Source organism: Alligator mississippiensis, chromosome 1 (assembly GCF_030867095.1).
Source record: "Alligator mississippiensis isolate rAllMis1 chromosome 1, rAllMis1, whole genome shotgun sequence".
NCBI classification, from domain to species: Eukaryota; Metazoa; Chordata; order Crocodylia; family Alligatoridae; genus Alligator; species Alligator mississippiensis.
In genome coordinates, this window is record NC_081824.1 from 76877112 (window position 1) to 76999007 (window position 121896).

Consider the following 121896-nt stretch of genomic DNA (forward strand, 5'->3'; position numbering starts at 1 on the left):
CAGGGACCCAAGAACAAGATTCATGCCAGGAGGTACCCATCTCACTATGCCACAATCATACTCCCTTTTGCTTACTTTGCTTCTGGCCCCATGTTTCTTTCATCCTTTTCTGTTCAGCAGCCCATCTCCAAAATGAATAGTAGAGGATGCCTTCAGCCTTGCCTAGCTGGTAGTCTGGTGGCTAGCTGCTTCCCTTGAAAGTGAGCAATCCATGTTCAACCCCCATGCCTGGCTCCTTTGGGTAGGTCACATTTTTCTCTAAAATGGATCACGTTTCAAGGACAGGAGCTGCCAACTTTTGACTCCAGGCCAGATCTGGGCTGCAGAGCCAGGGAGGGCTTCAACAGCAGGGGGCAGGGAGGCATCACTTGGGCAGCTACAGGGAGCCGTGACTGTGGCTCCAGCCCTGGTAGCAATGTCATAGGCCAGGTTGGAAGCCCCCATGCTCTGATCTAAGCGCCATTAAAGTGGCGCTCCTCCCACCCCTGCAAAACCATTGCTGATCCTGATCTAACATGTAAATGTATGTCAGTAATTGACACATTAACACAGTGGTTTACTTGCATCCATTGCTTCAAATAATCATTGCAAATATCAGTTAAGAACATAGCAGAATTCAAGAAATTTTCCCTAATGGGCAAGCTCCCTCCTTGCTGATGAGCTGTGCTGCAAAATTGTCCTTGATAAAATAATCATAAATACATCACGGCAGACAGATGTCTCCATTGCTCTTATGCAGATACATATTAAATAAGGTAAAGTTAGGTTTTTCGAAATAATGTATTAGATAGCATTTAAGTAAGAGAAAATGCCAGTGCAGTAGAACATAGTAACTGAACGACCGTCTCTTGCCACCATGCAAGTTCTAAGAGGAAGAATACACATTTAATAAAATAAATGGTGAAGTAAAGCCAAGACATTTATTTTCACAGCACTATCCAATGGCATTATCCAGTCATAGCATTCATTTATCCCTTATGAAACACTCCTAAAATCAGTGGAGTTACAGCCAAAGGCATTATTTCCACATGTCTAAATGGCTGGTGATGGTTAAATCACTTTATCTGGTGGATCTTGATGCCCAATACAGTGCAAGTTGAAGTCTGATTGATTTAGTGGACCAATCTGAACTACTCATTAGTAATAATTCCATAGGGGTGCCCATTCAAAGATTTTAATGGTACTTCACAAGCACTACTGAATTAAGCTTCTCAACACCCCGTGAGGTAGGTATTTTACAAGTGGGAATACTGAGGCACAGAGAGGCAAAATGACATGCTGACATAACAAAGGTAGACTGGCAGAGCTACAAATAGAATCTGGGTTTCTTGCTTCCCATTTCTCCAATTTAATCCAATGATTTTCCTCTCTTCCTTTAAAAGAATTGATGAATGATAGCAAGTACCCTGATTTGATACCTAAAATTGTACTTTAATGCTAATGCTCAGAAATGCATTGGTTAACTTGTGACTGTACCTTCTGTAATGATGTCTGGAGTGTTTCTGTAGGGCTTATTGCACAATATTAATATCTTTTCTCCTTTATGCCAACACAGAACTCTTATTAGTTAACTCTTCCTAGCTTGTCACTAGACCACCATGAAAATGTCATTACTGCTATTGTAAATTGAAAATGTTAATACCCAATAGACTTGTAGTGTTTTTCTTCATAATGGGATCGCAATTCATTTGGTATGTGCAGAATATTGCTAGAGATTTACTTCCTTGTACATCATCTACATTACTTGAATCCTTCCTATCAGCAAACTAGTCCATTGCTTTGTTTAATCATAGTGTTGAAACAGATTCTGACTTCAACACTGAATCATCCCACTGCAGGTCTGCCCATCCTTAGTACGTTCCAACTTGGCACCTAGATGCTGCAACTAAGAGCATCATTTCCACCGTCCACTGTGCAGGCAGATGTCCTTAAAAATTAAAGAGCAAATCAGGTGATCTGTGTCCTGCTATTGTGTAGAAAAAGTTTTGCATGTTGCTAACAGCATTAGTAGCAGTGGAAGAGGAGACAATACTGGGTGATGCATGAAATGCCATGAGTTGATGCATGCCATAGTTCTCTCAGGTTTCTACTAAGGAATTATTTGCACCTTTTAGCCAGTGGCACAGGTGTAGTTCATGGAGCTTTATCTTTAAAATGAAGCTGCACCTGCAGAGGCAACAAGTTCCAGAATGCAACTTTTGCTCTCCATGCAGAAGTCCAAGACAGGAGGATAAGGAGGAGAGCTCTGCATGCTAGGTTATATTTTCTCTGTGGGCAGCACTTTTCTGTTAGGGCTGAGGGCAGGCCTTGTGCTCCTGTAAGGCAGTCAAAATTGTTCTCAAAACTGTTCTCTGCTTTGGCCCATGAAGAGAAGAACTGAAGAGAGCTGCTCCTGAACCAACTCCTCATTTCTGTATACTCATCATAGGGTGTAAACTGTAACCTCACACCCACTTCAGAGTGGTAAACCCTCAGGCACAGTGCATCATACACCATAGCTGGCTTACAAAGATATTTAAATTTCTTTGTGATCAAAACAAACCAGCTCCAGAGTCCATGCTACCTAAACTCAGTGGTATTTTGGCTTCATTTTATCATCATTCCCCATTTTTAGTGAGAAAAATCAAGGGAATGATCACAGACTCCACAGTGCCAGGAAGCAACATCTCTGAGAGGACTGCCTTTCATTCGACAGCTGAAACGTGCAGAGTAGTCAGTGTTTCTGAGCACAGCAACATCTCACCATGGTGCTGCCTTACACCATATGAACATGGCCAGATAAATCATGTGGGCTATATAGGCCAGATTCTGTAGAGCAATTGCACAATGCTTCCACTGAAGTTAAAGGGAACTTTGCCTAAAGACTCGTGAATTTTGCCTGGTGGCTTGTTGAATGTGTGCTTCCTGAAACAGTGCCATTGTTTACAAGCCACAGAAGCAGAAAGCCAATTGCCTGAAGAGAGAGAGGTCTGATTTTACTTAGACATTTAAAAGTCAAGTATTTATTCCATATCCTAATAAAACATATTCTTTACAGGCCTCTCACCACAAACATTGGACCCTGCACTTTCATCCAGCAAATGATGCTGGGTGATTCTTCAACAGTAGCTTCCCCCTGCATGTCAGGGACCATCAACACTGCCTAGCTCCAACAACACTTATGGCAACAGTTGGTCAGACAGAGCTGCATGTTTTCAAGTGTGAGAAATGGACATATCATAAAGCCAAGGGGAAGTGCAGCGGTGAAGTAGAGAGCAAATGACACAACAAATTCCCTGTAATGCTTTTGGGAGCAGGTACCTATTGTAGGACATAGCCAGTGCTTTATTCTCCGAAGGTGCAACAGGAGAATCAGTTTTCTAGTTTATCATTCAAATTGGACTTAAAACCTCAAACAAAGTCTTGCAAATGTTTTCTGCTTCAGTCAATGCCTCTGCATATCTAGCTAAAGACAGACCAGTATATCAAATTAAACAATATATAAGTGCCTGGAAATATTAATCTTGAGTATTTATCAATTGCATGAGTGTTCTGCATGATGCGCTGGCCCACATGGCTTCCCAGCCTTCTCTTTCTTGATGAGTTAGATTCATTGCTCATGGCCAAATGGACCATGATCTTTTCTTGTTTTTCTTCCTCGGTTACTGTTTGGCTCCGTGTATACCCTGCCAAACTGTTGGCATCAGATTCACTGTAGTTTCCATCCAGCATCATAGTTGTATGAGGTAGTCCACAAGAACATGAAAACTGAGGATACAAGCAAAAGAAAAACAAACAATAGTTCAACAGTGAAAGAAAATATGTGAGACAAAGATAATATTTTTTTATAGACAGCTTGTTAACTCCAGAATTACAGAGTATAGTTGGGCTCTGAAAAGTTTCTCTATTAATGAAAACTGCCCATTTTTGGCTCAAGTTTTCCAACATGAGAAGATGCCAGCTCGCTTCATTGGTTGCAGCTTTTATACTGCATGGGGGTTTGTTTCTGAAAACCTATGAAGTAATGCAATAAAATCTTGAACAATAGGAAACAATGCCCACAGACAATTCATTAACCTAAAAATAAACCACTATGGTTTTCTTGGTTCTGGGTGTAGCCAAACTTTTTGGCCAAATGAAGCCAAAACCACTGTGGTATTCTTCCAACCTAAACTATAGCACAGTTATTCTAACTGGTTTGATGTGCATCAATACTGAGATTATTTTTAGAATACATTTTAACAAAAAAAATCTGCATTTAGAACCTGTTTTATACTTGGTTTGAAAGGAAACGTGACTGGAGCCTCAGATTTTGGGGTGGTAAATAACTGCTGAAGAGTATCTGACGTAAATCGTCTCCACAAAAGTCACAAATCCTTGATGTGTGATCTAGAAAATGTCCTTCATGACATGATGTGAAGAAAAAGCAGCATGTGCTCACCTCCATGTGCAAGTAAACTATATTTAATTTATATTTAATCCCCACACAATGTATTTCAAGACGGTAGTAATCCTGACTCAGTCCTATCAGGCTTCTGAGATGACAGGGCCAGGATGCAGCAGTAAGTGGCAGGTGATATGGAGCACATCATATTTACCCAAACCCTGAATTTAAGATCGCTCCTCCCCCTATAATTAGATTCGGTACATGGAAAATGTATACATTTATTATAATTTTCCATGTATGAAATCTAATTATTGAAGGATCATCTTAAAATCTGTCTGCCTCCACTACTGCAGGTGGTGGGGGGAGAGGTGGTGAGGGGGGCAGTAATGGAGCAGGCAGTGAGGGGCAGATAGTGGGGGAGGCAGTAGCGGGTATGTGGTAGGGCAGGCAGTGTGGAGGCAGTGGGGCATGCAGAAAGAGAGGCTGGCAGCTTACCCCTGCCTCCTGCCCTGCCCCACTTATTCCCATTGTGCCTGCCCCCGTACAGCCTCAAGCTGCCCCCAATCATCCTTCCCCTGCCCCAGCTTCCTCCTCCACAGGGGGATTACAGCAGAGGGAAATAGAGGGGGAGAAGAAGCACCAGGAAGAGACCAAGGGCTGTGGGGGAGGAATGGTTGGGTGTGCAGAGGCAGCAGGGGGCAGGCATCAGCCAGGGCTCCAGTTCCTGCCCCAACCTGTGCTCAATTGTAAGACAAGGGGCTTCCCCCCATGTTAAAAGTAGGGGGAAACCATGTTTTCCAATTAAGTAAATATGGTAATTGATTGCTTCGAAGCAATGGCTGAAGGATCCAAGAGGAAGAGCAAAAAATTCTAGTGATTTAGGTGCCTCTTAGTTCCTAGGTCAGGTTATGATTTGACTACAGGAAAGGGCATAGATAATAGGTATGGAAGGCATAACTCTGATGTGTTTTGTAGGCACTTTGTAGAACAGTCATCACTTAACCAGTAAGGTAGGGAATGAAAGAAGGTAGCCACAAGTTTAAATGGTTCCACTCCCAAGAGTCCTTAGCCCATCCACATATGGGGTAGCTGAAGTGTAAATGTATATATAAAATTGTTATATATTTGATTGTATGTATGTATATATAATCACTCAGATAGCAGAGTAAAAAGTTTTTTGTGCCAGAGCTGTGTGAGTTTTCCCAAGCTGGTATGTGTGTATATATAATGATATTTTATTTTTTGTAAAAAAAAAAAAAATACTTGCTCTGGGTAACAGAATTTAGCAAGGCTGACTTTTTTATTTACTACTTATTAAGGACAGGCAATGTGGTCAGATTTTTATAGGCCAGAGGGAGTCTATGCTCTCTGGAGCTCCTTGTCTAAGGAATACATACAAGTAAGACAAGATGCTGGGATACTTAGAGAAATGGACAGACCTACATGAAGCTTTGCATCTCTAAGTAGTTTTCCTGAACTCAAACTTGGGATGGAGAAGGCACTAGATGCGAGTAAGAACTGGCCATGGGAACAAGAAGTCTTCAGCTGGCATTTGAACAAGAAACGGGCTTTGAATTGGTATTTCAACCTGTTCCATGTACAGAGAGTAACATGGAAGAACGCGAATGGACAGCTTTGGGAAGGAATCATGTCATGGTCAGATCATAAGAGAAGTCAGAGGTGATTGTTTCAGTGACAAAGGTTGGAGGTGACAGAGGTATAAATAACAAATATGTTCATATTTTGGAAACAGACAGAGGAAAGTAGCATGCCTTGGTGACAGCCTGGATGTGTGGACAGGAGGCACTAAAGACTGTGTTGTATTCTTTGTTAGCCATTACGCGTAGTACTGTTTCTTTATATGTAGTAACTTTGCGTGCCTCCTGAGGCACTGTTTCTTTCTGTCTGGATCTCTCCCAGAACAATGAAGTGACCAGCAAAATAAGTGGTGTGCTACTCTCCCTGTCCTTGGCTAGTCTAACATCCCCACCACAATGGAGCCAAGAGGTATAACAAAGATGACCCTGGGATTTCAGGCAAGCCTCAGCATCCAGAGGACAGTGGTTTGGTTAATGATCATGCAGAAGGCAATAAAGTTTCAGGGGAAAAATAAAAATCTCAACTTCAGCAAAGCACTGTGTAATATGGCAGTGCCTGGTACCCTGGAACAGTTCTCCTATTAGATTTAATAAATGCAGTTTCTATAATGTACCGGATTTCCGTTTGGACTCTTTTAGTCATTCAATATAGTACAATAGCAGTAACTTAAAAAATATTGTATTAGCCATGGGGAAATATCAGACTAATTTTTCCCCTTCTTGACCTCCCCTTTGGTCTGGTCTCTAGTAAAGTCCCTAGTTGAAGACTTCCCTGTTTCTGATCTTAGTTTTCTTCTTACTGCTGTTTCTATAAGATCAACGAGGCTAATTCCTGTTTTGTGGTGTCAAGGCTTTAGTGTCATCTTGAGCATTGTAGACAATAATTACAGTAATTACACACATAGACAGAAAGGTGTTCCCAGTTATATAATTTTAAAATATCCATTAAAAACACAACTGGTATAACAAAAACGTCTCTCACCCTCTCTCTCAGCTTCCTCTCCTTCCGTTCTTGCACTGTAGTCAGATAGTTCACTGCCGCATATTCCAGCACTGATAGAAAGACGAACACAAAACTGACCCATAGGTAGATGTCCACAGCTTTGATGTAGGAAACACGGGGCATGGAGGCATTGACACCAGTGATGATGGTGGACATGGTCAGCACCGTGGTTATCCCTGAGGAAGAACCAGCAAAAAATTAATTTAATTGCAGGTCTAATAAAGAAAGCATTTTCTATAATGTCTGTCTGTAGATATCGTACCACCCTCCAGGGGTGGATCCAGGGTGGGTACATTGGTGTAATTGCACCCCCTTTGATTCCTGGTCTACCCAAAATTTAAAATGAACCGCCTGGCAGTAGCAGCAGCATTTTGAACCAGACAGTGCTGAGGGAGTCAACTGACTTCATGGCTCATTATAATCTACCTCAACCCTTCTAAACTCCTTATTCCACAGGGCTACATACAGACAGTCAAAAAGCCTGAGGCTGAATCGATTCAGACTTTGCAGATTAGTCTAAACTGCAGAGATTAAATTGAGAACCAACTGGACACGCATTCACTTTTGATTCAGGAAATGCAGCCACACGCCTGCAGTGACTCAGGCCAGAAGCCAGGGGCCCCTAAAACAGAGCTCTCTGGCTCTTAGTCAGCATGGGCTGTACATTCCCTTCTTCTTCCAACTACCCCTGAGGTCTTTGGGATTTGCAGTACAGAATCACAGCAGCATGACTCTGCAGGGTTACTCATCACTTCTTCTTCCTGCTTCCAGGTGCCTCTGGGATTTGTGGTCCACAGTTGCAGCCAGCAGTAATTTTCAGAAAGGTTAGCAGGGCAGGGCAGTGCAGCTCTATACTCAGGTGAAGGAGAGTTTAGCTGGGGGAGGGGGATTTAACCCCCTCTTCCCCCTGCTCTGGCCCCAGACCCCAGCTGGGGTATGCTGGGGGGTGGGGGCAGTCCCTGCCTCCTCCCCCACCCAACCCTTCTCTGCTAGAGCAGACAGCCCAGCCCAGCCCAGGGCTGAAAAGCATGCTAGGATGCTGGGGGACTCTAATTTAACATAAACCAGGAAGGGGATTGGGACAGAAGTTTCATAAACTGGTTTGACCCAAATCAGTTAAGTCTGATACTACATTCAACCAGGTTTATCTTAAACCAGTTTCAGCTGTTTTGAAACTGGTTTATGTGCATTGAACTTCTGTTCTGTTACAGGTTTAAACCAGTTTCTAATGACTTAAACCAGTTTACATGTAACGTCTGTCTCTAGCCCAGGTATTAACCCTCTCTTCTTTTGGTCTTGATGTTCCAGCCATTGAGCTAGCCTTTGTTCTGTAATGATGCATCATACAATCTGCACTCCCTTTTTCAAAATTCTAGATCTGCTTATACCACCCTCTGCTCTACCCCAGCATTTTTCAACCTGTGGGTTGTGACCCAAAAGTGGGTTGCAAGAATATATGAAAGGGTCATGAACAAACTTTGAAAATGGATACTCCTTTGAAGGAGAAAAACATGGGAAACTGGCTTTTCCCTTGCAGGCTGTTAGAGATCCAATCTGCAAGGCGCTGCTTGGGCCCCCATGCCCCACACACCCACTTACCCTCTGCCCCTCACACTGGGGGCAGCAGGTTGGGAGTGAGAGGCACTGGGTCGGGACTGGCCATCGATGTTTACAAATGGGTCCTGGTACAAAAAAGGTTGAGAACCACTGCTCTAGCCCGTAATCCAGTGATTCGTATCCAGGGTGCTGATGCACCATGGGATGTGTTCAGATCCTTTGAAGGTCGCCTTGAGATTTGAGGAGATAAGTAGGGTAAAAGAGATAAGCTGATACGGTAAGCAGATAAGTGCTGGCTCGGCCTTATTCCTCCCTGGATGATACCCTACCTGCACTGCCTAGCCTCTCTGCAAGGAAATAAGCATTGTAATATATAAAATAGTTTTGAAATTGGGTTGCTGCTCAATTGACAAAAGTTATGCAGGGATGCCTTGAATCCAGTGGGCAGTGTCTCAAGTCCAGGAAAGGTTGTGAATCACTGCCATAGATGATAGAAATAATTTACTGTCTAGCTGCTTGCCAATACAGGACTGGTCCATTTAATTGCATTCTTGTGCATACTGGCCAAGCAGGATTTCAAATGTGATGGGTAAGCTACTCCTTCCACTGGGATATTCTTTAACTCTTGGATACCTAATTTGGAAATGATGCTTGATCCCAGCCTACAAGGACTATTCTATAGGTTAAGGAAGTTGTTCATACTACTGAGTCAATTAGTCAGATTCTTCTGCTCTTTAGAAAGCCCCTAGTGATAAGGACTCTTGGTTCACTGAAACAATCAGTTTGTCATCTTACTAATCAAAAAGTGGTTAATGACTTGATAACTGCTGAAAAGCATCTGATGTAAATAATTTCCACAAAAGGCACAAATCCTCCATGTATGATCTAGAAAATGTCTTGCATATGACATGCTGTGATGAAAAAGCATCATGTGCTCTACCCATAATTATCTATGGCAACAATAAGAGCTGAAAAGTTTTAAATGGCAGCAATTTTGCTTATCCCATATATTTGACAGATAAGCATGTAAGCATGTACACGTTCTGTTTGGTTCTACAAACAGAGGTAAAATGCTCATAGTGAATTAGAATGAATCTCAATGTTTACATGTTTACAAAAAGCCATCCAGCAGTTGAGTGCAGAGCCAGGGAGTATTATCTATGACTTTATTTAGATCATTCTAAATCAGTAAATATTGAAAATACATCCATTGTGTATCATTCCTTATCAGGATCTGTTCTTTGTAAGTTCCATTTAAGAGCGTTTCCTTTCACTTGAGTGAGCTCTGTGTTGTCTCGTTATAGAGGCTTGTATCTGCATGTAGTTCTAACAAACCATAGCGCAAACAAAAGAAGCTCCAACTGTCCTGAATTAAACAGCCTCTTATGGTCAGATTGTTAAAGATGCAGATGCAAATAGACTCCTAGCAGGATTTAGGGACTATGAGCAAAAATTGTACCAGCCCCTTCAGTCAATTCAATTTACACTTAAAAATTAAACCTGGTCCAAGGAATATGAGTTAGAGAAACTGTGTTAGAAAAAACAAAACAACTCTGGGAACAGAGTGGATCCCAGGATTCCCCTCTCCCAGGGGACTGCTGTAATCACTAGACTACAGACCTAGGTTTCCTTTTGCTTGTTCCCCTGGATCAATGAATCTTGGCTCAACTGATGCACAGTGTCTCAGCCTCAACAGGAAGGGTGGAGTTTGCCCTCACATTAACTATATTCTGATGGACAGATTATAGGACAGCCACCTGGGAAGTGGGAAATGTGGGTTCTAGGCCCTCCTAAAAATATTGCCCTCCTTGACCTTAAATTTCAGGGCTGCAAGAGTGAGCCTGTAGCTAGAAATCTTGATTCTCTGGCTCAACAACACTAATATGTCTTTTCTCTGCTTGCTTCTTTTTTAAAAAAGAAAAAAAAAACATTGTTTCCTCTTCTGCCCTGACTTTTAAAAGTAGATCAGGAGGATTTATCAATGATATAAAGAATGAATTACAATGAACAACAAAACAAAATGTCAACATCAAATTAATTTAATAATCAGATTGAATAGATATTTATTTTCCTAAAATCTTTAAACAACAGAATCAAATTCTCTGTCCCACCAAATATTCAAATTCAAGGAATGTATTATATTCATGGTTTATGTAAATTCCTCTCACCCAACGACACTCTGGCAGGCACTGCTCTGCGATCAATCCAGAAGGACACCCAGGACAGCATGACCATCAGAGTGGCAGGGAAGTAGGTTTGGAGCAAGAAGAAGAAGATGTGGCGCCGCAACGTGAAGTTTATATACAGGCGATTGTACCACCCTTTTTTTGAGGGGGAGGGGGAAACAAATGTCATTAAGAGCATCTTTTATGATTTGTAGAAGAGCAGCTATCTTTCTCAGCAATTCCTATATTTAAAGAGTAGACAATCCATAAATATGTATGTGAGCATGAACATGCTATATCCTACAGATCATTCACAATATAGGCTACACGTAAGAATGGTTATTATTCAGGCATATAACAGAAATTTCATTTAGATTTCACCTTGTTAGTGTTTGAAACTGAACTAGTATACAGCCATGATACAAAGAATAATAAAAAAGTTTTTAAAAGACTGATACCAGTGCTACTGTAGAAAGCAAGTCTCGAGGTAGTATGGAACTTTTGTATCAAAAACTGAGACAAAGAAATCTTCTCATCGGTTTTTAGAGATTCATTCCCATTTTTCCAATACAGCATCAGATCTTCATCGGTGTACGCATCTTAGAAAAAGAAAAGACACTGGAGCTAGACTGTTCTCACTGGTGGTAGATGACAGAACAAGGAACAATAGTCTCAAATTGCAGCAAGGGAAGTTTAGGTTAAATATTAGGAAAAACTCTCTCACAAGGAGGGTAGTAAAGCACTGGAACAAGTTATCCGGAGAGGTGGTGGAATCTCCATCCTCGGAGATTTTTAAGACCCAGCTAGACAGAGCCTTGGCTGGGGATGATCTAGTTGGGGATGGTCCTGCTCTGAGCAGGGTGTTGGACTAGATGACCTCCCTGAGGCCCCTTCCAACACTAATTTTCTATGATTCTATGAGTCTATGAAATGGCTTTGGCTATTTTAACAACCAGTATAAAAAGTAATCCTGCCTGGATAAACGCTATGATAATGAAATTCATGAATTACTTTAGAACCCCATCCTGATTAGCTAGAGCAAGCTCAGGCCCAAAATAGGGAAATACTGAGAGATCAGAGTAATAAGACAAAGAGCCCTAAAAAGATTAGAAATGGGAATGGGAAACAACAAAACTGGAGTTGGTTGGAAAAATGCAGACTAATTTATCTGGGAAAAATTAATGGGTCTTTGAAGTGCAATAATGCCTGTCCTTCCCCTCACAGACCAGCAATGATAATGCACACTGGATTAACTAGAATCTTGACATGTCATGGACTATAGCAGCACAGAAAGCCAAAACAAAGCGTTATATTTCATGGTATTTCTGGGAAATAATAGTTTCTCTTCATACAACACTGGTAAAATCAAAGGAGAATGATACATGTCTGGCTCCTACTGTATGAGAAAAGTGGAGACAAACTGGAGGGAGTTCTGAGAACAGCAGCAAAATTGACTGAGGGCTGGAAGTATACACATAATTATGAGGAAAACTGTAAGAATTAACTTGACCAAATTTAGAGGAAGGGTAAGCTGCAATTATCTAAAACATTATCAAAAAGATGTAACTGAGGGTAACAAGTGTGATTAGAGATAACAGCATGTAAGTATTCAAAGAATATGAATGAGGAATTATTTAGTGAAATACATGAGTATAATTAGGGGCAATGGGATGAAATTTAACAGAAGAAAATGTAGGCTGAAACCTTGGGAAAAGCTCAGAACAACAGCCTACTAGGCTTGGGAATAGTCTGGCAAAGGCCATGCCATAAATTCTGATTAAGGCAATTAAGAATGAAAATAATTGTGTTTGCATGAGGAGTCCCACTGAGTTGAGCTGTGTTACCCAGGTTGAACTCACTGGGATGACTTGCATACTGTTGTGTTTACAAAATGAGGCCCATCTTTTGTAATGTACTTATTGTCTTTGGGCATAAAAGTACCAGAGTTCAAGTATTTAATTAATATTATTCTAAATAATATTCTAAATATGTGTTTTATCATATTATAAATAATGATATTATTGTTAAGGTTATAATTAAATTTCTCCTCCAGCATTAACTCCTCTCTGTTGTCACCCAGTCAGAGCCAAGCAACACAGCCAAAATTCTAAATTCTCTCTACACATCTGTGTAGGCCTCACTAAGCCATAAAGGAGCGCTCAGTATTGATTCATTTTTAGGTTAAGGTATAGGTGTCACACATTAACCTAAACAGGTGCAGAATCAACCTGTTACTATAATTTCATGCACACACATATGCTGTCCTCCAAAAATAAGAACCAGATTCAAAGCCCATGGTGTCAAAGGGAAGCCTCTCAATCTGGGGACCAAGCCACCACACATGTGCCACAAGTGGCACAGGCAGCTTTCGCGTGTGTCATCTGAGCTCCCAGCACTCAGTAAAGGGAGGTGCTCGAATGGAGGTCAGGAGGCTTGTGCACAGGTAGAACAGGACTGGTGAGAAAGGAGGTTTCAGGTGTCACCAGGTTAATCCTTTCCTGGTCCTATAGCCACTGACAAATTCAGGGCACTGGATGCTCACTCACCACGTAACACTGCAGCAGTTGCAGGGCCAGGGAAGGATTAACGTGGTTCTTGGCGGTGACACCTCTCTTCCAGCAGCATCCTGGCCCCACTCTGTTCCACACAGCCAGAGGCTATGGACCCCCTGCCTCCACTCCAGTGCCCCAGGTGGAAGCTCTATCAGGGTGCCTCTAGAAGCGAGGGGTCACAGTGGCATTTGGGGGGGGAGCACAACTTAACTTGTAGCAAGCCTGCCAGAAGCTTTGGCCTGTTCTACTTAAATGTATTCTTTTTTTTTATTCTGAAAAAGAGTGCTTAGCCTGAGCATGGAGAGTCAGCAAAGAAAGAATTAATAGACATGAACTTGGGTGCAACATACAGCTTTCCAGCTCCAAAGAACAAGTCTGAGTGTCCAGGGGAAATCGGCTGAAGTCCATGTTGCACATTGCTGTGACAGTGATCCTAGAAATCAAAAAAGGAACGGTTACTTGGAGAAGCAGTAGTTCTTACATTCTTCAGAGTGTGCAGGAAATGTGTGACACCAGCACCGCATAGTAGAGCTGTGCAATGCTTTGGTAGCCGATCCAATTCAGAGGAGATTCAGACCGATTCAGCGGCCGAATCTCTGAACCCAAATTGAATTGGGAGACCAATTAAAAGGCCTGAATCCAATTGGAAGCCTCTGAATCAATTCAGAAAAGATTTGGTGCTGCTTCGGCAATTTGGCCATAGGCTAGGCAGGCAGCAGTCCCTGACCATGATGGACACAGCTGCCTCCAGCTGGTAAGTCTGTTGTGGTGGGCAGAGGGGGCAGGGAAGGGACATGGGGGGATAGATCAATGCCCCCATAGCAAGGGAGGGACTGGGGCTGGAACAAGCTGCCCAGCTGAAACAGGGGGCCACGGGCAGGGCCGTCCCTGAGGGGGGCAAATCAGGGTGACCGCCCCATGCCCTGCACTTTGGGGAGCACCGTGGAGCCAAGCAGAGTGGCTGCAGCAACTCCACACTGCTGGTGGCTTCACGTCCAGCTGCTCAGCACCACCCCCTGGCTGCCAAATCTGGCACCTCCAGCTGCTCAGCACCCCCCTCCCTGCTGTTGAATCCACTGTCGGCATCCTCATGTCCTGGGGCGGGGCCCCGCACAGGCTGATTTGCCCTGGCCCCGCACCCTGCTTGGGTTGCCTCTGGTAGCAGGACTCAAGGAGAGCGGTGGGGGGCACAGGATGCAAGCACAGCAGTGCTGGGAGCAGGGGCTATGCCCTGCTGTCACTTGCCCCCATCTGCATCTCACCCCACCCCGGCTGAACAAGCAGCAGCAAGGCAGAGCCCCTGCTCCCAGTGCTGCTACGCTTGCATCCCGCACCCCCCTGCTCTGGGTGTGCAAACAGTGGCAGGGCATAGCCACTGTGCCACTGTGGAGTACAGGTGCTGCTGCCGCTTGCCCAGCCAGGGCAGAGGGGCATGGGATGCAAGGGCAGCAGCACTGTGAGCGGGGGCTCTGCCCTGCTGTTGCTTGCCCAGCTGGGGCTGGTGGGGCCCACAATGCAGGCGCGGCTGACTCTGGGCGGAAGGGAGCAAGCAGCAGCAGGGCATAGCCCCCACTCCCACCACTGCTGTGCCTGCATCCCATGCCCCTGCAACCTCCTCCCTGAGTCCCACAACTGAGCAGCTTTTCCCAGCCCCAATCCCCCCCTCACTGTGGGGGCGTTGATCTGCCCCCCACACACACCCCTCCCCTGCCCCCTCTGCCCACCACAACAGATTTACCAGCTGGAGGCAGCTGTGTCCAGCATGGTGAGAACTTCTGCCTGTTTAGTCTATGGCCGAACCTCCGAAGTGGCACCAGATCTTCAGATCCAATTCAGCCGAATTGAATCGGGACAATGATTCAAATCTCCGAATTGGCCAAATCCGAAACCGAAGCAAATACTTGCCGCTTCGCAGATGCCTACTGCATAGATGTAGACAACATCTGTTGACTTTAAAATAAGCAATTATGTATAGCATTAGCATTAAGGCCCCAAGAATATTCCTAGTCAGCTCAGAGGCTCAGCTTCTCAGGACTGGACAAAGTGCACCATGCCCAAGGCTGTGATGCAGCAAATCTGGTTGTATGCCACGTCTGTGCTCTCCTGACCCCCATGGTCATTTTCATAGTTTCATAGATGTTAGGGGCTGGAAGGAACCTGACAAATCATTGGGTCAGCCCCTCTGCACTTGGGCAGGAAAGACTGCTGGGATCAGATGAGGAGAGTGCGTTCCATGGCACATGGCTGGATAGCTGCAGGTCACCTTCATTGTCAGCTGACATCTCCTTAATTAATGCTAACAATAATAATAATAATTTGATTATCTTACAGGGTATTACAATAAATTTTTCCTTATGGTTATGTTGTTATCTTAAAAGTGACTTCCCTGGAATGGTGTTTTAGACTTCCTTATGTCCAGCTTTGATGTAGACTTTGTGCTTTTCTCATTTCCCATCACTCAATCCCTGTTACTGCAAGAAGCCAATCTGGGCTTCTAATGCACAAATGGCCAATACAGTAAGCAAGAACTCACTCTCTCACACTCACTTCAATTTATATAATGGTAGGTCAGAGGTACTCTTTCAGTAAATGATGAAACTTATTTAAGTCTGAGGGCTATTTATTATGGTAGAGAGAAAGATATTTATTCAGGACCAAATCTTTGCCTCTCCTAAATTTGCATCTCAGCAATGGATATGTAACAACCCCAGGTTGAGTTTACATATCTGAATCTAATCTGCCATAATATTATGTAACAAGTTTCCTGTCAGGAGGCTTTTTTTCCCGTTAAATGGTTTGAAATGGGCTTCAGCTTTAGTGGTGACAAAGTCAATAGTTCTCAGTCATCACTTCAAAGTCAATAGTCCTGTTTACACAGCATGTGACCAGTTTCATGGTTCATTTCAGACGTTGATAAAGACCTTTCCACTGCTCAAAGGACTGAGAGGCAAAATCTGCCCCGATATATATGTCAGTCATCCTAGTTAAATGCTGCATACCTTGATGTCATTATAATATACCATTTTCTTTCCTCAAGGTCACTTAGATTATATCAAAGCCTGCAGTCATTAAAAATTCATTAGTCAGGGAAAGCACAGTAACTCAACCTGTCAATAAGATATGCCCTCAATTAATATACAGTGTTGACTAAGTTGCCTTCAATTCATAAAACACAAATAAAAGAATGAAATGTAACAGAATGTAATTCAGTAACTTTGTTTATATCTATACTGCCAAAATGCCCCCAAAGAGCACATGCACAGAGCCAAGGCATGCATTTACTTAGTCTTTACCTTGTACTTGACAGTATCATTAAGAAAAATAAATCAATGGGTCCAGTTATTTAATCCACTATATACTGAAGCTGATGGACAATAGTTCCCAAGAAAAATACTTGTTTTCCAAAACAAATGTATAATATATCTGCACTATTATCGATCTCTCTCTGCTGTAGTATCTGAGCATCTCATAGTCTTTAATGTATTTATCTTTGCTACTCCCTTGCACAGGAAATTGCTGTTTTCTACATTTTACAAATAGAGAATGCAGGCATTAGATAATTAGATCCATAAGAGTCAGAGGTGTTGCCTAACTTTTAGGCAATTTGGCCCAGATATGCAAAAGAACATACTCATCTTAAGTGGACGTTAGGCAGAATTTAGGACCTAAATCCAAGAATGCAGTCCACAAAATCCCCACCTCACCTATTAGACACCTTAGGGCAAGATTCAAGAAGGATTTATGTATTCTGCTTACACAGCTGGGTATGAGTTTCCTATACATTAAATGGGAATAGTTAAATGCCTAGGGTTGGGATATATTACATTCACCTAACAGTGCAGAGAGGTGCAAGTCTTTCCTGCATTTAGATGCCAACCTGCAGTCCTCAGCTAGATGTGAAACTGAGATTCACAACCCAATAATCTATACCTAGAGAGATGTGCAAGTCTCCTTTCATGTACATTTGCTTATCTCACCCCTTTCTTTTAAAACCCATGGTGCCTGCCTTCAAATACCTTATGGCTTTGGTACACATAATTCTAGGCAGCTTCTAGAGCTCTTAACCCCTTAACCACACATTAACACCTGAAACTAGTTTTAAGCACACTTTAGGCGACTTAAAGCTATGCCACTCCAGGGCAGACTTATCTCTGAGCTGTGTTAACCAGTTCATGTTCCATTAAGGTGCGACAGATGAACTGCCCAACTTGCAGTCCTCAAGCATTTCAAGATGCCATGTCCCCTCTCCCACCTTCCTGTTCTGTGTGGACAAACTTTCCACCACCTGAACTCTACTGCCCAGCGGTGGTTCTGGCACTAAGTCAGCACCACCTCCAACTTCTGGGGGTGGAGCTTCCCAGCCCCAAGTGTGCAACCCCCTGAAAACAGCTTACAGAGCACATTTCCACTAGTCAGGTTGCAGGACATGGTCAGGTCCAGGAGTGGGGTCTAGCAGGCATGGCAGGGAATAAGCATGGGGTTGCACTGCGTGCTTCTGAGCTGGGTCTTGCTTCCCAAGGCAAGGGCAGTAGCTCCCCCAAAGCCTCTTCCCTCAACACTCCCACCTCCCATTCACCCTAGGAAGCACGGCCAGAATCCCCCACACCCCAGTCCCAAATCTCAGTTTATTAAAACATAAGACCTTCTTTGATTTACTTTCTCTGTATTTCTTTTTAAATTCTTTTTTTTACTTCTTTTTATTTTATCCTTCAGTGGCTGACTTTGTTCATTTCACCACCCTTCCTCTCACCCCCTTTTCCACCTCCCAGTTCATTACCCAACCCCAGACCATTAACATTTTGCCTGTCAGCTTCATGTTCTCCCCACCCCAACCCATCTCTCATATACCCCCCACCTAGAGCAGGGATAGAAGAAGCCTGTCCTAGCTCATCAGCCCTCCAGTTGCAGCCCTCCCTGCTCGCCACACCTCTAGTGGCAAATCAGAGCTGTGCAAGTGGGGGGTGACAGTCAGAGAAGGCTTTTAGCATTAAGGTGTGACTGCTCCATACTTGAGCTAGCACTAACACTGGTCAACATTTGAGCAGCTTAAAATGCAACATGTAAGAAGGATTAGAACAATCACTGAGGAAGTGGGTGACCTGTGTTCTTGGAGTTCTTCAGCCTGAAGGCATGGTAGCTGATCTCTCTCGCTGACCAGGAGAGTGCTTAAAACCACCAGACTTCAAGTTAATATGAACCGGCAGGTAAAAGAAAAGGTTTCACCCCTCTTGATGAAACCTGGTCACTGTGTAGAAAGGAATGTAAGATTTATAGAGCCAGAGATAGTAAGCAAGAGGGATCAGGACTGTGATGTAGACCCTATCCTGGTATAACAAGTTCTGGGTTCAGGTCTTTGTTCTCTGGTCCCATCACTGTGTATGCATTTTGCATTAAAAAGTCATTGGATAAAATACACTGATACTCCTGGCAGTATGGAAAGAAACCCTGGTCTCTCTTCTCATACCTGGGCTGCAGAATCATGCTCCCTCTTGCTTGCTCTCTTTCTAGCCCCACAACACTTTCATTCCTTTCTGCTCAGTAATCCAGCTTAGGTAGAAGGGGTGGAGAACCTCCTCTCCCTCCTATCTTTGAGTATTCCATAGCTTAGTGCTTACAGCACTCCCCTGGGAAGCAGAGCTCATTTGTTCGAAAGCCTGTGGTGTGTAAACACTAATTCAATGCACCAAAATAACCTGAGTTAAAATTTTTAAAGAGAGGTAGAAACTTAGGTCTCTCACTTTCTAGGTGACATTTTAACTATTAGGTTGTTATATAAAAGGTCTATACAAACACTGAATTTTTTTTTTAATGAAAAAAGCTACAAGTGCTGACTCTGCCATGAGTCCCTGTCCTCTCCCCGCTCTCCCAGCCCCGTCAATGACTGCCCTGCCTAGCCACAACATCCCGGCTCTTAAAAAAAAATTTTAAAGAAGCAAAAAAAATAAAAAGCCCCGCGCTCACCAGCTGGTGCAGCAGCCATTGAGGCTTTTGGGGGCTTGTAGCAGTGCCCTCCACGCAGCATGAGGCAGTGGGGGGAGCAGTGATCGCCCCCCCCCCTTGCAGGATCCAGTGAGTGTGGGGCTTTTATTTTTTTAAATAGCTGGGACTCTGGGGCCAGGTGGGGCAGCCATGGGGAAGCCGAGGGGGGGCTGGGAGAGCAGGTGGGGGAAGGGGCCTGTTTGATTCAGGGATTCAACCAATTTGGCGGCAGATGAATCTCCGAATCAGATTCGGCCGAATCGATTTGGGACACTGATTCAAATCACCAAATCAAATCACTGTCCCCCAAATTGGCTGAATCCAAATCTGAAGCGAATACTATCCACTTCATACAGGCCTAATTGCTACCATAAGCTGATAGCAATAGCGTCCACACAAAGCACAGTGGCCATGGACATTTTATTCAGAAGCAGGGCTGGTAGTGGTGCTACTGCCAAACTTCTGCATAATAGTGGTTAAGATACTCAGCAAAGATGTAGAAAGCCTGTATTCTAGACCCATGCACTCAGAGCTTCCCAGGACAGGGCTCTAGCCACCACCCTGTGGGCTATGCAGTGCCGGCATGTCTGGGAGGGTTGGTGGAGGTAATCTCCCCCTCTCCTAGGAAGCTGTGCCAATGTGCAGCAAAGAATGCAAGATTAATTCATGCAGACAGAGAGAGGAAGAGTGTGACTGCATTCCTTTGCTCAAAGCACTCTCCTGGAGTGAGGGGCGGAACAAGCTTTTAGGACCTGCTTCCAGGACTGTTTCGGTATTTTGCATTAAACAATCATTGGAAAAATAGGGAAACCATCCTGACTGTGCTGGTGTGAGGAGATTTGAATCTGCCTATCCAAATTTCCAGGTAAATTTTCTCCACCAGGCTACAAGGGGATCCTGGTTTGAGGTTTGCTCAGTCTCTCCTGTAGAAACTGCCTCACTTTGCATGCAACCAGTTACTAGACAATGAATCAGCGTGCTAGAGAACCTGATCTTCATGAAAAGAGCCAACGTAGTACCCCTCTTTAAAAAAGGCAAAAAGGAGGATCCGGGGAGCTACAGACTGTTTAGCTTTACCTCAGTATCTGAGAAGTTACTGGCTCATATCCAAAGGAAGACCAGTTGCAAGCATCTGGAGGAGGAAAGGCTGATCACAAGCAGCCAGCATGGATATACAAAAAATAAATTGTGTCTAACAAACTTGATCTCCTTTGACAAAGTAACTACTTGGGTGGATGAAGGGAATGCTGTTGAAATAGAGTATCTGGACTTCAGCAAGGCTTTTGACAATGTTCCACACAACCTACTTAGAAACAAGTTGGAGAAATGCGAGCAAGATATAACTTCTATGAGGTGGATAGATAACTGGCTTAATAGCCACAAGCAAAGGGTAATTCTTAACGGGTCCATCTCAGAATGACAGGAGGTTTCTAGTGGAGCCCCACAGGGGTCTGTCCTGGGGGGCCAGTGCTGTTCAACGTGTTTATTAACTATTTGGATGTTGGCATAGAAAGCTTCTTGAGCAACTCTGCAGATGACACAAAACTGGGAAGGACTGCAAACACACTGGAAGTTGCGAGTGCAATTCAGAAGGATGTCAAGAGATTGGAAAGTTGGATTAGAGCTAAAGAATGAAGTTCAATGCAGAGAAATGTAAGGTGCCACACGTTGGGAAGAATAATCAAAAACATAAATATAAAATTGGTGACACTTGGCTGGATGGCAGCACTATGGAAAAGGATTTGGGAGTTGTGATAGACTACCAACTCTATGAGTCTGCAGTGTGATGCAGCTATACAAAAGGCTAATGCAGTTTTGGGATGCATCCATAAAAGCATTAAGTATAAAACTTGGGAGTTGATACTCAGCACTGGTCAGGCCTCATCTGGAGTGCAATGTGTAGTTCTGGGCTCCACATTTTAAAAAGGATGTGGAGACGTTAGGTCTAGAGCTGTGGCCTCCAACTTTTTTAAGCACCAGAGCACTTTTTGAATTAAAGTGCAACCCAGTATCTACCACACGCCACCCTGATGTCCCCATCCAGAAGGTCAGTCTGTGGGGGAGGGAAGTAGGGGCCAGACCAAGGCCCCCATGGTGAGGGAGGGAGTGGGGCAGAGGCAGGCCATGGGGTGAGTGGGGCCCTGGCCGGGCTGAGTGGTGGGAAGATTGGAGCCCAGGTAGCTTGCCCAGGGGTGCAAGGCTGTGCACACCCTGGCAGATCTCCCTCTACCCAGGATCTCTCGAGCTTATATTGACAACATTTTATAGAAGCAGGGCATTAGCTGTCATTGTTTCCCTGCTTTACCTGTGGCTGTTAGCTCTGTTTTGTGTCAGGGTTGACTGTAGTCTTTCGTAGAGTTTAGATTATGGATTTTATAGGATGGCTTGGATAGGAATGATTCTGCCTATGGCAAGGGGTTGGACTAGATGACCTCTGGAAGGCCCTTCGGCCCTACTTTTCTATTATTTTATGTTTCTCTGAAACTGCAGCTTAATGGGTAGGACACCCCTTTGGAATAGGGGAGTTCTGAGTCCTAATCCCTGCTCCAATTAATGTTTGGGTATTTTCTGTTGAATCCCAGAATTTCACCCGAAACCTTAAACAATCCTTTCCCTTGCATTCTATGTTGTTAAGATCAGGATTTGTACCTCCAGTATACATTTAAATGATAGGCCATCAGCTGGACCTGATACATGTGCTAGTATCCCAGTGGGTAAGGTCTGGACTGCATGAGCTGTATTTGGACTGTGATATGGGTTGCAGCAGGTTACGTATGTAAATAAACAGCATGAAAAACAAATCAACTAGACCTGGTATAACTTATATTTGTTATTTTAAATATTTATCATTCTTTTAAGTTTGTTCAAGTTGGCAAGGAATAACTTGCAATTGGCATTGGCACCTGAGACCACAGGATATCTAAGCAAAAACATGTGGCAAGGTACTCCATTTCTGCTGGGCAACAGCTGAAAGGAAGTACTTCACTCCCTTTCTTCCCACTTCATTCTGTCACAACTTCATGATTAACTACTCTTTCACTTACATTCTCTCCCTCTTGTCTCCACACTTTCTTCCACATAGGTCACTCTACAACTGGAATCTCCTTCCTGACCTCATTCAAATGGAACAGAAAGCATTTTTAAAGACCTAGTTAAATATAATTAATAAGTGCTTTGGTTAGATAAGGATATGCATCAGTCCAGAGACGTTTTTCTGAATGGCTCATCACAGTGTTTTTTTCTTAACTACTACTGGATGAAGTTAAGGTATAATATTGTACATACACATGTACATAAACAACCATGTTATCTGCTTTAAAAAGCCCATGTTTTTAACTTGATGATTGGTATAGGGCTCTCTAAGCAAAACTATCAATAGAACTGTATTTGAAATATAGAAACTTAAAGTAAAGGTTCAGGTGACATTAACCTACTAGTAATATATAATCCAGTATATTTACTCCTCAGGGAAGAAGGAACACCCTTCTGAATCAAGCAGATTCAATTTTTCTTCTTTTTTTAAACTCTTTCCATCTCCTGAAAGCCATTGAGATAGATGTCACAACTGAGATAGATAAATATCAGAAGACACTAAAATGGTGCTAGTGAAACATTTGAAGGTTCATACTGAACTTAGGGGAATATAAAAACCAGGATTTTCACCCCCAAAATGTCTCTTCAGCAGGTTTGGGATACATAAAGAACTCTCATTCTATAAGCGGTGTGTGTCTAGGCCTAAAGGACTTCTGAAAAACTTTCAGCTCTTACTTGCCTCAAAGGTGTTTTTCCTAAGCTATACATTCCATCTTTTTTCTTTTAAAGGAACCAAAAATCCCTGACAAACGGTTGGGATGTTCCTTAGAATTCTTTCAGCCAGTAATCTGCTTGGGAATCAACTGCAATAGTGCATCTTTTAGCAGCCACTTCCATCTCTGTAAACTGGTGAAATCTCAGTATAAGTTGGTCTATGAGTAGGATGACCTTATGTCTGGCTGGGATCTTCCCAGATTCTGTAGGCTGGTCCCAGCCAGTGGATCAAAAGTCACTGGCCAAAGTCTGGCGGGGAGGCAAAGCATCATGATGCACCAGGCAAGCACTGCTGCTTCTGGGCGGGAGCAAGGCGGGCAGACTGGAGCAGGCACCACCCACCTGCACATGGCACATCCTTGCTACTGCACAGCAGCAGCAGTGCCTGCCCAGCCACCTGCCTGGTGTACCGCTCTGCTCTGTTCTCCGCAGACTCCAGCCCAGGGCCTTTTGATCAACTGGCTGGGACCAGCCTATGGAATCCGGGAGTATCCCAGCCAAACCGGGACATATGGTCATCCTATCTATGAGGTGCCACTCTGCCCTATTTTCTGCCTAACTTCAGCCTAACACAGCTAACTACTTCTCCCTGATTAAATCTAGATGCTGACATGCAAACTCTCACAGAAAGTAACAGATTACTTAGGCAAATATGAGGCAAAAAAAGGACATTTCTAGAGATCACCAGCTGCTGAACCATAGCTTCTAATTTAATTACAGATTGACCAAGAGACAAATATTCCTGATCCACTATCCCTTCCTTTGCTATCGAGGGTTAGAAGGGTGGTTTCTTTGAGAGTGGATTATTTTATAGCTGCCTAGTATTACTTTCTTGCAACTTCTTTTCAAGCATCTGGTACTGGCTGGTATTGGTTTAATAAACTAAAAGGACCACTAGCCTGATCCTGTATGACAGTTCTTTTGGTCACTAAATGTGAGTTATAACAGAGTGTTCGCAGACAGCTGAATTTTTGTCTTTACCTCATGCTGTAAAGCACATGACCATCCGGGAACACTCGCAGCATGATGTTGTCAGTGGTTGTGTCATGAATGAATGATCTTTTGGAGTGAACAAAGAAAACATCTGGAACCCATATCTTCTTAACCAGTCTGCCATCAAAAGTCATGCTTTTGTTAGTGGTGCTGGGAAATGACAGGCGTTCATCCTTCCAGTAGTGTCTTAAGTATAGAGTCATAGTAAAATCCTGCATTAGAAGAAAAGAGAACTGTGAAGAAATGTGTCACAACGATGACTTTGATATCTGAGAGCCATAAGAAAGAACAGAAAGACATCCCAACCCTCTTTATCCCTCGCTCCCTCTTAAATGCATTACTCAGCTTCTGAATTTTTGTGTATTCTCCTCTGTTCTCTGAAGTATCGGATAGTGGCCAGAACTGAAGGTGAGAGATCAATTACGGTGTCCAGGTGCTTGTAGCAATACTGAGAAAACCCTTAGGTGCCTTGCAGTGTGTTTTGTTCATGGTCTCTGGGTTAAAGCGATCACAAGATTTGGGGTCAGGAAGGAATTCTTCTCCCAGGTCAAATTGGAAAAGACCTTTGGGGTTTTTTTTTTCCTATTTTCCTCTGTAGCACTGGGCATGATCCACTTCTTGGGACCATTCTGGCATATTGTACCTAACAGATTCCCTGATACTGCAGGGACCTAGAGCAGGGGTTGGTAATATTTTCCACTGGGGGGCCAGAATGACTCAGCTTGGGTCAGAGGTGGGCAAGCACTACAACCCGGCTGCCACCACCACTCTTCGCCATGACCCAGCTGCAGTGTGGCATAGCAAAAGTCCCCTCTCTGCCCATGTCCCAGGTGCCCAACTGCAGCATGGTGTGGGGAAGAGCCCCCATCACTGAATGCTGCCAAAGCTATGGCTGAACAGGCTGGGTCCAGAGACTTCCTGGGCCCGATCATTGGTTATAGTGCCCTTGTGTCTCTTGCTCACTTCTTATGGCACACTGCAGATTTTTGAGGTTCTGTTTCTGTTTTGTTTTTCTTGGGGGGGAATAAAGAACCTAAGTCTGTCATGGGGCATTAAGAGGTGCTTTATGGCTGTGATATGCAAAAGGCCTGTTCTTGTAGACCCTTTTGGATAAAAATATATGACATGGTTGCCAGCAATCACAGGGAATTGGATTCAGTGACTCGGTCCTTTTCAGTCGTACATTTGTGGAATAATCTGTTGCTATATACTAATGTCACTCAGATAGATTAAATTTATTCCCTTTCAAGCACATTTTTCTTCCCTGGACTAATACTACCAAAAGAACAGTTTCCAGCAGAAGTGAAGCATTTTGGGAAAATCCACCACCCATGCATTTCATATATTAGATTAAAAAGTAGGATAGAGAGAGAAGATATCCATATATTCCCACCAAAAAGTTGTTAATACACTATTCTAGGCTTGTTGCAGGTATTTCTTAGAAGGCATCAATGATACAGGACACTGAAGATCAGTTGTAAGAGAAAAGTAAATGCTTGCCAGTCTACCCACTGCATTAGAAAATGCTTTCTGGATCCTGACAATGTAATATTAAAGGGAAATGGACATTCAGTGTACATAAAAAAGCAAAAATCTGATTCCAAGTAGTTAAATTATGAGCCTAAACATTGAGCAAGTTATCCTAAAGAAAGAACCAAATTATTGTCAATATTAACAGAATGGGGGGACTGTTATCCTTATTATACAAGTAAATAAATAAAAATTCCATTTTAAGCTGGTTGGGAGGAAAAAAACCAAACCCTGCAGCAGCATGAAGAAAAACATCTGTTTCTGCTGTTGACCTCAACCTGTCAGCTGCAGCTTTCAAAGCTGAATAACCATTTCGAGCTTAGAGATAAAATACACATTTGTATTTATGCTCCCAATTAAGCAAGATGCTACGAAAGTAATTTCAAAATCTTGTCTGCCAGGTCTTGGACAAGAGCAGTGCATGCTAGGTTTTTGTTCCTAATAGGTTATCACAAGTTCAAAACCCTACAAAGGTCTTGTTTCTACTTGCAGAATGGTAAAGCTGATCACCTGTAGAGCCACTCAGATGTTCTGCTGCTCGAGATGGTAGGTTTACCATGGAGATACGACCTCATAGAAACTTCTTGTATTCAAGCCATAAACACTGTAGAATTCAAATTTTAAGTTAAATCCTTGTCTTTAACTTTGTAGATTATACCTAGACACTGCACTGCATGGTGCATAAGAGGAACAGTGAGGAAGCGGGTTAAGGAAGAGTAGAGATAAGAAGATGTTTCTCTTTTTTCCTCCTCATTCATCCATTTCTTCCTGCCAGTTTTGCTTCCTGTGTTTCTCACTCATGTAAACTCATGTTTACTAACTAAAGGAGGCTGACTTGGTATCTCACTCACATACACATACCCCCTTTGTAGCCAGCAGCACTTTAAAAATTGTTGCTAATTGATATTTGGATCCACCTTCTTTCTTTTTCTTAAAGACAAAATACAACAACAACAACTATTAGTTGCAATTGAGTTCAGCACCAATATATATTTCTGGAGTGGCAGCACTGCTGACTGAAACCCAATTATCACCAGTGCAAACTCAGCACTGGAAAAGGCAGCTCATGCTTGCCCTCAGTGCCCCAGCCATGTGCATTTGAACTGGAATAGAGATGAAATAGTGGAATACAACTTTTTTAGCTTATATCATCAACTAGTTCTTCTAAAATTCCTCATAAATTCACATATTTAAGAACAGACTTTCTGGCTCCATAAAAAAAGGAGAAAGTAAATAGGACTTTCTTGAATCTCACAATATTTTTTTTCAGCCATCTAAAGTAAACTGATATGAATTCTTCTATGGAGCATAATGAAAAGAACACTTCAGGCAACTGTTTATATTTTTACTTGCTACTTATACTGCATATATCACTCTTGTTTTCTTTCAAAGTCCTTTTTTCCCCTTTACAGTTCTTGTCTTCTTTACTTGTAGGTTAAATAGTGACCGTTTGAACACTGCACATCTTTATTAAGTCTCTAGCTCTGATTACATGCCTTTCAAACTTGCAGCATTTGCCATCACCTGGAAGATAAACTGAAACCTAAATATGTGATTTTCCCCCCGAGTAGGAGTAATGGAGGCTTAAAGAAAGTATTACATACCATATCGACCTCAGAAATACTGTCCAAGCTTTCAACCTGTACATCCACCCCAACTGGAATTGCAGGGCCTGTGATAGAATGAGATTTAGACATGTAAATACTGTTCCTTTATATCATCTAACTTCAGTTAGTTTCATAAAATAGTGTGCAAAACATTTTTTAGCCTATATTGTATTTTTTGGTACTTCGGGGTCTATGGAGAGGAAGACTGTGAGCAATGAGCCAAACATCTCTTTAAACACTAAATCTGCTTCTTGTTTCCATGCCCCAAGCAGGGATGCTATGAGCCAAATCCTATTCCACTAATTAGTTGCCTAAGTGTGATTTTTTTCTACCCTGCTTCACTCTCTGAAAATCATGAATGTAAAGGTGGTGGGTCTCTTCCCCATCACTGCTTTTGGTGATTCAGTCTCAAGGTAAAGATAAGAGGACAATATAAAAGTAAACAAGATAGCAGTTTTGTAGGGGCTCAGGCTGGGTGGAATAGTATCACACTTGGACACAATTATGAGTGGCTTTAGAACTGGCTCCATCATCCATAGCCTTAGTGAAGCACTTTAGAAAGATTCCCAGCAGAACCAGTCCATTCCAAATCATAGCTCTTTATGTTGAAATCCAACCCAAAAAACAAGAGCATAATAAGGAGAAACCATAGTCGTTGTGATCTCACTGAGTTTTTCATTCCCTTTGTTATCAGCAATGAGACAAGCTCTATTAACCTTTTCTGAATCTTTGGGAACTCTTCATCATTTTCTTTCAAATGGCCACGTTTTCTTTGCCTGTCACCCAATGATCATTTGGAGATTATTAAAAAATAGTCAATGATTTTTCAAAGGAATTCTAAAACAAATGGTCAGATAATCCACGAAGAGCAAATAAGCAGATATCACTCCATCACTAAATCGAATGTGGTGTTATTAGACACTATTTATCCCAGTATCACAGTGGGCAATTGCTCACATGAAGTAAATCCCATTTAGGCTCTATTTTACACCTTATACTTTCATAGATTTTTTTTTCTCTGTCTTCCCTTCTTGTTCCTTTTTTCACTGTGGATAATCTCCTCTATCTACCAATTCTCTCCCTTTCTCATGCAAATCAGAAGAGTTCCAACCAGAAGGACTGAGAAAGCCTCACTCCACGGCCCCAGGAGATTAGAAACATCAAAATTCATCAGTCACAGGAGGAAATTTAAACAAGTCTCCCACACCCTGGCTGGATGCTCTAAACACTGGGATTAGGAAAGAGAATCATCACCTCTTTTTCCTCCTCCAGCAAACTTGTTGTTATGCAGGACCTTTGAGAACACTTACTGGATTGGGACCTGCAGGCCAGATAGCTAAATCCTCAGTAGAATTTAGGCATGAATGAGTGGGAGTTGGGGTTGGACTACTCTGCGGCAGTCTACGCTGAATGCGGCAGTGGCGGGTCCCTGAAAAAAATGAGATTGTGCATATCTCACCTGTCCTTCACCTGCCCGCTACTCCCTGACACTCCAAACCAGAATTTGACTATCAAGAATGCTCTGGATGTTGGAGACTGAGCGCACAAAAGTAGGTCCAAAGGGATAAGCCCAGAGTGATTCACCAACAAACATATTTCTGGGTCTGAATCATGCCTGCAGAGGGAGGTGGGCAAGCTGTGCTTGACACTTTTTGCACCAGGACTAATTGCCACCATGGTATAGACCAGTGGTTCTCAACCTTGTTAGACTCAAGGCACACTTTGGAAATGTCAGCTCTTATCTTGCACTCATTTTTTGACCACAGAAAAATAAAATCAATTCTTCTGTTGCAAAGAATGCAGAAAGACCACAGCATGCCAGAATGGGTTTGACAGAACAGATTCCTATTTGAAATCTTTGGGTTTATCTGGTGAATCGTATGTAACAACCTGCAGGTTCCTTGGAACACAAGTTGTAGCAGGGATGATCCAGAGGCTGATGCTAGGAAGCTCAATGTACTTGAAGAATTTCACAATAGCTCTGAGCATAGGCTGTAGTGCATGGCTGCAGAGCACAAGCTCTTCTGATAAAGATCCAAGTTCTTGAAGTCCAAATGGAGTCCCTTTATTATTGCACACAGCGCTGTGCATGAGACAGTGGATGAAAACCACAGCTAAGAATGTGTGATTTAAAGCATCACCCACAGAGCAAAGAGAACAGACAAAATGAAGGGACTCAGCCCCCCTGCACATTTGGATCTCCAGTCAAAGAAACTGGCAGCAATAGAAGGAAGAGCTGATCCTGAATACATGGCAGACAAGGATGAGAAAATGAAGGTAAACTTTTTCTATTACCTCACTGAGACAAAGGACAGAGAAATGAATGGAACACCTTTACCTGAGGGGTCAAACACATTAGAGCAGCTGATGAAGGCTTTTGATATGTACTTTGACCCCAGAAGAAAGGAAACTGAGGAAAGATAGTTTTGTTTTTTAACCCAGAATCAGGATCCAGAACAAGAAAGAGATCATTATATTACAGGGCTGAAAATATTGGCATCCACATGTAATTTTGGGAACATAACAGACTCCCTTATTAGAGAGAAATTTATTTATGGGACATCTGATCCTAAGCTAAGGGATTTTTGAGAGCAGCTAATCTGATTCTGGAAAAATGTATCCAAATTTCACAAGCAGCTGAATCTTCTAAGGAAAGAACTCAAACAATTGCTGGTGTGGAACAAATACACAGGGACAATTTAAAGGGACCCAGGAGGCCAAACAAAGATAGGCCACTGGGAATGCAGTCCCCAGGCTCCAGTGCTGGTACTGTGGGATGCAGCATGCTTGAAAAGAAGGGGAAGTGCTCTGCTTATGGGAAAAGATGCCTGGGTTATGGGAAACAGAACCATTTTGTGTCTCAGGGCCACAACAATCCCAAAAGAAATAAAGCCACAATACATTCAGGAGGGGAGGACAATTACATTTTTGTTAAGGAAGAAGAGGTCTTCTCTATGACTTACGCAGATCCAAATACTCTGAACATACATGCACTACGGAAGACAGCCACTAAGCAATCATCTGCTATATTTGCAGCTATGTTAATATGGAGCAACAACCAGTACAATTTCAACTCAATTGTGGAGCCAGCTGCAATGTAATTCCTGCAAAACTACTCATCAGTAATATCAGATTGGAGACACGTGAGCAGATACTGGTGATGTACAGTAAAACAACTATATAAGCAGTGGGTAAATGCAGACCATCAATACAAAATCCATGGAACAGAAAACAAAATCACCTGGAATTCATAGTGGTCAACACTGAAGAATGCCATCCACTGTTAGGCAGTGAATTAGTGCAAACCATAGACTTGATCTCAGTGCAACACCAGAATATCCTTCACATGAGACAAGAGGGAGGAAGCACAAATGGTCCCTGGCAGATGTTTTTCAGGAGTAGAAAGATGTATTTCAGGGAGACAGACACCCAGAGGAAAAGCTCAAGTTAGAAATAGGCCCACAAATACAGCCTATGTTCTGGCAGTCTTACAGGGTACCACTAGCACTGATGAAGCCACTCAAAGAGGAACTAACAAGCCTAACAAGAAGGGGCATTATCAAACCAGTGAAAATGAGCACCAGTGAAAATCAGCAGCCTGGCAGTGATAAGAAAACCATCTGGAGAACTGAGGATCTGGATTGATCCAAAACCTCTGAACAGGGCATTGAAAAGAAGCTATTATCCATTGCCCACTCTCAAGGACATACTGCCTGAACTATCGAGGGTAAAAGTGTTCATGGTTTATGGTGTAAAAAATGGGTTCTGGCATATTGAGCTAGATGCATCCTGACTTCAAACTTATGGGCAGGATCCTTTGGAAAGCCAGTCTGATGGGGAGAGGAGTCCAGGAGAGCTGGCTGTACTTTAAATAAACCTTACTGAGAGTGCAGGAACAAACCATCCTGATGCATAGGAAAACTAGCAAGTATGGCAGGAGACCAGCCTGGCTAAGCAGGGAACTCTTCAGTAAAGTAAATCACAAAAGGGAAGCTTATAAGAAATGGAAACTTGGACAAACAACTAGGGAGGAGCATAAGAGTATTGCTCGGGCATGCAGGGTTGAAGTCAGGAAGGCCAAAGCACAATTCAGGTTGCAGTTAGCAAGGGATGTGAAGGTTAACAAGAAGGGCTTCTACAAGTATGTCAGTAACAAGGCGAAGATGAGGGAAAATGTGGTTCCCTTACTGAATGGGGGAGGCAACTTTGTGACAGAGGATGCAGAAAAGGCTGAAGGGCTCAGTGCCTTTTTTGCCTCAGTCTCAGCTCCCAGACTACTGCACCAGGCAGCACAGTTTGGGAAGGAAGTGAGCAACAGTGGCGAAAGAACAGGTTAGGGACTATTTAGAAAAGCTGGACATATACAAGTCCATGGGGCCGGATGGGATGCACCTGAGGTTGTGGAGGGAGTTGGCTGATGAGACTGCACAGCCACTGGCCATCATCTTTAAAAATTCATGGTAATTGGGAGAGGGCCCAGATGATTGGAAAAGGGCAAATGTCCACATTTAAGAAAGGGAAAAAGGAGGCTCCAGGGAACTAAAGTCCAGCCAGTCTCACCTCAGTCCCTGGAAAAATCGTGGAGCAGATGCTCAAGGAATCCATTTCTAAGCACTTGGAGGAAGAGAAGGGGGTTAGGAACAGACAGCATGGATAAGTCACAAAGGGTAAGTTATGCCTGACCAACCTGATTGCCTTCTATGATGAGATGACTGGGTCTGTGGATGTGGGAAAACAAGTGGATGTGGTATACTTGATTTTAGCAAGGCTTTGATGCAGTTTTCCACAACATTCTTGCAGGCAAGCTAAGGAATTCTGGGCTGGATGAATGGACTGTAAGGTAGATAGAAAACTGGCATCAAGTGGAGTGCCCCAGGGGTCAGTCCTGGGCCCAGTTGTGTTCAATGTCTTCATCAACGACCTGGAAGATGGCATACAGTGCACCCTCAGCAAGTTTGTGGATGACTCCAAGCTTTGGGGAGTAGTAGATATGCTGGAGGGTAGGGCTAGGATTCAGTGACCTAGACAAATAGGAGGATTGGGCCAAAAGGAATTTCATGAGGTTCAACAAGGACAAGTGCAAAGTTCTGCACTTAGGATGGAACAATCCCAAGCACCAGTACAGGCTGGGGGCTGACTGGCTAGGCAGCAGCTCTGCAGAAAAAGACCTGGGGGTTACAGTGGGCAATAAGCTAAATATGAGCCAGCAGTGTGCCCTTGTTGCCAAGAAGGCTAATGGCATACTGGGCTGCATTGATAGGTGTGTTGCCAGTAGTTCAAGGGAAGTGATTATTTCCCTTTATTCAGCAGTGGTGAGGCCACATCTGGAGTACCGTGTTCAGTTTTGGGCTCCCCACTACAGAAAGGATGTGGACAAATTGGAGAGAGTCCAGTGGAGGGCAACAATTTTTGCGCCTCACCATTTTTGTTGCCCTCCTCTGGACTCTCTCCAATTTGTCCACATCCTTTCTGTTGTGGGGAGCCCAAAGCTAAACATGGTACTCCAGTTCTGACCTCACCAGTGCTGAATAGAGGAGAATAATCACTAGGCCTGTGCAAAGCGGCTAGTATTCCCTTCAGATTCAGATTTGGCCAATTTGGGGGACAGTGATTTGATTTGGTGATTTGAATCACTGTCCTGAGTCAATTCGGCCAAATCTGATTCAGAGATTTGACTGCAGCCGAATTGGCTGACTCTCCAAATCAATCCCAACCGCCACCCACTCTCAATGGCTGCCCCACCTGCTCTCTCAGTTCCTGGCTCTTTAAAAAAAAAGCCTGTACTCACTGGCTGCTGCCAGGCAGGGGGACAATCCTCGCTGCCCCCCCGCTGCATGGGGGGGGGGGTCTGCCACAAGCCCCACAACCCCTGCCTGCTCTCCAGTCCCCCCATGGCCGCCCCCCCCTGGCCCCAGTGTCCCGACTCTTTAAAAAATAAAAAAGCCCCACACTCACCAGCTCCTGACAGGCGGAGGGGCGATCCCTGCTGTCCCACACTGCCCTGTGCTGCATGAGGGGCTCTGCCACGAGCCCCCAGAAGCCCCAAGGCCATTGCAGCAGCTGGTGAGTGGGTTTTTTCTTTGGGTTTTTTTTTAAGGGCCAGGAGCTAGGGTGGGTGGGGTAGCCATGGGGGGGCTAGAAGAGTGGGCAAGGGTCAGGGGGCTTATGACAGAGCCCCCCAAGCACTGGGGGGCAGCAGGGATTGCCCCCCAGCCTGGCAGAAGCTGGTAAGTAGGGGATTTTTTTTTTAAAGAGCTGAGAGAGCAGGGCAGCCATGGGGGGAGCTGGGAGAGCGGGCAGGGGTCAGGGAGCACTCAGGGGGTCTGGGAGACCAGGCAGGGGATAGGGCCTGGCAGGGGTCCCCCCATAGTCCCCTCCCCCCTCCTCCAGCTACACCTTCCCCACCCCCTACTTACCAGCATGGAGTCTGGGTCCAGCTCCCTGCTGCAGCGAGCGGGGACTGTCTGAATTTGTGAAGCTCACCAAATCTTTTCTGAATCAGCTCAGAAAGCTTCGAATCGATTCAGACCTTTTAACTGGTCTCCTGATTCAATTCAGATTCAGAGATTCAGCCACTGAATCAGGCCAAATCCCTTCCAGATCAAATCAGCACCCAAAGCTTTACACAGCCCTAATAATCACTTCCCTTGACTGCAGCACACCTACCAATGCAGCCTAGTATGCCATTAGCCTTCTTGGTAAGAAGGGCACACTGTTGGCTTATATTCAGTTTACTGTCCACTGTAACCCCCAGGTTCTTTTCTGTAGAACTGCTGCCCAGTGGGGCTGTGTGAAACACCATCATTTTGTTTTGACATCCATTTCACCATTTTGAAGGGACAGTGTTTTGTTTCATCATTTTGTTTCATTTTGGAGCACTATTCTGTTTAGTCAAAATGTGTCAAAACAGTGAAAGTTTCGACGTTTTGCCCATAGGCTATAATGGTGAATCACGAAAATGCCTAAACCTTTGTCATTTCTTGCCTGATTCAGGAGAAAATTGTAGGCATGGTAGACTCTTCTGAGGGTATGAAGCCTACCCAGTTTCTAGAAGATAGGTGCAGAGGTTTCTGGGAAACTGCACCTCAAACTGTTCAAAGCAAAACTTGTGACACTTGCTGGCAGCGGCAGCCTTCTGTCATCTGACACACAGATCCGGGGGCCTGTACCACCAGGAGGGCTGCAGGGCTGCTCCAGACTCCTCCCAGGGTGCAGGCCCCCGGATCTGCCCTGGATGACAGGAGGCTACTGCTGCCGCTGCTACCTGGGACCGGTGCTGGGCGCAGCCCGTGGCCAGTGCCAGGGAAGACTGATGCTGCCGCTGGCCCCAGGCAGCAGCAGCAGCCTCCTGTCATCCGGCATGCAGATCCGGGGACCCGCACCCCCGGGAGGGCTGCAGGGCTGTGCCGGAGCTCTGTGGGGCTGGCAGAGCCAGTCAGAGTGCAGCCCTGGCTCTCCCCACCTCCCACAGCTGAGCTGAGCTCTGAGCAGCATCGCAGCCCCTTGGAGCTCAGCCCAGCGGTAGGCGGCGGGCAGGGCCAGGACTGCGCTCCACCTCCTGCTGGCTGGCTGAGCGCCATGGGGCTGTGAAGCTGGTCGGAACAGCCTGGCAGCGGAAGAGAGAGCGAGCCAGGGCTGCACTCCACCTCCCGCCGCCCTGCTGAGGTCCACGAGGCTACAGAGCCACTCAGAGCACAGCCCTGGCTCTCCCCTGCCTCCTGCCACTGGGCTGCTTCAAAACTAAACGTTTTGAAACTTTTGAAATGTTTTGAGTGCCCTCATTTCATTTCAAAGCTGTTTCAACGCTTTTTGTTTCTTTTCTATTTCACTGTTTTGAGCTTGAAACTCGTCAAAACAGCTTTGAAACGAAACACTTGGCAAAATTTTGCACAGCCCTACTCCCCAGCCAGTCAGCCCCCAGCCTGTTCCAGTGCGTGGGATCAGCTACCCTCCAGCTTTTCTTGTTACCCTTCCCATCCCTTGCTAGCTGCAACTCCAATTGCGTTTTGGCTTTTCTGACTTCATCCCTGAGTGCCTGAGCATGGAGAAGAATGGAAATAGGTAACAAAAAGAAAAGCTTCAGTCTCATGATATCCCAACATGACCTTGGGAAGAGGTTGGGACAGATCTGTTTGTGTTCAATGACAGAAACTATATGGTCACATTAGATTATTACTCCAGGTTGTGAAAGGTGGTCCATCTCAAGGACACTTAAACAAGTACAGTAATCAGGAAACTGAACACACACCGCCAGGTATGACATACCCACTACCTTGTATTCAGACAATGGGCCCCAATATACAGCAGAGGTATTCAAAAGATTTAGCACAAAATGGGAGTTTGAAAACAAGACTTCTTCCCCAGGGCATTGACAGAGCAATGGGAAGGTAGAATCAGCTGTCAGGATAGCAAAAAGGCTCATGGAAAGGGCAAAAAGGACAGATGTGATCCTTATCTGGCTTTGTTGAACCATCACAATACCCCTCTCAGGGACTTGATAGTAGGCCAGCCCAGATACTGATGGGGTGAAGAATCAGGACACTACTTCCCATGAAGAACAGCCTCCTGCAACCAGATGGGGGAAAAACAGGCAACACACTGAGGCTGCTAATAGAACAGCAGGACAGACAAGCAGCATATTACAGCAGAAGAGCTAAGAACCTGAGGCAGCACGGAGCACACAGCTCTTATAATAAAGATCCAAGTTCTTGAAATCCAAATAAAGTCCCTTTGTTATTGCACAGTGCTGTGCATGAAATAATGTGTAGGTGTTCCCACACTTAATACCACTAATATTATACAGTACCCCACAGCATCCTTAAAAGGATCTCAGACCACCTCAGGGTGCCTTGGCGCCAGAATCACTGGTGTAGACAACCCTGTAGAAGCCTGTGGCTCTTTGCTGATGGAAATTTAGGTACCTAGGAACTTAAACACCTCTAGGGTTAAGTAGCTGCTGAGTAGGGTTTTAGAATCTAAAATTTGGACTTATGCACCTGCAGTAGCAGTTAAATGGCGTTTAGGGGCTCCTATACATGTGCCCTATGCCTGCTCCAATGCATTCTAATTAAAACGCATCAAAGCAGACTCAATTAACTGAGTCTGCTGGAGTGTGCTAATTAGTATGCTCCAGAAGCTTCAGCATTACATGTATTCAGTGTCCCCGCTCTTCAAAATGATGGTGGGGGTGCTTTTACTAAAGATCATTTGACAAGCTTTAGTTAAAGTGCCTCTGCCACCATTTTGAGGCACAAGATACTGAATACACGTGGTGCTGCGGGTGCCTTAATTAGAGCGGCTCCCAAGAGCCGCTCTAATTAAAGCACCCACCCCCATACACTTGTAAAGACACCCTAGGTGCATAAATTCTTTTGTGGAACTAGCCACATAAGATCTAACCACATCTAGTGCATCACCTAGGCCAATCTGGATTGTGATCTTGATCGAGGTCTCTGACTACTAGTCTTTTTTCCACAAAAAGAGCATGACATTTTGCAAATTGAGCATTTTAAATAAATCATAATTGCTCACAGTTGTATACATATCATTTGTGTTCAGATGCTAGCTCTGGTGGATGCATATTGGCACAATTAGAGAGAGGCCCACACACATTTGTTTGCTGCCATTTGGGTGTTTGGTGGATTCTGTCCTCATAAAAAAAGATTCTATTTGGAAAACTGATTCATGTGACAGACAGAGCTGCTCAGAAATGTCCAGCCAAATGTTTCTCCACCTGACAACTCCAATGCACTGAGATTGATGCACCCTTTAGAAATGTATCTTTTTTAATTAACCTTCTAAGCCAAACCAGACACGTTGGTGATGGGGTCCTGCCTGGTTCCCTGACTGCGTGCCAGCCTGGTCTGCTCCTGGGCAGTCCTCAGACAGTCATCCAAGTCCCTGGGCTTTCAAGCTCTACAACTCCCTGGGCACTTCCTTTCTCTTCAGCAGTTTGCTAGAAGGGTTGCGAAGGAGACAGGCACCCAGAAGCCCTAGGGAGCCTTGGCTCCTAAGCTGTCCTCAGCACTTACTGGGTGAGCTACTACAGAGCTAGGGCTCTCAGTGATCCTGGTCTGCTACAGAGCTAGGAAGTCGAAGGAGCTGGCACTGGAACCGAGACAAAATTTGTCTTAAATTCCCTTCAGATTAGAATGTGCGACTGTCCTTCGCACAAAGCAGAACTTTGAAGGCTGTGTATCAGACAACTCAGATTTCATAGATTTCATAGACATTAGGGCTGGAAGGGACCTCGGAAGATCATCGAGTCCAGCCCCCTGCCCAAAGGGCAGGAAGTCAGCTGGGGTCATAGGATCCCAGCAAGATGAGCATCCAGTTTGCTCTTGAACGTGTTCAATGTAGGCGCTTGAACCACCCCCGGTGGCAGGCTGTTCCAGACCATGGGGGCTCGGACAGTAAAGAAATTCTTCCTTATGTCCAACCTGAAACGGTCTGGTAGTAGTTTATGACCATTTGACCTAGTCGTCATCCCTTGGGGTGCTCTGGTGAACAAATGTTCCCCCCAGATACTGGTGGTCACCCCTGATAAACTTAGAGGTGGCCATCAGATCACCCCTGAGCCTGCGCTTTTCCAGGCTAAAGAGCCCCAGGGCTCTCAGCCTGTTATCGTAGGGTCTGCTTCCCTGACCTCTGATCATGCGCGTGGCTCTTCTCTGGACTCTCTCAAGCTTCTCCACATCCTTTTTGAATTGTGGAGCCCAAAACTTGACGCAATACTCCAGCTGCGGCCTCACCAAGGCCGAGTACAAGGGGAGAATGATGTCCCGGGATTTGCTTGAGAAGCATCTATGGATGCAAGCCAGCGTTTTGGTCGCTTTACTAGCCGCAGCATCGCATTGCAGGCTCATGTTCATCTTGTGGTCAATGATGACCCCCAAGTCTCTTTCTTCCTTAGTGCTAGCCAACATAGCACTGCCGAGCCTATAAGGATGCTGCAGGTTTTTCTTCCCAAGGTGGAGAACCTTGCATTTATCGGCATTGAACATCATCAGATTCTCGTCCGCCCACTTGCTGAGCCTGTCCAGGTCAGCCTGGATCACCCGCCTGTCTTTTGGCATGGATGCTTTGCCCCAAAGTTTGGTGTCATCGGCGAACTTGGCCAGTCCGCTTCTGACTCCAGTGTCCACATCATTAATGAAGATGTTGAACAGTATGGGTCCAAGGACAGAGCCTTGGGGGACCCCACTGGTCACAGGACACCATGATGAGTGACTTCCATCAATTACTACCCTCTGGGTCCGACCACAGAGCCAATTTTCCAGCCAGTGGATCGTGGTGGACCCAAGGCGACAATTGGCCAGTTTCTCCAAGAGGTAATCATGGGAAACCAGATCGAAGGCTTTTTTGAAGTCAAGATATATGACATCAATCTCTTCTCCCTTGTCCAGGTGATAGGTCACCTGGTTGTAGAAGGAAATGAGATTGGTCAAGCAAGACCTACCCGCAACAAACCCGTGCTGGCTATCCCTTAAGATGTTGGCGTCGGCCAGTCCATTAAGGATGGCCTCTTTAATAAACTTTTCTAAGATCTTCCCCGGGATAGAAGTCAGGCTAATGCGCCTATAGTTAGCCGGATCCACTTTCCTCCCTTTCTTGAAGATAGGCACCACATTGGCCTTCTTCCAGTCTTCGGGCACTACACCAGAGTGCCAAGAGTTTTCAAAGATCCGTGCTAGAGGCTGGGCTATGATGCTCGCCAGCTCCTTGAGTACCCTGGGGTGAAGATTGTCAGGGCCGGCTGACTTGAAGGTATCCAGCTTCTCAAGATGTTCCTTCACGAAGTCAGCATTAATGGAGGGCAGGGGATCACCCTCACCCAGACTTCCCTGTCCCGTAGTGGGCATGGGCATCCCATGGGACTGATGAAAGGCCGACGCAAAGTACCTATTTAATAGGTTGGCTTTTTCCTGGGCGTCAGTTGCCCCATCTGGTTCAGCAGGGGTCCAATGTTGCCCCTCCTTTTCCTCCGGCTCCCCACATATCTGAAAAAGGACTTTTTGTTGTCCTTGATGCTCAAAGCTAGTTGGAGTTCAGTTGCAGCCTTGGCTTTCCTGGTATGCTCCCTACAGGAACGGACCAATGCAGAATAATCCTCCTTGGAGGTGACTCCCATCCTCCATCCTTTGTAGGCCTTTCTTTTTAGCCTCAGGAGGTCTGCTAGGTCCCTGGAGAGCCAGGGGGGCTGCTGTGCCCTCTTGCTGCCTTTCCTCCGAGATGGAATAGACTTAGTTTGTGTATTGAGGATCGCTCCCTTGAGGAGCAACCACTCTTCTTGAACTCCCCTCTCCCCGTGGTCATGGTCCCTTAGGGCCTCACTGACAAGCCTCTTGAGCTTGTCAAAGTCGGCTTTCCTAAAGTCAAGGACTTCCGTGTTGCTGACTGACTTGCCAGCTTTTCGGCGGATGGTGAAGGTGATCAGCTCGTGGTCGCTGTCACCCAGCTTCCCATCAATCACTAGGTCGCTGACTAGGTCGCCGACTAGGTCATCCCCAGATGATGAGGAGTAACTTATTTCTCTGAAAACAAACCAAAAGAAATCCTCAAATAATAAATATAGCTGTGCTGCAAAGGAAGAGGAGAAGAGATGAAAATGAGAAAATTAGCAAAGACTGCTCTCCAGCTCTGTGGCTCCAGAGCTGTGGCATGAAGAACACTGTGGAGTCTGTGGAGAGCTGTGTGCTGACTTGCTGCTAGCCCTTCTCCTCATTCCCAGGTTTCATAGATTTCATAGACATTAGGGCTGGAAGGGACCCCGAAGGATCAGAGTCCATCACGCTGCCCCAGGAGCAGGAAGTCAGCAGGGATCATAGGATCCCAGCAAGATAAACATTCAAATGCATCTTGAAGGCGTTCAAAGTGGGTGCTTGAACCACCTCCAGCAGCAGTCTAGTCCAAACCTTGGGGGCTCAGACAGTAAAGAAGTTCTTCCTTATGTCAAGCCTGAATCAGTTGCAGTGGAGTTTGTGACCATTCAATCTTGTCATCCCTTGGGGTGCTCTGGTGAACAGGCGTTCCCCCAGATCCTGATGAGCACCCCTAATAAATTTATAGGTGGCCACCAGATCACCCCTGAGCCTGCGCTTTTCCAGGCTGAAGAGTCCCATGGCTCTCAGCCTCTTATCATAAGGTCTGTTCTCCTGACCTCTGATCATGCACGTGGCTCTCCTCTGCACTCTCTCAAGCTTCTCCACATCCTTTTTGAATTGTGGAGCACAAAACTGGACGCAGTACTCCAGCTGCGGCCTCACCAAGGCTGAGTACAATGAGAGAATGACGTACCGGGATTTGCTTGAGAAGCATCTATGGATGCAAGCCAGCGTTTTGCTCGCTTTACTAGCTACAGCATCACATTGAGGTCCTATCTTGAGGTCACATCTTGTGGTCAGTCATGACCCCCAAGTCCCTTTCGTCTGTAGTGCTAACCAGCGTAGCACTGCTGAGCCTATAAGCTTGCTGCAGGTTTTTCTTCCCAAGGTGGAGAACCTTGCAGTTTTTGGCATGGCTGCCAGAGCCTCTGCACTGAATGCAGTTCGGGAACCCAGGCTGTGAATACCACTGCTGCTCACAACCCCTTTTTTCCCTGCCATGGATTTTAGTTATCAATGGTGACTGAAAACCCTGAATTTGGCAGGGAGCAAGGAGATGGAGGAAGCAGGCCAGCACCCTTCACATCCTGGCTTCCAAAGCTGTTCCAATACAGGCTGCAATTTAACCATTAGTGAACCACATGCAGGCCACACGCCACCAATTGAACAACCGTATTAAATTATATAGGGTACATGAAGTCTTACTGTAGTGTAACTTGGGGCAGGAGGGGGTTGAAACTCTTGTAAAAAGACATTTATTAAAAGGGACAGAGGGCTGATGAAACGTAGGCCCAGTGTCACTGAGGGTCTTCGTAGCCTTCCTAGCTTTTTCATGCAGTCTCTTCTTCCTTCAGAAAATTAACACATCATTTACCATAGTACATTTTAATGTTTTTTTTACTTCAATTCCTATATTAAATAAAGACTACAGATGGTTATTATCGGGGCCATCCCTAGGGAGAGTGAATCGGGGTGACCGACCCAGGCCCTGCGCTCCTCGGGGCCCCACGGGCAGTGCCATACAGGCCCCACCGTGGCCGCCATGCACTGCTGCCGCTGAGCGCCGCCAGCTCTGCTGCCACTGAGTGCTGCCAGCTCTGGTTGCTCGCTCCCCCACCCCGGGCCCCACACACCCCTGTGGACAGCTCTGGGTATTATACAGGCTCACAAAAATATGCAAAAAGGGCAGGGTATTAATTGGACCTCTCCACATTTCGAGCCATGGTGCTGCCCTTCACAAAGCAATTGAAACATGGGTAACCACGTTTTGTCATCTTAAGTCTGCTTAGCATAGACAAAATATCCAGAATTAAAATGGTCTTCACTCAACATCATCCTGTGAACCACTTCTCCATTGTGGTCACCACCTAGTATGCAATTATTATTACCAACACCACTTAATACCGCAGGCTTTTGTGAGTCCCACATGTGACACAATCAAGGTTTGACTCTATTAAAATATTTTCCAAGAAAGTAATCATTTTAGTAGTTGCATGGATGTTACATGATCATGAATGAGAGAGGATGCAGCCCCAAAAATATAACTGAGGGTGGAGGTGTCCACTAGATGGATGTCGAGATGTGGCCGTCAGCGCACCTATGCTGAGAAAACCAGTGAGTGTTTTTCTGTAGCCCAGTGTAGCTCCAGCAGTAACAGCAAAAGTGAAAGCTGTCTTGCCGGTAGAAAACAAATAATTTTATACAACTCCATCCATGGCCTGAGCTGCACTGGTGTTGAAAATGCTAATAAATTTTCCCAATGTAGAAAAAGACTTGGGGAAAAGATTTAAAAATGCTGGTCTAGACCTAGTTGTTTAACTAGTATAGGCAGTCTTCACCTTCTCCCCTCCTCAGCTAGCAACAAAAGCACCCAAATGCCAGATTAAATAAACTGTTCATCCACTGCTGATCCAATTGCAGTATTTGCCACCACATCAGCTTACTATGGGTTGGGAAGGAATCTATTATGGGGAACAAACATGTGGACAAACATGTGGCACAGTTCAACAACTTTGATTTCAGATCTGTTTTAACTATTCCCCTTTCTATCTTTCTCCTGTCATTTGCTCTCTGTCAGTTTCCTTCATGATCCCCATGGCACTGCTACCAGTTTCTTTTAAGGCTGAGGGCAAATTTAACATTCCCAGCATATGATAGGAATGTGTCCACTAGAAACAAGTTAGTTTAGCTGGCTATCTACTCATTTTACCCATGTTGCCACAGTAAAGAATGATCTCTGATTTTGGTAATCTATAAAAAGTCTTAATTTTTAAGTGAAAGTATATTATAAATCAAAAAACTTAAGTGTAACATTTTGCTGTGTATTCATCCTCTTCAATGGAATAGTTGGAATCTACATAAAATAACCTGCCAGATCAGTTTGTATTTTACAATTTAATATGCTATTTTCCATTATGAAGTTGTTTATATTTATAGTTTGATTAACTCCATATATTTTTATGATGATGCAAAAATATCAACTGAAGAGAACTAATTAGACATGTTGCTATCAAAATGTTAGAATATTAAAGCAAATGATTTTTCATAACCGTGTAAAGGAAAATGTTTCTGCTCAGTTAATTCTAGATTGCTCTTAAGCAAGGACTCTTAAGTAACTAACGTAATCATATTTCTGTTGATAACAAGATCATTCTTGGCATGCAGTAAAATTCCAAAGGCAGAAATGCAGTTGTGCTTATAGCGATCATACCATTACTCTAAAATTATCCCTTCTCTGCTCAAAAATGTCAGGAAGCTATAAAAGTTGACCAGGAAATAAATGAATAATAACAATTTTTATTGACTCCCTTGATATGCTTGGATGCACAACATGCATTCAGTACAGTGGCACTTGCATAGCTGGCTTTGTGTTATATGTCACATTTAACGGAGGGTCTTTTAATTCGTTTTCTTACGTTCAGCTTTGTATTGTTCCTTATACAGCCACAATGACAGTTTATACCTAACACAGAAACAGGAAGGTCTAACATGATTATTTTAGATACTGTAGCAGAAGGATGGATTATGGGATATTAAACTGTTGGTGTCCACCCCACAGCAGTGCTTAATCCACAGAGGAGTGAAATGGCTTTAATTAAATCTCTCAAGGATCAAGTTATTTTATAATCTTGCAATTGATTTTTTAATTGTTTATTTGATTTAGTTACTCATCAATCCATCCTACTGTATATTCAAGGCTATGGTGGTGCTAAACTGCATTTCTTGTTAGGCTCATTTAGAAAAATTCTGGAGTCAGGACACTGAGAGCACATAGCCGGGCAGGCAGTCCTCTCCCCATACTCTCCCCCACACCACGTGCACACAGTGGAACTCTAAGGCACCATGTCGTTGTGACTGTGTAAGGAAGAATACAAAGCTGTGTATAAGAAAATGAATTTTGTGGCTGCCTATAAGTTCATCACGGGGGCACAGAAGGGAATTGGTGAGGTTTTATTCACCAAGGCACCCCCGGGGGCTACAAGAAATAATGCCCACAAGCTAGCAGAGAGCAGATTTAGACTAGACTTTAGGAAGAACTTCTTCACAGTTCGAGTGGCCAAGGTCTGGAATGGGCTCCCAAGGGAGGTGGTGCTCTCCCCTACCCTGGGGGTCTTCAAGAGGAGGTTAAATAGGCATCTAGCTGGGGTCATCTAGACCCAGCACTCTTTCCTGCCTATGCAGGGGGTTGGACTCGGTGATCTATTGAGGTCCCGTCTGACCCTAGAATCTATGACTCTATGAATCTATGAATTAAAAAACTGCCATGCAGAAGGGCGCAGGCTACCTTCCCAATTCCTTTGGAATTTCTGGTACCAACAGCAATACTTGGCTGTCCTCAGGGAAGAGACAACAACCTGGCTTCTACTGTGTCAAGCAATCATTGTTAGTATGTATGTATCACCCACACACACACACATGCACACAGGGTTGTGTAGTGTTTTGTGTGTGCATATGTGCGTGTGTGTGCGTGTTGATATGGGCAAGATGGCCCTTATTGTTGGCAAGCTGGGGCCTTTATCTAGGGAAAATATGGAAAACCCTCTGGCCCCACTGGCTAGAGGAAGCAGGGGATTATTCAGGCAGATTGGTGGGGAGAAAAACTAAAATGTAGCCCTCCCTGACTGGACAAGGCTTGGATGATGTCACACCAGGTATATAAGAACAACTCAGCGGGGCATTTGTACACACCACAGTGTTTAATCCTTGTTAATTTAATGTGCCTTAAATTTTAACCCAAGTTATTTTGGTGCGCCACGTTTGTGCTTACACGCCACAGGCTTTCGAACAAATTAAGTACTGTGTGTAATTCCCCGCAAATACCAGCCGGGGGAGCCAAATACCAATCTAACTTGGATCACCCTCCCCCTGGTCCCACCAGCCAAGTAAAGCAAAATCCCTGACATTTGGTGGAGGCTGGGACTGCTACAGGGCAGGAGGAGTGGGAGTTGCCTCAGAGGGTAGCGGGAAACTCCATGGACAGCCCAGCAGCACAGGGGTCTTAAATATGCCCCTTGATAAAGACTGTGCTAGGCTTAACAAATACCTGGTTTATGTCATGACCTGTTCATGATAAGAGGAAATATTTTTAATGAAATCTTTTTCCGGGTAAAATTACTTTGAACCTAGCACCCAATGACACAGATATATATATTAGGGCTGTGCGAAACGGGACTGTTCCAGCCCCTACCCCCCAGCCCTTCCTTATGATTCTGATAGGAGGAAGAAGCACCGCAGAACTATTGGGGGGCAGAGGGCTGCAGGTTGGGAATGAGGGGGCACTGGCAGGACTGGGGCCAGGGAAAGCATAGGTCTGCAGATCAGGATTGTGTGCATGTTCCTAGAAATCTTTCCAGTGCAATGAAGTTGCATGTTCATCTCTGGGTAGGAGAACAAAACAGATGGAGCTCTGCCTGAGAAAGATGATAATTGCTCTCTTTAAAATATAAAAACTTTCCACAAAGCCAGGGCTAGGCCCTGCATTCAGTCAGGGGGAGGGGAGAGAATAGAAGCTGTTTTCCTTCTTCCATTTTTAAACCATTGGGAGATGCAAGGATTTTTGACCCAATACGAAAGGTGTGTGTGTGTGTGTGTGTGTGTGTGTGTGTGTGTGAAATTTCGCTGGCTGTTTCGCTTCAACACTGTTTTGACTCATTTCGAGCTCGAGACAGCAAAATCAAAATGAAACAAAGGGCTTCAAAACAGCCTCGAAACAAAATGAGGCTAATCAAAATGTTTTGAAAGTTTCAAAACATTTTGAGTATTGAGGCAGCCAGCAGCCAGGTGGTGGGAGACAGGGGAGAACCAGAGCTGCACTCCCAATGGCTCCAGGCTCAGCCAGGCAGGGAGCACAGTCCTGGCTCTTCCCGCCTCCTGCAGGGGAAAGCCAATCACAGCGCAAGGTAAGGGAACTGAGCCCCAGATCAGTTCTCCTCCTCAGCGCTGCAAATTGGGCTGGAGAAGGGAAATGAGCTGAATTGCTCAGTTTCCCTCCCCAGCCCTATGATCGGGCTGGGGAAGGCAACTCAGTCCAGCTGGGCTGAGTTAGTTTCCCCAGCGTGATCATCAGGCTGGGGTTGAGAACTCAGCCCAGCTGGGCTGACTTCCCATCCCCAGCCCGCTGGTAGTGCTGGGGAGGGGAACTGAGCAATCGGGCTCAGTTCCTTTTCCCAGTCCCAGGCGGCAGCACCAGCTTTCCTCCCTCATCTGGCAGGGAGATCAGGGGCCCTCAGCCCCAGGAGGACTGGCATAGCCCTGCCAGATGAGGCAGGTTCTTTTGAGCTTCCCCCATTATAGCCAATTGGTGAAATATCAAAACAGTGTCAAAACAGCCTCACTGTTTCGACGAAGTGAAATGGAACAGCTGTTTCAACTCGAAATGAAATTCAAAACAAAACACTGTTCCATCCAAGCCTCAAAATTCAAGTTGAAATGGAACAGTCCCGTTTCGCACAGCCCTAATATATATATACGTGTGTGTGTGTGTGTGTGTGTGTGTGTGTGTGTGTGTGTCATTGGGTGCTAGGTTCAAAGTAATTTTACCCGGAAACTTAGAAGATTTCATTAAAAATATTTCCTCTTATCAGGAACAGGTTGTGACATAAGCCAGGTATTTGTTAAGCCTAGCACAGCTTTTATCAAGGGCATATTCTCATTTACAAAGTGCAACTAAACTGAAGTCATTGTTTTACCTGGTATTTATAGTCAGGAAGGCAAATGCATATGACTATTACATTTTAAAAACCCACTGGGATAGGGTTCATCTGATATTGTTTCTTACTTTAGAAGCAGACTGCATTTGATGGTTACACAGTCCCTTCTTGTCTGGGAGAAATAATTCTCCAGGGTACCCTTTACATTTCAAAGAGGGCAACTATCACCTTTCTCAGGCCCAGCTCCATCTCCATGCTTATCCTGAAGCTTGAGAAAGAGGAAGATAAAATGATAAGTACTAGGTAAAACAAAGGTTTTTTTTACTTCTACTTATTTTTATTTTTATGACTTCCTCTCACACTCTGCATCCCTCTTTCCTGTTTTCCTGATCTCCTACTAATTCTTTTGCCACTGACAGCTTCTTTCTACTTGCATTCTATAACTGCTGTATCTTTTCTTCCCCTGCCTGCTTCTCCCTCCCTTACCTATTCTCCCTTTTGTCTTTCCAATTTCTATTTACATTTTCACTCACATCGTACTATACTTCTAGGTTCTCTCATTTCTTGGAGTCTCAGACCAGCAGAGACTCCTTACGCCTGAAGAAGGGTGACTGCGCCTGAAAGCTTGCCAAGAACTTTTTTCCATCTACTTTTTTCCAAAAGCCTTGTTGGTCTAATAAAAGATATCACATCTACTCAAAAAAGCAGGCAAGCCTGCTTAAGTAAAACAATCAGAACTCATAGTAGAGATGATATATTTTATTAGACAAACAAGGCTTTTTTCCAAAAATCTGCTGGTTTAATAAACGATATCATCTCTACTATGATTCCAGATTGCTTTTTCCTCTAGACAAATAAGGTTACAATCTGGATACCCGACACAGATAAAACAATTACTTTAGTTGCACTGTGTAAATGAGAATGTGCCCTTGATAAAGACTTGGTGTTAGACTTAACAAATACCTGACTTATGTCACAACCTGTTCATGATAAGAGGAAATATTTTTAAATTAAATCTTCTAGGTCTCCAGGTAAAATTACTTTGAACCTAACAGCCAATGACACACACACACAAAAAAATCAAAGCTTTCATATTGGGTCAAAAATCTTGCATCTCCCAATAGTTTAAAAATGCAAGAAGAAACAGCTTCAATTCTCTCCCCTCCCCCTGACTGAATGCAGAGCCTAGCCCTGGCTTTGTAGAAAGTTTTTACATTTCGAAGAAGGCAATTATCACCTTTCTCATGCAGAAAGGTGATCATCTCTTTTGTTCTCCGACCCAGAGATGAAAATGGAACTTTATTGCACTGGAGAGATTTCTAGGAACACATACACAAACCTGATATGTAGCCCCATGCCCTTCCTCCCCTCGTCCTGCCAGTGCCCCTCACTCCCAATTTGGGATTGGAACTATGAATTTAAGGGTGTGGCATGCTGTCTGGAGCCCCAGTTAACCCCTCAAGGCCACCACATGCAAGTGGGGATTGCTCTACAGTGTCACCGGGAGCAATGAGGGGCCCCTTGCAACACAGAAAGATCCACACTCTCTAGCAGCTTCCCGCAGCCCAGTGATCCCAAGGAGGAGCTCAAAGGACTCTCCAGTAAAGCCCCCTCTCCAGCTCATTGTTGAAAGGCAGGTATAAGGGTGCAAGCCTCTGCAATTACTTTTTGGGTGAGCGCCAAGTCCCAGATTGCCTGGGCGTGGGTGAAGCATCCCCAAGAGAGCGCAATTTATGAGCTATGCCTTGTAGTTGGTAGCATTTAAAATTTTACTTGGTGCTTTCTTTGCCTTTGTTTTTGTAATAAATATACCTTCTGTGTTTATATTGCTTACGAGGAGGGGGGTTTGTTTATGCAGGACACCCTAGTAATTTATTTAGTGTTTCCCAGGTGGTCTGGGTGGGGGCTTGAGCCAAGGTAAAATATATTTACACCCCAAAACTGAACCTGGCCCTTGTTGCTGCCAACTGGTGCCCCACCAAAGGGTTATATGTGTAATCAACTATATAATCTGATGGTGCCCAAAGGTCCCAATCCCAACTGAGAATTCCTTTGTGCCAGACAACACTAAGAGAAAAGAAACAATGCTTGACAGGCTGTGTTCTTCTGGCATTAAAAGAAAAAGGCTCGTCACAGAACTTCACACAGGATCGCACATGTGCACTGGGAGCTTGACATAGAATTCCTGTAAATACCGAGCAGTCTCCTCCTGGAAGATTCCAAACTGCCTGGGACACTCTTTGGGCAAACACTGAATTCAAGATAACACAATTTAAACCAAATCACATCCAGAGTCTGAATGCTGCTGCAGTTTTCAGTCTTGCCTGAACAATGAATAGAAATAAAAGAAAAACAGAACAGCTGGAAGGAAAAGGAAAAGACGTTTACATTAATATTTCCCCCCCCCACACACACACACCCCCCACCTTGCCTCTCCTTTAAACTAAAATTCTAGTCCCAATTCTTAAAATTAATTTCTCTCCTTTTTACTCCCAGGCTTTTAGGCTTTATCTGCTTTCAGATACCACTAAATGGCAGTTAGCCAATTGCAGGGGTAAACCCTAACAGCTCTGTGTATAGCTGCCTGATGCTTTACCAAACCCAAATAAAGACAAGTGCATTCCTCGCTGACTGTTTTGTATGTTGATGGCCTTATTTTGAAGCCCTGAAGAGAGGAGGGCTTAGACTGGATTTGTTGCATTTATACACTAATGGCATGGCTTTCAACTCCTCCCACCTTTCCCCCACGCCCCAAACTGGTTAATTCTGTCAGGTCCTGAGGGCTAGATAAAATATTGAATGGAAATGTAGGGAGGTGGAGAAGAAGAAAATAATGAAAACTACTGCCCTCAGTCTTGACAGTCTTAATTCAGACTTTACTGCTGGAAAGTTTGACTGAAATTGATATTATTCAACTTTTATACTCTGCCTCTCTCAATCAGATTCCTACCAAAGTCAACAGAAGAATCATAAATGTTTTTTTCCTTCATTTTCTACTCCATTTAGCATGTGTGAAGAACTGAAATAATGGGATGAGATATATATGAATCATGGAGGGGCAACCAGGTGGTAGAGAATGGGGTTAAAGGAGCCAATCACAAGAAGCTGGGAGTGAGGTAGGGAGGTGTTGAGGAATAGCAGGTCAAATACAGATGGCACAGTTAATCTGGAGTTGGGTATTAATTTAATTAACTAAATGTCAATGAATTCCAACATAACTGGGAGTCTAGTTTATAAAATAGAATCAGGAACTATAAATAGCAATAGTGATGGTGAGTAGCAGAAGTAATAGTAGGACTGTACCATCTAGGAGTCATGGTCATGGTCTAGAACTAGGTGCTATGCTAGGTGCTGTACGAACAATAGAGCAAAAGATGATCCTTGCTGCACAGAGTTTACAGTATAATGATATGACAGAAGACTGTAGGCAGAGACAGAGAAGAGTACTGAGAAAGATGAAACAGTGCAGGTCAGCATGATAGACAATTGCATTAGCATTGCAGCATCCTAGCAGTTATCAAACTTTTGATTGGCACCATCACCAAGAAGAGCTTTATGAAGGATTTGAAGGAGGATGAGTTATCTGTGTAGAAATTTAAAAGGCTACCCTCCCTAGATTTAAAAGCCTGAGAGAATGCACAAATATTCTCACTGAAATATTTAATAAGTTGGTAATTGGTCAGGAGGATGGTATCACTGGCCTATCAGAGGCAAGAGTCAGTGTCTTGAAACTAACTGAGAGATGATACATGGATGAGGTTAGGCTGTGACAGGTCTTGAATACCAAGTCTAACAAATTGTTTGAGGCAGCAGACAAGGGGCAGCCAATGAAAGGATCCATAGAAAAGGATAGCATATATATATATATATATATATATATACACACACACACACACACACACACACACACACACAGAGAAGGTCAAAATTATGGGCTAGAACCATAAACTCTGTAGGCAACATTCTGGGTGGATGTTACATGGCATTTAACACCTGTTTTGCTGGCCTTGACAGAATAACTGAGACTAAAGATCAGGGACAAGCAATTATTTCAGGCAGAGGGCCACTTACTGAGTTTTGGCAAGCTATTGAGGGCTGCATGACAGGCAGCCAGGGGCAGATAAATATTAATTTTCTAAATTTTTTAGGGGTCCCACAGGCTGGATAGAATGGCCTGGTGGGCCGCATCCGGCCTGCGGGCTGCATTTTGCCCACCCCTGCTCAAGATGAAAGTTCTAGCTGTGTAAAGGATAACAAAGGCTGTATTGCAGAAAGTTATGGAGAAAAAAAAAAATCCATGGGTGCATCTACACATGCCATTAAGGTAATGTGACAAACTCTGGCATAAACTGTGCTGGAAATTATCACGACACCTTAATGACCCGTGTAGATGCTCAAACTGCTGTGATCTAGGGTGCGCATGCCCAGGGCTCCATGTGCTGGCATCAGGTGATGGGGGAGTGCTGGCTGGGGCATGACAGTGCTAAAGTGCAGGACTGGGTGGCAGGCAGCCCCTGCACTTCTGCACCCTTGTGCCCCAGCCAGACCCAGTCACTGTCTATATATGTGCTTCAGTGCAGTAAGCAACCGCACTGTAAGATAGTACTATCCCAGACAGTATTATTATCTTACAGTGCAGTTAATTAATATATTGCATCCTAATACCAGCACATGTGTAGAATGTGATGCTGTACTGCAGAGCTAATTAGTCAACTCTTCAGTAAAGCACACATGTCCATGTGCCCAGTGAGGTTTAAATGTAGCCTTGAAACTCTGGCCATAAAGAGGTTTGTAATAAAGGTGATGCACAGGAGAGAATATCACCTAAGTGACAAGTAAAATGATGGTGTTGTCTGTGCATTTACTGGTATTTTGGTTGTACTTCATAATTCTCATTTAAATTCCTTGCCATTCTATAACACTGCCTAATTAGATATTCTACAGTGGCTTTAGGAATAGACAAACTGTGCGATACTTGTGCTCTGTAACATGAAGTTGCAGTGGTACAACACTATGGAGCTTTAACAATAGCCTTATTTTTGTTGCACGTAAATACACAAGGTCTATACAGAAATTTCACTGGAATTCATATATTGTCCCTGCTTTTATAAATTGGGAAACTAAGCCACAGAGAATTTGGGCAATTTGGCCAACGCAACAGAGTAGTCTGAAGCAGAACTGGAAAAAGACTTTCCATGTCCATTTCTTGATTTAAAGACTCTGTCTAAGTAAACAGCTCTTGTTAACAATCATCCTGGAAAACGTACTATTTCCTTCAGCAGTCACTGAGAAAAGCACCAGTTTCCTTATCAAATAGGGAGTGTTTACTTTTGTCAAATATTGTTGACGCATAATTCAATCCTCTGGTCTCTACATTCTTAGCAGGCAGTTCAACTCTTCTCGTAATCAAAACGTTCCAGAGCATGACAACTGTGCAGCAATCCAGATCCACTATTTTTCACTGAATCTTATTTCCTTTCAATTCCTTCAATTAAAAACTTAGTGTCTTTTTGTTACCATGGCAACCTCATCTGTTTACTTGTACATTTCTTTGTCATTCTTTCTCTCTACTTCATGGCTTGAATCCCCCCACACCCTTAACTAGATATGCAGGGGACTATACAGCAGAGAGAGCAGAAAGAGACTAAGCAATTACATTACCTAGCAAAGTATGCCAAATCCCAAATAGCTTGTAGAAACCAAACCTAGTTGTTACATGAATCCTTGAATCCCCACCTGAATTACTACATGGATACATGTAATTTAATAATTGATTCTCATTATGGAAATACTGTGAGATGACATTCTGTACCTAAAGCTAACTGAATTCCCCAGAGATTTAACCAAATTCCCAACACTCCTTACACTGGTTTGCACACACCAAAAATTGAAGAGTTCTGCTTGTGAAACTGAGGCAGGATTTTTGCCTACCCAAAGGCTCTTCACAGTTCTGATGAACATACATTTTTGCAGAGGTCCTTGGTGAGAACAGCATATTAGCTGTTTGCAGTATTTAAAATAAAATGGAAAAATAGCAGCAAATGCCCTCTTCAAACCACAGCTTCAAATCCAAGGTATTCTTAAAGGTCATTTTAGCTATAGAACATACCATTGAAATAAACAGCTGTTGATCAGTCACGGAAAGATGTCAAGAGATTTTTTTGGCCACTAATCCTTGAGATCAGTAGGAAGCAGCTACATTTTTAATCCCATGCCTCTGCAAGCTAAACTGTTCAACCACCACAGCTCCAGATGCTTTGTCAAATTCCCCACTGACTGCCACTAAAGATGAGCAAACAATGAGCATGTCTGTGCAGAAAGAGGGGTTAGAGACAATGAGGAGGTAAATAGGAAAAGATGTTTTGATGGGTCTAAAAGTAGCCGACACATTGAGCAGGTAGGTAGACTAGTTGATCCATTAATAAGAATAAAAGGAAGCAACTAAATGTATATCTTTTGAAATGTTTTACAAAGCAAGACTTCATTTTCTTTTCAAGTAAAAAAAGTGTCCTGGCTGCTCACTCAAGTTTTGTGGGCCTTCTCTACATGTAACAGAGGCCCTGTGCACTTATATAATCATAATCAAGAAATGTGTGCATTTGTAACTCAGAATACCTCAGAAATCAGACTCTTCTTTGGGATGTTCAGCCTCAGAAGGGAAGTGAAATGGATCCACTGAGTGTGTCTGGCTTAAGGGGGAAAAAAAGCTACGTTTCTTCACCAAAAGATCCCAGCCTAACAGAGCACTTAAGAATGCACTTACCTTTAGACACCTGAATAGTCCCATTGAATGGAACAGTCAGGAAAACTATTATTAAATCAAATGAGGGCTTTAGTGTTTTGGGGTCAGGGTCTGTAGCTAAATTATATTTCCTTGAATCGTAAATCAGACAGGAACATTTTTACTGAACACCAATGTTAATCTCAGTGGGGTTGATGCACACATTAGAAATCACTCAACAATTCATAAATGCTGCAGACTTCTACTTATAAAACAGAAGTAAACTCAGTTAACTAATCTCTTTGTATTCCAAGCATTGTGCAGTTTTAACTGTCAAGACCTAAAGATGTGCACAGCCATTAGCAATCTCACAAAACAAAGTTCAAATGTTAAAAAAGGAGATGCTTTTCTTTTAAGGAAATTTTAAATATGTTTATTACAGGTAGATTACATTGGCTTGAGGTAGAAAGCTGGGAGAGGTAAGACCTCTTTCCCATCTCTGCTTTTAAACATAAGAAGTAGTAGTTGGTAGGGCTGTGCAAAGCTTTGGTCCCCAATTTGATTCATCAGAGATTCGGCCCAATTCGGTGACCAAATCTCCAAATCCAAATCGAATCAGAGGACCCTTTAAATTTCTCCGAATCAAATCAGAACCCTCCAAATTGATTCGGAAAGATTCGGCAATTTGGACATAGACACAGATTTAAATGTTTTTTCTACATACCTCTAGGTAGCAGGTAGCTCGTGAGTGCTGCGATGCTGGGGCGCATGGAGTGTCCCACAGCAGTACGGGGGGCTCCCCAGCGTGCTCGGCAGCAGATCCAGAAGTAGACCAGAAGCACTTGTGGTCCACTTCTGCATTCACCCCTGAGCACGCGGGGAACCCCCCCATACTCCTGTGGGACGCTCCATGAGCCTCAGCATTACAGCATTCATAAGCCACGCTGGTACCTCAAGCTATGTAAAAAAAACATTTAAAGCTGTGTCTATGTCCGAATCGCTGATTCTGAATCAGCATTGAAGCTTCAGATTCAGCTGAATCAAATCAGGGACAACAATCTGAATCAACTAATTGAATCACTGTATCTGATTCAAGCCGACTCCCAATCTGAATCGAATAGGGCCCACTTTGCACGCCCCTAGTAGCTGGCCTTGTTATAGTATGAAGTGATCTCCATACATAAAGACATGTGTAAGAGAACTACATTATTTTGTTGGCCTATAAACATACCAGCCTCCTTTGCCACTTCAGTATTTTAAATTCCTGATGTCTATCTCTGGACCTAATTTTCAAACTTGGGCACATAAAATTGGTAACTAAATGTATATTTAAGCACTTAACTCATGAGGGGCCATTCTGTATGCATTTTTGTGCAGCCCTTAGCATAACTAGGCACCGAGCACAGATGAAGCCTCTGGGGATTTACTATAATACACGTAACAACAATAATGAAGTAGCCTGATATTCAGAGGTGTTGAGAACTTGCCATTCACACTGAGGTCAAAGGAAGCAATGATTTAAAATCAGTGATTCACAGCCAGAATACAGGGGCATACTGGAGTGCCCTGAGGTCTTCTGAAGGGCAATGCAAGGTGTGAGGAGATTTAGTATAGGCTCAGGCTTCTCCCCTGCCTGGCTGCTGCCCCATCCCTACTTCAAGGAGGGAAGCACTGTAATAACTACATTAGTTTTTGAAATGGGGTGCTGCTATATTCACAAATGTTATGGAGGGGTTGTCTCAAGTCAAATAAGGGGTACCTTGAGTCTAAAACGGTTGAGAACTGCTGATTTAAACAGCAGTGCTCATATGAAGAAAGCTAGTCATGTGCCTAAATGATTGCAGGGCTGGTGCTTGGGGATGGGACTGGCCCATATTACAGAGTCTGAGCATCTCGGTCTTTAATGTAGTTGTTCTCACAAGACCCTTGTGAGGTACAGAAGTGCTGTTGTCCCTGTGGTGTAGATGACGAACTGAGGCCAGAGATGCTAAAGGACAGATTTGTAAAACTAGAAGATGATTACTTGGTGGTACATATTTTTTAAGTATACTTGTGTCTAAAGATGCAGACAGATGCCTAGTAAGATTTTCAAAAGTACCTAGATGCTAAACCCCAAGTTCATACTAGGTGCCAATTTGATCTTCAGTCATCTGAGTACCTTTCTAAAAGCCAGTCCCCAGTAGTGTGCCTAGGGTCACTCAGGAAGTCTGTGAAAAGAAGAAATTGAGCTAATCTCTTCTAAACCTTAACCTTCATATTTTCCCATGGGGTAATTTTCTACCCCAGATGCATATTTTGTGCAGTACTTTAAAGTGAATTCATTCTAAATAAAATTATTTTTAGGACATTGTCACTGGTACTGTAGTGCACAATATCCCCAAAGAACAGCCAGCTTACATGAATGGTTTGCTCTCTGTGGATGAAAAACTGCCCAGGGTAACATGTACCCAGGCGTGAATGTGTTTTTCCATATGGGGTAACAACTTACCCCAAGCCCATGTTAACACATTGGGGTAACTTATTACCCCAATGCGATTTCTGTATAAATGAGAGGCCTAGACCTATTTGGCCACTTCGGGTGGATGCATCTGAAAGGTCAGCATTCATTCACACCTCATTCATGCCCACTTCAGGTATCCATGATAACTAATGGATGGCTGTCCTCCACTCTGCTTTTGCAGAAGATGTAGTCATCCCTTTTGCTAACCACTTTGTTTGCAGGCTGCAAGGTCACCAAAACACTCTGCCCTTTGTCAAAACCCCCCCCCAACAAAAAACCCTTTATCATACCCAAATCCACCTCTGTTCTCTTCTCATGGCAAAATTCCGCCTCACCCACCCCTTTCATAACATACAAGCTAGTTTGCCCTGCCTTTGTTGGAAGTGAGGACAAGGAGCAAAGGGACAGCAGAGAAGAAATAGAACAACATCATACTGCAATACAGTGTTAGCTATGGAGTCCCCTTCAACGGTAAGGGCTTGACACCGCCCATGCCCCTTTCACCTGCTCTCAATTAGCCCTTGCATGTGTGGTTTCCAAACAGCATCCACCCACATTTGACTCGCCTGCAAAGGGTGGATGCTTGTCTCTGGCTTCTGTGCCCAGGAGGAAAGGGTGCTACCTGTGCTGCCATAGGGCAGGGCAGAATTGCTTCAGTGACAGCATAGGTGGACAGGCTTGTCTTTGATGGTTACTTATATGCATTCAGCAGTAATCAGTTTTTTCTTTTTTTTTCTGCAGTCCAGGATCAGAAGGCAGCACATATTCAGTACTGAAGTCTGTCTTGCACAGGTAACTGGGGATGACAGCAACACATCCACTGATTAAATCTTATCCCAAGGCAGTGAGGATGCTGACTTTGTTCCAGACATAGGAGACTGTTCAGAGCAAGAAGACTATGTGTCTATGGAAGCTTCATCCAGCTCAGATGAGGAGGAGTTGGTGCCACAACCAGAAGTGATGCCAACACTTCCTGTGGGAAAGGAAAGAGGACCAGACTGGGGTCGCCATGGAAGACTGAGGAGAGCTACAGCAGGATGTGGAGCAGAACCATTACCACCACCCCCAGAAAACGTTGCAGATGATGACACCATTAGAGGAAGGAATGGCAGAGTGTGGGGGAAAAAGTCCACAGCTAATACATCATTGGAGAACAGCCAAGGACATAGTCCATGGAAGTGCTGGGCCAACAAGAAAATGTAATAAACAGACAATGGTGGAAATGTTCCACCTGTTTCTCTCACAAGATATCCCAACTGTTATCATAAGAGAAACAAACAGAGAGACAGAAAGAAGATTCAGGGAGTGGAATGAAAGCCATCCTGAAAATAGAAAGGAGTGGAAAAAGCTGGATGAAACAGAGCTGAAAGCCTACACTGGCCTCCTACTACTGAGTGGTCTATACCGTAGTGGTCATGAGGCACTGGAGGAGTTGTGGGAGCAACGCACCGGGTGTCCTTGCTTCCATGCCACCATGAGTTTAAAACAATTCTGTCAAATCACTAACTACCTGAGATTTGACAACAAACTGACATATGAGGAAAGGAGAGCTGTGAATAAGCTTGCTGCTTTCAGAGATATTTGGACACAATTTGTGGAGCAGCTCAGGAAATGGTATATTCCAGGAAGACACCTGACACTGTAGCTGATGAGCAGCTCGCTGCATTCAGAGGTCGCTGTCCCCTCAGACAGCATATGCCCAGCAAGCCTGCCAAATATGGCTTGAAAATTTGGTGGTGCTGTGATGCAGGAACATCATTCCCCCTTTCTGGAGACATCTACCTGGGCAAGCAACCAGAAGCTCCATGCCAAAGTAATCTTGGTACCCAGGTCGTTGAAAAACTGGTTCATCTCTGGTACAAGACAGGAAGGAATACTGTGGGTGACAATTTCTTCACAAGAACTAACCTGGCAGAAAGACTGCTACAGCAGGACTTGACCTATGTGGGTACGATTCAGAAAAACAAGGTCGATATCCCAAACAAAAGACAAGAAAATAGATGAAGGGAAACTTTTTCATCCATTTTTGCTTTTGATGGTGAACTCACCCTAGTTTCCTATGTTCCAATGAAGTCCAAAGATGTGCTGTTGCTGTCAAGCATGCAGCATGACCTGCCAGTGGGTGGAGAGCAAAGAAAGCCAGACATCATCCAGGACTACAATAAAAACAAGGGTGAGGTGGATAACTTTGACCACTTAGTCTGTATGACCACCTGCCACTGCCAGCCTCATCATTTGGCTAGGCTACAATGCAAACTGAAAGCAAAGATCACATTTAAGAAGACAGCACTTTTCTATGCAGGAGCTTGGGGAACAGTTGATCAACAGACAAATAAAACAAGAATGATGGATACACATAATCTGTCTAAGTCCATCAAGTCTGGTCTGACTGTCCTAAATTACAAATCACCACAACACAGCCCAGTAGAACCTACTGCAAACATGAGTGGAAGCTGTGCTTTTTGTCCAAGGACAGATAATTGCAAAACCCGGAAATGATATGAAGATTATAAGAGATTTGCTTGTGTGCACCACAGTACATCACTGCTGCTTTGTGAGGAATTCAATATTCAGTTAAAACAGTTAGGAACCGTTTTTGGAAGTAATTGTTAATTTGAAAACAGTGTGAACTGCAAACTTAGCACATTGTTCATTAACATTTTGAAACTCTAAAAAAAGTTTAAATTTTGTTCATAGTTATAGTTAAATAATATTTTGGGTTCAAATCATCATAAACACTCTTTCAAACACTCTGTATGTTTAATAAATAGTTTTTGGTACATTTATACTGTTGTCACTGGTTCCATTTTGTTCATGCGGGTGGGGTAACAAGTTACCCCACGAGAACAACGACGGTTACGGTTTCATGAGAACGGATGAGGGTTAAATGAGCATTTTGATCATCCTTCCTCTCCTGGCTTCATCTGCAGAGCAAAGAAAGCAAGATGCCCTCAAGAAGCAATTTAATGGATATTTTTCTAAAAATACCAAATACACTCCCTCCTTTGAGTTAAGTTTCATAACAGTAGCCTAGCTTTATGAAACGCTCACTACATTATGACAAATTTTGAGGAAACATCACAAAATTACAGCAACGATCAGCTTTTTCATCAAGACATACGGCACCATGGCAAAGCACCCCTGCTTGTCGAGCAGCAGCAAGGGGCACAACTCTGTGCTGCCACCCCCACTGCTGCCAGGCAGGCAGGGGGCACTTCATCAGGACAGCATGGGGCCCACAGCAGCAGTGGCAGCACTGAGCTTCCCCAGCCCACTCTGCCCTGTGCCGGGTCTTGCCTGCTGGGCCGTGAAGGCCCTGGGCAGGTTGGGGGGGAGGGCAGCGGAGCGCGGGGTCCAAGCCCGCAGCAAATCTGTCTTGCACACAAATATCCCCCACACCCCCACCCAGGAGTGTGCGCAGCAGCAAGGAGCCAACCCCCCCACCTGCCACCCAAATGAACCATCCACAGCTCCATCCTGCTCCTCACCCAGGCCCTGTGGCCATGCATTCCAGCACCAGGCCCCAAGCCCCATGCACCACCCCAGCTGAGCAAAAGCCCTAACCCCAGCTCTGGCCAATTCCCTCCTTCCCTCACTATGAGGGCCTCAATTTCACTCCTGCTCCCAACTTACCTGCAGGAAGCTGCTCTCTAGGCTGCCTGGTGGCCATGTGCATGTGTACTTGTGCACATGCACAGAGTACCACCCTGCCTGATCACCCTCTTCCTGCTCCCCCCAGCCTCTTTTGCAGGCTGGAACTTTGCCAGCCTGCAAAGAAAACCTACCATTTCCTGCAATTTTCTCCTTAAAATGAGAAAACCTGGGTTTTTCACCTTAAAATGATAAAATACAGGTTTTTTGCCTTAAAATGAGAAAAATCTGTGTTTTACCACCTTTTTTCCATGGCTAACAGAAAACCCAGATCCTTGGTAATAACTAATGTTCACCAGTAAAAGACCAAGACCCAATTTGCATGTTATTACTCTTAGTTAAGAAGTCAACAACCTCTTTGTCTCAGGTAATCTTTAGTGTTAAAAATAGTGTTCTCTGGCACCTGAATCAGATTTAAACCACTAAATCACATCCATGTAACTTCTCTGATAATTCAAAATATAGGTCCCGATTCAGTGAAGTACTTAAGCATGCATCTGACTTTAAGCATAAGGACTGTAATAGAAGTATTCACATGCTTAAAGTTAAGCACATACTTAATTACTGCTTCAACTGGAGGCAGGATTTCCAGGTACCATCTTGAATGTAGCCATGGAGCAATCTGTGACATAACAGGTTACCTCAGCATTTGTGTCAGAGTGGAAATAGGCCAGACAAGTTGTTGCAAAATTTAGGAGTATCTAACTTTGGGCTTTTGATTGAGAGAGGATTGAGCCACTGAATATTGATGTGAATGAAACTTTGTGGGTGCGTCTTCATGTGCAATTAATGCAACACAATAAACTGTTTGAGCCAGAGAAGACTGGTCCTGGATGCAGTGTCTACATGTGTGCCCAGGAACAGCAGCAATTTCAGCCAGGACAGAGCAGGCCCCCCAGCTGGCTGGGTTGACTGGGTATAATTGATGCCTTGGTCAGCATCTACAAATGGTTCAGCATAGTAAGCATCTTATGGCAGAGTTAATTAATTTACTGTGCCCTAATACCAGTGCACATGTAGACAGTGATGCTTTATTGTGGCGCTAATTAGTCTGGTCTGCAGTAAAATGAACATGTAGATACCCCCTGTGCAGACTCGCTGATATAGCATCCAAGCTGAAAAATGAAAAGAAGTTACTAAAGACTAGATTGAAAAAAAAATCAGAAGCAGCTTATTGTAAATGAAGCTGAAAGAAATAAAAGTTCAGGCTCAGGGCCTGGGGCTATACTCAAGCAAAGGTTTTCAGATCAGCAAAAAGGATACTGGTAGAATTCTAACACAGAAAGACATTTTCAGAGTAGTCTTAAAGACTCCTTTCTCCTTGGGTATGCCCCACATCCTGGTATGTCTTGTTGCCTAAAAACATGTACTCTAACATGCAGTTTAGGAGGCACAAGGTTCAGATCTGCTCCCTGGATATCAGAATTTTGTGCTGAGTACTCATGTAATATAAGAAACTGTGATTTTCTTTTTTTATCTTTGTAATTTTACTACATGTTTTAGCTGGAGAGGAGTGGATTACACTGAAATTGCCTGAAGTCAGCATTTGCTGCCAGATCCAGGATAAGATGCTACCATTTCTCTTTAATGTCAGATTCTACCATAGACTTCAAAGGCTAATTAATTTATTTCAACATCAGGCTCTGTTTCTGTCTCTTTATCAGCCTTTACTTATTATATGAACACATGGGACTCGAGCATACAAATTCTACATGAGAGTCAAATAAATATGATACATCTTTACTTCCAGACATTTTGAAAAATAAGTGTTATTCTGAGTTTAACATTGTAGATATGCAACTCAGATCAATCCCGGGTCAGAGAGGAGTGGAAAGGAGCTGCAACACTTCATTATTAACTAGTATTTATTTATGTGGTGGTAGTGCTGAAGGCTTCAATATGGGTAGGGGGCCTATTCTGCCAAGTCGTATATAAATATATAGAGAAAGTTCCTAATCTAGCCTGCAGCTAGAGAGACACAAACCAAAAGAACTAAGGCAGTTTTTCAAATTATAATAGGAAAAGCTTTGCAACGTAGGATTTTATATATGATCTACAAACCAGTCACTAGTGATTCTGTATACACCAAATCTTTTTCATCAGTTGTTCCCCTCCACTGTCTGTGCTTCAAGAAACTTATAAAGTTGAGATGTACTGAAGGCAAACACAATAGCAGAAGATGAGCACCTTTTAGGATTAAGCCTTAAAATAGATAGAGTCAATGAAATTCAAACGCTGGATACTTTCAGTAGGTAGGACTCACTGCAATGGGTTTTTGCATATTCATCACAAGAAGCAAGTTTTACTTTAACCTTTGCCCCTAACTTTAAGTGAGTCATTCATACCTTCACTTACCAGCTGTCCATATGTGCTGGTAAAAATACTATCTGACAAGTGCAGCAACATCTAGTTGACATTTACATATGAAAAAGTATAATAAAAGTATATCTTTAGGCTGTTCCTCAGCAAAAAAAGACACAGCTATTTTAAGTATAAACTAAAGCTGCTTATTCACAGTCTCCCTATAAAATATGAAATGCCATGGATGAAATGCCTAGCGTGGGTGTTTAAGAAAGAGAGTACGACAAACATTTACATAATCTTCAAATATTAATATTTGTAAATAATACCTGAACATCTGTTGGCTTGAGCAAGGTCACTAACATAGAGAAAGCTCCCAAGGGGTCAAAACAGATGCAGGCTATTTTAGGGCAGGAATAAGCCGTGTAGAACTTCAGGAAACAAAAAAATCTTTGTTGTTATCACTTTACCTAATAGCCTGCCTATAATGGGTTGACATCAGGCAAGACCTAGTGGGCTGTTAATAACACAACTTACATAACCTTTTCCCTAGCTCTTTATACAGATCTTTTCCTTGGATGCTCTTCCTTCCTGTAATGATTGCCCCCAGTTTCTCCTCATATAAACCGTTCTATTCTTGCTATACAAAGCTTGGTTTCACTACTACATTAATACTATTCACAGATTTCTTGTCAAATATTTAAATTTGGATTTCTCTTGAGAGAAGGCAGACGCTTTCACTTGGGCCATAATGTTACAGGCTTGATTCACCTATGCTTTACTCCGTTATAGATTCATAGATGTTAGGGTCGGAAGGGACCTCAATAGATCATTGAGTCCGACCCCCTGCATAGGCAGGAAAGAGTGCTGGGTCTAGATGACCCCAGCTAGATGCCTATCTAACCTCCTCTTGAAGACCCCCAGGGTAGGGGAGAGCACCACCTCCCTTGGGAGCCCGTTCCAGACCTTGGCCACTCGAACTGTGAAGAAGTTCTTCCTAATGTCCAATCTAAATCTGCTCTCTGCTAGCTTGTGGCCATTATTTTTTGTAACCCCTGGGGGCGCCTTGGTGAATAAATACTCACCAATTCCCTTCTGTGCCCCTGTGATGAACTTATAGGCAGCCACAAGGTCGCCTCTCAACCTTCTCTTGTGGAGGCTGAAAAGGTCCAGGTTCTCTAGTCTCTCCTCGTAGGGCTTGGTCTGCAGGCCCTTAACCATACGAGTTGCCCTTCTCTGGACCCTCTCCAGGTTATCCGCATCCCTCTTGAAGTGCGGCGCCCAGAATTGCACGCAGTACTCCAACTGCAGTCTGACCAGCGCCCGATAGAGGGGAAGTATCGCCTCCTTGGATCTATTCGTCATGCATCTGCTGATGCACGATAAAGTGCCATTGGCTTTTCTGATGGCTTCGTCACACTGCCGGCTCATGTTCATCTTGGAGTCCACTAGGACTCCAAGATCCCTTTCCACCTCTGTGCCACCCAGCAGGTCATTCCCTAGGCTGTAGGTGTGTCGGACATTTTTCCTCCCTAGGTGCAGCACTTTGCATTTCTCCTTGTTGAACTGCATTCTGTTGTTTTCTGCCCACTTGTCCAACCTGTTCAGGTCTGCTTGCAGCTGTTCCCTGCCCTCCGGCGTGTCCACTTCTCCCCATAGTTATGTACAGCTGTGACTTGTTGGGTCAGATTCTTGTTTATATTGAGGACCCTTTAGCATACTTGAGCAGCAGGAAGGGCCTTACAGTAGATAAAAGATACACAGAGGCGGACTGGGGCAGGGGGAGGGGAGTATAGTAGACCATCTTTGATTCCTGCTCCACCAAAACTTTAAAATACTGAAATACAAGACGAGGTTTTTTTTCTGCAATCAGTATATTTCTCCTCATATATTTGTGTAAAAGAAAACCTCATTAAATATATTGTCTATCATTCAACTGTTGCCAAAAGCATCATGTGCCCAGTGAAGGAAACTGATTATGAAGTTGATTAAATACAGCCAACACTGAGCATGACTACAAAACACATGGCCCAAGAATAGGTTAGTACATCCCATCTGAATAACATATATGGTAATGCCCTTTGTAAACAGTCCCCCTCAGTGCCAACTGTTTTTCAAGTCATGGTGAGCCACTATACTGAATACATTTAGAATTCCTCTTCACTTCTACAGCTGAGCTGTGCCTTTTTTTTCTCCCATTGAGCAAATGTGGTAGCTCAGGCATAGAAATGGCTGACAGTAAAGTATTAGAGGCACTGTCAATATACTCGGAAAGACTAGATTTTTTATTACAGGACTAATGACATAATATCTTTTGCCCATTTAAGTATTTTTGCCTAGTTTGTTGGGTTTTTTAAACTTAATATAATCCAGCAAATTAGTGCACATTCCAACAGTTATACTGGTTTTTGCTTTGATCTTAAACAGCACTAGGCCCCTAGCATATTAGTAAAGTTTCTAGTTTCTCTTTAACTGCAGAAGAATGTGTGATTATGCACCACACCTGCACCTCCCTTTTCAAAATCCTAGATCTGCCCATGAAGAACTGCCCACAGTTATGCTGTCTTGAAGTTACCAGTGTAAAATGAAAGTAAAAAGAGCAATGAATCAGGCCCTATGATTGTATCCATAAGCAATATTACAAAATAAAAATATTCACTCTGAATTTTTTCCCTTATGCTTTTCCATGGTCGTCTTCTGTTATTACAATAGCACTACAAGATTTGTTTGGTTTCACAAGAACCTATAATAATATTTAGCTGCTGTCACCAAACTGTCTGCTTTCATCTGAGTTGTCCTTTCACAGCCTGCAATCCAATTGAATCAAGTTGCCTCTAGGGTTTGCTCTGACCGAACACAGTTAAACCATGATCAACACCAGTTCAGCTGCACCCATTTCTGATATTGCTCATCAGCTAGGCATAAATCTGTTAGTTCTTTGTGAGGTGTGGGTATTTTCCATGAAATTGCAGGAACAGGGTATTTTCCTCATAGCCTGGCCAAATACACACATAATATTCCTTACGTGCAACACACACTCAGAAAATAGTATTCACCAAAATCTCCAAAGCTGAAAGTGCAATTGTCTGAAGTTTCAAATTGCAGCTTCAAATATTTTACTCATAATGAACTTTGGGTTAAAGCAACTGATTTTGTAAAAGCTATCTGAAGTTGTTAAGATTGTGTGAGAACTTAAAACTTCTAGGTTTTTTGCTATTAACGTGAAAAAACAATCTGGTTTCATTAGCGTTTGAGGAGCGATAGTGCAAACAAACATATTTGTTGATTTTTGTATGAACTGCACACAAAGACACCATTCCAGGCTCTGGTCATCCTGAGGAATTATTCTATCTAACAGAAAAAAGTACAATAGAAAGCAGCAGCTACTATTAAACCTAAACCTTCAGCACAGAACAAAACAAGATCCCAGTCCTCCAGCTTGCAGTAAAACCCCATCTACTCCACACACCTCAGCCCTACAATATACCCACCCAGAAAGAAGAATTTTGTAATATTTCATAGACATCAATTGATTTAGGCTATTGCAGGCAAGGTATAAAAAGAAGGGCAAAGCACATCCCTAGCCAAAGTGGTCCATGCTGCTAGTTACTTTTTATAACTAGCAGCACCCAAGCACAAGTCCACAGCAAACTTACAACTTGTGCTTCTAATTCTATAGCAAAACACCAGAACCACCCAGCCCCCACCCACCTTTACCACCTCCCTTTTCAGACCAATGAATTCTTAAGTTGAGGCTCTTTGTTGACCTGGAGGGATCCATATCAAGCACTTCTGATAATCACAGGTGAGACTGGCACATGAAGATCAAGCCAGGGAGAAAATCCCAAGTGTTAAAAATAATCTTAACTAACAAAAGTCATGAGTCGGCTTCATATTCATAGAGTTGTTTAAATAATAAATACTGAGCTCTTCTAGTTTAAAACCCTCTTGGAAAGTCCTTGAATTAAGCTGTCAGGCTTTCCTTTGCAAACTTACTGCATTTTCTTTTTCTTCTACTTTTTTAAATGAAAAGGAACAAGTGTCTCAAAAATGTGACTTTAAGAAAAACAGCAAGAATCATTACACTTAAGATAAATTTACAAGAATTGGCAATGCTACAATCCATCAGATTGGCAGGTGTTGGGATATGTAGGGTTTAATAATTAAGCCATAGGAGATCAAAATCAAGAGGTTGAAATCCCTAGGGCAGTGGTTTTCAACCTTTTTTTTTTAATTTGTGGACTCCTAAAAAAAACTTTGAATGGAGATGCAGCCCCCTTTGAAATGTAAGTATGGGTATTCACATACTTTTGATTGATTATCATCTTTTGCAGACCCCTTAGACAGGAGTCTACAGACCACAGATTGGAAAACATTGCCCTAGGGAAACCCACAGGAAGCCAGTGCAGATTGTAAAGAAACTGTGTCACATGCTCTCAATGAAACACTGCACTTATCAGGCATACTGCTGCATTCTGTACTCACTTCCACTTTTAAAAAGTTAGGATGTAACTAGATCTGCTTCTTGAGTATATTCTGCTTTATGGACAAAAATAACTTGTCACCGCTTTTTATGCCTGTTGGCACCATAGACCCAACAGAGATCCAATAGTTGCTATATTGTTAACAGAACTATTAGCTAAGTTCCAGGTGTAGACAATGAGCGTCTAGATGAGCTGAACAGAACCTGTTTGTATGTCAGGTCCCAGTATGAGGGAATCCTGCTCCAATTTGGAAACGGTGGAATTGTCAGACTTGAGTGGTAGCTAGATCAGACATGGGGCTTGCAGAGTTAAATGTTAAGAACAACTGATTGTAAAAAGAGTAAAATGGATCTGATGTCACATGGGTCCCACAAAGCCATTCTTCATTTCCTTTTCAGAGTAGAACCGGACCTTAGGTATTTTTATCTACTTTGTTTCTGAATTTTAATTAATGATCTGTCATGATATGAAACAATATGTCCAAGATTGCTAACATTTTCAGTCATAATGGGACAGCCTGGTGCTGACTGTGATCTATATCCCTATCAGATTATTTGGTTTAATGACACTGTTTGGCAAATTCATCACAGTACTCGTGTTCTTTACTCTTCCTTCCTCTCATAATGCTGTGCTGTGTTCAGGGAGCAATGCTTGGTCCCTTCTTCTCAAATGATCAATAGCCTGGCTGCTGTCTGTATTTTAAAGGTACCTGTCCTCAGCCTGAAGTGTCTGAACCTGCCTCTTTAGGTGATAGTGTTTTTTTCAAATTTGGGAAAGACTTTGCTAGAACAAAGCTATACGTATTTTCCAAATGAATTTTACTTCTTCACTTTTGCTTTCCAGATGTACTGAACCAACACACAGGACCTTTAGTCAATGGGGTCCCCCACAACTTCCAACATCACAACCACATTCTCAGTCTCCTACCATCTGAGCTAAAGGAGAACTATACAGAAATACTAAGCTTTTGTAATCTCTGAAATTGGGCACTGGCAGTAGATACATCATGACATGCACTAAGCCAGCATCTGATACTAGCATTCCTCTTTGAAGTCAGGTGCAGAGTAGGTGAGTAGGAAGTTACTATTTGAGAAGCAGTCACAGAAGCATTCCTATAACTAGGAGACCTTTACTTCTTATCATCTGTCCTGTAAGTGCCCAGCATAAGGAAGAAAAAGATGGGGTTTCAGTGACAGATTTATAATGATGGCAGAGTGGGTCTGAACTAAACAGCAGAGCAGGACACTCTTATTATTATTGTGATTGATCAAATAAAAGAAGGATGGAAATACGTTTATGGACCCAACTCCTGTTTCTCCTCTTCCTATGTTATTGTTTAAATATATAAGGAATCAGGTTTGCAAATGGATGAATTTTGATTCCAGCAAAGTTATGTGGCTGATGTCATTTGTTAAGTAGATTATTTAATCAAATCAGCTAGGAAGCATATCATAAGCCTCCTTTCACAACTGCAAATAACCATTAATAGCTGTAGCTGTTTTGCCCTTCTCCATTACAATTCTCAGGCAGGGTGAAATATTTAACAAACAGCTTGGTTCCAAGTGACTGAAAGCACTAGCAAACTGAAGATGAGACCTATAGCAAGGAATTGTTCACAATGGATGGTAGAAATTTCCACAGCAAGGCCAAAGTCTGGTGTCAGTTACCTTGAAGAGTCTGCACTGGAGTCTTTCCAGTCTGCATGGGTGTGGGAGAGCACAGGCTGACTCAGAACAACAGACTTACCTCCAAAGGCTGGCCTCATGGTGAAGTCATGATCATCTACTCTGAGAAGCTGCTCAGGCTTTCCTTTCCATGTTTTGGTTACATCATGGTTCTTCTTGTAGATGTGACTGCAAAAGATGAACCACATGGCTGATCTGTAATCACGGTACCCAAAATGAGATTCAAAAAGTGGCATCTTGGTGGGAAAGAGCTAGCTTGTTGGTGACTCCAATACTGCTTTAAGGATTGCCAATAAAATGGTAGTTTCCTGTAAGCTGTATGAATTATCATGAAAACAGCTGGGGTCCTGTCCTGGCAGAGAGAAGTGTCATGGGGAATTCAAGGCACCTCAGGTGTTCTCATGATCAGAGCTATTAGTGCATCATTCTCTACATCTGACAAGGTCTTTCCCACGGCCAGCCCTGCTAGCTCAGCATGGTCTCTGAAAATCAGATTATGCTTTTTCTGGTTCAGACATCAGTGGCATTCTAGGAGTGTAGTAGTAGCAAGCGTGCTGAGGACACTCAAAAGTAAAACAATGCACACTTCTTTTCTGTCTCTTCTAGGCGAGCAGGTTTTTGTATGTAAACTAAACCAGTGCAATTTAAACCCAAACAGAGATGCCTAATTCCAAGGTGATATTACTATAGATATGCACTTTATGCACCTTTCTGACCATAATCACTCAATGTCATATGCTGCTTTAAGTCCACATATGTCATTCCCATTGATACTATGAGAACTGTTTATTAACTGACAGCAACATGTTGCTCTTTAACTTAAGAAGAGCTACTTAAGACTTTAAGTAGTAATAAATTCACCCCATTCCCTTCATGCTATTAGTATACCATAGTTCTCTCTACCTAAAGTCTACATTTATCCTTAATCCTCCAATGACCTGAATAGCAAATGATACAATATATTAACTTTTTATTCAGATATAATGGAAGAGATCATAAACTACAACTGCAGTCAGGGGATGGATGCAATGTCCTGAATAAAGTGCTATGACTAGCATAAATAGGGAATTAAATTACAACCCCAATAGCTAACTTGCCCTGGGCACCTAATTTAACAAAATCTAGTTTTGCAATCAGATCCATTTAGGAGGGGGATTACAATCAGTAAGATTACTGAACTTCTTTGTCCTGAAAGTGACATTTGTCAAGTCTTAAATACTGATGCAGCAAATGATCTGACAGTGTTATTGACAGCCAAGTGATACAGAAAAAGTGATACTGTTCAAGCCATTGTTTGGGAAGGGGTTGCTGGCTGATAGAGGCAGAACTTTAGTAGATAAATTGGACTTGGCAATAGTGAAAGCAAGAACAGACTGACACTAAATGTTGCTGAAATATCTCTGTCAAAAACTGAGCTCCAGGATTACCACCAAGCTATTAAATTGTTTTTCTGGGCTGAATCAAATGCACCCATGCTCTTGAATAGTGATAACTGAAAACTTATTTACAGTCTGACCCTGTAGCTCTTACATGAGTAGTCTCATTGAAATCAATAAATCAGGCCTGTGGGTAGAAGTGTTTCTCAGCAGCGCATCAACAGCATTAAATATTGGTGTTGTCTATTTGCATGTACAGTTAATTAGGGCATGACACTGGCCAGCTGGAAAACACTGAGCAAATTTCTCTATTCTTTTACACAGTTCCATGGAGGTTGGTTGAAGTTGTGTATTTCACTGAGGTAAGAAATTTCCTGAGAAAATAATATTTCCAGCTGGCCAGTCTCATGTCCTTGTTAACTTCATGCATAAGTATGAAGCACGGTGCAATAGTATGTCAACGTGGGTAAGAGAACCTATAGTACAGGGAGCAAATCCAGAAATAGTATGATTGATTCATTTGGAATGGATATTGGGCCCCCACAGTTACATAACCAAATTGACTGCATAAAGACTTGGCTGGAATTCAGCTACCAGTGCTAGAGGCCTCTTTAGATCAAATAGCTCAATCACATTTGTCATTACAAGGGCCACTGAAGATCCTTCTTGACCTGTAGGGGCCCCTCTCAAGTGAGACCTAGCATAATTCTTTCATTGTCAAAAAGTCCTCCAGGAACACTGCAAGATAATGTACTTGGTTTTGCTAGCTCCCCCACTATTATAAAGAAACTCAATCCCCAAACTACAGCAGATATAAATCTAATAAGGAAATAAATAATAAAAAGGTGAAAAAAATAGGAAATGCAGAGTATCTAGGGTAGTCAGTAGTATACACAATGAGGGGCAGATCCAGGTAGGGTTTTTGGCAGTACAGTCACACCACCCCTTTTATCCCTGCTTCATTCAAAGTTTAAAACAAACTGCTGGACAAGGACAGCTGCATATCTATTTAGGTGGAGCTGAAGGTGTCAATAATGCCAGGGCTTATTATTATCTACTTGATTTCTTCTAATCTGTTCACTCCTTAAGTGTTAACAAACCTGGATCTTCCTGTAATCAAACTAGCCTTTCCTCTACAATTATCCTGTTTTATCTACCTCGGTAATGTTTTTCTGCACACCTCCCTGCACGTCCAATACAGGTATGTTGTTACCTAAGAACCTGTACTGGATAGGTTTATTCCTAGGGGATTCTGACCCACAACAAATCAGAGGTAGGGAGAGGAAGGGCAGGGCTAAAAGTAGGCTGAGCCACGCAATCGTCAGAGGCAGGAGGGAGTTGCAAAAGCAAGGCAAAGAGGTAAGGAACTGCAGTAACCTCTTCCTGGGTTATTCATTGCAACAAATAATGGCGATAATAAACCAGCTATGCAGACCAGGGTGGCATAAGGCTGAGCATGGGTACGTCCAGAAAGGTTGGTCTCCATGGGTAGGGGCACATCCAGCAGCTGAAACGAGTCCTTCCCTCAGCCTAACTGCTTGTTTCTTTATGTGGAGGGCAGCAGAGGCCAGCTATGGGCATGCTGTGAGAAGGCAGGGCAGTTACAGCTATGCCTCAACCCACTCCATGGTCGGGGGCTGAGAGGGGCAGAGGGAACTGTCTTGGAGGATTTCTGAGTCAAAGTGGCTCCCGGGGGCCATGAGGAGTTGAATGGGGGGGGGGGTCATAGGCAACAATGGGCTGGGGGGTGGGGGGCTTGTAGGATAGAGGGGTGTAGGGTGAGGAGGGGCTGGGACATTTTGGGAGTGTGAAGGGCAGAGGGGTTTGAAGGGTATGGTGGGGCCACAGGGATGAAGTGGAGGGTAAGAGTTGTTTTATGGGTGAAAGAGGATCAGGGAGTATAAGGGACTGCAATGAATTTGGGTGCCAAGAGGGATAGGGTAAGGCTGAGTCAGATGCGATTAGGATGGCGAGGTTCAGTGGGGGTTGTGGCATGGTGGAGATGAGTCAGTTCAGAGTGCAGTGTGTTCAGGGGCGCACCTAGAGGGCAAGGTAGGACTCAAAGGGGCATGTGGGGGATGGTGGGGTCTGAGGGTGCTTGGGACCTGTGGGATAACAAGGAACAGTATGGAGCCCAGGGGATATTTGAGGTGGCAGAGGCAATGCATAAAGGGCAGTGAGGAGCACTTTGGGGCTATGGTAGAGTTTGAGTGACCCAGGATCAACACGTAGGGGGTGCATGTGGTGGTGCACCCCTTGCAAAAAGGTGCCGCCAACTGTGTCGTGGCGCTTGCGGGAGCTCCCTGCTCACCACCACCGGGCTCCAGCCACCACTGGCACAGCCATGCCCCCACAGCCACCAGGGGCATGTGCTGTTCATGGAGTGACTTGTATGTTGTGGTGCAGGGAACAGTTCTGTCCATGGCCAGGCTGGGGAGTAACAGCTTTACTCCCCTGACAACAAGTACCTGTCCCACTCTGAAGCTGGCAGTCAGCACCTGGCCAAGCTCTGTTATAGTTGTTTTCACTTGGATTTTTAAGAAGGAAATGTTTGAGCAAAAGAAATTTAAACTGACAGAAAATATTTCCTACTACAAGCTCCGGTTCAGGAAAGCAACAAAAAAACTAAAGGACATGTAAAAACTCTCATGCTGAGAGAGACTGGAGAGACTAGAATTAATTGCCTCCTTTCTAAGGTTAACAAGAGAAACTTGAGAAAAAACACACAAAAAATGAATTGACCTAAGAGAAGACAGGTTGGGAACATCTCATCTCCTTCATGTGAGGACATGCTATCATTGAGGCCAAGCGCTTGGCAAGATTAAAAAATGGATTAGACCTTTATATGAATAACAAGAATATTCAGAAACTAACACACAGATGTTTAAAAAGGGATGTAATCCTCATGCTTCAGGATAGCATCTGAGCACTTGCTGGAAGGGTTAAGTCATAATGCAGACTATAGGATTTCACCAAACAGTTCTTGCATCAAGCCCCTCACTCCTGGTTGTCCTACATCAATGCTGGACTAGAAATACATCTAGTGTTTGCTGAAGTGATAGAAGCCACCATATTCCTGATGGACTTGTTCCAAAGGTTAATTACCCTCATGTAAAATTCCCATCTGAATTCTTCCCAATCTTTTCTCACAACTTTCCTCCTACTACTTAACTCTTTATGCTCTCATTGGAGTCTAACCTTCCCGCAAAAACAATGACCATTAGAGCATTCAATAACATTCACAAGGCCTCTGTGGGTATAATGCAAAGTGCAAGCAACAAAGCTCATGATTAGGAAATAACTTTCCTTCTCTTCACTCTACCACATACGGGTTATGGCTTGTGAATATTAGAAGCCCTTTATCATGAATATCAAAAGGGAGCTATATCCGGAAAGGAAAGGGCACACCTGAGCCAGGACATTCAAGTGTAAGGAGAGATCACAGTGACAGCACTCACCTTCAACAGTAAGAAAGACCCGTTAGACACTGGTCCATGAAGACAAAGTGTCATCTAGTAAGGGACTGGGAACCAGGCAGCACCATTTTTTGTACAGAACTGATGTGTAAGAGGTTCACAGGCTCACATGGACAAAAAAATCCCTGCCCCTAAAGAACTCAAGTTCTCAACAGGCAATTATTCAGACAAAAGAAGGTAGGAAGGGATAGGCCGTAAACCTGGATTTTGTTACTGATGCGGCCACAAGTCATTCCACCTCTCAGTTGGGACCCAAACAGAGAAAACATAATAGCTATAATTAAAAAACTGATTTCTTTTAATGCCACCACCACTTAATATACTAATCTCTATATTTACACTTATTTGCATTCAGAAAAGTGCTCAGCGTTACATGGATGAAAAGCCATATGGAAATGTTAAATTCTATTGTTGCATTCTCAACAACCACAGCCATCTTCGCCCAAATCATTACTATGTTAGTAAAACTAGCAGTATACTTCCTGTTTGTGATCCAGAGGAAGAGTCAGCAACCGTCTCAGAGAAGTGGGATGAAACAACGCAGATCAACCTGAGGTGGGCCAGCACTTTCAACCTGGCTCCAGCCGCCACACTGCTGAATCCACCCGTCGCTGCCACTTTTCCCTGGCTTCAAATTGCTGCCGACAGGCATATAACCCAGCCACCACCAAACACTGCAGAATGCCCCTCCCACTGAAATGTCACCAATATCCAGGCTTCGTGGACCAGATAAATTCACTTGGGAGGCCAGATCCAGCCCATAGGTTGTAGGCTGCCAACCCCTGGCCTGGAGCACTCCTATTTTCAACAGTGCCTACTGCACAGTACTTAGTTCTCCACCTAATACACATTACCATTCTGCAAGACTCAATCCTTTCCTAATATAATGTGCTGAGACAGTAATTCTACATGGATATTACGAAAATAAAATGAAAATGTAAGTAAAGTGTACAGCACTTTAACTTTTAAATAGTTTAAGTGCTTTAACTTTTTTAATTAATCATTTCCTTAATTACATATTCTCCTCTCCACACAGCTGAACTTTATAAATCTTATGTACAATTCACTTTAAATGAGAATCCAAAATGTAAGTTACAGCAGAAAAAATGTTACATCTCAAACACCCTGATCTTTTAATTTGTTTCTATCTTTACACTTCAAGCTGAGTACCTCAATTTAGAAAGGCCTCATAGTAATGTATATAAATACCTTAAAAAAAATTCTTTGTGCAACTGGTGATTTGGGTGCCTCAATATGAAATTGCCCACCAGAGCACTTGTACTAAGCACTTTCTGAAAATTAAGCTTTATAAAGTATTTAAGAGGAATAACCAAAAAATCAGGTCACTTCTGAAAATTTTGGCTGGTACTTAAATTAAAATTCAAACTCCATTTCAAAAATACTTTAAGTCAATTAATGGAAGCATTATGTCACATAACTAGTGGCTGCTTATGCAAAATATCTTTAAAGGAACAATGTTCTCAGTCCTAGCAGGGGTGGCTCCAAGGGGGTGCAGTCACACCCCACTTTGATTTCTGGTCCACCCAAAATTTAAAACCAGCTGCCTGGCAATAGCAGCAGCATTTCTGCTCAGGCACCACTAAGGAAGTCAAATAATTTTTTGGTTCATTATAATCTACCTGATTCCTTCTAAACTGCTTTCTAACAGAGAGTTTATGGGATGCAAAGCAACACAGGTTTCATCTACATGAGACATGGACTTAATACTTGTTTATACAAGTACTAAAATGACTGTGCAGTAGCCAGAATTACTGTGCAGTAGCATTGCCAAACAGCTTTTTCATGATGCTGACTGCGCAGTAGCGTTGCATCATGCTTCCTGCTATGTAATACTATGAGCTACTGCGCAGTCAGCACCTTGGGTAGATGAGATTACACTGAACTAAACTGTACACAGGCAGTCAAAGGGCCAGACCCAGACTGGTCAGCTCAGCATCTGCACTTAGAGGCTGCAACACCCAACAATTAGGTACCTAGTCCTGCAAAAAATGGAATTGGGTGCACACACAGCAAATCTGCAAATGACACAGAGGGTGGGGTTGCAGACACTCTGGAGAGTAGGATTAGGACTCAAAATGACCTTGATAAACTAGAGAACTGGTCTGAAAGCAATCAAATGAAATTTGGGAAGAACTAATGAGAAGACCTCCACTTAAGACAGAACAACAGAACAACCACAAGCACAAATACAGATGGGGAATGATTGACTAGGCTAAAGTATTGCAGAAAAGGATCTGGGGGTTAGTGTGTACCATAAACTGAATATAAGTTAATAGTATGCTCCTCTGCAACAAAGACCAACACCACACTGGGCTATATTAACCCGAGTGTCACTTGCAAGCCAAGAGAACTGATTATTTCACTCTGTTCAGCACTGATGAGGTCTCACCTGGCACACTGTGCCCAATTTTAGGCCCCTCACATCAAGAAAGGCATGGACAAATTAGTCCAGAGGGGAGCAACAAAATTAATTAGAAGACAGGGAAACATGACTTATGAGGAAAGACTTAAAGAACTGGGATTACTGTGGAGAGCTGAAGGGGGATTTGATAAGTCTTCAGATACCCGTGGAGTAGTTATGAAGAGGATGGAGATGGACTATTCTCTCTGGCTGCAGGGGGCAGGATTGGGAACAACAATCTTAAATTTCAACAAGGGAAATCTAGGTTGGATATTAGAATCATCTATGGGGGTAGTCAAGTATTAGAATGGGCTAACCGGACCCTTCTTGGATTGTCTTTTAAGAACAGGTTAGACAAATACTTGACTGGGATGGTTTAACCAGGAATGATCCTGCCTTGACCAGAGAGTTCAACCAGATGTCTTCCTCAGATCCCTTCCAGCCCTCCTTTTCTATGATTCATGAAAAGAGCAATCCAAGAGCTTAGGTGCATAGGATCCCCATACAGTCAATGAGGACAATTTAGAGTATGGAGATTGATAAATTGTACCAAGTTATAAGTGGTGGAGAGCATCTGACATTGTGAATAAGTTAAGTGCTCTATGATAAATGTTTCTGCTCTTATCCTGGATAAGTGGAAGCTAATTGTAGTTATTTAGCCTTGTTTAATTCAGGAGTAAACTGGCCCAGCTTAGCTTTCACTTACTGCATGGACAGATGAAATGGCTACACAGAGCAGATGGCATGCAGAAAGCTCTGTTTTAACACATTATAATTTGTTCACTTGTTCATATTCTCAGGTGCCTTGAAGAGCTATTCCAGAGCTAGATGCCCATTCAGGGACTAATTTAGGACAGGGGTTCTCAAGCTTTATCATAGTGAGCCTCACTGAACTATGAAAAAAAGACTGCACCTCCCCATAGCTTCATCATATTTTGGACCTCTGCGTTTTGCTAGAACTTCTTCTGCTGCTCTCTCTTCGACTTGGGTTGTGCGCTTTTCTCCCTTTGTCACAAAACTATCCATTTCTCATTTAAGCTGTTTCTCACCAAGCACACTGCATATTTTTAGAATATTTGTAATTTAATTTAAAAAAATATTTTTGTCTCGATTTATATGTGTTTGCATAGTATATATAGAGGTGATTGCATAATAGATCAAAATAAAGTCTTACTTTTGTATATTGTATGGGGAGGTGGGCATGCTTGGGAGGGTTTGTGCAGGGAGATTGTGGGTGTGGGATTTGTGGAGTGGGGGGCAAGGTGTATATGTGCCACCTCATTGCACAGTCCCCATTGTGGCAGCAGCAGGAGGGGACAGGCCCTTGGGGCACTCATGGCCCATGCAGGTGGAGCCCTTCAATAGCACATCTCGGTCAGTTCCAAAAGCTGCACGTGGTGGCAGGGAGTGGGGCCAGGCCAGCCCAGTTCCATTGTGCAGGGCTCCCAGCGGCTCACGTGAAGCTCTTGGGACTCGCATGCCACCAGGGGGAAGCCCCATGCAATGGAGCCAGAGACCTGGCCCCACTCTCTGCCACCACATGTAGCTGTCGGGATCTCATCAGGAAGCAGTGTGCAGGGCCAAGCCAGCCTGGCTCCATCATGCAGGGATCCCTACAACTTCCAGTAGAGTCCTGGTTGGATTCTGCACTTTTGCCACCCCACTGGGCATGAGCCCCGTACTGTGAGCTCCACACTCCCGCCAGCCCCAGTCCTGCACTCCACACTCCCGCCCAGCTGCAGCTTCCCCCCCACTCGCTCCCCCTTCCTTATCTGCTGCCCAGGGCACTGCCCTCTCCACAAAAAAAGACTCACAGCTCACACCTCCCTTGACATGATGCCATGCCTCCCCAGGAAGGTCCACCTCATAGTTTGAGAACCACTGCTTTAGAATAGTGAATCAATCTGAATCTCTGTCCCCAAGTTGCTGTTACCAGATACTTAACATGAGGGCCTGGGGTGTGATTTGTGGAAGTGCTGAGTACCCACAGCAGTAATTAAAGTTAATGGGAGCTGTGCTTAAATATATAGGGCAGGGGCAGTCAGCAATTTATAGCCAGTGGGCTAGATGCCTGCCACCATGTGGGACTTCAGCAGTGGGTGCTCTCCTCATGCTGCTGTGCACACAAGTGGTAGTGGTGGCCGGGTATTAGCACCCATCCATCCCACTGCCTCCAACCCACAGCGGGAGAAGTTTGGCTACCCCCAATATAGAAAGTTATGTTCCAAGTGCCATGAAAAGTTAGACCTAATCATTTCAAATTGGGCACCCACATTTATTGCATGTTTGTATCTTAATCTCTCTGTCCCTCAAGTTCCCATCTATAACATGGAGATAATGTCACCCCCTCACTTCACAAAAATAAATTAATGCTTGTCCCATGCTTAGATACTACAGTGATGGGCACCACAGAAAATTAGGAGGAAATTAATAATTCTGTCTTCAGAGCAGGATCCAAAGTGTGCAGTAAATAAGACAGATGCCCCTCAGTAATGGGGAACACAAACTCTTGCCTATGTATACTCAGTAAACCCCCATTCTATACACTGAATGATGCCTTGTAGGGGAAAAAAGCATGTGATCAGGTCATTAAAGAATGTAGTATCATAATGCATATGGAGAAGGTGTAGCTGAACAGTTACACTATTCTGGCATTTCTTAACTGTTGGAGCCTTCTCTTTGCCCCCTAATGATGTGGTTTCAGGAGAGGTGTGCACCTGTATATGTGTTTAATTACAAAACAATGGAATCAACCATGAGCTAACACCTAAAATACAGGACCAAGAGTCTCTGGGACTCAGCTTACCTATTTTTAATATTCATTCACCTCACCAGGTATTGAAGACCAATTAACATTAATAAAAACAATTTAAGATTCTTAAATAAAATATATAAAATAATCAAACAGAAAATTAGAGCAAAAATATTTTTGCAGAGCTCACTGAAGTCAGTAGAAAGATTACTATTAATTTAAATGGACTTTGCATCTGGGCCTTTATACCACCTTAAATATTTAAAAGAAAGCAAGAGTCAAATTTATTTTTCCAACAAAGACTATAATAGACGAAATTATTTTCTCTTAGCTAATATAGTTAGAAAAAATATAAAGCCAAATGTGTGATACAGTTAGAAAAATATGAAATAAAGATGCTACTTATAGGAGTGTGAATCTGACATAGAAACTGGGTTTCATTGACTTTTTGTTTCATTTGACATTCCCTTTGCCTGAAGCAAAATTGTCTTGCATCATCCAGTTCTCATTATATGTTTGGAGACCACAAGGTTTTTAAAATAAAAAGAAATAATCAGGAATGTTTAAGATAGTTATTGTTTTATTCTGTATTGAACAATTGTTCAACAACTGTTTCAATATGGGACACTACATATGGAAAGGTTTAGAAATAAAAATAAATATGGATTCCTGTGTCAGGTTTCTACCAAAAAAAACAAACAAACAACCAACAAAACAAAACCTGCTTTTTATCTTTTTTAAAATAAATACATTAATATTGCTGGAGTGGAAAATGTAAGACGACAGACATAATGGTCTATGCTAACAAATTTAATTACTGGTGCTTCTCTATTATTTGCTGAGATAGACATAACAGTATCACATTACATTTCTGCCATACAGTTACTTACTTTTCACTGTGGGATGCACTGCTATACATTACTAATTCATAAACTGAATAATACCAATTGCTCTCTATAATGCAGTATAGCTATATATTTATCAAACAAAATGTTTAGCAATGCCTTAAATTCTCCATTATCACCGCTTTGCAAAAGGCAGTAAGGATTATTGGAAATGTTTATTCTAATACATATAAAAATAATTGAAGAGAAATGTAATGATCACAACTTATTAACCCTTAAAGTAGCAGTGTCCTTGGGAAGGGAAATCTTCAAAACAAAAGAATGTGTACTGGAGGCTTATGCTACTCCAAGTTCAAGGTAAGAGTATTCAATCATGTAAAAGAAAGGATTGCTTGGAAACTATTATATTTCACAAGAACTTTGAAAAGAAAGCCTATTTATAAATACTTCTCACAATAAGGAACAGATCCTGCTGCCTTACAAGACAGTGGCAAAACTGCTTTTGGATAAAATGTTTCAGGAGCAGGCTCCAAATTACAGAAGATTTCTGTTGTTAAAATACATTTTTTATATTTTGCATTGAAAGACCATACTAGCCTCTACCTGCTGTTGGTTCTTTTGCAGGACATTTTAAATGCAAAATGTCAACTGAATCACAGCACTTTTTGTAAATAAAATTCATATTAAGTGCTTTGTAAAACAAAACAATATAAAAGTTTAGAGTGATTCCATCTAGTAAGATGGATAGGCTCAAATTTGTTTCCAGCTTTTAGCCTAACAAACAATTGAGAGATATAATTATTACTGAATGACATAACTCTGTCCAAAAAAGAATAGAGCACTTCAGACTACTTGGCAAGTTTGGATAATTACTTTTTCTAATATTAATATACCACCACATCTCAGTACTATTAAATACAATAAGCTTGACTTGGACCTTTAGCTTTTTGGTGCACATTTGCCTTTATTAGTATAATAAAGTTATTTTAGTTTCCAAATAATTTTCCAAAATTTACCTACACAACATCAATCAAGTCCTATGCATGATAATAGAAACGTAAATTATCAGAAAATTATATGCATTTCTCAGGTGAATTTGCATAGCAGAGACATTTAAACACCAGCATTTGAACTAGAATGTTTTATTGCTGGGAAGATGTTGAAAAGTGAGTTTGCTCATCCTGTTCAGTATCTTCCTTCAGTTCTTTCTGTATCTACAGTATTTGTGCACGTGTCTAAGACTATATTCAACAAGGAACAACCAATAGGGTATGTTATCCATGATAGCTACTAGAAACATGAATCATTACAGTTAAAGCTGAAAAGAGCAGCAGAGATAGCTTAGTGTTAGAGAAAATCATAAAAGCATTTTCCATATGCAGCTACAATAGATGTATTTTAAACACACACACACACACACACACACACACACACAGATGGCATGTTTTCTGCTCTGGTACGTGTGCTCTGTACCTAGTTCACTAGAGCAGCGCTTCTCAAAAGTGGGTTGCAAGAATATATGACAGGGTCATGAACAAACTCTAAAAATGGATTCTCTTTTAAAAAGGAGAAAAATGTGGGAAACTGTGGCTTTTCCCTTGCAGGCTGGCCAAGTTCCAGCTGGCAAGGGGCTGCTTGGGGCCCCCCTCTGTCCCATTCACCCACCCCCTGCTCCTCACATCCAGGGGCTGGGGCAGCAGGTTGGGAGTGAGGGGCACTGGGTCAGGACTGGCTATCAATATTTACAAATGGGTCCCAGTACAAAAAAAGGTTGAGAACCACTACACTAGAGCATCTGAAATAAGGGAAAAAAAAAAAAAAAGTCTCAGATTTTTAAGGCTCCTTACCTTACTCTTTGAGACTCCAGCTGACCTGCCCATCGTCGCCTCCGGTGTTTTCTGCTCTCCACAAGAAGGACCAAGCAAAAGATGAATAAAATGAGTTTTCCAAAATAAGGCATTTTATGGGAAAGCGTGAGGAGACACTCTGCACTCCAATAACCTCCTGCAGTACAAGTCCACTCGGGTTTAAACATTGAATCAGCTATAATTCCAGGGTCCTGTGCTTGTCAGAGCAATCGTTGTTAGAAACACTGCTTTACTCATTTAATGTTTTAGACAGGCTTTCCAGGGCTTCTTACTCTAAGCAATTCCTTCCTTGCTGCTTCGTGATTGGCCATTACTCATGAAGTTTGCCCTGTCAAATGACATTCCCACTGGGTCCTAAAGGAAATAGTTGTCAAAACCCATTATATAAAAAGACTGCAATTCCACATGCCAGTTTTTTGCTCAAGCCACTAATCTCAGAACCGCGCCACCCTTCTGCCAGGCTGTTTTTGTTGCTTCTCTTCATTAAGGATCCCAGGGATGTTTATTATAGCATGCCTTTTTCAAACAAGGAGCTGCCTAGATACTGTGCGTTTATTAGGATAGGATAAACATATTTTGCACTGATGCACATATTTTGGCATAGTTTTATAGATTTTGTGGGTTTTTTCTAGATCAATTACCAGTTACTCAGCTGGGTGGAGCAGTTAGTACAAAGCTGTTGGCTTTCATGATATTAAAAGTGTTTTAAGCAGCCCAGAATTTTTCTAGATGAGAACTTTTGCTTTGTACGTTAACAGTATTAAAATGACTCTTCCTTCTGGGAAAATAAATAAATAAATAAATAAATAAAAAAAAATCAGTATTTCTCTTATACTTTATTTTAAGAATAAAAGCAAGTGAACCATGATTTGAAGTTAGGGTATTTATAGTAATCCTCAAAGGTTCAAAAAAATAAAAGCACTTATGCCAAAATCTGTGACCCTGTGATTAAATCATAGTCACACCTGACACTGGAGGAAGGGATGTGAGGCAGGGAAAAGGGAATGAGCAGGCACAGTGTGGGAAGGGAGGTTTTTTTACACCTATATGGAAATGGGGGCTGGGATTTGTCAGAGGGTTGGCTCCCAAGTGTGACAGGCAGAGAAGTGAAGGTAGGTGATGTGGGGTGACATTTGCTAGTTTTGGGTTATGATTTGGGGAATCCACCATTATTGTTTGTCATTTATTGTAAGCCACTGAACTTTTCTGGATAGAGCAAGATATAAAACTAGACAACAACAACAACGAGCCATTACTTGTGCAAGTAGGTGTTTGCAGGATTGGACCCTTCACCTGTTAAAATATTTTGAAACAAATATGAAAAAAGTTACAACTTTTTAAATATAATAATGAGGTGGTTTCAGATGCCTGTTTGAGGTTCATTATTTACTAACTGTAAATAAAACCTTGCCCTTACCTTTGTGCTGGGGGTTTGTTCAGCAGCAGCAAGGATGTTCTGCCACACAAGGGTTGGAGTAAGGTTTGGTTAGCACCTCTGGTCTCCCCGGCAACATACTGGACTATTATGCACAGTGCACATCTCCCAAGGAAACAATCTGCAAAACTGTCCTTGGGAACCTTTCTTCCTCATAGCCCTCCTCTCTTTGACCAGGTTTGCAGCAGGTGCATTCAAACAATGTTACCAACCAGGACAAAAAAAACCCAACCTGCTTTCTTTAAAATCTATAGACCCCATGTTGTCAAAAAACAAACAAAAAAAGCCAACACATTCTGATCAAGTATTCAGGTTGTAGCTGTATTGAGAAAAAAACAACCTCCCAAAATCAGGGCTCGTGGTAGAAGTGATATCTTTTATTAGCCCAACAGAATCTTTGCCAAAATAAATAAATAAATAAAATCTTTAATAAAAAGCTTTCGGGCACTAACACCCTTCATCAGGCATTGAAGAAAAGATTGTAAAGTTTCTCCTAGGTAGAAATGAAAGTTCATATTTCATAGGATTTAACAGAGGAGTCAATAGATGGAAAACTCCCCTGGGCAGGCAATTCTTAGCCTGCCAAAAACTCCTTACCACCTAAGAACTGCCTGCCCAGAGTTTTCCATCTATTGACCCCTCTGTGAAATCCTATGAAATGTGAACTTTCATTTCTACCTAGGAGAAATTTTACAATTTTTTCTCCAATGCCTGATGAAGGGTGTTTGTGCCCAAAAGCTTGCAATTAGAATTTCTTTTTTTGGAAAAATCTTGTTGGGCTAATAAAAGATAACAGTTTTTTAAAAGAAACATACTTTTACTTGTTTTACTAAGGGGCAGGGGCATCAAAGATCCAACCTGTAGCCCAGATCTGGGCCACAGAGCTCTTTTATCTGGGCCTCAGCTGCTCATGGGGATTGGAGTCGATACATGGTACCTGCTCTGGCACACGTGCCAATCGTGCCGCCTGCTCCACCCAGTCTGGGATGCACTTCGCACGTGGTGTTTTCTCAGCCAGTCTGTGGTCCCAACCATCAGCTCATTTATCTGGCCCACCAGACCTGATGAGCTGTAAACCCCTGCAATAGGGGACCAGAGTATGACCTCCTTCTAGACTTGAAAACTGTAGTATAGGAGTCACCAACCTATGCGCTTTGGTAGCATTTGGCAGCAGTCATTTTCCCCTACTGCCACAGCAAATTGTAATGGCTGTGGACACCCTCGCCAAGCTCCTCTGGAGAAAAGTGGTAGTGGTGCATGCTCTTCCCTGTGCCACCATGGGGAAAGGTAGTGGTGGCACGAGTGGCAGCAACAAGGTCCTAGCACCTGCCCTCTTGGCTCTGACCCAAACGCTATCACGCCAGCCTACCAACGGCTGCAGTAGAAGATTTAAATAAGCAAGTGCTGAGTGATCTGGATGTTCTATATACTTTTAAATGTTTAATTAAAACAAGAATGCTTTGATGTATGTACAGTAAGACAGCAGTAAGTCACAATAACCATCAAGCGACCCATTTTCCAAATTTTGCAAGTTTTAAAATCACATCACATAATGAAATACATGTTTGTTAATTTTCAAAAATGGAAGTTTTACTTATTTGTAATACTTCAAAGTACATCAGCATATAGTATATTTTGAAAAATTAGTTGATTACAGCACAGATTATATTTTTCCTGAGAAACAGAGTAAAATTCAGGCTTTAATGAGCACTAGCAGATATGCAAATTTGCAAGTCTCTTTTGTGTCTTAAATGAAGTTTTAGACCGTATCAATTATACCTGTACACTCAAAGTGATCACCCCATTGCTTCTATTTGTAAAAACATCACGGAAAATGAAGCATCATAAATGCTTTGATCTTTATATTAGAAAGATACTTAAAGTTGCTGATTTTTAAAGCTTCCTCTTGCAGTTCTGCATCAAGATAAAAGAAAATAAATGATGTGCCAGTCAATGAGGTTTGGTTTGCAATAAACACATACTCAAGGAACTCATGAATACTTCTCAAGCTTGCCCAAGTATTGCAAAGTTTCAGCATGAAAAATTTTAAATTCTTTTCAGTAAATAAAACTGCATATGAAACAATTTAATGCAATCTGTATATTTATGAAATAATTAAAAGACAATAGCTCTGGGTAAATAATTATATTACATATTTATAACTATTGCAATAATAATAGTTATATATAACATCTTCAAATTTAAAAAAGCAAGATATACAGTTGAAAATATGAGAAGACATTCAAATCTTGTATAAGATTATCCAATCTAACTTCCAAAGAAATTAAAAACAAAAAATAAAGGAAACACTCTTCTGGCCCCTTTTTGCCACAGAAAGTACAATTTCACACTTTTCCTATCCCTCCTCCCCCCAAAAAACTGCTTTTTGATAAATAAAAGTGGTTACAAAACATCCCCCTACTCAATTAAGAGTTCACTCAAAGCAAACAGACCATGTTTCATCTTAAAAGCCCTTCTCCAAGGTAAATTTATGCTAGCTTAGATATGGTGACTATCTGTATTTATTTTTCACCAAAAAAAACCCAAAAAAACAAAGTCTCATTTTTAACTGTCTCCTTTAGCCAGTAAATGTTAGCCTTACATATTCTCTTAATATTCAACCAATTCTTTCTCCATGCGTATAGGGGTTGTTCACAGATCATTAACAGTTGTTAGTATTCATACAAATGTCAAGGTTTGCCCTTCTTATAAAGTAATGTACCCTAAAGGCATATTAACATTCATCAGGACTTGAGTAAATACGAAAAGTAATCTTTTGTAAACAGTTCTCATGTCATGCCCAGTACAGAATGTTTAATGAATCATTCAAGTCACTTCTCTTAAGACAGAAAAAAAAACCCTTATAACTCAAATATACGCTCATTGGCCAGATATATCCGTCGGAATATAAGGGCTGCCAATGCTAAAGTCAGAAGAACGATCAAAACAGTTGAACCAGTGTGGCTTGTGTTAACTCTTGGTTGCTGGACCCGATTAAAGTCAGTTGAAGATGGTGCCCTTCTTTGATTCTGTTGGTGGGCGCCCCGGCGCTGGCGAGGGCTCATGGAGGTATTACTGGATACAGGTTGGGCATGCTCTTGATTGGGTGTTGCAGAGTTGTTCTGATTTTCAGACTAAAGGGGTGGGGGGGGGAAAAGATGAATATTAGGGTTGTTTTTTAAATGCAAGAGTGTATGTAAAACTAGCAAGCTACTATATTTAAAAACAAAGCCTATTGTCAGACAATTTGGAGATCCAAAGACAGCTACTAGCGGTGTGCGAAGTGGACCCTATTCGATTCGGATTCGGCCTGAATCAGAGACGGTGAATAGATTCATTGATTTGGATCACTGTCCCCAATTCGATTTGGCCGAATCTCAAGATTCGGCGCTGATCTACTTTTGTCAGAGTTAAAAAAGCAATTTTCAGGTGAGAGAATATTTCTCCAAAACTGAAAAAAAGTATCAAACAATTGTTATCTATTATTTAAAGTTACCTTGATCTGAAATGTTGTGTAATGTTTGCTTGGGTCGCTATACCTCAAAAATAGCTCTAGTAACTCTCAAGACTTTTCACATGGTTAATGCCCCTTGAGAATTCAGGTGTCTGCTGTATTTAAAGAAAACCAGTTGTAACTGTTACAATGAAACCAAATTATTACTGGTTTGGCCCAATTCCATCTCTTGTTAATGCCAACAAAGTGCATTTTTTGTTTTGCTTTGTTTTTTGCCACTTAATTCAGCAGAAAGAAGGACAAAGCACTGGGTATCCGCATACAGATACCCGTTGCCCTCTACTGGTTAGATGTAGTTCAAAAAGAATCAGGCTATTTCCATATGCAACAGCTAACAATTTTCTTCAGTTGAAGCCATAATGATCTTTAATTTTGACACTGAAGGACCAGTTTCTTTCTTAACTTAAGAAGGTTTTACGGGGTGGAAGTGATCATGTGTCCACATTTAAGGTTACATCCACAGTCCCAATCTGATTTGATCTTTTTACAACCTTGAAGATACCTCAAGCTTTCAAATCTGTGAAGTTATGTCTCTGACAACCAGTAAAACTTGATTTTTAAAAAGATGATTCAGCATTCCTAAAATGTAAAACACTTACAAAAATTTTTTTTGCAGTATTTGATGTTTTGGTGCCCCACAGTCTGTTCAATAAATTCATCTGACACCAACTATAATGAGTAGGCATTTAAAATTAATTACAGACAATTTTCAGGTGCAGGACTTTTTTTTTTTTTTTTTTTTTTTTTAAAGGGATGCAATTCTTTGTCAATAAAGAAGGCAGAAATTAAAGCCATTACGCAGGATAAAAGTATTTCTCAATTCCCAAACTGATCAGGGGCTATTTTGAAAAAGTGAAAGAAAAACACAGAACCAGAATAAATTGCTTCTTCCTTCCCCCACCACAATGCTCCCTAGCAAGTTTGAGCAAACTCTTTTTCTAAGTTGACTACATAAGAAACAAGTGTAAGTGACTTCCAAAAATGTCATAGGAAAATTGTTGCAGAACTAAAAATAAACTTGATGGGGGATTAATCCATTGTTTGGCTCACGGACCACAGCATCTCTTGTAAATACCAAGTTCTACAATGTGCCTGGTTACTTTGGAGAACTGTAGTAGTGGGCTATTAACATGTCTCTGTTTTTGATATTTAAATACTGAAAAACAGCAGATAAGCATGCAAAGCATCATATTAATAACTGATTGTTTAAAAAAAAAAAGTCAATGAAAAAGTGTGGGAGAAGCCTGTTGCTTTGGATTTCTTCCTCATTCTAACCAGGTGTTTATGAGGGGATTTTCCTACAGGTCTGCAAATATGATTTTTGCTAGCCCTACTTATTACTCAAATCTGTTTAGAGAAAGGAAATCCAAGAGTCAGGACACAGGATGGCAAACACTTCTAACTGATATAGCCACGTGTCTGAGCACAGCCTTGGTACTTCAACCACTGCAACTATTCAAAGTGTACAGAAACGGAGAGAAGTGTCAACCATATTTATGCTTCACACATGTCCTCTGCTCCAACCCAGGGAAGGACCTAAACTGAATATTATGTGTATGAAAATCCAAAAGATTCCCTGTTCCAAGCCCTGGGCTCCTCCCACCAAGCACTCCAAGCAGACATCCTCCTACCTAACTCTCCCAGCCTGTCGCTGGCATCATAACTGGCTGAGGTGCAGGCACTCACAACCCTTACCTGCCATGCTTCCACTGTTTGCCTGCCTCTGAATTCCAATAAAGAACTAGTAATGTAATTATTTGCATTTATTCAACAATTTGCCTGTCAGCTTTGGACAGTTACTTAAGCAAGTCTGCTGGATAAGAGCTGCAGATACCTGCAATACAACCACATTTTCTTCCTGTGCTGCATCATAAACTGTTATGAAATGGAATTTCTGACCTTTTGCTTCTTTCTTGTTGTCAAGAGGAAAATTGATTTTCCAGCAACAGAATTTTCCATCAGAAAATCATGCTCCCCTGGAAAATTATTCACTATCTGAAAGAGTATAAAATCAGGCTTATCTACATAGCCACATAACAGGTATTTGTATTTTTACAGAAATACAAGGATCCCAACAAAGCCCAGCAACTTTGAACCAATCAAAGTGAGTACTGGGTGCATAAAGGGCAGAGGAAGGAGTCTATTACCAGGGATCATGGTTCTCTCTGTTGGGAAAATAATAAATAAAGTCACAAATTCTCTGATAAATACCCCAAAATCCATGATTAAAATAAAACAGCCCTATACAATGTTTTATTGATATATTTACAACTTTAAAGCAATTTGTAAGCCTACCAGTGTCTCAACCACTACAATAAAATAAATTCTAAATATCTATAAATTTTGACATTTGATTTTGGGGTTTTTTTAATCATGGAAAAATCAGAGGGCATCCTGAACAGGACTTCTCACAGTCACGGTAGCAGCTGCCAAATTTCACTCCTGCCTCAACCCAGGTGTAACACAACCATCAGGCTACTGCTGCCTGTAAGCAGATTCATGGCTGGAGACTGCTAGATTCACTAGTCCTGTCTCTATCATCACTCAGGCATCGCCACAGAGCTTTTGGAAGGTGGTACAGGAGAACGTGTTGTTTCCTGTGGTAGAAGCCTACATGCGACTTTGTTTAACATTACATGAGGAACCTGATGCATAAAAATAGCAACCACACAATCTTGACAGAGGTAGAGATCTGAGCCCAGTGGCAAGGGAGAACCCTAGATCAGCATTTCTCAACCTGTGGGTCATGACCAAAAGTGGGTTGTAAGAATATCTGAAAGGATTGCAAAGAACTCCCCAAAAAAATCCCTGAAAGCACAGATTTCCCCTTGCAAGATAGCAACGTTCCTGCCTACAAGCGCTGCTTGGGACAATTGGAGGCAGCAGGCACACATGCACCTGTATGTGCCGATGCATATGAACAGCATACAGCAAGGCCGGGTCATGGAAGCAGCCCTAGCCACTGGATGCAGGTAAGTGTATGGGGAGTGGGGGATGGAAGTCCAGGGGACTGTGCATCTGTGTGCGCATGCGTGCACACAGGAGACAATGGCCAGATGCGGGGCTGCAGCACGGTAGGGGGAGTAGCAAGGAGAATGAAACTGGCCCTTCAGTGGGAGAAGGAGGTAGGGGCGGGTCCTTGGCAGCGGGGAGCTGTGTGCCTGGGCAGGCAGCATGGGGCCAGTGTCCATACATGCAGGGGCCCGCACTTACTACATGTGCTCCAACCCAAGTGGGACGGGGGCAGCTGGGGGAGCACGGGGCTGTGGCTTGGAGGTGAGGGGCACTGGCAGCAAACTGTGGGTCATGCACCAGCAGGGCCAGGGAGGTGTGGGTCAAGACAAGCCATCAATCTTGGCAAATGGGTCCCAGAATGAAAAAGGTTGAGAACCACTGCCCTAAATGACTTCTATCTTGCTGCAAACTTCTTCTGTCTTAACAACCACTGAGATCCTAACTTCTTCTTCTACCTGATCCCCCGTTGAGGACTGGGGGTTTGGACCGTGGTTTGTCTGGAACCTCCCCTCAGGTCTGTTCGCCATGGGTGACCCTGCCAGGAGTGTGAGACTCCAGGCGATATAGGTCTGAGGATCATTGGGACACACAAGCCTCTCCACCACTACAAGGTCTCGGTCCAAGGAGAGGTTCAAAGTTTGCACTGTACGTAACTAGGTACAAAAGTGTGATTAAAAGTGCGTTTGTGGAGTACCTGTGCTAAAATTTGCAGCAGTTTCAAAAAAGGAGGTAAAATGAACTGAGTCGATGGTACCCATTGTAATTTGCTTATATGCAAATTACTATAGGCATGTTTATTTCAAAGTTATTGTTTTCAAATTTGCCCCTCACTTCCATGTGCTCAGGGAGAGCAGGGTTTGACCATAAGAGTGAGGGGGAGGGACAACAGGGGAGAAGAACTTGGGGCAGCAGTGAGTAAGGAGGCCACCTGACTCCCTTCCCCCAGCCCCAGATTCATTTTCCCCAGTATAGCAGTGGGAAAGGTACAAATTCAAGGTAAGCCACCAATAAATTAGATTCTATGCCTGGAAAATTATAACAAATTTACAGGTTTTCCAGGCATAGAATCTAATTATTGGGTAGTCATCTTATATTGAAGTAAATATGGTAACTATGGCTGACATTACATATATCCATTCCAGGAGACAGATTCAAAGAGCTAACACTGTTTACAAGTAAAATACACTCTCATACTTTCTGAAGATGAGGCTTCGGACTTTGGGCATTTACACACATACCATTTTGTCCCACGACACACCAGAGATCCGGCAGGTGGGAGCAGACTCGATTAATAAAGTCTGCTCCGCACATGAGCTGACACGCACTGCATTACACTGCATGCAGTTATAAGTGCGTCAATGTGCAGAAAATGGTGCCAGTGCACTTTTGAACTAAACCACCTTTGAGGTGTTTTAGTTCAAAAGCGCACTGCTGCCATCTTCTGAGCACTGATACACATTTCACCACTTACCCAACTGTATGCACTGCAGCGCTGGGCACTTAAAAGGGCCCAACGCTGCAACGCAAACATGTTTACAAATGCCCTCTAAGTCTAGGCACCAAGAATATTCAAGATTTAAGGCCAGCTGCATTATATTTACATATATTAAGGCCTCCTATGGGTTGGCTCTTTCCTAGCCCCTCCCTTCCCCCCTCCAGTCCAGGTATGTCTTTGCAGGGCAGAACTTTAAGGCAGCATTTGTTGTGGCTTTTAGGGTTAGTAAAGTCTCTTCTGGGGTATCAAGTTCCAAAAACTTCTTGGAAGTAGTAGAGGTGAAGGTTAAGGAAGTATCAAAACTCATTAAGGCAGGTGTTTGTACACATGTGATAGCACACAAGAAAACTAGAGAAACTGCCCAGGTAAACCAGTATGATTTCCCAACATGTAAGAAACATTTTTCATCTTACACAGAGCAGAGAGGCCTTTAAGGATACACTGGTATAGGAGCAACCTGACTAGATACCTTTTTACTGTAATACTGAGAAATACAGCATGGGGAATAATCAACCAAAATTTAACGTGCATTCTTTCAGGATGGGATCAGCAACATCTGCCACTTTTGAGACATCCAATCTGCAGGTAGGAGGCTGGGGTGCGGAAGAGTTGGTGACAGGACTTTGGATATTGAATTATTATGCCCTCCTATCAAGTCACAATGTTGACTTGCTGGGAATGTGATTATTACACTTTTTTTGCCTGCAGTCCTCAGGAGACATCTGGAGTGATATAAATATGGATTAGCTGATAATGCACTGAGCTCTAACCATTATGAAAGATTATTCCACACCTATCAGCTCCAGGATTATTTATTTATTTTAGATTTCTATCCTACCCTATCCAAAGGTCCAGAACAGCTTACAATAAACAAACAGCCCACAGATGGGATTCCCCAAACAACACTCCAGAACCAAGAATTCAGCTCCCTACCCTGTGCCAAATAGTAGAAACCGAGGACCTAGAAAAAGGCCCACTAAACCTGCCATGCCTAGATGAACTGCACAAACATTATAAAGACTTGGTATCAGGTCAGATTTGTTCTTTTCATCCTCAAACTGCTGCACGAACTGGCATGGTAAGTGTCAACTTGGAAAAAAAAGAAAACCTGTACAAAATCATGGCTTAAATCACTGGGGGGCAACCTTTTTGGTAGGCATGCCACAGATCTGCCCTGCACCCTCCTTGAGTGGCACTCTGATCCCCTTCTCCTGCCCTGTTCCCAGACCTGTACTCCCAGACTGGTACTCCCTGACTATGCTTTCCTGCCCTGCCACTGTGCTGCCTATCCCCTCCCTGATCTGCTGCATGCCACACAGAGACTGCCAATGTGCTGCAGGTCAGCCACCCTTAACTTAAATTATGACTGCTTTAGCCAACAAGGGGGAACCCTCCTATCACCCCTACATATGTACAGTAATGATCCTTGAAAAGAGAGGGCAAAATTAAGTCCCTAAAAATTAAGACCCTGATCCCGCAAACTCTTCAACTTGTGAAAAACTTCACCTCTGTATATAGACCAACTGAGCAGGAGCCAAGTTTCATGAGGTTACTCATACATCCATTAGACCAGGGCTCCAGGTGCTCCCCATCTTCCCATCACTGACAGGGGTATATTTCTATTAGCTTTAACATGATTTTTTTTCCTTAAGTGAGTATAGCAAGATCAAGTCCTGAAATGCAGACTTTCACAACTCATTCTCCTTCTGCTTAGCTTCTAGCCACCGATTCGTATTCCCCAAAAGACAGTGGCTCAGAAATATGGGCAGGTTTTCAAGCATATGTTCAATGAAGTAATACCAGCAAAGAGATGGACAATCTGATCCCTTAAAATATTAATCTACTTTTCACAGTTAGCAGTCCAGCATGCACAAAAATGGAAATGTTTACATAAGTGGAAAGCTTTATCACTATGCGTTTTGACTGCTCCGAAAACTCAACTATGGATTGTCGTATAACCACTAATCTGTTGAATAAAAGTGACACTAAAAATGGGAATTACTGAAGTAATCTTTAATTTGTTTTCTTTTCCAATGAAAAACACTAACACTGTGATGATTATTTCTATGAGTTCTGGGTATCGGTTTTAACTCAATACTCTTAGGAGCTATTATCTGTGATGAAAACAATCAAACCAAATGGTTCATTATAAACCTAATCAACCTGCCAAAACTCCTTTTTGTAAAAAAAAGCATGCTATTAGCATGTCTCCATTTCCACATAGCTTGAAAGTGCCCTACAAGATGCAACAGATGGTCTGGTTAAAAAAATAAAAGCATCAATCTGAAGCACCAGCATGGCTGAAAAAAACAAACAGCTTATCTGGGATTTGTCTACAATTTATCAGTGAATATAGACTGCATTTGCAGCAGTCAGGGGCAGTTGCCCAGTCCAACACCAGGCCTCAATCCACTTCCAAAATGGATGGGTTATATAAGCATTATACCTTGTGGCATTATAAACTGCATAATTTTAAAAATATTAAGAATGAATATTTTCATTTCTTTAGTCAAATTTATTGCAGAAGTCATAAAAACAGAAAGATATACCTGTTGGTTAGATAATGCAAAAGCTACAAATCTAAGAAAAATGTCTGACTCTGCACAAGAGCTCTGCGGTGGTAAGAGACTGGTACAATATGCAAAAGGACAAGAGTGGAATTCAGGTATGACATTTTTATTTCTCTCTAAGGCTAGGGACAGAAGATATACATAAACCAGTTTAAGTGATCAGAAACTGGTTTAAATCTGTAGCAGAACATAAGTTCAGTGCATATAAACTAGTTTCAAAATGGCCAAAACTAGTTTAAGATAAACCTAGTTGAATGTAGTATCTGACTCAACTGATTTGGGTCAAACCAGTTTATGGAACTTGTCCCACACCCCTTCCTGGTTTAAGTTAAATCAGAGTCCCCCAGCATGCTTTACAGCCCTGGGCTGGGCTGTCTGCTCTAGAAAGCAAGGCTGGCTCAGCCCCTCTCCACCCTAGCCAGAGCTCCAGCTAGCTGAGAAGGAGGTGGTGACTGCAGCATCTGCCTAGCTTCCCCCCTGCCCCACCCACCCCTCGCTGCTCAAGCCGGGATCCCCCCCTTCCTCCCTCCCCCAGGCAGAGATGCCAGCCAGCATCTAGTCAATCACACCACCCCCATTCTAGCTAATGCTTGCCTCTCCCTCTCCAACAAAGGCAGATAGAATAGTGTTCGCTTAGGGCTTTTTGGAGATAATCAACAGGTCAGCAGGTAACTGTCTCTCCGTTCTTCCTTAAAAATGCTTTGCAAAAAGCTGTTTAAGAAGAGCTTGAACTAATGAGAGGCTTTGTTTTCTTGATGGGCTGATAAGCTTTGTGTTCTAGTAAGCTGGCTTGCTCTCAGTGTTCAACAAGGGGCAGAGAGAGGTGTGAGAAATGACCTGGTTTGCAGTGAATGCAGTGCCTGTCAGTTTGCAGCAGATGATATTAAGAAGCAGGGAGAGGAAGGCTGAAAAGCTCAGTATCATCAACAGATCCATGCAGTCCACACAAGTAGGGGCTCCCCACCCTTTGCCTCAGAGCGCTAGCCAGGGGTCTAGCAACACTTCCCGCCCCTTGAGCAGCAAACAGGGGGCTGAGGGAAGCCTAGCAAGGGCTGCTTCTTCTTCCCCCTCCAGGCACACCCCGGCTAGGGACTGTTCAGGCCAGGTTGGGGGTTTAAACCCCTCCCTAATCATAGCATCCTGCCGGGGCCTGGCCATAACCCTTTAAACAAATTACTGGAATGAATGATTGTTGCAATTCTGAAAGAAAATGTATAGCATGTTAGTGAAGATGGAATGGAAAAGGAGTGAACGGAAGGTTTTATGTTTAAAGGCATGGGAACGGGAGTCGGAGCATACAACTCCTAAATTGCTCAGATTGCCAGTCAGATCTGGCCAAACCACTCATGTCTATTATTTTTAAAAATGGCTTCTAAGATATTTGGCACACTTTGCTTTTTGTTTCATGGTATTCCCTTACCTTGCTTCATCTATATCAAATCTTGGCCCTTCCTCCCTTAAATTTCCAGTTAAGAGAGAGACATTAATTTCAGTTACACTATGAAAAAAATTTGTAAGGGGCATCCTGTGGTACCTTTACATTAAAAAGACAACTAAGACCCAAATCTTTTCCTCAATATCCAACCAGAATAAACAAGTTATTTCTTGGGAAGCAGAATCTCTCTTACCAGATTGTGCTCCACAGTGACTACTCTTGCCTGAGGGACGCAGCAATCTCTCTGGCATTGGCATGTGTGTGCCTGTGTTCAGATAGTGGATTGACGGATCTGTAGAGTCACGGATTCATTAAGCCCAGAGCTCAGAATAAGGAAACCCAAGTGGTACAGACATAGTGTAGAAGCCTCATGCAACTCATCCCTTTCCCGCACATCAAGAATCATATTGGTTCTATTGTATTTGGAGTCTTGCAAGCAATTGCTGAATTGACAAGTACAAAAAAGGCACTGATGACTATATTTTGAATTAAATGATAGGCATGTATTTTTGATTGTGAGCTCCGTATCTATGAGTCAGGAAGAAATAGCACTTGAGCAAGAGCGTGGGTTATTGGGATGGTCAATGGCAGAGTCGATTTCTATAAACATTATGAAAATACAAGGGGGTTTCCCACACCCTGTAGATAGAGGGTGGGGGGAAAAGGGCAGGGTTGAAGATCTCTAGGTTCTGGGCCCCAGTTACAGGTGGGGAAACGATGTTGGTGTCTTCTACAAAGAAATTCCTGCCCTTTGGGCAGGGGGCTGGACCCAATGATCTTACAAAGTCCCTTCCAGCCCTAATGTCCATAAATTAAAATGAATTTGTAGAGGGAAGTGAGGAGCATTTTTTTTTAATTCTATTTTGGCCTTGTTGTTTTTGAGATTATGTCAAAGACTTTGCTCATGTAGGTAGTTTTTTTGTTTGTTTGTTTTACACAAAGCTGCAGGAAACATTCCCTGCCCCAAAACATTTATGCAATCTAAGATATCACTGAGACAGGCAGGGATACACAACAGAAAAAGGAGAAGAGACATCTAAGCTACAGAGCATCATTTGGCAATTATCAGTATAGAACTGATCATTAAAAACCATACACACCTGGACCAAGTTGCCCAAGGTTAAGGCCAATAAGTAAAAGAGGCAACCCAAGAATAGAGCCCAGAGGGACTGGAAGAGAGGAACAGGGGAAGCTGCCAAGCTAGTAGGGTGGAAGACCTATAAGTGTCACAGAAGCTGAGAAAAAGTGGGTATTGAGGAGAAAGTGACAACAGCCTTTTGAAGGCAGCAAAAGGCTGAAGAGGATGGACTATAGGCATTAAAGCTTATATGCTACAGAAGACTAGAACAGAGTCATTCGAGACAAATCAGAATAAGCACAAGCAGCATCAGCAAATCACACAGCTATTGTGGAAAGCTTTTTAAAATTGCCTTGTAGAGACTAGAATTCAAGGTTAGCTAACAAACAGTACATAACAAATTTTCAAGATTCCCAGTTGCCAAGTTCAGGTCTCCCCACCAGCAGATTCTAAATATCACAACTTGAGTTCTAATCTAGGTAAGTTATATTGGACATTACAAAGAAGGAGAAAGGATAGTGACTGGAAGCAGGCATGTTAACACCAAGGAAAAGAGATGGAGTATAAACACAGGGAGGTAAAAGTTGGAAAGAGGTTAATGGACTCAGGGGGAAGATAGAAGAACTAGAGAAGAATGTCAGTGTCAGTGATAAATAACTACTAATTTTTAGTAAAATAAGTAAAATTATTTAGGACTAAGTATTTTTGTTTTAAAGATTGCAGCATGCAACTACCTAGAACTTTTTCCTAATATCTCTTTTGCTGACTATTCTTTGGTCAAATTTTAAGAATTTACTAACCAAAATTCATTTATTTGTGCACCTCTGTGGAATACATAGCTATATAAAATTACATAATCTCAAAGTCTCTTGTCAGCTAAAGTACTACACCTAGGTACGTCTAAAAAAAATAAATAAATAGAGGCTTCATTTTCAGACTGTGGTTTCCACTTACACACGCACTCACATCTAACAATAATTACTGAACACAAACCATACCATAGCACTGGTGGTGAGATCCTGGAATGCTCTATCTATATTGTCCTGTGTAGGTTCAGGTAGTGTGGAAGAGTGGTTCAAACCTGATGTGTTTGAAGATTCAGCAATAGACTTTTTGGATGAACTGACTTCTGCCTAAAGAAATACGAATGTACATTTCAAATGAGTGATCAAAATAGATTTAAAAAAAAAAAAACAAAACCCCAAACAATACTATTTTAGAGCATCTGTTTTAACATCTGCAGCAGGTGGCTTTGACTATAAAGAGTCGTGCAAATTGTGTTTAAACTATGTATTTTTCAAAACTTGTTGATGAGTTGTAACTCTCAAATTTATACAAGGGGAAAGCCCACTGATGAACAAAGCCTAAAATTTTAAAGATGGGTCTAATTTTTCTTTATACTGTTTTTTGCATTATGTTGGGTGTTAACATCCATAAAGGGAGATAAAGAGTGGAAGGGAGAGGAATCCTGAAGATGTTATTGCAAATAAACACTAACTTTTTTAAACATCATATTCCTTACCGGGTCTTACTGATTTTGACAGGTTAGATGAGCACTAATTGCCCTTGTATAGATTTATTGATGCATTACACACATACAGGCTTTCTATTAAATTTAGGCTCCCATATTTTTTCTCTCTCACTTCTCGGGAAGAGCAGTTTCCATGCCAGATGTTAATCTTCCCGTTTACAGTCTCCTCAAGCTGTTCAGAACAAGCTTGCAATATTTTGTGACGGAAAAAAGTATATGCTTAACTCTCTTCGAAAGAAAGAAAGAAAGAAAGAAAGAAAGAAAGAAAGAAAGAAAGAAAGAAAGAAAGAAAGAAAGAAAGAAAGAAAGAAAGAAAGAAAGAAAGAAAGAAAGAAAGAAAGAAAGAAAGAAAGAAAGAAAGAAAGAAAGAAAGAAAGAACGCTTCACGAATTTGCGTGTCATCAACTAAAGGGATAAGATACTGATGAAGACCTACCACAAACACAGGTTAGTTTAGTACATTTGAAAGAAAGAAAGAAAAGCATTGCCCAAACTTGCTTTAAACACACATTTTTGGGCAGACACTAATCTAGACAGAAAACAGGGATTGGAATGAATACAGTTATGCAAACTTTACTATAGTAGTTACTCCAGCCATCAGTGTAACTGAATGAAAGCCAGTGCTTGAACTGCACAGCACATTAGTTTCCATTTTCCCCAGAGACAAAGTACACTATCTAGAGGTGCGCTGATACATTGGTCCAATATCGCATTGGCACTGATATAAAGAAAACTGGCTGTATTGGAAATCGACCCAGTGAGGCCAATAATTCGGCTGATAAATGCCTGCGCATGCGCACAGCCACAGTGTAGCACACAGGTTGCATGCATGCATGGGCATTTATCGGCCAAACAGGAACACAGCCCGGCAGTGTGGAGAGCTGCGTGCAGCTGGTAAGTTCGTTGTGGAGGAAGGGGAGGTGGGGGAGGGAAGGGGTGTGGGGGGTGCAGATCAATGCTCCCCACGGTGAGGGAGGGAGTAGGGCAGGGACAGGGGCTGCCCAGCTGTGGTCGGATGGGGCGCAGGATGGAGCCGTGGCTCATCTGGAGGGCACTAGGGGGGAGGAGGTGGAAGCGGTGCACCCCCTGGATCTGTGCAGGGCGGGGCAGGCAGGCTGCAGCCAGGACTGCGCCAGGGTCTTCTCAGCAGGGGCTGGGTTCAGGGCAGGTGGCAGCAGCGTTGGGAGGGGGCTATGGGGGGCGGAGGCTGCAGCCACCACAAATTTTGTCATAGCCCCCCCAAGCCCCGCTCCCAGTGACACTGCTGCCCACCTGGCACACCCCTGGCTCAACCCCCACCTCTACCCACACACCAGGAAGAGCTGGGGCTGCACCAGGCAGGCATCAGCAGTGCTGGGAGGGGGGGCTATGATGAAATTTGGGGTGGCTGCAGCCCCCCCTGTACCCCCTCCCACCACCCAACCCCAAGACCAGCCCCTGCCAAGAGGAACCCCAGCTCCAGCCCACAGCTGCAGGCTACTTGTCCGACCCCACACAGATCTGGGGGCACAGTCCCCCCCCACCCTTGTCCTCCTGGGGTGTGCATACCAGCAGGAGCCACCTCCCCCCCACACAAGCCATGGTTTCGTCCCATGCCCCACCCACCTACTCCCTCCTTCACCGCAGGGGGTGTTGATCTGCACCCCCTCCTCTATGCCCCTCCCCTTCCACTACAACAGATTTACCAGCTGGATGCAGCTGTATCAGAAATCAGACTGGTATTGGCAAATATGCCTCCTTAAAGTCGGCTATTAGTATCAGGTCCCAAAATGTCTATCGGTGCACCCCTAGCACTATCTATGGTAGTTGCACCCTCTTCTACAAATAGATCTTTAGAGAAGTACAAGACAATGTATTGCTACATGAAAACATGTTGCTATGAGGAAACAAAAACATGCAAAGCAGGCTCATGTCACACTAAAATTAAAGCAATAACAAAAATACCAATAGCTATTCTACCTTGAAGCTAATTTGTCTGGCAAGTTCCTTAGCCTCTTTGTCAGCTTGGCTTGAAGAGCTTTCTGATGTTAATGGTAGCAGGGCTTCCTTCATGGACACACCACATGCCTCACAGCAGAAATCCTGTGACCTGGTGATAAGTAAAATTAGTCTTCAATTGACATTTTCTTAACGCTGTGCCCCACCTGGCAGTCCATACTTTAGAATTTTCCATGCTCAATAATTTCGCATTTAATGATGCGACTTCTTGGAACCAAAGAAGAGTTTTCTACTCTACCTTCATACTGAAACACTTATGAATTGATCCACCTCACTCTTTCATTACCTTCCGCTCCCAAAAGGGGCTCTCAGAGCTATTAGAGAATACAGCTGTGTGAAACAGCACCACTCCATTTTGCCTTGAGTTTCAAGGTTTCAATCAAACCATGTTTTGTATTGAATTTGATTTTGATTTGAAATAGCTGTTCCATTTTGCTTCGTTGAAACAGTAAGGCTGCTTCGACTCCGTTTTGATGTTTCGCTAGATCAGCCAAGAACGGGGAGTCAGCCCAGCCCAGACTAGCCTCGCTGTATTTCGAGGCTGTTTTGACACCCTTTGTTTCATTTCGATTTTGCTGTTTCAACCTCAAAAATTAGTCGAAACAGTGCCAAAAAGAAATGGTCAGTGAAATTTCACACAGCCCTATTAGTGAATGCCATCTGCTATGGCCCCTATGTATGACAGAACTTTTAAGGAAATAAACCTCTAAACCATGGCCTTTTGTTTTCAAGTAAGCTGTTCAGTGATACCTTGGATAATACAGTCTTATTTCAAAACTTGCTCTACTGAAATCAACTCTTATACCACCTCTTTCTGATGCTTTAAATATGGCAACACACAAACTGTAACCAAGAGGATGAAGCAGTTAAAAGATGAAACTATTTTCTTTTTTAAATTTTATTACGTTAATTTCTAGTCATAAATACTAATCTGTGTATCTTGTTGGTCTATCCAAAAAGCTGCAAAAAGGTAACATACCAACCATTTCATATAAGCCAGTTTTAGGCACTTAAGCACAACATTGGGGCATTTTGTTTTTTGTCAGTAAGATGTAGTCTTTCTGAAGAAAGGGTTGCTAGAAACTGGAATGGGCTTCCAAGGGAGGTGGTGCTCTCCCCTACTTCGGGGGTCTTCAAGAGGAGACTGGACAAGCACCTAGCTGAGGTCATCTGACCCCAGCGCTCTTTTCTGTCTAGGGCAGAGGGTCGGACTCAATGACCTACTGAGGTCCCTTCCAACCCTAATATCTATGAATCTATAAAAGAAAATTTCCTGGAGCGCACCCAATGGTGCCAATCCAGACAGCATACATTTCACCGTAACTTTCTGGAACACTAGCTGAAACATACTCCATAATGCCACAAAAAATAGGCTTTATTCTTCTTCACCTCTTCTAGAAACAGAGATTCAAATAACCTCTTCAACTCCTGACAAATTAGGCCTTTTGGCTTGACATGCCTAACTCAAAGTCCTCCTGGATGGCAAAACATGGAAGAACTTGAGTCTTATTACTCTCAGAAGAAAATTCCTGCTTGAAGAGAATGTGCAACACTAACAGATTTCTTTTGCTACCTGCTTGCAAGTACCCTATTTCTTATTTAAGCCCAATTATGATATATAAAATCCAGAAGTCCCACAGAACCATTTCACCTTTCAGTAGTATGGTAACTGAGCAGGGGTGGCCAGAGTTACTCACCCTGGGAGCCACATCTGATCCTCCACCAAAGGTCAAAAGCCAGAGAGCAGAGGGGACAAGGGGATGCTGAGCAACCTAGAGTGGAGGTGACCACCCCCACCCACACACAACGCCAAGCCACTCCAGCTTTCCCTGTGGGGAGCATGTCTCGGGGTAGAGTGGTATGGCTGCAGTCCCTGCCCCTGTGCCTGAGCCAGCAGTCCCAGAGGGAAAGAAGGAGGGCGGGCTCAGGGCATGCTCCCCACAGGGAAAGCTGGAGTAGCGGGAGATGCCAGGCTGCGCTATCCCCCAGAGTTGCCTAGGAGAGAACTGGCAGGGCTTTGGCCAATTTCCAGAGATCCGCAAGTACTGTGCCGGCATGCCACATGTGGCTCATAACCAGCGGTTTGGCCACCATGGGAATAAAGTTTTCCCTCACTGGGACCCGAATTTGAAAGAAGTTTAGTTAAGAAACTACGAAGGACCTTGCCTTGATATTCATGGTGAAGTGGTGAAAAGCTATTCATTCACTTCTTTAATTGTGGGATTAGACACCCAAAACCAGATGCTGCTAGCACTGAAAACTTAAAACTTCCATTCTGCTGCCTACTTTCTCAGAAGCAAGCCTGTTGCACAAAGCACTGCAACCTCAGTAACAAATACACAAGTTGGAGATGCCATATATACTATTTTCTCTTAGATATATTATGACAGGTTATTAAGATACAAGCACAAGTGTACAGAAAGAAATTCTTCAATAAACTCAAAACTGAAGAAAACTGAAGAAAACTGATGTTCCAGAATAAAACATTTGGGGAATGAAGCCTAGAAAGATAGCAATGATAGGGGCATGCTATCGGCACTAAAACAAAACAACAGTAGTAACAGTAAGTAATGTGGTTGACTGCTTCCAACTAACTAACAACCATAAAGTGATTATTCAGAACAGAAAGGAAAGAAATGCTCCCCTCCTTCAGTTTTTGTTTTTATACACAAGTTGTTACATATCTTAAAAAATATAAGGCTTACTTCTTGGCAAGTGCTCTTCTTTCCTCTGGTGTATAATCTAGGGATCCTATGGCTCCTTCTCCTTTTGTTGGCATAAACCCAATAATGGCTAGTAAGGCTGTTCTTACTAAAATTGAAAATAAAAATAAAATTGAAAGTTGCAGCCACTACAACCATTGTTACTTAACCTAGACTTTAAAATCATGCAATGAGTTTTGCCTACAATGTTCCATTTTGTCTGAAGAAAATTTCTCGTATTTCACATTAATAATGTTCTTGGGACACACACAAAAGTTATTTATAAACACAACAGTGAAAGAGATACGGGCAAGTGGAAGATGAAACAACTGATAGATGGGTGGGTGAGGACTGGACACAATGCAAAGAAGGAAGGCTAAGTCATTACAGAAATGCTAGGCCAAAATTAATCGAGTTGGGAATGTGTAAGAAAGGATCTTAAGCACTAGTGGCAGGAAAGGACTGACATAAAAGATGTTTCATGCAGCATCCTTCTACACTTTCATCACCTTCCTGTTATCTTTTTAGGCTCAGACCCTGCAAGTGATGCACACAAGCTCAGGAATTTACCTGCTTACAGACAATAACAGAATTGGACTATCCACACTTTTGGACAGGCAGGGACAAATTTGCCTTCCAGAAAAGCACTTAAAATACTTGTGCCTTGTAAATGTTTATTCTTCATATTTACATGTTGTTTACCTACATCAGGGGTGTCAAAACATATGGCCCCTGAACCTGATCCAGCTCGCAGAGCTTCTTGTCACAGCTGCCAGATCCACTATGTTGGTCTAGCCCAGGGGTTGTCAAACACAGGGAAGGAGGGCACATCCAGCCACCTCCCCCACCCCACCCCCCCATCTGGCCACTGCCACCCCCTCCCCCCCCCCACACACACACACTGCCAGAAGTGTACCCAGAAGGGGTACACTCCTTAAAAAAAGGTTGAAAACCCCTGGTCTAGCCAGTAGGGCTGTGCAAAATTTTTACCGCCGTTTCGTTTTGGTGGTGTTGAGCATTTCAACACTCGAAACTCCGAATCTGAAATTAATTGGGAGACATGTCAAAACAAGTCGAAGACGTTTTGGCGTTTCGAAGCTGGGCTTGCAGGTAAAGAGAAAGGAGAGGGAGGGGGAAGGGAGGGGAAGCGACCGACATGCATAGCTGGCCAGTTTCTTCCAACTGTACCTTATATCCCTTCCAATCCCAGAGCTGGGGGGGGGGGGGGGGGGGGGGGGGGGGGGGATGGGACACAGACCTAAAAAGTTTTAAAACAACATATAAGCCTGTGAGTACTTAAACTGTCAGCCTGTCTCTCGCCAGAGAGCAGCATCTGAAAGGCACTGACTCTGACTGCTTCCTAGCTGCTACTGTCTAGCTAGGGAGTGTCATCTACTTGCAAAGGATTGGATAGGATACAATACTAGTATTGTTATCCCTACATTTCTTTTTTTCCCCTATATCCATTCCTTTTGAAATTTTTTTTTTTTTTTTTTGAATCTGAAGAAAAAGAAATCTGTGTTTTGCCTGACAATAATCTCTGGCACTATTCAGGAAAGCACAGCATAGATCAGATAGATTACATATAGATACCTACATACACACACCACACACAGTCAGGCACCTTTTCCATCACAGGAAAACATGAATTGTGCTGGAAAGGCCAGTGCTGCCAAGTCTAGGAGGGGAGTAAGAGGGGGCAGAGGGAGAGGTGTCAGTTCCCTGTCGCCCAAGCTGAGAGACAGCCTTTTTTCAACCAGCCATGAGGCTTCTCCTGGTACTGGGAGCAAGGAGGTCGCAGCAGTGCCTGCAGCTGCACCCGCTCTGACACCAACTGTAAACCCCAGCACCAGCAGCATGACAACAAGCAGCACCAGTAGCACAGTCTCCTCCACCCCAACTGCAGGTCCCAGTATGAGCCTCCCACTCCCAGTCTTAGAGGAGCTCAATCTTGAAGTAGGGGACCTCAGCTTGATAGCACAAGAAATTCTGGGCAGGAAGGGGAAGCAGAGTTTGTGCTCCACACCTCTCAGAGTTCCCCTAGAGCCAGGTCCCTTTCCCCAGAAGGGACTGCAGAGAAGGCTGTGGGGGCAGCTGCCTCAGCTCCTGTTGTTGTGCCTCTGCCTGCTGAGGAGAGGGATAGGACAGGAGCCCCACCCGCATCCCAAAAGCAAGGGGGTAGTGTGCTCTGGGATCATTTTGAGGTAGCAGATGATCCCACATATGCTACCTGCCTGCACTGCTGAGCCAGAATCAGGCAAGGGAGCAAAACGCATAAGCACCAAAGGGATGCTGGTGCATCTCCCACAGGCACCACCCCTTTGCCCTTGCTCCTCCTCAGCCTGGCACCAGTGGGAGCATGCCCAACCTCCTAGGTACATAAATTCATGGACTCAATATAGACACTGGAATTCTGACACACTACAACCTGCCAAACATCTGACTCTCCAGGTACCTCTCCACTTCTACCTGCACTGGTACATCCCCCTTCCTCCCACACCCCAGCCTGTCCCTCACCTCATGACGCCTCCATGTCCGTTTTCAGTGACTGGCTTTCTTGCCTGCATTGCGTGCCAGCCTCTGACTTCTTTACTATTCCTTCCATCCAGGAAGAGCAAACACCAACTGCAGATGCTTCCTCAGCCTGACAAAGGGTATTTATACATGAAAGCTTGCTATGTTGGTTAGCACTATGGAAGAAAGAGACTTGGGGGTCATCACTGACCACAAGATGAACATGAGCCTGCAATGCGATGCTGCAGCTAGTAAAACGACCAAAACGCTGGCTTGCATCCATAGATGCTTCTCAAGCAAATCCCGGGACGTCATTCTCCCCCTGTACTCAGCCTTAGTGAGGCCACAGCTGGAGTACTGCATCCAGTTTTGGGCTCCACAATTCAAAAAGGATGTGGAGAAGCTTGAGAGAGTCCAGAGAAGAGCCACACGCATGATCAGAGGTCAGGGAAGCAGACCCTACGATGACAGGCTGAGAGCCCTGGGGCTCTTTAGCCTGGAAAAGCGCAGGCTCAGGGGTGATCTGATGGCCACCTACAAGTTTATCAGGGGTGACCACCAGTATCTAGGGGAACGCTTGTTCACCAGAGCGCCCCAAGGGATGACGAGGACGAATGGTCACAAACTACTACAAGATCGTTTCAGGCTGGACATAAGGAAGAATTTCTTTACTGTCCGAGCCCCCAAGGTCTGGAACAGCCTGCCGCCGGAGGTTGTTCAAGCGTCTTCATTGAACACCTTCAAGATGAAACTGGATGCTTATCTTGCTGGGATCCTATGACCCCAGCTGACGTCCTGCCCTTTGGGCGGGGGGCTGGACTCGATGATCTTCCAAGGTCCCTTCCAGCCCTAATGTCTATGAAATCTATGAAATCTATGAAAAAGAATTTTTCCAACTATCCGAGTTGGTCTAATAAAAGATATCAGATTTACCCAAAGAACCTTGTCTGCTAAAGACATACAGCAACACACAAACTAAGGGTGAAATCCTGGTTCCACTGAAATCAATGACAAACTCACTGGTCTCAACACCAACAGGATTTCCACCTGAACAACTTGTTCAGCATATTCATTAGTTTCTTTGGTCTCCTTTTCACCCCCCAGGCCTGGTTCCAGAGCTGTCCCTAGGGGTGTGCAGGGCCCAGGGCATATCAACCTGTCAGAGGCCTGGGCAGGGTGGCGAGCACCTCCATCCGGCAGAGTGGGTGGGGGCGGAGGGTGGCAAGCAGCTGAAGCTGGCAGCGCATGGTGGCAATGGCGGGGCCCATGCGGCACTGACCGCAGGGCCCAGAGCAGTCACCCCGATTCACTCCCCCACAAGGGATGGCCCTGCCTGGTTCCCTTTAGATATACAAGATGTCTCTCTCTTTCCACATACAGTTCTAAGTTAAAATTCATTCTACTGATAAGTAGGCTTAATCATTACACAGCTGTAAGCTTATTCATAGAACTAATTTTTTTAACAAGACTCAGAGCCATTTGGACACGTCTTTCCTAAAAAATAGATTTCATAGACATTAGGGCTGGAAGGGACCTCGGAAGATCATCGAGTCCAGCCCCCTGCCCAAAGGGCAGGAAGTCAGCTGGGGTCATAGGATCCCAGCAAGATAAGCATCCAGTTTCATCTTGAAGGTGTTCAGTGAAGGCACTTGAACCACCTCCAGTGGCAGGCTGTTCCAGACCTTGGGGGCTCGGACAGTAAAGAAATTCTTCCTTATGTCCAGCCTGAAACGATCTTGAAGTAGTTTGTGACCATTCGACCTCGTCATCCCTTGGGGCGCTCTGGTGAACAAACGTTCCCCCAGATACTGGTGGTCACCCCTGATAAACTTGTAGGTGGCCATCAGATCACCCCTGAGCCTGCGCTTTTCCAGGCTAAAGAGCCCCAGGGCTCTCAGCCTGTCATCGTAGGGTCTGCTTCCCTGACCTCTGATCATGCGCGTGGCTCTTCTCTGGACTCTCTCAAGCTTCTCCACATCCTTTTTGAATTGTGGAGCCCAAAACTGGACACAGTACTCCAGCTGTGGCCTCACTAAGGCTGAGTACAGGGGGAAAATTACGTCCCGGAATTTGCTTGAGAAGCATCTATGGATGCAAGCCAGTGTTTTGGTCGCTTTACTAGCTGCTGCATTGCATTGCAGGCTCATGTTCATCTTGTGGTCAATGATGACCCCCAAGTCTCTTTCTTCCATAGTGCTAGCCAACATAGCACTGCTGAGCCTATAAGGATGCTGCGGGTTTTTTTTCCCCCCAAGGTGGAGAACCTTGCATTTATCAGCGTTGAACACCATCAGATTCTCATCCGCCAACTTGCTGAGCCTGTCCAGGTCAGCCTGGATCACCCGCCTGTCTTCTGGTGTGGATGCTTTGCCCCAAAGTTTGGTGTCATCGGTGAACTTGGCCAGTCCGCTTCTGACTCCAGTGTCCACATCATTAATGAAGATGTTGAACAGTATGGGTCCAAGGACAGAGCCTTGGGGGACCCTACTGGTCACAGGACACCATGATGAGTGACTTCCATCAATTACTACCCTCTGGGTCCGACCCCGGAGCCAATTTTCCAGCCAGTGGATCGTGGAGGACCCAAGGTGACAATTGGCCAGTTTCTCCAAGAGGCGATCATGGGACACCAGATCGAAGGCTTTTTTGAAATCAAGATATATGATATCAATCTCTTCTCCCTTTTCCAGGTGATAGGTCACCTGGTCGTAGAAGGAAATGAGATTGGTCAAGCAAGACCTACCCGCAACAAACAAACAAATAGAAAACTTGGAATGTTGCACCCAAAGTTCTCCTATGTGATTTGCTACTCAGAAATACAAAAACCCTCCCACTTAGCGCTCTTAATTGGTTCCCAAAAAAAAAAAAAGCGTTAAGCAGAAGAGCATTAAGCAAAACCTGCTGCCAGCTGTACAATGCCTGTGAGCATTATAATGAAACTCACCGAGCACTAAGTGGAATCGGGTATCAATGTAAAACGAGTATTATAGTGAAATAGCACGAAGCAAAACAGCGTTGAGCGGGAGTTGCCTGTATTTATCTTATTGTTTAGCATTGTTTAGTCTATTGTGGTGGCATCTAAAGTCCTTGACTACATTAGGCCCTCATTGTACTAGGTCCTATACAACCATAAGATACCAAAGCTAATTTCATCTGCAGTCCCTCTTGGGTTTCCTGCTTGCATCAGGTAGGAGGCACACAAGGTAATATTAATAGGGACAAAGTTATTTAATAGATACTGACAGCATGGAAACAGCTCTCTCAAACCACAACACCCTACCAAGGAAAAAGATAGAGGCAACCTCTTGACAATGGAAACTCAGATGAACATGCGTGACAGTATTGTCAACACAGCGTGAACTATTTACAAATCCAACTTTTTTCATTTTAGTACGTGTATAAAGCAAAGAAAACTGTATTTACCAACTACAGGTGCTTCCTCAGCCTGATGAAGGGTTTTCAATGCGAATGCTTGCTATGATATACTTCTACAACTATTCAGTTGGTCTACTAAAAAATACTAGATTGACCCAAAGAACCCTGTCTGCCGGTGCCATGTCTTTAGACCAACACCCCTAGTACCTGACCCCAGTCAGCTGACCAGAAGCAGGCAGGGCCCTGGGTACATCTAAGCCCCAAGGCTGGGGCTGGCAGGGAGAGTTCTCTGGCAGCTACTGAAGAAGCTCCTGCAGGAAAGGAAAGAAGGCTCTGTGACAGTTTGGCTGCCTGAGATGCTAGTGCTACTGTGCTGTTTACCAACTGTTATTTAAAGTGGTGGACCAGACTGAGGCTGCAGGGGAGGAGACCTCATTGGGGCACACTACCGTGTCATGTAGAGGCCCCAACACCAGTGAGGGCACAGCAACAGGTGCACAGAGAGCCCAGCGACAACAGAAGGTAGAGTGAGACTGAGACCTCATTACAGGGATGATATTGATATACTATCTGCAAGGCACGGGGCATGGTAAGGGATGGTTGGAGCCATGCATCTAGCCCACAGGGCTTAGGGTGTCCCCTTGAGGCACCTACTTAGAGCGGGTCCCAGCAAGGGGTCCAAGAACCTACAAGGTTTAGTGGGACCGTGATGGAGCTGAAGCTCAAGGGCAACCTCCCGATCTATTATATTTTCCAACAAGACATGGCAGCAGGTGAGAAAAGGTACCCACAGGGCAGAGCTGGCACTGTCATAGGGCCCTAGGGGCATCATGGCCATCTCTAGGAAACCTACTGTGACAAAGTGCAGTTTCCCAGAAACCCCTGCTCCTTGAAACTTGGCAGGCTTCCTGCCCTCAGAAGGAGCTACTATTCCTGCAATTTTCATCAGAATTAGGCAAGAAACAACAAAAGTATAGGTCTTTGGCATTTTAGTCATTCCCCATTATAGCCTATGGCCAAGACGCTGAAAGTGTTGAAACTGGAAACAGTTTCAGCCAAAACAAAATGAAACAGCAATTCAAAACGCTGAAATGAATCGCTGTCCCATCAAAATGCCAAATCCGAAACCAAAACAAAACGGGTGTTTGGAGCAGCCCTACTAGCCAGTACCCATCTCTGCTCCAGGAGGTTGATACTCTCCCTGCTCTCTCCCTCTGTCCCCGTCCCCTCATCAAGTTTACCAGTTTTAAATCACAGTTCCCAACAAAAATTGGCAACAACTGGCAACAGCAGTTGTCTCCAACCCTGTGGGTACTGTTAGGGAATAAGGCCCATCAACTGACTTGAGTTTGACACAAGCCATTTGAAAAAACTCACAGCAACTTAATAGCAAGTAAATATGCAATCAAAACAAACACATCCATATATATCCATTCTCTGCCACCCCAACACCAAATGTATCTGTTGAAACAGACAACATCTGTTGAACAAAATGAAAGTGTGGTCCACCAGCAGCAACTCTGGATTTCTGCAGCTACATTCGTCTTTGTAGCTGCAATTGCTTCAACGGCACATGCCGATTGATGCAAAGCCCAAGAGGAGCTCAGTGTGTCCTACAATACTCTGGTTATGAAATTTAATGTTTCAACATAGCTATATAACTTCTATCTGACAAAGAGTTACATCTTAACTGTAATAAAAAAGAGTGATACATTGGGGGAAGAAAACAAAAGAAATAAAGGTCATGGGCAACTCATCCTGCTGATTCCCTATTTCAGAGCAAAGTTTAAGAGGTATACTGCTCTGACACCTACAAAGGGCAAAAATAATTCAGTTAAACACAGGCTCTGTGGTCATCCTCCCTTTTTCTCAGTATTCATTCAATAAGGGTTACGTCATTCAGCTGATCGCATTTTACTAGCTCATAATTCAAATTAATTTAGAAAGAAAATAAGTAACTAAGAAGGAATTAGATAGTAAAGTAAAACAACAGGATTTAAAGCGACTTATACGAGTAAAAAAGTAACTAAAAATATTGTATACAATTAGTTTTGTTAAACTGTCCTTTATGGGAGCAAGTAAATATCAATAGTTCAACATGTACTCTGAATCTCACACCTCATTTATTCTTGCCTGTATTCCATGGCGTCTCTCAAGTCCTCCCCAAACCTCCCTTTTCTATCACATGACACCACTCACAGAAAACCACTGCTTACTTTTCCCCACCATTTACACACCATCCCTTTTCTTTATCTTGGCAACATGCTCCACAGTGAGATTCATTCATTTATTTCCTCTTTTCCACTATGCCCCAGAAAGGATCATAGGAAACTAGCTCTGAAAGGAAATTCATGAGGTTATCTAGTACAAATACCCCTGATCAAGGCAGGATCATCCTTGACTAAACCATCCCAGGCACGTGCCTGTCTATCCTGCTCTTGAAAAGTTGCAAGGATGGAGATTGTGTCCATTTCCACAATTTCTCCATGTAACCTGTTCCAATGTTTGATCACCCTCACAGTCCTAATATCCTACCTAAGTTTCCCTTGCTGAAACTTGAGGCTATAGCTCTTTGTCCTGTCCCTTAGAGCCACAAGGAAATGTCAATCTCCACCCTGTCTGTAACTGCCCTTCAGGTATTTGAAGACTGTTATCAAATCCCCCTTCGGTCTTCTCTTCTCCAGACTTAAAAGCAAAGTCTGCAAGAACTAGGGTTATTAAGTCATGCTTCCCAGGCCTCTAATCATTTTGGTTGCTCTGTGCAAGTCTCTTTCCAAACTGTCCACATTCTTCTTGAAGTAAGGGGCCCAAAACTGGATGCAGTACTCCAGGTGAGGCCTCACCAATGCTAGAAAGAACAGAAGAATCACTTGCCTTGAGTTGCGAGTGATGCTGTTGTTGATACAATACAGTGTATTATTGGGGGGGGGGGGGGGGTTTGCAACAAAAGCACACTGTTAGCTTCTATTCAGCTTATGGTCTACCATAACCCACAGGTCCTACTCTGCAGTATTGTCCCAAGTGCAGAACTTTACACTTGTCCTTGTTGAATCTCATCTGGCTGATTGTAGACCATTTCTCCAGTGTATTCAGGTCATTCTGGATCCTACCTCTACCCTCCTCATCTGATGCCAAAGCTTCATACCAATTCTCCAGCTGGACAACCGTAGATCCAGAATCACAGCTGTCTGTTGCCAGAGGTGACAAGTTGCCAACTTTCCCCTTCCAGAGTAAATGCATCTTCTGTGCCTTCCAAAACCTTCTTTGGTTGTCTTCTACAATCCTGGAGGTCTCTTTGTGCATAAAGCTGATGATGGCCTCATGCTCACAGACACTTCTACGCTTGAGTGCCTCTCACAATGAAAGCACTCCCCCACCTGGTTGTCCTGGGCAGGGACATGCCAGCTGAAGTCCCTGCAAAGCCAGACCAGAACCTGGATGGAAGGCTCAGTGGTCAGTGGCTATGTCTGGACAGAGCCTGCACACGTACAGGCAGCAAAAGTGCTGGTAGTGGCAGGGGCTTTGGCACTGTGATGTTTCCAGACACTCTACTGACTTCCGCTAGCTCCTTCTTCCTCTTCTGCTGCTACTTTCTGGAAAAAGAAAAATCCCTCTTCGTTCCTCACTTCCTTCATTGTAAGCTTGCTAAGTGGAAGTAAGGGTAAGAAAGAGTGCCAGGGAAAACTCCCCAGAGAACTCCACTCTCAAACTCCCATTTGCTGGCCTGTTCACTGGTCCTGTACCACTAATCTGGCAAGCCTAGCCTTTCTGCTTACATAAAACCCATCTCTTTGTTCACACTACAATCAGCCCACTCCTCTAAACAAGCCTACAAACTGGCACCCAAACTAAAGCTACAACAACACCAAGCCCAAACCAGACAGGCCCTCCTACTCAGCAACACTCAAAAACCCACTCCCCACACAGCCGTGGCATCCAGCTCCTGTCCCAAGTAGGACTCCCACTCAAATTCTTGTTCGTTAGTCCTGTGCTGCTGTGATCTCTGGTGCTGCTTCTGAGGAAGGGTAAGAAGGTATATCTTGTCTTTCAGGATACTTAAGCTTCTGCTTTGGGAGCAGACGAACACTTACTTCTCTCTTCCTTCTCCTGGTCTCTGAATAATTTGTTTTTTTAAGGAAAATACAGTGGTGAATTTTTAATCTTAATGCTTAATATATGATGCCAATGTAATCTCCACAAGCTATTTGATTTCAAGTGGAAATTAGTCCATACTAATATCTATGTAGTCCCAAAAACTGGTGTTGAGGGTACCTAAAGCCTAGACCTACTACCCTTAATTGAGAGCACTGACACTAGTGGTTAAATTAGACTGACACGGAGTAGTCACAAAACCAGCTGAGGAGCTGTACTCCCCCTTCCTACTTCACTTTACCTTAACCTGAAGTGGCATACTAATAGCTGTTATGCAACCATGCCATATTGTCTTGGAATTTATTTTTTCAGCAGACCCCATAACAGGATTTTCCACTGCAACTTGAATTAAGTTATTTTTTACAAGTGAAACTTATTCATCAGTTTATCCAAGACAAATAACCACACCAAAAACATTTTTATTTTCCCTTCCTTTTATATATTTCTCTAGAAAAGCAATTTTGCTTCTTCTAGAAGTCAGGTGAATAAGTCGGAGACATTCTGCTGAAAAGATGTGCATCAAGCAATATGCATCATCAATTACACAGTTATGACTAGAGTATAAAGACAAGACAGAACCTAGATAATCTAGTAAAGAACTGTACACATGTCAAAATCAGTTTGGTTGGTGTCCATCAATGTTTTTCTGAAGTACACTGAAAATAAGTTGATACTCACTGCTCCATGAAGGCTGCCATGTTTCAGGATGATGTCCTGAGATGCTTAAACAAATTTTCTTCCCCACTTCAAACCTTCCATTGGCCTTTGTGGAAGACAGGATTGGGGAGGAAGGAGAAAAAAAAAAAAAAACAAAAAACAAAAAACACACACTTCATTCTAAAGGCTTCTTGTTAAAACTAAACTTCTACCAAAAATGTAAGGTTATAAAAGGTCTTTTCCAACAGAATAGTTTGCATACAAACTCAGAAACTCTACTGTGGCCAACCATAAAAAGCTGGATCAGTTACTACGCCACTCTTGACGGTACATGCACAAAGCACAGGTGGCAATTTCTTTCAGACATAAACAAAAGAAAGCAAGTTGTGAATTCTGCTCTACAGGGTACAATACTTCAAATCACAAGAAGAATTTCAATACTTTATAAGCCAGGAATACTATGGAAAAATATTGTAACCAAATAATCAATTGTGTAAAAAAAATATCTTAAGAGTTAAATCTGTTACAACTGCATTTTGTTTCACCAAAACTTATTCCTAATATTTAATTACTCCTCCTAGCTTCTGGAAGTTGCTGTGGTATTAGGTAGAGGACTAAGCACTAAGACTGTCTTTTGTGTGTTTCTACTGGGTATACCAAGTAGAAAAAAAAGCTGCTGTACCTTAAAATTATTTCCCCTTCTCTTTCAGTGATAGGAATATTAAAGTATGCTTTACAGTGCCTTTTCACTAATAAAAATAATCTTACCTAAAGATTAACCTTCAGATCTCATTTAACCTCATTCACACACATAAACTGGATAAATCAAGCTACAGGCGAGCTACTTGTCAAAAATTAACGGTTCAAGGATTTTACGCTTAAAATCTAACTGAAACAACTATGTGGAAAGAATAATAGCAAAATACTCACTGTTAAGAGAATAATGCTTGGTGGTTTCATTGGATATTCTGGTGGTAGCACTATTCGTCCATGATATATTCCTCCATCAAAATCTGAATCTGGAGGGCCTCTAACAGTGAAATGCCATTCAAAAAGATTATCCTAAAATCAACCCCCCAAAAAATCTGTAAGTCATAGAGCACAGGATTAAACACAGACAATCACTTTCTTAAAATAAGCACCGACTGTGGACATACTGAAGAGCAAAAATGTAAACAAATCAGAACCACACTAAAGGAGGATAACAACCATAACATAGAGCAATATTACATCAGTTCTACTTAATGGACAAGTGCTGGAAATATTTCAAAAAATGCTCCCATTTCCAATTTTTTATAACAATGTACCTGTTCTTAAAAAAGAAAAAAAAAAGCTTTATTGGTAAAGGTTTCTGAGGATGCAATTTTCTATTAAAACCACATGCATATAAACTAGAAGAGCAGACAGCCAGCGGTCATTATTTATGCAGATTGGAATAACATCCACAGGAGACACAGGGTGTGCCACCCCAGAAAAGCCACTACCCTTTGGCAAGGATTCTTCCCTGAAATAGAAAAGCTGAGGTTTGAGCCCCTAACCTGAGTCACATAACACTGGGATGCAAACGTGGGGCTTGTGCAGTGGCTAAATGAATGCTTTAAAGGCTGTTCTGCTGTTGCTGCGGGCTCCAGCCGGTACTGCACGGGGCTTGCCGTGGAGCAAGCGCCTGCGGCGCTGGGAGGGGGCTGCAGCCACCCCAAAATTCACTGCAGCTCCGCTCCCAGCACTACAGCCACCAGCCACTCAGCACAGCCCCACCTCAACGCCCTGCCTCCACCCACATGCCAGGAAGAGCCTAATTAACAGGCAGCTGGCAGCCATGGCGGTGGGAGCAGAGCGGAGCTTCAGCGAAATCTGAGGTGGCTGCAGCCCCCTCCGAGCCCTGCCCCCCACTGAGAAGAGCCCCACGCAGCACTGGCTTGAGCCCGCAGCTACAGCCTGCCTCTCCTGTCCTGTGCAGATGCAGGGTGCAAGCAGTGGCAGAAACTGCACCCCCCTCAAGCCACAGCTTTGTCCCATGAGCCCCCTACCCCCTCCTTCCCTCACTGTGGGAAGCACTGATCTGCCCCCCACCACATCCCTTCTCTCCCCTCTGACTTACCAGCTGCAGGCAGTTCTTCAAGCTGCTGGCTCTGCTCCTCACTACCTGCATGCTGCACTGCAGCACGGGCATTTATTAGCCAAATTATTGGCCCTATTGGGCCGATATCTGATACAGCTAATTTTCTTTATATTGGTACCGATCTGATACTGGACCGATGCATCATTGCACCTCTAGCTCCTATGAATATACACAGAAACTAACCTCCAAAGGCTGAGCATGGTAATGATCTGTAGGATCCTTCAGTTCTGCAGCTTCTTTCATTAAACGCTTGACAGCTTTAAAAAAAAACAAACAAAAAAACAAAAATCGGAAATGTTAAGGTAAGTTACAAATATGCAGAGAACTTTGTATGCATTGTCTAGAAGGACTCATTCTGCTAACAATGTACTTCAGATTGTACAGCACTTGATCTGAACCTTCAAGAGGCCGAGAAGTGACTAACATTACTTAATTCTCCTCCAAGACACTCACTCTAAATTGCTCAGTTCAGTCACAGGACAACAAAGTTTTTAGAAAAAGAATATGCTTCGTTGCTTCACATTTCCCAAATAAAGTACCTAAACATTAGATTTCTACAGGTAACTGATGGTAATTTATTGAATTAGGCCTTTATGTTAAGACTATGGAAAAAACAAACACAAATATAATAATTCACAAGGTTTCACAATCGCTTTCAATGAACAAGCAACATCAGCAACACTCTCCAACTGGCTCAGGAATCACAGGAGCAGTCAAGTGTTAACTGAAGAGCCACAACAGCATACACAGCCCTAAGTGAATTATTACAAACACACCCCAGTTCAAAAGAAACAACCACTGTATGTTGCTGCCTTTTTCATTATTCCAGTGGCATTTATACACATACCTTTTCATCCCGTGATGTGCCCAAGATCCATCGGGTTGGAGCAGACTCAATTAATCAAGTCTGCTCTGCATGCGAGCTGATGTGCGCTGCGCTGCGGCGCATGCAGTTGTATAAGCGGAAAAATGCTTGTCAGTGCGCAGAAGATGGTGGCAGTGTGCTTTTGAACTAAAACACCTTCAGGTGTTTAAAGTGCGCTGTTGCCATTTTCTCAGCATTGACAAGCATTTTAAAAGTACCTGGTGCTGCAGCGCAACCATATATACAAATGCCCATACTGACTATTCTATACTATGCTTATCAACCAGAGGTAGGCAAAATACAGTGAAGTAATTTTGCCCAGCCTGCAGCAGGTCCCTCGGCCCCACCAGGCAGTGCTGGGGCACTCCTGTCCTAGGCCAGCTTGCTCACCCTGGGACGCCTGTGCAGTAGCGGCAACGCCGAGCCCCACCAGCTCAGCATGGGGCAGAGCAGCACAGAGCAGAGTGGCGTAGGGGCAGCGGCAGCCCCAGTGAGGGCGCTATGTCTGGGGCTTGGTCTCCATGAAGACTGCATGCAGCCAGGTGGGGAGCTGCATCACGGGCCAGCCCCAGCCTTGGCTCTGGCCCCAAGCCTCACTGGCACTCCTGCTGCTGTCACTGCCCCCACACTGCACCACTCCACCCCACACCGAGGTAAAATTCACATAAGAGGGAAAGCATTCAATGTATGCATTGATTTTTATGCTGGAAACTTTCTTCACCCATGGAGCTTGAAGTCCAGCAATAACAGCAAGTCCCAGTACTATAAAGCCTTCTCATACTGCTACTGAGCACTTGAATCCTACCAATTGAAGGAGTCAACAACATAAATGAGTAAAGTTAAAAAAAGTGACATCAACTTTTAAAAAGCAATTTCATCCTACAACTATAGGTACTAGATTACTAAAATATTGAAGAAGTCATGCTTATTTTTTTCTGTTTACTTTATATACTGAAGAGTATGTTGTAATTTTCACTCTCTTCTGTGTTATCAATAAGTCAAGATCCCTACCTGTGTGCAGCTGTCTCAGTAACAGCAGAGAGAAAAATCATTAAAGAAATTAGAAAAATGGAATTACAATGCTACAGAAATTGTTAGGGGAAAATATAAAAGCAACAAAACTGCTTTCAACTTATTTCAAACTTTACATGTAGATTCTAAACTGACATTAGCTTCCTAAGTTAAGAGTAACTGCTTCCAGACTGCATATACCATAGAGATGCCAGAAAGCTTGCCAGGTAAGCCAGCTGTTTCCCAGCTTCACCTCCTTACAATAACATTTCCCTTTCCTAGACTCACAGAGCTCTTGTATTTATCCAAAAAGATATTCCACAGACTCCTGGGAAAAAAGGGAAAACTTCCTGTATCTTCACCACCACTCCCAACCAAGTTTGTGACCTTCCCACCCTCCTTGGAACTACAAGGCAACAAAAGACCCTTCTAATTTCTGTAGCTGAACACTTGTAGGTTTTGAGATACTGATTGAAGACCTATTAATAATTCAGAAAAAAGGGACTGAGCTGTGGGCTGTGTTTGATACCCCTGCCTTAGTAGAGTTAGATTTAACTGTGGGGAATATAACAGTATAGCAGAGTAATGTGTGTTGATATCACCCACAAAAATCTTTGTTTATGACAATGGTAAATGTATTTAGTACCCTTAATACCCTCATATCTAGCACATTTAACTAATAAGTACAGATTTTAATACTGTTTTGTGTATTTTGAATTATGTTTTCCAGCCAAAGATTTTTTTAATCAGCTACCAAAAATGAAATGCATTGTGTTCTAACAAGAGAGAGAAAAAAACCCTAAGAAGCTGAATAATTGCTATGCTATGCAAGCGCTTAAACACCTGGAATATGTTCCCATTAGCAAAAAGTGCCAAATTTAGCATAAAGGCTACATTTAGCTGCCAATCACCATGTTTTAATGGGTACCAACCAACAAAAATCTTTACGGACAAAAAAACCAAGCAGCACCAATGCAAAAAGTTTAAAATCAACTATTTAAATCAAGAATGATTGCTTGCTGATTTAAATCATTGATAAAATTAGAGACTGAAAACATTTCATGTTTTTGTAATAAATAAAGAACTGAATTATAAAGTTTAACTCAGTTCTTTATCTTTTAAAGCACTCTTTTAAACTCAAAAGAGTTAAAAGTGTGGAGAAATCACAAGCTGGTTGAATTTAGAATTCAGTTTTGTTACAGTAGCTGTATTTTGTTATTTCATGCAGCTGTTGACCACTAGTTTCATTTTGAACCATCTTTTGTTGAACACAATTAGGATCTTGTAACAGCAGTGGGGGAAAAAATTTCCAGATTAACCACAGGCACTTGCTCTCTCCACCCAGTTACCAAGGTTGCATTATTCAGTGCAATGCCATTCTTTCCAGTGACGTGGCAAGCCATAACAAATGGGTGTGCTTGCATGCCTCATCAGTTGACATATGCAATAAACCAAACCTAAATATACTTAAGTGTGTCTGATTTCCTAAGTTGATTATTTTAAAAAGTTATCATCTTGTACTTTTGTCTGTGTGACCCTTCTACTTACAAGTTTTTTTTTTGAGAAGTCACAGCTCTAATGTATTTGTTGCTATATGAAAATATATGATATCAATGAAGATGATTAGAGGCCTGAGAGGCATGACTTACAAGTAAACACTGAAAGAACTAGTGTTGGGTTATTTAGTCTTGAGAGGAAAAAATTGAGGGGAATTTGATAACACTTCAAATACCTGAAGGGTGATGATAATAGAGCTCTGTATACATTGAAAGGAAGTGGGAGAATACTCCCAGGTTTGTTCTCATGGTAGAGAAACTTATCTAAAGCCACATACCTCATACAGACATTCAGTTTCTCCTGGGAGAGTCACTGCTCTCTTAGGAGAAACCACAAGTGTACAGATGATCAGGCTTTTCACCAAAAATAAAAAAAGGCCACTCCTGGAAAAAAATAACCTGGGAACAGCCAGGGTTAAATCACTCCCAAATGTCTGTACCTGATAGGGCTTCTTTCAAAGGAGAACAGAGTCCTCAAGTTTCAGCAAGAAAAATTTAGGTTGGAGATTAAAAGGAACTTCCTGACTGAGAGACTGGTCAAGAAATTGTGGAATCTCCATCCTTGGAGGTTTTCCAGGAGCAGGTTAGACAGAAAATTAGCTAGGATGGCGTAGTCAGGGATTATCCTACCTTGAGCAGAGGACTGTACTAGATAACACTGTAAGGTCCCCTCCAGCACTCTTCTCAAATGATCAGGCATGTCTAATGTGTTTGCTATAACTATAAACTATTCCTATGTATTACTCTGAAGCTTACGCATTTGGTGAAATAAGCTTTTTTGACATGTACTTAAAAAGCAAATTAACAAAATGTATCTATTTCAGTGCAAGCATGGTACATGGGAAAGAACACATAAGAGGAAACTACTGTGTTGCTATATACAAAATGTTTTTGACAAAAGTCAAACTATGTACAGAAGCCCATGTAGTGTCAATAAATTAACACGGAAAATAGCCAGGAAATTCTAAGCTGAGGTAAAAAATTAAAAAAAAATAAAAATAAATTATGAAACGACTTTTCATTTCCATACATTTCAGTACTGAAAATTAAATTACTCCAAACAACTGACTGCATTCTAGTGCAGCCTGGGTCACACAAGTGAGGAACACCTATAATGTGTTCTTAGTCTATAAAGTGCAAATTGGACCAACCGGCTAGCAGCCTCTTAAGACGGGTGGGTCTTTTTTTTTTTTTTTTTAATAGATGCAGGGCCTCCTAACTTCACATTCCCATGACCAACTACCTCTCTCTTGTCTACAACATAACATAGTTCCTTTTACTGCATGCCAGGGGGAGAGCACACCCCTCAACAAAGGTCCACTGTTTACAGACATAAGGTCTGCTCTCTTCTTCTGTGCAAGAGTCACTGCTCATGGGGAAGGCCAGGCATGTCAACCAATTGGTCATGCCCAACTCCACTTGCACTGACAATACCACTGCGGCTTCAGACAGGAATTGGAGGAGACTGGCAACGTACAAGGAACAGTGGGAGTTAGCTGCAGGTCGCCAAACAGATTACACATTGCAGCCAAACGTACAATCCCTTGTTTTTAAAGTCGCACACAATGGCTAGCAGCAGCCACAAATGCTAGGCTCATGTCAGGGCCTTTAATGAGAACGACTGTCCTCTCCAACCGTTTTATGCCTTCATTGATGGTGGCCTGGTTTTCTGATGGTTGCATCCCTAAAAAAATTCAGCACTCTCCCCACCCCCACTCCACGTTTCCCCATCTTCATTCCACCTCACATTTACCAACAACAGCGATCCTCCCTAAGGCACCCTCGAGCCTTTCATGGGTGCCGCAGGTGGGGGCCCTCACGCAATGTTAGCGCTGTACACACTCGAGCGCGACTCAGCCGAGACACCCAGAGATGTCAGGTCGGGCATGAGGACACCCTCTGCCCACGGATTCCACCAGCTGGAGGGGAACCGCTCCCGTGCCTCCGAGCAGCCGGGAAAGGAAAACCAAAGGGGAATGAAGCGCTGACGTTTCCCACCCCCCCGCGGGTGGGGCGCCCTCAGTCTGACAGAGGCTGCCTGGGGCCTGGCCAGCCGGAGCCCCAGCGGCTTGAAGGGAGACGCCGATGGATGCCCCGGGCTCCAGGGTTAGGCCAGGGCAGCTCAGTCCCGTCCCTCCCCTGCCCGCCCCTCCCCCCCGCAGATGTGAGCTTAGCCGCCCCCAGCTCCTGCCCCTGGGGGGCAATGCCCTGCCCTGCCTGGAAGCTGCCCCGGGCCTCGCGCAGGCGCGGACAGGGCCAGCCGGCCGGGGGTCCAGGCCAGGGCCTGCGCCCGGCGCCAAACCGCGGCCTCGAGTGCCAAGGAGCCGCCGCCGCCGGACGGGAGAAGCAGCCTAGCGTAGCGGGGGTGAGAGGCCGCTTACCCGGGCTCTTGAGGTTGTAGCGGGTCTCCATGGCCCGGCGGCGCCGCGAGAAGGGAAGGGAAGAGAAGGGGCGGGCGAAGCCGGCTGAGCCTCCTGACGTGGCGGCGGCGGCGGCGGCGGCGGCTCCTCTGTGACTGAGGCCAGTGGGCGGGGCGGGGCGGGGCGGGGGAGGCGCCGATTCGCCCGCCCCTCGGCCTAGCCCGGCCCTCCCCTGGCGCGGGGGGGCGAGGACAGGCCTGGCTCGGGCATAGCTGCTGGGCCTTGGCCCCGGCTTTGCGTCCAAAACCGAGTGAAAGTTTGCGAGCTAGCAGGGCCCCGGCCCCGCGGACGGAGCGCGGCGGTCTGGCGGGGTAGGTCTGGCCTTTGCTGCCCCGGCGGGGGTCCTTCCCGCCTCCTGCCTCAACACGTGCCTGGGGAGCTGCGGTTGCGGCAGGGAAAGCAGGGCGGGAAGAGGCCCGGCTGCGCCATGGAGTTCACGTCCCGTTCATTCCTGGTTAAGCCCTCCCGGACGGGGGTCTGTCCAAGCTGCTCTTGAAAATGTCCAAGGATGCAGATTGCACCACCTTTTTAGGGAGCTTGTCCCTGCGCCTGACTGCCCTCGTAGTCCGAAACTCCCTCCTAGTTCTCTCCAGCCTACCTTTTCCCTGTTGAAGGAGATACACGTGTGTGTGTGTGTGTGTGTGTGTCCTGCGGGCCTTTGTGCAGGCTGCGCGGGTGCGGCTTTGGTAACAGGTTATGGTTTTCTTTGTGGAGTAATACTTGGAGTGTAGATATAGATATAACCTCATATAGATAAATAGATATTTTTCAAAAAAACTCGCTAGCTTGCTCCTGTGGCCCTACGGCTGAGGGCGAGGGAAACCCGGGGACATCCGAACCCCAAGCCTCTTGGCTTGGGCCTGCCCATAGGACGGCTGCCAAAGGATTTGGAAGCATCCGAAGCCTGGGGTAGGGGTGGAGGATGTTTGCCAGTAATAGGGTTACATATGGTTCTTGAATGACTCACAGATTTGGAAATGATTTGGCTGATTTGACTTGGGACATGAAAAATTTTCCTTAAAAAAAAAAAAAAACAAGCCTGAGTTTCCGTTGACGAAGCTGCAGGCCACTGTTCCCTGTCCTGTCCCCTACAGCCAGAGAAAAAAGCCCATCTCCATCTCCTCTGTAATTGCCCTTCAGGTATTTGAAGACTTATCAAATCCTTCCTCCCCTATGTGCCTTATTCCAGGTACAGCGGGAGCTCGGGATCGCCATCCCACGTTGCCCCTACACTGGCAAATAACAAGCTCTTGTAGCTGATAGGACTCTTGCTCCCCACAGGATGCAGGGTGCAGCGGGGCCTGAGCATCCTGCCAGGTGTGGGACTTGCAGCCCCAGGGTGCCTTGGCAGCTAGGAGATCACAGCAGCTGCAGTCTCCCAGCTGTGGGGGCACAGGCTACACATGCAAATTAAAGCTGGCTAGAAACCAGCTATGAAGTTATTACACACTTTCCAGCAATAACTTGATAGCTGGTTGGCCCTTAAGGTGCCAGAGTTCATTTGCACGTGTAGCTAATCTAAATTAGTAGAGGGGGGCCTTGGAAGTTGACACCATCTTCTTTCCAAGAACAGCAACGAAGGGGAAAACTTCACCCATAGATTATGATGAGGCGGTACGGACTTGAATTTACCAGCTGTCCATACTCTTACTACATAGCTTGGCTGAACATCCCAGGGTTTCCCAAACTTCTCAAAGAGCCTGATAAATATATAACTGTACAGGTTTTTTCAACGTTGTCTTGCCAGCTGTTTAACAAGGTGAACTTGAGGTTTTTTCCACGAAATTGAAAGCCACAGCTCCCTCAGGACATTTTTTTGGTTTGTTTTAACTTTAAATGTAGACACCAAAGGTTACACACATAGGAACGGCCTAGTTTGCAGAGACACCAAGTTCCCATTGACTTCACTGGATACTGTGGACAAATGGATTAATTCAGGGATGTTCTTAAGTGTCTATGTT

General features: G+C 43.5%; 2 protein-coding genes across 3 annotated transcripts; both read right to left on the reverse strand.

The window, feature by feature from the left end:
• Positions 1-906: 906 nt before the first annotated feature.
• Positions 907-82408, reverse strand: LOC102573564 (gamma-aminobutyric acid receptor subunit rho-2). The gene is made up of 9 exons (XM_014600554.3): positions 80470-82408; positions 67813-67919; positions 27155-27222; positions 24009-24232; positions 13592-13674; positions 11148-11288; positions 10693-10845; positions 6947-7143; positions 907-3747 (listed from the first exon to the last, which is right to left on the reverse strand). The coding sequence occupies exons 1-9, from the start codon at positions 80655-80657 to the stop codon at positions 3442-3444; spliced, it is 1467 nt and encodes a 488-aa protein (XP_014456040.2). The 5' UTR covers positions 80658-82408; the 3' UTR covers positions 907-3441.
• Positions 82409-83345: 937 nt separating this feature from the next.
• Positions 83346-120031, reverse strand: UBE2J1 (ubiquitin conjugating enzyme E2 J1). 2 transcript variants are annotated; one of them, XM_006272853.4, is made up of 8 exons: positions 119897-120031; positions 114267-114340; positions 112892-113023; positions 111983-112067; positions 101267-101372; positions 98523-98652; positions 96031-96165; positions 83346-85059 (listed from the first exon to the last, which is right to left on the reverse strand). In XM_006272853.4, exons 1-8 carry the CDS (start codon positions 119925-119927, stop codon positions 84787-84789), a joined length of 966 nt encoding a protein of 321 aa, XP_006272915.1. In that variant the 5' UTR covers positions 119928-120031; the 3' UTR covers positions 83346-84786. The 2 variants fall into 2 exon arrangements, with proteins under 2 accessions (XP_006272915.1, XP_019352429.1); XM_019496884.2 differs by having other exon boundaries at positions 112892-112991; positions 119897-120024.
• Positions 120032-121896: the final 1865 nt, after the last annotated feature.

Coding starts and splice junctions, on each gene's coding strand:
- LOC102573564 (XM_014600554.3), bottom strand. CDS start 80,657: ATGTTTAAACCCGAGTGGACTTGTACTGCAGGAGGTTATTGGAGTGCA. Junction 10,846..11,147: donor TGCTTTCTACAGTAGCACTG/GTATCAGTCTTT, acceptor CCTCAAAAAAAG/GGTGGTACAATCGCCTGTAT. Junction 3,748..6,946: donor AGAGGAAGCTGAGAGAGAGG/GTGAGAGACGTT, acceptor TTGTATCCTCAG/TTTTCATGTTCTTGTGGACT.
- UBE2J1 (XM_006272853.4), bottom strand. CDS start 119,927: ATGGAGACCCGCTACAACCTCAAGAGCCCGG. Junction 112,068..112,891: donor CAAGCATTATTCTCTTAACA/GTGAGTATTTTG, acceptor TCTTCCACAAAG/GCCAATGGAAGGTTTGAAGT. Junction 101,373..111,982: donor ATGGCAGCCTTCATGGAGCA/GTGAGTATCAAC, acceptor TTTCAATTTTAG/TAAGAACAGCCTTACTAGCC.